Source organism: Melopsittacus undulatus, chromosome 1 (assembly GCF_012275295.1).
Source record: "Melopsittacus undulatus isolate bMelUnd1 chromosome 1, bMelUnd1.mat.Z, whole genome shotgun sequence".
Lineage (NCBI taxonomy): Eukaryota > Metazoa > Chordata > Aves > Psittaciformes > Psittaculidae > Melopsittacus > Melopsittacus undulatus.
In genome coordinates, this window is record NC_047527.1 from 101,203,239 (window position 1) to 101,347,417 (window position 144,179).

The 144,179-nt window shown below is 38.1% G+C and overlaps 1 protein-coding gene across 2 annotated transcripts; it reads right to left on the minus strand.

Moving 5' to 3' along the window:
* Positions 1–45,677: 45,677 nt before the first annotated feature.
* MINDY4 (MINDY lysine 48 deubiquitinase 4) lies at positions 45,678–119,736 on the minus strand. 2 transcript variants are annotated; one of them, XM_031049848.2, is made up of 18 exons: positions 119,552–119,736; positions 117,262–117,381; positions 115,657–115,865; positions 111,369–111,585; positions 109,909–110,327; positions 99,340–99,398; positions 99,020–99,129; positions 97,772–97,888; positions 94,676–94,764; positions 91,536–91,637; positions 90,508–90,571; positions 89,113–89,178; positions 88,806–88,873; positions 71,542–71,605; positions 69,849–70,010; positions 58,749–58,929; positions 53,929–54,001; positions 45,678–49,327 (listed from the first exon to the last, which is right to left on the minus strand). In XM_031049848.2, exons 1-18 carry the CDS (start codon positions 119,612–119,614, stop codon positions 49,279–49,281), a joined length of 2,232 nt encoding a protein of 743 aa, XP_030905708.2. In that variant the 5' UTR covers positions 119,615–119,736; the 3' UTR covers positions 45,678–49,278. The 2 variants fall into 2 exon arrangements, with proteins under 2 accessions (XP_030905708.2, XP_005150072.2); XM_005150015.3 differs by having other exon boundaries at positions 111,369–111,627.
* Positions 119,737–144,179: the final 24,443 nt, after the last annotated feature.

Below are 144,179 nucleotides of genomic sequence, written 5' to 3' on the forward strand. Positions count from 1 at the left end.
CATTGCAGCAGCAAAGTAACTCAGCATCTTAATACGGGCTGCAGAAATAAAGCAATAAAACAAAGTAACTATGGGAAGAGCACTTGTATGCCTTACAGAATGCTCTGCCAGAACTTCGTAGTAAGTGGATAATCTTGGGAGGTTACTTAGTCTTTTCTGCATCTCCAACTATACATACAATCCTCCTGACAGCAGTTTATCTAGGCTGTCTTAAAGACCTTCCTCAAAGATGGTGATTCTTGTACCCTCTAGATGACCAATTCTAATGCTTTCCGTTAGAAAGGTTTCCTAACATCCAAACTTCCCAAATCTCCCTTGCTCTAATTAAATCCCAACAAGATGCACCTTGGAAAAACAATGTATGACCTTCTTCTCAAAAATTTGTGAGATTTTTTGAATATTATTTTTAGTCTTATTTTTTTCTAGACTCATCAACTCATTTTCTTGCAAACTTTCCTCTTTTGGTAACCCTTAAAACAAAATAAAACATTAGGAATAGGGGCATTCATCTCATCTGACATCAGAAAGTTGCTGTTTTGTTAATTGTACTTGTTTCCCTTAAAGTCAGTGGAAAGAAACAGGCACTCTTGGGACTTGACTCAGAATCTGCTTATACATCTACTTCGGATGCATGAAAGCAGAGACATCTTTGACCATATTGACCATTCTTTACTTCAAAGTAAACTTTTAAATGTAAAACTACTATGCTTGTTTCTAACTCAAATTACTAGCAAGACCCACCATATTTCTCCAGGAACAAGCATAAAACAGGTTGGCACCTGGGGAAGCAGTGAGATCTGTCAACATTGTCTGCTCTATCTGTAACTAAAAGGTAAGTTACAACTGGGCATGGATTAGTCTTCTGAACATGAACTATTACAGACTGAATCAGTTTCCTGGTGGATGTATTTCAGCAGGAAACACTATATTTAGCCACATGATTAACCAGCACACACACCAGTAAGTTTATTTAACCTCAGAAACCTCACTCTGCAGTCAGTTTACAGATCACAGACCTACGTGGCCCAGGTATACGGGCACATGTAGGCAAAATATCTGCAAGACCTTTAGTTAAGATTCATCCTTTTTCACAGTCTCATACTGATTGCATTCAGTAGTTGAAGAGGTCATGGCCATTTGTCACATACCTCTCATCTTGCAAATCCCCTTGTGATCTGCATGTGAAAGGCCTGAAGACTCTAAATACTATTTTTCACCAGGGGAGGGGGGAGGAGATGATGAATTTAAAGGGGATGCAATGACCCCCACTCTGATGAAGATCTACCTTTCCTCTGCCACACATCAAGATGATGTGAATCACTTTCAGAAAATGTCTGTCTTCCTCCAATATCTGTAGAGGGACTTCAGATGATCAGTTTAAACTCAGTGCTTAAATTCCAATGACTTAAGCTAGGTGAAATTAATCTTGCTCTCAGCTGAAGATCTCAGACAGAGAAACTTCATCAAAGTCTCGAGTTTTCCATATTCTTAAGCTCAAGTATTTCTTTATACTCAATTGAGTAGAGGTGGGATTGTTTCTAGCATAGCCAAAACACAGCACTGCACACTCCTCCATGTTCACTGACATAATCTCCTAAAGCGTCTTCGGTAATAAAACTCTCTTATCAAGTACTATCTTCTCTCTTTGCTGAAGGTACTACATGTCTTCCCATTTCTGACTAGCCATGGACATTTTTGCACCTTTGAAGGCACAGTTCCATCCCTGTGCCTCCGTGGGTACTGTAACTTGCTGTAAACATAGTTCAGCGTTTTTCTGAGCACTTAACTTTGTCCTTCTTGGAATCACCAACATCTTGCAACGTGAGTACGCATGCAGCCTTTTCACTGGTTGAGGACATCTCTGTCTCTCTTTCATCTTTTGTATTCTTTTTCTTTCTTCCTCATTTTTATCAAACAGATCCTCTCTATTTACAGATTCAAAAACCTTGCTCTAGAAGCCTGCATCACACATGAGAATTGCCCTTCCCTGTGGCTTGTTTTATCCCTAAATGAGAACATGAGGACACCAGTGAAGGCATCAGCATTGGAGCCAATTAATTAAAAGTGAAATAAATATTGTAAGTAACCTTCAACTGCCTCCTTACATGGCAATGATCACTGCAAACATCTTACCATCATTACAGCTTGGGATCCCATCTGAATGTAAAAATAGAATGAAATAAAAACAGGTTGGGAGATATTAATTATCCTTTGTAATGTAATACCAAGTTCACACTCACAATATACATATTTATAAGGACCTCCATTTTCCTTCTTTGCAGAAAAACATTAGTGTGCAGAACCATGGAGTCTATCTAGATAGCTTGTCAAAAAACAGATGAGCTAAGTTGCTGCAGTAGTCTGAGATGCACAACAGCTTTCCTCCAAGCTTTCCTCCAGAGAAGCAAGGTTGAGATCAAGGAATCACTGGAAGTTTTGGCATTTCCGAAAGTCATCTCTCAGTTTTGTCATTGTGTGATGCCATTCTCATCTTGCCAATAACAAATGATTCCTGTCTTATTCCTCCTATTTTTCCATCTCTTCCTGATATTATAAGGAAATAAACCGCAAGTGTTAAGTGCATGCAGACTTACACTCTGCAAGGGCACGCTAGCAGCTCTCTGAATCTGAGTATGTTCTCAGTGATTCGCTGCTGCTTCATCAGGACATAAACTAGTGATCTTGGCATAAAATAAGCCTTCCTAGAGCTTGTTGTAGTAGTTTAAAACATGCCGTTCCTGCACTGGGCAGTCCCCATTCCACAGGTAAATTGGAGCCAGGATCTGTGTTCAGAAGAAACTCAAACATGCTCACAAAGCAGTAACTTGAAATAAACCATTTGGCTTGAACAGATATAGAGTACAAATGTGCGCATCATGTGGTGATGTGTCTCAGCTAGATGGGTAGAAACTTTCCTTTGACATATGGTAAAAGACAGCAGGAGAAAACCCCACTATGTCTAATGTGGCATAAAGAGAGCTGGGCCACACCCTTAATTTCTGCATTCATTCCCTTCATTCGGTGAAGGCTGGGATAGTTATACCCCCCACCAAGGTTTGCAGAGCTCTCAGTAATTCTAGACTAAGTATTTATATTCTGCTGTGAAAGCGTCTGTGTGTTTTTATATCACACAGTTTTCCAAGCTTTTTCTTCCAGTGCTATTATCAGAATAACTGTGTGTGGTTCAAATAGTATCTTTGTTTGTGCTCATTACTGTTTAACCAATTACAGCATATAGCCACGTAAGCATTGCATTGACCTGTTAAATTCACAGAAAGTGAATTAGAAAGAAAAACAAAAACATTGCCATAAGCCACAAGATTACTTTAAAGGAGAGATTCAAAACAACAAGGTTTGTAAGGCAAAACCTAAATAAAATCAAGTCAGCCGTAGGCATATACATTTAAAATGTGAACACCTTACATGAGCTGCTTTCGAGTGAATGGTGGGAGTTGGTAGGCTTTCATCCCTGCTCTGCATTCTCACTTAGTCATGTGGATTACATGGCAGGGAGACTTGTGTGTCTTCAGGGAAGGTGGAGGAAGATTGACACTCAGTGCCTAAGACTTTCTGAACAAGTAAGAACAGGAAAAAACAGAGAGATGTCTGGTTCTTTTCAAACATCAGTCCTTCCTCTTAGCCAAGTCTCACTCTAACAAGATTTCTGTCATAATGTTGATTCTTCTGTTGACCTGAAAGGGGAGAATGCCCTTAGTCTGGTGGCATCAAGCAGAACTACTCAGAGTTTGACTGTTCCAAGGGATTTTGGATGCAAACATTAGCACTTGCTCCCTAATCTGCTTCAAAGTGTGGAATAAGGAGCCATATGTGATGGAATTATGTATAATAACCAGGGATTTCAGAATTTTTGCTGAGAAAGACTTGTGTCCTGAAATTATGTGCCTCTCTTCTCAGCTGGTCATTTGCAACACAGGCAAGCATCAGACACCATAAATTAAGTCTGCCTGGGTAATTAATCCACTTTGTCATAATGACTGGGTCAGTGGTGGGAGGAAAAGAACAGTGAGATGATTTTCTGTGATCTGAAAGTTGACACAAATAATAGAATTTAGCATGCTTGAGTAAGCATGTAGCTCAGACTAGCAGGTCAACAGCATGAATGTCAATAGTAGCTATGGGATTTCTTACATTAATTGTTCTAGCATCTGAAGCTTCCCAAGCTTCTTAAGGCAGAGCTGAACTCCTTAAAAGTCAGGGACAGTTGCAGAACAGGGTCATTTTTATTAGCAAAGGAACTGCAGAAACGGGTTAGGGTGTGATCCTGTTTTCCTTGGTTATCCACCATTGTAGATCTAAACAAGTGAAAAGCTAAGAAAGGAATGGTAATAATCAAGCAAATGACCATTGCAAAGTTTGGCTCAACTGTATATGCTTCATATTAGAATTATGCTAGGTTTGAATATTTTGGAGGGAAAAATGTCAGTTTATCTGAGGGAGGGAATCTCAAGGGAGGTACAGCTGGACTTTGTTGCTTGCATATGCAGGCGGTTTTGGCTGGTCATCTTGTTGCACAAATTGTCTGAGAAGCAAACATTAGAGAAAGCACAGCAGGTGTTGCTAGATAGCTGTTCTTTAAATCAAGAGAACACTGGCCATCTGGGAATACAAAACACGCCTTCCAGGCTGCAGTCCCTTCAGTGCCACATAGATATAAGACCAACCATGACTTAGGACACTATCATTCTGTAATCGTGCAGAGGTCATCAAATTCTTATAATCACTTTGGCTTTTATGGACAGTGAATTGCAAGAGCTGAAAAGAGCAGCTCCCCCCTGCCCAGCTGACACACCATGACAGGGGCTGGGACTGATGCAGACTGACATTCAAATTATTTACAATAATAGTTATAATAACTATAGCCCTCACTCTTTCTTCTCTCTATGCAGTGTGAGGAGCCTGAAATGGGACCGAGGTGGGCAGTAAATATGCAAATTGAACAATTTCACCACTTAAATGCATGTTCTTCAATAATGTTTCAGATGCTAGGTTTTACAAAGGATTGGCAGCTTACATTATTTTGTTTGCATTTGATGTCTTCTAAAAAGCAAGGGATATTAGGTATATACTGTGGACACAGAAATAACTAGTTATTATAACTGGTTATCTCTAGAATGTCTCCTGCCATCTAGACAGCCTGAACATAGAATAAGATATAAGATTTGGAAAGATTTTTCTGGTACCTCATCCTATCCCAAAACATAACTGAACGCAAAAATTTCAAGGTATTAGCATGTTAGTGTTTATTTTCATTTTGTGTTTTCGCCTACTAGAAAGCCATATATGAAGCCTGCTACCAGACTTCTCCAGTCTTCTCAAATAGATGGGGATGATAGTACCAGGTAAAGCCACTGGGACAGTTTAACATTATAAACAAGGAGTTGCTTTAATCAAATGGCACTGTGCTTTGGCCTTTCTTGAAATAAGATGAAAATATAAGCTCCTTAGGCTTCACAGTCAAAGAGTTGTTTCCCTGCTCTGGATTGCATTTGCAGTTCTCCTTTGAACTGTCCCTATTGTTCAGATGTCTTTTCTGAAATGTGTACTCCAGAGCTGGATCATTTAACAAATGTTTTAAATGGTGTAGTTTATAAAAGCAAGGTCATCTCCTGTCTTCTACTGAATGTTCTAAATGTACAACTGAAAGCTGCACTGGTCTTTTTTTTTGTCTTGGTTTTAATAGTTATCAATGTTACATTTGTGATTTACCAGATAAGTTTTTTCCCTGCCAAATGTAGAACCTGTATTTTTGTCTCCCAGGTACTTCAACCTTAGATAGACTTTATTTAAAAAAAAATAAAATTGATTGGACAGTGAATATTTAATCATTCCTGTCCTACTGATAATTTATTAATCTACCTCTGTTGTGATACCAGAAGACTAAACTCACAAAGATATTATATACTCATTGCATGGTTCCTAAGCATTAGATAACATCAGACTAAGATTATCTTTAGCTTTTTCTCTCTTAGGTCCTTTCCTGAAGCCCTGAGAACTTGAAAGATCTTTGGAAAACTAGGTGGTATAAAGTCGTTGGTTGACATAACAAATCACTTCCAAAAAATGTCTCTTCTGCTGACCATATGATCTTGTTTATTCTTGATGCAGGGTCCTTTATTTTCTTATCAGAGGAAAAGATAACTACTGCTGTTGGTTCATTGAAGAATATTCTGACTTGTCTTTCCATTTTTAGTGTATAACCTTTATTAATTTAGTATTTTAGCATTTTAGCACAAGGATAATCTGCCTTTAATACCCAGTTCTGGATGCCTTTTTAGTTCTGTCTCATGTCAATTGAATATAAGCTAAACAATTTCTCAGTTCTCTCCTTTTTATCATTTTTATTTTATGCCTTTAACTTTTCCTGTGGCAGGTTTTTGCAAACTGTTCACTCAAATGTTTTATTTGTTGGTTGAGTTTTTGAAGATAAGCTGTGGTTTTCCCAACTCTCAGGTTCATAATGTTTGTTTGTTCTTTAGTCTTCCTTTATCTCTTGACTCTTTTGCACTCACGTGCAATCTGTAGCAGTATTGGGAAAACCCAAAAACATCCACATCATCCCTTCATACACTTGACAAGATGGCCAGGAGTTCCTGGACACCTGGACTCTTTGCTGCCCTCAGGATTACCAACATGAAGAGAAACACTGACTTGCACAGAAGCTTCCAAAATTTTCTTAACAAGTCTTTATACCAAAAGCTATATCTACACATCAGACTTGCAGAACATGCAACTGGATAAATTACTTCTCTGGCTCACTGCACTGTGCCCACATGGTCTGGAGAGTGGGTGAGGAATGGCTGGGATTCAAGGCTCACACTCCTGTTCTTCCATGTGTTCAGCAATACTTCAAAACTCTTCAGCAACTCCAGTGTTATGGGTTTCATTCATGGTAAGGACAGAAATCAGGGCACTTGAGAGGTACCACAATGTAGTTGAAGTCCAGATGAAACTTTGAATCTTCTAAATGTTCATTTGAATTGACTTTTCCAGAATAAATGCTCAGAGTGGCTCATTGTCACAATAAAATCTGTGATAGAAGCTGAGAATAACACATAATGCATGTGCCTTAAATGATAAAAGATCTTTTATACTTACAGGAACTTTTGCTTGCACAACGATAAGTACTAAATTGCCCAGACAGCACATACACTGCCAATTACCTAAAGTCTTGATATCTTTGGCAGGATCACATAAATAATGTTTCTCCTAAAATACCATGTTCTTGAACTGTTTCTCAAATGTATTTTCTGCACACATGTTTCCTATTAGTAGCAGACAGGAAAGTCTTACCCAAGAGCCCTTATATATCCAGTTTACAGAGGCAAAAAAGTAGAAAACCAAAAGCTTTCTAACATTATTTTAATTCTGGTTTTAAACCTTTCTGATATACCTCATGCATCTTGACAGTTGTGTATGTGTTAAAGGACATGAAACCTGTGCAAGACTTTTGATGCTTGTGGACCACTGCCCACAATGATGATCTCTGAGAATTGAATAATTCTGTAGGTTAAGAGTAAAGCAAAATATTAAACACAATTATCATAGTAATATTATTATAAAATAAAACAAAGAAGCCCTCTGCATCAGTCATTGTGAGGTAATCACATTTTAAGTGGACATGGGGATAGAAAAATACTGGTGGATTAGCAGGTTTATATCAGGAGCTCACAGCACTGAAACTTTATATTGTCCAGTGAATTTAGACAGCATAATCAGTGGACTCTGGGAGTCAGTCAGCTGACCAGTATATGGTGTAATTACTTCTGCCTAAACATAAATATTTGGCACCACTTTATGCATTGCAGCCTCTTGTCTGGACCCTGGCAGCTATGCTGTCACCTATCCTTGTGCTGTCTCTATCATATTTGCCAGCCTTATGCAGGTGGCTAATGGTACAGAGTTTCTTATCTTTAATTAATGATATGTGGGAATTTAAAATCAATGTGTACACTCAGGTGTACAAAAGTTCTGTGGGCCCCCTTTATTGACAACAGGTATAGATCAACTTGGTCAGATGGTAATGCACCCTGTCCTACTACAGTGCCCAAAAGAGGTGACGCAAACCATTCCCTGGAAGTACTCTAGAGAGAAGCCTGTTCCTTCATTTTCAGATGCCTAAAGATGACATGGATCCCAAGCTTTACATTGCACTCAGTGAACATTTGTCCAATAATGTTTCTCTTACCAGGAGAGGATTAAATGTAACTCACTCATAAAGAATCACACCAGTCTCTCCTGATTCCCTTTGGAAGCCTCTCTGACACACATGCAGGTTTGTGCTAGCACTTTTCCACGTTGAGAAATACACAGGACTGACACAGTCTCATGCCAGGGTTGGAAACATAATTAATGGTGTGTCAAAATGACTCACATCACCACTTACCTCATTTTTCCCCTTCTACATCTTAACTCTGCATAGTCTCATTTTCCAACTGCCACCCCTGTGAAGGTGGCATACAGACCTGTCCAGTCTGAATTGTCATTGTGATCAGTATGTTTTTTTTCTCTTCACCTCTCTTTTAGGAACTAGAGATAAGATGCAAAATTTCAGAGTTTTCGAAATTTTCATTTTATTGAGAAAAGCTGCAGTTACTTTTTCTGTCAATCCACAGAAGGGTAGATCTCATTTGGGCTCTTATCACCCTGTATCTTTGCCTCAGATCTTATCTTTCTAAATTTTTCTCCACCTTTCCTTAACTGTAAATTATTGATGTCATCTTTCCCTCCTGATCCCTTGTCTCACTCTTTTTCTATCATATGAAACAAACTGCTTGCTTTAAATCTCAAAGCCTTTCACAGAGGATATTTATCTTCTTTTCATTCAGTTTTAACAATCTAATACAAAACTCTAAGAAGGCAGTGAAGATAAACATCTTTATCTATTAGTTTCACTTTTAGGTGATCTCAGACCTTTTTGTCAGTTATGTTTTACACACTAAAATATTATTTCTGTGAGTTCAGAACACTTTTGTTGTTCTTTACTCAGCTTTTCACATAATCTTAGAATGGTTGAGGTTTGTATGGAACCCTGCAGGTCATCTGGTCCAACCCCCTGCTCAAATGGGGCCACCAAGATTTGGTAGCTCAGGACCATCTCCAGATGCCTTGAATATCTCCAAAGACAGAGACTTTACAACCTCTCTTCTCTCTCCTGATGGCATTCAGCTCAAAAAAATCAGAAATCTCAGTGTTCATGTCTATATGTAAACTAGATACCTGTTATCCTCTTATATTTAGTTGAGATATGGGATTTAATTCAGCTACCTTAATATAAGCATCAAAGTGTCATATTTTTGTGTCAAGGGCATTTGAGATTCCTTCTTCCATCTGACAACCTGTAGCTAGTCTATAAATTTGCAGGTCCTCTGTAACGGCTACCATTTCTGTGTAGATGTATCCCTAATTCCTATCTTTAGGCAACTGAATTAATCGGTAAAACCAATGGACTGCAGGGACTTTCGAAGCCTACATTGTAGAAAGTACATCTGACTCTGCAACTAGTTGAATTATTCTCTAGACTACAGTGATTCTACTTACTGGATGTCCACCAATTGCAATGGGAGATGATACAGCTTCATGTAGATATCTAAACATAAACATCTAAATATAAGTGTCTTAATCACAGAGGTGAAACACAGCACATATTCCTAGACAACCTGCTTTCACAGTTTGCTGTCTGCATCCCACTATATTTCTTGAAAAGGCACAGTTTTAAGTAATAGCTAGAAAAATGTATGTAGAAGGAAAATACCAAATATTTGTCTTGTATTCACTTCTTTTTTCCTGAAGTTTTTTTTTTTTTTTTAAACAGCAGATTTGGAGACCTTCCAATGAAACTGTAAGCAGTATATACTAGGTTTTATTCAACAGCCAAATGTTATGAACAATTCCAATTATATATGAAACTGAAAGAGTCTTATTTAAAAGATTATTTCTTATTCCAAGAAAATCCTCAAAAATAATAAGTGCAAATATTGAGAAACATTCACTTCAGGCCATTATGAGTCTCTTTTAATTGTAATGTTTATTTACCAATTTTATGCTTGCTTCCTACAGTATTTTTAAGCTTCTCTATCCAACCTGAATTTAGATCTCTTAATTGTGAAGAGTTATTTACTACACTTGGGAAACCATTCCAGGACTTGATAGATCTCACATTACAAAGTGGTTTATTGCATTACATTTAAATTACCTTTTTGTTCCATTTTGGTCCATGTCCTGGTTATATTTCACTTCATTAAAAGTCCATTTTTCTCTGTTGTTTTTATTCTTCTTAATACTTTAAGATTGCTTTTAGACTCCTCAGCCATTGTTGGATTAGGTTATTCATAAAATTTTATTTTATTTTATTATTTTTGTAAATCTTAGCTCTTTCATATTTCTTTAAATTTATTCCACTTTGTCTCCATATATAAGTTTTACAATCAGAATAATATACTTCCCAACAGCTTTTCCAGCCACAGTAAGTCACATGCAAGTATTAAGTATAAAAATAAAATTTAAAAAAATAATATTTCTGTGGACTATCATCTGTATTTTAGGATTATGATGTTGCTATTTCCTGCACATTTAGCATCTTTCATTATTGGACAACTATGGTAAGTCTAAGTGCCTAAGTTTTGTGTTGCATCAGTTTTAAATCAAGTGCTCTCTTCCTTAAGGAGCTGTATCTATTCTGAAGAGAAATGAGAGGTTCTGCATAACGTTTTCCATCATGGATTTACAGTGCCATTTGGCAAAGTAATATGCCAGTTATTCATAAGAACAAAAACAAAGTGAACTCAAAATATCCAGTCTATTTTTTTTTTTCTTACCACAGGTTAAAATTAGAATAAAATAATCGGCTAGATATAGACTTGGTGAACTTGCAGTCCAGCTGCATTTTTCCTTTACCATCTTAAAATGTGAATCTAACTGCCCTGACTCCAATTTTGAACCTTTTTACCCAAATGTAAATAAGCAATAGCTCTGTTGAAACGGAGGATAGTAATTTAGGACCCCTATGTGATGTTATTTGCCAAAACAGATTTTCCCTGTACAATAAATGGAAATGATCCAAGAGAAGAAACAATTAAGCTATCTATGGTGGTGTACTGTGAAAGAATAACAGAGAAAAACCATTGTTGTTGTAGAAAGCAGCTGGAGTTGTAAGGCTACCCTTCTTGCAATGTATTTGTGATGCTATAACCATTTCTCTAAAAACAAGAACTTTAATGAATGGGCTATTATACAACAACTTGCTCCAAGGCCTGGTTCTTTTCCAAGTGATTGTCAGCTTCACCCTGCCTGCAGTGTGAATATGTTGGCCCTAAGCCTTTGGCTCAAGCCTAATATTATTCTTCAAAGATGCTCCTTCCCAATTCAATTCTCCCATACAGTGCAAACTGCAGATTCACGGTTAGTTGTTCTGCCACTGACTGCAGCAGGTCATGCTCTACAACATAGCCTGTATTCAGAGAGACTAAACATATAACTTTCTTCAGGGCAATACAACACCATGCAGATAAAGTACTACAAAGTTCCTTGCTATGTGGCAAGCTCACTCTCTCCTTTATGCCCTAGCATAGCAGAACTCCTGTTGTCTGGGGTCACAGGAAAATGGGCTTAGGAAGACAACCTTTGATTTTCAGGCCACATAATTTTTTAAGATAATTACTATAACAACTGTGACACAGGTTGAAAAAAAATCTTTGATTTTACTGTAATTTTTGCAAAGTAGCCATAAAAGGTTAAGTTACAGCAAAATAATCTCAGCAGCAATTTCTGTAATGACAATGCATCGAAACAGTGTATGAAATAAGCAATGAAAAAGCTCTAGAAAATGAGAAAAATAAATTCATCAGTGATACATGGCCATGTTGAATACACAGCGTGAAAGCAGATTTCTTGCTTTTATGGTTTTTTTTTTTGAGGTTTCAAAGAAAGAAAAAATAGAATATTTCAGGCTGGGGTTTAACTGGAATTTGGAAGACTTCCAGTGGTCACTGACTGATTGAGCTTTGTGCTTTAAAATAAAATACAAATGGCTTGACAAACCACTGGGAATTTGTGTGGCCAAGGAAAAGAAGGGCAGCGGGCAGAGGCACATTCCTCACACTCATCTGGAAGGGATGTTAGAGTGCACCAGTACTTGTTTTGTGCCAAGGATTCCTTGCAAAAGCAAGTCTGGGTATGTACAGGACATAAGGGCCACAGACCTCTTAGGGCATGTCCTGGGTGATCCAATAGCCATGGCCTCAGTGTTTGCTGTTCTGCATACCCACTTTCTCTGTAAAAAACATTCAGAAATTCTGCTTACATTTTGAGTATGTTAAGTAAAAATATAAGAGACAGATCTGCTTAAATAAGTAAGAATTCAAACACTGTGTTCTAGGATTCATAAAGACATTTATTTTGCATAGAAAATTAACTCCTGAACATTGTTCCTAAAAAGAAAACCACTTAAAGTAACCTTTTTGAAAAACCTGATGCAGAGATTGATCTTGGTTATCAGTGCCAAGGGACAGATGGTATGAAATGGCACATGCTAACACTCATACAGATCAGTTTTTAATATACTAATTGTCAGCACATAAAGACAAGCAGATAATCTATTATTATATTATTCTCATTCTGTGCTGCTGGTAAACATATTAGTGGGGCTGTGCTACATGACAGCAGCCATGAGAGTTCAACTGAGCATGACCCTATGTGATGACAGAAAGTACATTTTTAGATTTCTGCTCCATACTTTTCTTTATTCTCTTCCATATTCGAAAGTGACTTTGAGGCTATAGGGCCACACTGAAATCAAGTGTCTATATAAGCATCCACAGCACTTAAAGACTGTGTGGTGTTCAACTTCTCTTTACATTCACTGGGGAAAACAAGACCAAAATATCAATAGAAATTTAGGTAGATGCCTTCCACAAACACAGGTGAGAAACCAGTGAATTACAACACAACTATGGAGGGTCTGCAATGGTTTCAGCATTTCAGCCAAGAAGTTTGGTGGGTTGAAATCCTTCCCTGGTGTTTCTCAACAGTTGTTAGCCTACCTCTCCCATCAGAAACTCTGGAGAGCCAGATACAGCATGTTAGAGATTATGATAGTAACTTCATGGTATAAATGGTTGTTTGCTGGAGATATACCCCAGACCCTGCACCCATTCAGTTTGCTAGTACAAACATAGGCAACTTTGGTCACTTGGATCCACAAGGTATTGATATAGGACATGAAGCAGTGTGATCAGTAGCTTCAGCTTCTCTATGGACTTTCAACAGGAACACTTTCAGTTCACCTGGGCAGGCATTGGGGTGGCAGGCAATATTCCCCATTGTGCCACAGCAAGAAGATCAAGATGCAGCAAAAGAAATTATGGATGAACATCTTCAGGGCAGACATTTGATTTGGAGGATTCTTGGTACTTCTGCAGCTGAGGGTAGATTTTATGGTTCCTGCCCCAAAAGCTTGCTCCTAACTACTCCAGGGAAGAAGCTATGCTATACTGCACTGTAATAATCTCTTATCTTTCCCAGTAGGCTACTGTGTTTTTCCATTTCCATTAGTTGGCTTGGCCACAGGGATTCTGCATATTTTCATTTACTTTTATGTAACAAGAATATCAGGTAGTAAGACCAAGTGGCTTCATGTCTGGCTGATTCACCCCTTAGGTTTATTAACTAAGATAGTCAGTAGGGAGCATTACAGGGACATGGGTAAAGAGGAAGTAGGATGGGCATAAGATATGATTTCCAGATTCTTTATAGAATCATAGAATAGTTAGGGTTGGAAAGGACCTTAAGATCATCTAGTTCCAAAGCCCCTGCCATGGGCAGGGACACCTCACACTAAAGCATGCCACACAAGGCTTCATCTAACCTGGCCTTGAACACTGCCAGGGATGGAGCATTCACAACCTCCCTGGGCAACCCATTCCAGTACCTCACCACCCTCACAGTAAAGAATTTCTTCCTTATATCAAATCTAAACCCCTGCTGTTTAAATTTTAACCTGTTGCCCCTTGTCCTGGCACTACAGTCCCTAATGAATTTTCCTATTGTGTTCAGTGTTCAAAAGCAACAAACATCAGAGTCTCTCCACACTGTAAATTTCTCTACTTTTGACTTTTTTTTAATATAGCAGTCATAGTATACTACCAGTATACTAGTAGTAGCCTACTAGGAAAAGACAGAAATATAATCAGCAAGAACTAGAAAAAATCCCATGATGACTGAAAAGAGTTTGTACAGCACACAAACAGTGATAAATGAACTTCGGGTCTATTCTGGCTTTGAAAGCCAATGAAGTTTAAGGCAGCTCGAAATCCCTCAAGCACATCAAAGAAAGGCCCTAAGAGGGACAGCTTATTAAATTGGGTGTAAAAGCCCCATCCTTGGCACTGGCCAGTAGACTATGTGTAATGCGATTTTCTAATGGGATAAATTATAACCTGCTTCCAGTTTTGATTCCTCTATTTCAAATTCAGGAGCTGATTGAAAATAAGAACTCTGATATTGCTGAATGTAATAAATTGGGCCATGAAGGAACAAACTTAGGTATGCATCCCCATAAATTAGACTGCTGTAGCTACAGAATCTTATTGAACATAAACCAGCCTCTTCATTTGCTGAGAACTGCAGCCCTGTGCTGAAATCCTCCATATCCTGTCCTTAATCTCCTAAACCATCTCAACCCTGGAGCATAAATATTAAAGAAAAACAGGGAAATAGATTTTCATTCCATGTGATTCCTCTGCTTGGATGAGAACAGCGTTCACAATATCTTAGCTAGCCCTTGTGCAAAGAGGACAGGTGGTTTTGTCAGCATCTGTTTCTTGGGAGGGAAGTGAGCTGTGTGACTTGCTTCATCATCAAATTCAACTCAATTCAAATAAAAAAGAATCCATAGTGTATGCTTGCCTCATTAGATACATAAAACTCCATCCTACAAGCAGTTAGCTCTTTCTCTCCTTCCAATGTTTCTCCTGTTACAATGCTGTTCCCAAACTTCAGTGGAAGCATAGCTAGGAAAGGTTACTTTTGAAATATGCACATATTACATTTCAGATAATCTCCTCAGTTCCTGTTCCATGCTTTACCCTAAACAATTCTTTTCTTTCTCTCCTTCATCTTCCCTCAAAATAATTACAGAGAACAGCCAAACCCTTTCTCAGTCATTGCTTTCAGCCAGCTTCTTATACTCTGCTCTGAAGCCAAAATGACCAATTTAAAACAGACATAGAAACACTCCAGAGAGGAGTCTTCTAAATCTGCAAGATTTTGAAAGTTTGTGATGGTGAGTTTTGACTCAGATTAAACTGTATTTCTATGAAAGTTCATCCTGTCTTCTCACATATCCATTCAAACTGTCTATAAATTCTAGGATCCTATGGCTACCAAGTATTTCAGTACAGAAATTAAGCAGGCAGCCTGGTTTCTCAGGCTTGTCTGGACTGCTTCCACATAGAGCATCCTTTGGTATTGTGAGAGAAGCCTGACAATATACTTATGCAGTTTGGATTACACTTTATATGAAATAAAATTATACTCCAGGGAAAATCAAAATCTTTCCTTGGCTAATACGCTTATCAAGAAATACTGTCTTCCTTTTTTCTATACTTCTGGTTACGTTAGGAGGCAAGTGTTTCAGTCAATCCCCTTTTTGCTGGCTGACTAATGATGTATTTCTCTCTCTTGTTTTTTAGGCAATTAAAATTTATTATCAAAAATGCCTTTTCTGGCCCCAGACTGAGAAAACTAGATAGTCTGTATCAGGTCTAACCGTGTGCTGCTTATTGAGATGATGAATTCTATTTGTCTAACATGCACGAGACAGGGGAATGCAGGATCAGATTTCCCCTGGCTGATTTGAGCCAGATGTGAGATTTGGTGCCTGCACTGACTTGGCATACAGGCCAGGATAAAGTGAAAGGTGACTACCCACTAATGCTCCCCTGGCTAAAATATCCCATTTCAATGTGATTTAGATAGCTCTAAAGTGCAAAACTTCTGCAGCTACAACTTTCAGACCTTTTTTCTTCTTGGCTTTCAGATGTAGAATGCAAATTTTAGATAAACTCTGGGCAGCATGCTTGGATGCTAACCAGGACTGTCAAGCACTTTGCTGCTCTCAGAGACTTTTAACTGGAGTGTTTTCCACTGAGCAGAGAAGCAGAACATTGCAGTCAAGATTAAGTTTCCCCCATCTCCAATCACTGAATCAAATAAAACCTTCTTCCACCCACACATTGCTATCTCAGCTTAACAACAAAAACAACCTGCCAATCTCTCCCCACACAGAAACCTTCAGAGTTTTCATCAAAGGTAATGGAAAGGTACTGCAAAATTTCTCAAGCACAGCAGGCAGAAATTGCCATAATTCCTTCCAAATTATTTGCTGTTATTTTCTTTGAAGCCACTGTATGAATCAGATCAGGAGCAAACAAATGGGGTATTTCCTGTACCAAAAAACATGCTACAAATAAAGAAAGTTTTGCTCCCCTCCAGGGGAGCACTTGTTGGCCAGAAATATCAATGTTTGCTGAGCAAAAACTTCCGTCCAGAAAGCCAAAGAGGCAAAAGCAGATGGGACTCTAAACGCAATTGTAGGTATGGGAGAGATTAATTGTAAAAAAAGTAAAATCAAGAAGGAGCTACTCCAAACAGGGATAAGAAAAGATACAGGGAAATAACACAGATTCAGTCTTGAAAATACGAGACAGCTCACGAAAAGAAAACATCCACAACATTTGCACTGACAAGGAATGAAAAGAACTAAAGATGAATAGTCAGAATCTGATCGAATGACTATGGCAGAGCAAGGCACTGAATTTAGGTCTTTCCAGACCTTTTTATTACTGCAGCCATGGGGCTGCAGTGACTTACTTGAAGCAAGATGGAGAAGTTAATGAATATTAATGAGGGACTCATAAGTGTCAATTGTTTATCCAAGCTGGGTTTGGGGTATCATATTGCTTAATGATGTGTTAAAAAACACTCAAGAACTTATTTGACTCAGATAGATACATAAAGAGATAGATTAGATAGAGAGATAAATAGATAGATGATGATAGATAGATAGATAGATAGATAGATAGATGATAGATAGATAGATAGATAACCTTTGGAAGAGAAAAGCCAGGAAAAATTATGAAGGTGGAGGGGAAACCTTCCGAGCAACTGACAAGCATATAATTTCTTGAAATACTGAACGTCAACTTTTTCAAAACCAAGTGTGCACTGGAGATAAAACCTCTACTAGCAAGGAATTGGATCATTTAATAGTCTTTTCCTATCTCTACAACTTGTGATTCTGTGAAGTTCTCTAAGGTCTAGATGAGCCACAGAGATTTCAACAACGCTTTCTAGTAGTTTGTTATCAGTCACAAGTGAGAAAACAGCCAGGGAGTTACTAGAGCAATTGATTCTATTTCCCAAACCAGGTCAGACTAAGCAACCTGTCACCTTGGTACATGATAGATTTATTATAGACAGATATTACTATGCAACATCTGACTATGCTAACCACACTGGTCTGCTGTAAAGACCTATTCCCTATCATTAACCAAGACAGTGTTCATTAATTCCTTATTAGTTTCATGAGGAAAATTCAGTTAAAAAAAAAAAAGAATGAGTACAATCAAAACTAATGAGGCAGGTTGTTTTTTTTCCAAGCTTTCTTTCCAGTGAACCCCTGTTGACCCACTTATTTCCAGGCCCTGATCTGCAACCAGATAGCCAAGGGCAGTGGCTTTGCTCAACACATAAACTTGTGCACCTACTGCATGTGGGTTTGCCTATGAATCACTTTCTGATGTTGTTCCAGTTCTTTTCTGTATTTATTAAAAACCATTCCAAGAGTGGGACAGACATCAGACGAAAGATGGCTCAGTAGAAGGAAATGCAATTTCATATGGAATTGCTTCAGGATTTATCAGTATGAGGAAACTGCACAGATGTTGCATTTCCAAGCATTAACTTATCACTGAATAGGCAGTTTCAACATAAATTATATTTCAGTCTTGGGATTTCCCTGACAACCTCCTCCAAATCATTTCTAGCTGTTAATGTCCTATCAGATTTAATGGTTCTTTCTTCTCTGACAGTTTTATCTTTAATGCGAAATAAATGCTTTCCTGATGCTTAACTCCATGTTGCTAACAGTGTGGTAGCTTAGCATTCTTATTCATGTTTGTCTTCTAGTCTTCAGAGGCTAATCAAAGCTAGCTGCTGAAGGCCAAGAAATGGATCCTTCTGGCTTCACTTCAAGTTAGGCAAGAGTCCTGGCCAGGTGGGACTGCAATGGTCACTGAGGCAGAATTGGAGAGGGATAAATCTCAAAGGAAGCCACTCCTACCGGATAACTGAAGACAAGCAAGTTACTTGAGACACAAAATATTTTTGACAGAGGAAGGAAAAAGAAGGGAAAATATTGAGGCTCTTAGGACATCATCACAGGCACAGGATCAGGTACATTAAGCATAGGCTGGAGGAAGGAAAGCTTTTGCTCACTAAAATTTCTTTGATTCTCTACAACCAAATATCCAAGTTTCACAGTGCACACAGGATAGTCACAGCAGCACAATCTGAATAATCAGTCCTCATTTATCAATCACAAGGATTTACTCCTTGTACAGAGAGGCCTGGCATTTCTTTACTCAGCCCTTGTAAGAGGTAACATCCTTGACAGAAATCCTCCATAAGACTGTACCGATTCCCTCTACTCCTGTAAAATAGGAGAAAACAAGAAGATGTTTGTTCAAAAGCATCTTTGAACTACAGTTCCCTGATTTAATAAATGCTTGATCCAGTGAGACTGGGTCCAGTCTAATGCCAGCAGGATAAAAGGTCCTTCCCAGGAAGATACCTTCTTTGCAAAGGCTAAATCTGTTCCTCATGATTTGCCTTTGCTCAGCTGCAAAGCTCTATACCATAAACCCTAGGGACTCATTATTACTAGAAGATAATATTTATGTGATTTGTCTCCTAGAAGGTTCTAAAGAGAGGCTCCTTCCGAGGCTGTCAACAAACACTCATCCATCTTCTCTGAACAGGAAGTTGTACATGGAGCCTAAACTGCTGACTTTTGTGACAAACTTTGATGCTTAAAAATAGATGATGTATCTCCCTCCTCGCAGTGTCTTTGCTACAATCAACTTTCATAAGGATCCAGGAAATCTGATGTCATTGGCCACAGAAATGGAAGAGTGTGTTTCCATCAGGAAAACGCTGATCCAGACAACACAGCTGATTGGAATACTTGAAACACTGGCAACACATTCTAATACTGGTAAAAGATAAAAATTTCAAACCCAGACTTCAAGGAATACAAATTCAAATTCTCTTCACCTGTATCATACAGAATACTGAGAGGTGCATGTTGTTCTACAAACATGATGACAGAAAAGCAAGACACTCAAAGAAACATTTTCCCCATGGCAAGACATGATTCTGCCTTATTTGGGTGACTTTTCCATCTGCTTAATGTGACCAAGATGTCTTCAGAGCAAGACAATGACAATGCAAGAAAACAAGCTGGCCCAGAATCACAAAATTAGAGATGGAGAAAGGACTCTTGTCTCTAACAGTAAATATTTCACAGAACCTCATTTTTCAATACTTTCTGTTTCCTTCTCTAATTTTTAATATTTTTTTTTTTTTCCACAGTACAAGCCAGATCAAAAGAAAAAAAAAGAAAACCCTCCCAAAACCCAAACCTTCTCAAAAGGTCAGAATGAAGAATAATATTTCATACTGCAGGTTGTGGAGCCATCAGTGCATTCCTTTTCAACAACACTAGAACCACATGAGAAAGTTTGCAAATACCATTTAAGATAGCAGGGAATGAGTTGCCTTACATGGGAACTCACTGTCCTATTTAGGTAATACTCAGCATAGCTGAAACTGTAATTACTGGTACCAGCTATCACTATTAGTAAAAATTACTCTAAGTTATCCCTTAATCTGCCAACATTTAATTAATCTGCCAAAATGGCTGATGCTGTCTCAGTAGGGTAAAGAGATGTTGTGCCATTTATGTAGAGCTAAAACTGAGCCCAATTGCCATTTTTAGGCATTTGAACACTGATTTTTCAAATGGTTGAAACATCATTTGTTTCAACAGCACAGCTGCTAGATGGTTTCTAAACAGATTTAGAAGCCTAATTTCTGAGCTATGTTTTTTCTAATATCTATAATGTTTAAATGCATGCTACTCCCATGATCTTTGGACACCATTATTTTCCTTCATCCTGTAAATGAATATTCATTAAATTCAGCACAACAGAGGGATAAACTACTTTTGTTTCACATGCAGTTTGTGTATGTGAGAAACTCCAGGTTTACACGTTTCCCTTCCACTTCTTTTCCATTTCAAACGACCTACTGGAAGGGACATTTGTTCCAGAAATCAGTCTGGTATGAAACCTATTCAACCCATAAGCTGTGAATGGAAAATGCTGTTATCTATCTGTATGAAGCGCTCATATGGTGTGTCCTTATGCATTGGCCGATTTCATCTTCAAACGTAAAAGACACCACTGAATGTGTAGTGACTGTTTTGCTACAGAAATAATTCTTTTTGTTTGTTTGTGGTATCAGCAGCACTTTCAGCAATCACTTTTACAGAGTTAGTTATGTCCACATACACATGATTTCTCCAGTTAATTTCTGAATGTTAATAATTTCTTTCAACAACAACAAAAGTTATTATATTCTTGGGATTCTCCAACAATAAGTAATGCAATGACACAGGAAATAATAACAAAATTGCTTTTAAAAAAGCACATAAACTTACGAACTCTCCCCGTTGATCAATGACCACACGCAGCACAACCTGGAGTTCATCCTATGTTCATTTGTTTAAACAACCCAAGAACAATGAAACATTTCTGGACATTCCTGCAATTGCCTTCTATCCATCAGCTCTGTCAGCCACTTGGCAACTTTTACTTGGCCTCCAAAGTAAACCCACCCTCTAAAGAAAACACTATGAACCTCTACAGTCAGCCTGTTTGCCTGCAAAGTGATTAATTTGGAGCATCTTGAAACTAAGTGTGCTAACATGAAGCAAGTGTGCTAACATGAAGCAAGCAGAGGGAGCAGTGTGCTTAACAGCTTGGAACAAACAGTTCCTGCTTGCAAGCCAGGCTGATATTCTCACTACACACTAGGTTTTTCAAGAGAAGGAGTACCTCGGTCAAGTTTGAAAGGCTTGGGTGGAGATCTTCCTCATTATCCATACCCTCTTCTCTGTGATTGTGGAAAAACCCTTTGATAAACATACCTTAAAGATCTTCATGTTGCTCAAGTCTGAGATCAATCTCTTGGCTGAAATTCAGGGCTTCTTTCTTTGAGACATCACTGAAATTTCCTTTCACTATTCTATTGATAAAAGAGAAATATTTCATATAATAGCATATACTGATAAGACAAGAAGGCTGAGATGAAAAGGGCTCTTATGAAAACCAGTGAAGAAACACTTTGGTTATCTCAGGAATTACTGGCTTAAGAAATGCTGACCTCTGTTGAGAATCAATCAAGGCACATGATTAAAACAGTCTCTTCTAGCTTTAAAATCCACATATCCTTGAAGCTATTGAACTTGCTATCTCCTCTGGCATTCACGGGACAACATCAGTTTATACAGTCTTCTCAGAAAATCGTTTGCAAAGAAAAGCTTAAAAGAACCAAGAGAATAAACGTTTCCCTTTTCCTTTCAAGTCAGTGTTATGAACTGACGGGATCTGCCGCAAGATTTATGAGTTACAAGAAAATGTAGGCTACTTGCCTACCATCTACACTTTTATCTCACACTTATCCCACAGTTTCTGGACATGCCCAGTTGTAGCCAAGGAAAACTTAATTAATCTCGACCCAAGTCAAGATAAACAATTTAAAGCATTTTAAAATGCTCTCTGGGGCTGAAAAAAAAATGGCAAAGAAGATTCCCTAATGGAATACATTATTTCATTCCACAAGCTATTGCTGAGGTTTTTTCAGCAATAGCTCTTCTCTTGGTTGAGTATCTATAATGATTTTCCAAAAAGAACACAATAACTATTGTTTGCAGCTAGAGGCCTTGATTTAATCTGATTTTTCATGACAGTCCTTGGGATGCTCCTAGGAATGCCTTGGCCTTTTTTTCTTTTTTTTTTCCCCACCCTTTCGTTCATGTATAGCAAAGCATCCTGAGAAATCATGACAGACTAGGAATGGAGGTAGTGCCTGATTGTTCACTTTAACAGAGAGTGCACTCACAGCATGTTATAGGTGCCATCAGAAGCACACATGAGGATGGTATATTTAGGGTCCCTCTAAAGCACTGTGTTCCTCTCACCTAAGAATTTTTGGAAGGAAACCAAGATGATGTATTATTGCAACCACCTTCGAACGTGCACCTGTGTTTTCTTAACTTTAAGTTTGTGCCGGACATTTCTGGATAAGGTGTTACCCTCTAAAAGCTGGTTAAACTCTTTATTGTCCTTAGAAAAACACTGAAACTAAGCTGTCAAAGCCAAGTCCTGAATACATTTCAGAGTATACTGAAAGTTGTCTAAGTGGGTGGCTTGCAGTTTATTGAATATCAAGTGTTCAGTGCTCCCATAGCCTGAAATGATTTTCAAGAGATACAAACCAGGGAGGTAGGACCAGGTAAGAAGATCTCAGAAAGCTCAAGAGGACTGCTCACATTGCTGCCAAGCCCCAGACATGACCAAAGACAAGAAAGTGACCTAAGAAAGGCGTTCATATTAAGATTAATGAGCTAGGGCCAGAGACCAGCTATGAAAAGCAACTTTAAAAGCCTCCAAGGACTTTTGGCAACGTTTAGCGATGCCACTGGGAATCCAGTCATGGCTCACAACTTTATCTTTCCTACATAGATAACAACAGCAATGTGTCTTTGTTTTGCCTTGAATCTCAGAAGCACAAGATTTACCACATTAAATTACCAAAATACTGCCATGACATGCCATAAGAGACAAGAATACAGCTTCTAAGGGCCTTTTAGGAAAAAGTATTGCCTGCTGGTCTGTCTCGGGCCTTGGCATCCTGAAAGGAAAAGGTAATGGAAACTGTACCCTCAGCAAAATTTGAAATAAAAGTTGATTTTCATTTGTTTATTTGCTTGTTTGTTTCCAAATATGAAATTAAAGGAATTCCCTGTTATACAGAGCTATACAGTTCTGAGCAACAAAAGTTAGTGACACTAAATTTCATTGCTCAGGAAACCATACCTTTAGAAAGCTGAGAAAAATTCTCTTTGAAATTCCTAAATACTCTGAGTATTTACCATGCACAAGATCATCAGAGTAATAGCTGCAAACTGCTCTGCCATGTAAAATCTTTTGAGAGAAAAAAAAACTCCACTGAAATCTGATTTGTTCTTTTCCCACCAGATATGGGAAATAGAAGAAGAAATATTTCAGTGTAGAGTTAAATTTTCCTTTGGATAAAAGTCTGTGTTCTCTTAGCCATTGTAGCAGAAATATGATGTAAATCAGCCATAGTCAGTCGAGTTGTACATTTCCTTAATCTACCTGAATCTGCCTTGCTATTCACACAAATATAAAAATTTATAAAGGTCACTCAAAACCAAGCACGAGTGATATATTAGTATATCCACATCACTGCAGGGTCTCTGCCTATGAAGCTTTTTGATTTTCTTCTGTATGTTCATTCACCTGTTTGGTTACTTTATAGCGATGAACCTCTATTTCTTCATTATTCTTTCATTTCAGACATGGTTTCCTATAAATTTTTCTTCATATTTGATTGATTGATGTTCTGAAATGTTGAAGTTGCAATTTTTTATTTTTTATTTTTTTGAAGTGAAGCAATTAAAAGTAAATCAGAAAATACTGTCCTGGTGGTGAACGCATGCTCCGTACCTGAACACTGTTATTCATTCATTTTGATAATTTTTTTTATTTTAAAAGATTGCTTACCATTTCAATTCTGACAGATGACCTCTACCCTTTTTTTTTTTTCATCTGGGGTTTTCTTTTTTTTAATTAACTTATTGATGCTTTAAAAACATAAGTATATAATATGTCTATGAAAACGTAAGATGAAAATGTAATATGAAATGTCCTGGTTCTGTGCCTTTGCCTTATTCTGGGCAAAGTATCAGACCTACCACTGATTTTGGGTTTGTTTTGCTTCATGGTAACTGTGTAAAGGCCATAAAAAGAAACAGTTTTAAAATATCAAGAAAATATCCAACCTTAGCTTAAGAAAATTTTCTGTTTGATGGGGTGAGAAGCAGAGCAGAGTAAGACACCAGATGTGTCTCTTTAAAGTGCCCACCAAGACTGAAGAGTTAAATATCCATTTACTCATTGCAAACAGATGCTTACAAATGTAAGGCTTCCTGTAATGTAAGCTGTTTGGAACAAAATTTAAGCAATCAACATTTCACAGAAAGTACTGAAGATATACTTGAATGCATCATTACAAAGGTGAGGTTTGGGGTTCCTAACATCTGAAGCTTGATCTACATCTAAGTGGAAAGTAGGAAAATAAAGAGAATGGGACAAAAGTTTATCTTCCAAGCTGCCCTCATGTCACCACTGATATAAATACATTTGTCTGTCCTATTCACAGGTGCAGTATTTTTCCTCTGCCCTCAAAGAGATATCAGAAGCTCCTATAAACCTTCAACTTAGCAAAGCCCTTGAAACAGGCTGCTGTCATTTGTCGTCCTCCTCCTCCTGCAAAATCCCTTCATCCATGTGTTCCACTGTACATAGAATCATAGAATAGTTAGGGTTGGAAAGGACCTTAAGATCATCTAGTTCCAACGCCCTGCCATGGGCAGGGACACCTCACACTAAACCATGTCACCCAAGGCTTCATCCAACCTGGTCTTGAACACAGATGACAAAGACGCCAAGAAATTTTGTTTTCTGAGTTTTTTTTCTTAGAATCATAGAATCAACAGTTAGGGTTGGAAAGGACCTTAAGATCATCTAATTCCAAACCCTCTGCCATGGGCAGGGACACTAAAGCATGCCATGCAAGGCTTCATCCAACCTGGTCTTAAACACTGCCAGGGATGGAGCATTCACTACCTCCCTTGGGCAACCCATTCCAGTACCTCACCACCCTAACAGGAAAGAATTCCTTCCTTATATCCAATCTAAACCTCCACTGTTTAAGTTTCAACCCATTACCCCTTGTCTTGTCACTACAGTCCCTAATGAAGAGTCCCTCACCAGCATCCCTGTAGGCCCCCTTCAGATACTGGAAGGCTGCTATGAGGTCTCCATGCAGCCTTCTCTTCTCCAGGCTAAACAGCCCCAACTTTCTCAGCCTGTCTTCATACATGGAGGTGCTTCAGTCCCCTGATCATCTGCATGGCCCTCCTCTGGACTTGTTCTAACAGTTCCATGTCCTTTTTATGTTGAGGACACCAGAACTGCACACAATACTCCAAGTGAGGTCTCACGAGAGCAGAGTAGAGGGGCTGGATCACCTCCTTCACCCTGCTGGTCACACTCCTTTTGATGCAGCCCAGAATACGGTTGGCTTTCTGGGCTTTGAGTGCACACTGAAGCTGGCTCATGTTCTTTTTCTCATCAACCAACACCCCCAAGTCCTTCTCCGCAGGGCTGCTCTGAATCTCTTCTCTGCCCAACCTGTAGCTGTGCCTGGGATGGCTCCAACCCAGGTGGAGGAGCTTGCACTTGGCATGGTTAAGCTTCATGAGGTTGGCACCAGCCCACCTCACAAGCGTGTCAAGGTCCCTCTGGATGGCATTCCTTCCCTCCAGCGTGTCAACAGAACCACACAGCTTGGTGTCATCGGCAAACTTGCTGAGGGCACACTCAATCCCATTGTCCATATCCTCAACAAAGATGTTAAACAAGACCGGTCCCAGAACTGATCCCTGAGGGACACCACTCGTTCCTGGTCTCCAGCTGGACATTGAGCCGTTGACCACAACTCTTTGAGTGCAACCATCCAGCCAGTTCTTTATCCCCTGAGTGGTCCATCTATCAAACTGACGTCTCATCAATTTAGAGACAAGGATGTTGTGTGGGACAGTGTCGAATGCTTTGCACAAGTCTAGGTAGATGACGTCAACTGCTCCACCCCTGTCCATCACTTCTGTAGCCCCGTCATAGAAGGCCACCAAATTGGTCAGGCAGGATTTCCCCTTAGTGAAGCCATGCTGGACTGTCACCAAGCACCTTGCTCTTTTTCATGTGCCTTAGCATGCCTTCCAGGAGAATCTGCTCCAAGATTTTGCCAGGCACAGAGGTGAGACTGACTGGTCTGTAATTCCCCGGGTCATCCATTTTCCCCTTCTTGAAAATGGGGGTTATATTTCCCTTTTTCCAGTCATAGGGAACTTCATCTGACTGCCACAATTTCTCAAATACGATGGCCAGTGACTTTGCAACTTCATTCGCCAGCTCCTTCAGGACCCGTGGATGGATTTCATCAGGGCCCATGGACTTGTATACATTCAGGTTTTTAAGATGGTCTCAAACCAGATCCTCTTGTACAGTGGACCAAAGGTCTTAATTTTCACAGTCACTGTATCTGCCTTTCAAGACTTGGGTGGTGTGGTCAGAACCTTTGCCAGTGAAGGCCAAGGCAAAGAAGTAATTCAGAACCTCAGCCTTCTCCAAATGCAGGGTAGCCAGTTCTCCTGATAGCTTTCAGAGGAGGCCTACATTGTCCCTAGTCTGTTTTTTACCCACTACAAACATATAAAATCCTTTCCTGTTATCCTTAACATCCCTAGCCAAGTTTAATTCTAACTGGGCCTTAGCTTTCCTGACTTGGTCCCTAGCTTCCCAGACAACATCCTTGTATTCAACCCAAGCCACCTGTCCTTGCTTCCACCTTTTATAAGCCTCTTTTTCCCTTTGAATTTTTCTCAGCAGCTCCTTATCCATCCAAGGGGGTCTCCTGGCCCTCCTGCTGCACTTCCTTCTGGTCGGGATGCAACACTCCTGAGCTTGTAGCAGGTGATCCTTGAATATCAACCAAGAGTCTTGGGCCCCCCTGCCCTCTAGGGCTATATCCCATGGAACCTTGCTAAGCAGGTTCCTGAAGACGCCAAAGTCTGCTCTCTTGTAGTCCAGGGCAGTGAGCTTGCTGCACGTTATTCTCACTGTCCTGAGGATCATGTATTCAATCATTTCGTGATCGCTGCATCCAAGACTTCCCTGGAGAGTCACATTTCCAACAAGCCCTTGCCTGTTGGTGAGCATGAGGCCAAGCAGGGCGCCTCTCCTTGTCGGCTCCTTTATTACTCGCAGAAGGAAGTTGTCTTCCAGACAATCAAGTAACCTCCTGGATCACTTGTGCTGGGCAATTCTGTCACTCCAACAGATATCAGGATGGTTGAAGTCCCCCATGGGAACAAGGGGCTGTTACCATGAGGTTTTTCCGATCTGTCCTATCTTCTTGTTTCACACAGCTTCTGTGAAAAAAGCATAGCAGGTGGTTTGAATAACACCCTACATGCTTTCTTATTTTCATCAAAAAGCTGACAAAGAGTGGCATGTCTGCCACATCCCTTTTGCAATGTATTTACTGGGACAGGCTGAGACAGAGGCATTTTTGGAAGCAACATTGCTCCCAAGCATTCCTGGGTGACTGGGGTTAACAGTATGTGTGTGCAGATAGATATATCAGACTGTTCTGATGCAAGCTGGTATCTTCTCTACAAGTGAACCAGGGCTACCAGGGATATGTTACTGTTGAGCTTTGGCCAGTTGGTGTCACTAAAAATTAGCTGTGAGAGAAATTTAAAAAAAAAAAATGGGCATTAGGGCAAGAGAACCTGAATATTTAAAAAGTATTTCAGAACTTATTTTTGGCCCCAAGCCTTGTTTTCAATCCTTCCTTTGATCAAACAATGGCAATGAGATCAGAGACAGGCATCTAGTGCCCACTAATTGCTATCTCTATCTGGACTGATGCTTGCAGTGAATGGCTGGTAGTTGGCCCAGATAGGATGGGAAATGCTAAAGTATCCCATATGGATTCCCTGGTGGTGGTGGCATGTTTCTTTATGGGCTTCCTATGCTGCTCTCCCTCATGCAGTAGAGAAACTTCAGCCAGGTGACTCACTGAGATTCTGCCCCGTGTTTACTGCAACAGATCTCTCCACAGGGACTTACTCACTGTGTGGAGCCCTATTTTCCCAAGAACATCTCAAACAGCTAATTTTAAATTAACAAAAGATTTGGAAGGCAGGGAGAAGGGAAGGGGGAGGGGGATTTCTTGCAGGAGGAAAGAGATGGCAGAAATAGACTTCTTCCTTTTTCCTTTCTCTTGTCCAAGATAAGGAAACTTCACACACTAACAGCAATTTAAAAACAACTTAAAAGGCAGATAAATTTAGTCACAAGTGTTTCACTGGGTGGAAAATTGAGATATAGAACAAGTCTTTAGCCAGAATGTTTTTATTAAAAACTACAAGTGGTCAAGGCCAAGTGGCAAAAATGAAGGAAATACTGATGTATCAAAACTACCATAGGATCAGGTCAGAAACCCCTTTATAGGACAGGTGGTCCTGTAGTTACCACAATGAGCTTTAACCTGTGCATTCCACCCAGCTCTCCTGGTCCAGACTAGGCTTCCTCTGTAACTTCGACAAAGTCACTACAGCTTTTCTGTGTCTCATTTCTCCACTCATAATAAAATAACATAATGATGGCTAGAACCAACATGTAAACAGCTATGAGCTCTGCTGAAATTATTATATTAAAGAAAAGTTGCACCCAGCTCTAAAAACGCCTATTGTACCCTGTGAAAAACAAGGTTGGAGGATTTCACTGTGGAGCTCAGATACTCTTGTTAAGTTCCAGTTCAAGGTCCAAGTTTCTAACTAATTGATAGAGACTAAAACATGTGAGCCCTGTAGATTATGTGATTTGCTCCCTGAGCATAGGAAGCCGATGACATACTTTCACTGTATATGTCCTGGAAAGCTAGAAGCCAATTTATCCATGCACAGAAAGGGAAGCTGAATTGGGATGCCTCAATATACTTTGGTTTGATGCGTCCTTCTATAGAAGGGACAGACCGGCACATGACAAACATAAATGTGAAATCTTCAGAAATCGTAAGAGGAGATGCTTTCTATAGTACTAGAATTCATGTTTCAGTTCTATGAAGGCTCAAACTCTTTCAAATCTTTGTAAGGGTGAAGAAACTCACAGTTCAGTGAGCTAAAATCTGAAGGCGACAAATTGATCTTGCTGGCACTGCAACAGCTTGATGATCCTTTTGTCAAAAATCGAAGGGACTTTTAGCAGGGAGATGACATCAGAAAATTATATTGGCAACTACTCAGTAGAAGTCAAGGTTTTGCATGGAACCAGACTTAATATTTAGCCATTTAACTTGACACAGATTTAATAAAAGGAATATAGTAGGGCCCCCTCCTTTTGTGTCTCCTGTCAACTGCTTATTTGCAACTCTTACTGACTTTTCTCAGTGATTTTTGGATTATATGAATTTTGAGCCAACTTCTAAAGTTTGACTGACCAACAAAGATATACTATCCACTATTGTGGTGAACATGTATCAGCCAGAGGTCAGCACTAGTTTGAGGATGTCTGTATAATGCTCTGTTGCGCTAAGTAAACATGCCTTTAATCTCTCGGTACCATCTGGAAAATAATATTTCTTTGATTTTTCCCTTTTGATTTTATTTTCTGTTGAGATTACAAGTATTAAAAGGCAAACCCTTTCTCTTATTACAAAAAGATACATCAACACAAGTATGACAAACAGACCAGGACCTTTTCCTTGGCCCTGAAGGCAAGTGTTATGATTCATCTTATGGCCATATGGCTAAACTTTCTTCCATGTGAAAAAAAGTGTGGCCTCACCCATACTGCCTACTGGGAACAGTCTCAGACCTGTGATATTACTTGAACTATCTCTAAACATTGTCTGGGAAAGTGAAAAATGACATGGAGCAAAACTGTTTCTGGGAGGGTGCTAATAGTTGATCGCTATGGACAACTGCAAGTCCAGCCATGGTCATCTTTAATTTAGTAGACTCAGTTAAAGTGTACAGTGCCCAAGACGAACGGTTGCAAGGTTAACTGGGACCTGTATGTATTGCCATAAAACAAACAAACTTCCCCCCCCCCCCCCATATTTTTCCAGTTCACTTTTTGATTTGGCTTCTATTAATTCGAATTGCTAGTCATGAGCACATCCCTGAAGAAAAATGCTGACTCAAAGGCAGCATGCAGACCCTACACAACCACTTCTCCAGCAGATGGTCTTGTGCACTCCCAGCCATTCTTTCCTGATATTCCAGCCCTGGAAAAACAGCACAATATGTTACACCAGTGCAGAGAGGAAAATGCCGTTAAGGAACATGACTGTCTTAACAGAGCAATGGAAGTGTATATTGCTTGCCTTGGCTATGGTGCACTTCACCGACATCTTTGAAACATGCAACAGTGAAAGCAACATTGCTCAGATAATCCTTCCCAAGTGTAGTGAGAAGGAACACTTTTGTACTGATGCCACAGAGCACAAAAGATTTCCAAATCTTGATTCTAATTTCCTGATTTTTAAAAATAAATTGTTCATCTGCAGCTAATCATGTTTGTGCCTTTCATTGTCTCCAAGAAAAACATTTTCCAAGGTGCTTTTGATGAACTGAACAGCTTCTTAAAAGTTCATGAGAGACAGTGTCAGAAACAAATTACTTTATTTGGTTATGCTTCACAAGATCTTGGTGCATTTTTAATGGAAAAGCACACAATAAAGATTGAGCCTCCTCCCATTTAAATCAGTTGGACTTTTTCTCTAAGGTAGAACCATATCCAGAACATATTAATTAGAAATGTGTTTTGATGAAATGTTGTTATGCACCATGAGGCGTGTAACAGGAAAAGCAGTTTAAGTTACAGGAGACACATATCTGGAGTTGACTTCGAAAAGCAAAAAGGCCAGGGTAGGTCAAGGTGGTAGGTTTGAAAATTAAGGCCTCACCAAGGTACAAGAAAGGGCATCCACACAACCTCAGCCCTACGTCTTGTGGGGGCTTGTACCCTTCTTGTAGGACATAGTGTTGTAACCCCACCTACATTCTCAATAGCTTTGCCAATAGATAAAGACATTTATTTATAATGAACTATTCCATGTGCCTTGGCAGAAAAGCACATAGTTGCTGAACAGTTGGGAAAGTGTTTTGTTAGAGGCAGTCTGGCTGAAGGTTTGCTTATAACACTGTTTGCTAGAGTTCTGTTGGGCTACATTTCTCATTTACAGTCTGCTCTGGTTTTGCTATTTTATTTCTTTAATTATTATCTCTGATCTATCTAAAAGAGCTCTCATCCCCAGTCTCGTGAAATTTTCAAAAATTCTTAATTTAGTCGTTCAGCAACAAATTCTGACAATTACCCACAAGTAAATAACAGAAAATTTTATTAACTCCTTTGACAGAAATCACAAGATGAAACCTTCTGCATCATAGGTGCAGTCTATGGTTTGTCTATCAACATATCTCCCACTTTCACTCTCTCTTTCTAGAAGCCAAATATTACATAGAATTTGAGTATAGAATATGAATCACTTTGACACAAACTGAAACACTGTCAAAAGCTTTTTCACGAAGTATAGATTCATTCCCAGAGAAAACAAGACTTTCCTTTCTGCTCTGTTCTTTTGATGATAAAATGCTTTTGAACAAATTAAAACCCATTTAAGTATTCATCTGTACCTTTCCCGACAAGTGAAAAATTGGTGTACTCCATAAAATAATGTTTTTTCTTACATGTTTTCTTTCTTTCGTACAACTGAGATCTGGCTAGGACATAACATCAATCTGCCAGAATTATGCGGAAGGCGTAGGATTCGTGGTATTTCAGACCCAGTCAACACAATTAAGCAAGCTTTGTTCTATTTTAATTCACAGAACATGTCAATCACCTTAGAAGTAATTTCCAGAAAGTTCTGTTTTGTTTGTTTTTATTCTTAAACCATGCAAGTTCCAGGCTGATTTCCAGAACACTGGAGTTTCAAACCTTAGTAAGAACTTGTGAGAAATAATCTGAGGTGAACCTCAAGGTCCTTGACAAGATTTACCAGTTGAGAATAGACAGATGTTCTTCACACATAGAGTTCTGTTTAGCTTCAGGTGTCCCTGTAAGTTCTTCTGTTACAGCAAAACAAGTATTTTCAGCAGTATCTAGCCTTTCCATGAATAAAAAACAGAGCTAAAAGCTTCAAATGTGACCAAGCTTGTTAGGCAAATGAAAAAATAAAATAATCTAAAAAGCCTTTCGATGTTTCAACAGTGCTGATCTAAGCTGATGCAAAAAATATCTAGGATGTCTACATTAAAAAATGTGAGCCATTACTCTATCTTCGTTTTTGTGTTTGATTTTAAACTCATTCGAACAATATCAGGTTAAATCTAACTTAGCCTTTTCAGAGCTATAATAAACCCAAAGCAACTTACATCCTCAGCTTGCTGACAGGAGTCTTAAGGGTCAGAACTCTTAATTCCATCCGTTTGGTGTAGTGCCAGGGATTTTGGAAAGAAAAAACCCAAAAACAGTGAAAAACAAGTAAATTTCATATGCAACTTAAGAGATTTAAATAATTTCAATAAAACTAAACTGTTGCCTGGGCCTATGTGCACCCTAGAGTCTCATCCATTTTATTCTGATATATAAAATGAAATCTAATAAGAAGTTATAATAGAGTCATGAGAATAGAAAGGAGAATATTATTTTTATTTCATTTCAAACTGTTGTGGAGCCAATAAGGGATAAGAGTGATTTGTGCCAGATACCATGATACACAGTTTAGACTATGATTTCTGAGTATAGGTTATTATACACTATCAGTAGAAAGACATGGAAAAGGAATAATTGCAAGATATCTTCTTGGCCTGTTGCACTCTGAGTTTCCAGAATTTTTTCTGTATCCATTATGAATTTAACCATTATTTGTCTACTAACCCTTAATGCTTCAAAATTACAAAGCAGAGCTCCATATTTTCATTGTCATACATCTCAAGTGAGATTCATATATATATGGGTAAATGTGCAAGAGGAAAAACACTTCTGAAAATCAGATCCCTCTTTTTGAAATGCTTGAGCTTTCAATAAAGCATCAAACTCAAAAAGTCCAGTTTTGGTGGTGTTTTTTCCTTGCTGGTGTTTTAACACTGCCATGATCTCTTCCATGGTATTTGTCATTCTGCAGAAACATGTTTTCCTGCAACTGAATGCTTATAATTTTTCTTGCAAGATTTCCTCAGATATTAGTGCTCTTTAAGAAAGCTGTTTAGGCAGCACCTGCACCATTTGCTGCAACAACTGAATCTGTGAATCATTTTGCTCACCTAGGTTGTTAGTAGGGGAAAACCTGGAATATCAGGTTTCAACTAGCTGGCAACAAGCTATCGTTGCATACATGACCCAATCGTTAGAGGAGAGTGTGAAATCGGAGTAATTTCTTAGAAATAATATCTCTCTGGATATTACTGAAAGCACAAGGCAATTATACAATAGGTTGGATATCTTAATCAGATGTTTAAATGGAAATGAAATCAACCTGGTGTCCTGCTTTTAAGCACAAAGGTGGAAAGCAGGGGAGTCCTGTCAGTGTAAAAACAGTCCCTATAGCTCTCGCTGTCTTGACAGCTCAGAATTCATTAAATCCATTTTAAATATTAATTTTCAAGAAATATCTTTAAAATAGGAGGAGCTGTCTTGGAGATTCTAGTATTAAAGTGAAGTGTGTGTGACAGATTTTTGTTCTCTTCTTAGTTCTCATTCTTACAGAATAAGCCTAAGGAGAGGTTGATTAAATACAGCAGAGACACAGTAATGATTCTTTTTGCTCCTTGGCAGGAGAAGGCTCCAGGATTAGCCACTCCACACAGCTTCCCTAAAAGGAGAGGAGGAGAGCATGCAGTGTTCTCTATAAATTGCTTCTCAGGGAATGCTAAGTGAGTGCTTAGGCAGTAATGATTCTCTTGTGCCTCCTTGGGCAGGGAAAGGTCCCGTTTGTTCTGGCCCAGACTCATTTTTCAGCACGTTTGCCGTGGTAGCAGCACTGCTTTTCTCACATCACTATTTTCTGTTCAATCAACGATTTGGTTGTTTTGCTTCCAAGTTTTCTTAATGTTTTCTTTTTTCCTACAAAAGATGGTAAACAGTCCTTCATCTGTCAGGTCCTGATTACTTTCACCTGCCTGATAACTCTGCATTTTTTTTTTGTTTAGTAAAGACTGCATGGATGTAACAATTTATTCCCTATTGCAAATGTTTTCACTCTAACCAACTGATAAAAATAATATCTTGGTCTAGCTTATTCTTTAGTCAAATGGACAAAGTTTTTCTTACAGCAAATGAACATTTAAATCCAGGCTATATTTTGTCTAAGAATACGTAACTATTCATTCAACTAATCCTTCTGAAAGTGGCCATATGATCATTTTTTGTGGGGAACCATATGTCATGGACCATGATCCTCTACACATCACTGGCAGTACACTATGGCTATAAAATTGAATGGATCTGAAATAGGCTAGCCCAACAGACTAACATACAGATCTTTCTTTGCTTCTGCTGGTTTATATACTATGTTATTTATTTTACACTTTGGTAGCTACACAATTAAGAACCTATTGTCAGCTATAGAGTTTTATTTGATTCCATATTCCTCAAAGCAGATTTTTTGTGTGTGTGAAATCCTATTCATTTTGAAATCAAGTCATATTGATTTCAACAGAAACAGAATTTCACCTTTAAAGCCTTTTAATTGAATACTGAACTTTTAAATGGAGTTAGTTTCCTTCATTCCTTGTCACAACTGTTTTTTTTTCTCAAAGAAGCAGACAGGTAGAGATGCAGTCAGCCTTATTAGTTGGTCATCAGAAATGTATAGGACTGTAAGCCTCTACTATGAATTTCTTTACATATGCCCATATTAACAGGAGATATTTATGACACCATGATACTGATGAATAGTGAGAAGCATTTAAAGGCAAGTCAGAAGTTCTGTGATTAATTCTAATAGAAATGTTCTTATTTTTAATTTTACGATACCCACTCAAATCCACATGGGAAATGTTTTTTGTTAGAGTACAAAGGTGTCAGTTTTTTTCATAAACTCCATATTGTTGAGAAATAGGAAAGGAAAAATAAAACTCAGTCAACAAAGATTTTCCCAAATATCCTTAAATATATCAGGACAGAAATACACATAAGACAATTGTATGGTGGTACTCTATATGTCCTTGATATGAAGTTATATTCTTTCTTCTCTTAATTTCCCTCTACCTTTCTGCAATCAAGTTGTCATTATATTTTTTCTTTCATTTTCAAATTACAGAACTGCAAACAAGAAGTTTTGATTATTCACTTCAAATTAAGCTTGGTTGGAGCTGCTCTGCTTTGTAACTTGCTGTGCTCAGGGATGATTGATTAAGAGAGTTTGTCCTTCCCGAGCTTCTGAGGTCCAGAAGGCCAGATGGGTAAAATGATTATTTTTGTGAGCTGTGACTATCCTAGAACAACTGCTTGCTGCTTTCTACTTATATCTTAATATTGGGTCTCTATTAATTTCAGATATGTTTTATTTCTTGCTTCCCCAAGCTTAAAAGGCTGCGCCTTTTCAACAGATGTCAACAATTACTAATAAATTGTATGTCCTTTACCACATGGGTGCATTCACAAAAACATGCACAATCTTAAGTGGGATGCTGCATGTTGTTAATTTTAGATAAAACAGAAGTTTTCTGCTTTAGCTTTGGAGAATGTTAGGGGCATTCATAGCTCACACTCCTAATTTACACAAAGGGCAACTGCAGCATGGTTTACTTTATTTGCTATAGTAGCAATCATTTTGGCACACACTGGCACTGGCACTGAGAGCAGAATAATGTCACCAGAGGCCGTTTCCTACACACTGCACTGGAGTTGCTCAAAAATCTCATCTGGAAAACAGCCTGCTGAGGCTTGAGATCATAAAGGGCTTCTCGTGCGTAAACGACACCGATCCTGATGCTAGAACAAGTAGTTAAACCCTCTGCAAGCTCAGAAAGGGCATGGAGAAAAAGCCAACAAAAATTCGAATTTATTTTGTAATTTATTTATTTTTCCAGCAGCCTATGGTCTCTACACAGATGCCACTGGCTGTGATTCATGTATAGACAGTGAGTGATTGAAAAAAACCCTCTGTACTGTTACAACTGCCAGCAAAGGGTCCCTTGAAGCATTCTCTGAAGCTGTAATTCATCTGTTATGCTGTGCTCTGTTTTCAGAAGTGTATCTGTGTTTTCCTAAAGTAGCTGTAGAAGGTAGGCTAGGAGAAGGTACCTGTTCACCTGACCCTAGAAGATGTGTTAGTGATGAGTTCAGACAAAACATATCAAGAATAAAGTTTAAATTGACAGCTCCCATTTCAAGAAGAAAATAGCATTTAACAAAACTATGTTACTGAGGTATCAGTTTAAGTTGGAGGTGCTTCAGACTTGACCACCACTTCACACACACACTCACAGCCCAGGATAACCTCCATGTCTTTCATAAGGAGATGAAAAAGTGAGGCTCTTTCCCTCATTTTGCTCCATTTTTGTTATAAAATGAACACAGACTAGAGCTTAAGTAAACAAAATGCAATTTTACTTTAATCTGAAGAGACACTTGTTTTTAAACATAGCAGTGATTACAAAGAAACCTGATAGCCATGTTTTTGACACAGAAACTGATAAAATCTTCTGGATAGCTATCACTTTCCCTATTTGTATGGTTTGTTTCTCCAGCTGTTCTGTTTTCACACTTAAAATTTTGTGTGATTTGTAGACATATATAGCATAACTGGCCATGAGTATAAGAGCCTTCCTAGGAAACCATGATCGAGACGTGATTATCAGCTTATTCATTCAAATAAAAAATCTTATTTTCAAAATCCTTAGCAATAAACAGAAAATCACAGACCACAGGTGAATCTAAACGTCATGTAATGGTAAACAGGAGGTAAGCACATCTAAGCCTTAAATATTTCTGAACAGGAAGCAGAGGGAGTAGATGTGCATTTTCTGTAAGACCATGGGTGATGGCTTCACTTTGGATTTTGATCACAGACTCAAGTTATCAATTATATAAATTCTTTGCTTGAATTTGTGTAAACTTGGAAAGTTTTATGATAGGGGGAATCTTTTTATATTACATGCCAGTAAAAGCTCAGCAAAGGGAACTGGGTATTAGTCAGAGTTTCACTGGGGTGCCATGGAGTTAAGGATCAATAATAAAATTCTGGTTCAGGTACCTGACATTTAATTTGGATTTGTGATTAATATTGGATGTGAGGCACAACATACTGGTGTGGTATTTCATAACCATTCATCTTTATTACAGAGAAGATGCTAGGAAATATTAAATCATAAACCCATTGGTCTACTGCACACAAGTGAGATCTGTAGAGAGATGGAGAAAAAAAATCATCTGAATCATTTATCAAGCAAGAAGTCAGAGAGATGACATTATGGAGGGGGAAATTTGAAACCTTCTCAGACCAAGAGTGGTGGTGATGTGACTTTCATGTATGGCTTCAGTGGAATGAAGAACAGAACGGGATGTCCCCCAGTTGCTTAACTCAACACACTATGTCCTATAACTCCTTTCAGGAGCTGTTGTTGATGGAGGAACAATTTCCCATCACACGGATTCAGAGAACAGAAAGGCCCCAGGGGGTTTCAGTTGTCCAGTACTACTGGACAAGTGCAAGCCCCCAGAAGTATTAACATTAAAATTATTACTTTTTTAAATAGCTTAAAATACTTATCCAAAAACTTGCTCTCTCCCTTAATGGCTTACATTGCATTATGTGATTAAAATCTAGTCACTGTAAACAAGGCTCAGTGAAGATCAGATGAACGATGACTGGGGAGACTCAGGACAGCGGATATTAGGGACAGCTTGATCCAAGAGCTCAGTGGATATGAAGCTGCCACAATTTCACATCCCTAGACTCTGCCAGTATTCCCAGCAGCTGTGCACAAACACAATCTCTCCAAAAGATGATACAGACCTACAGACCCTCTAACTTGCTGACTCTGGTCTCTCTGCTGTTTGGCCCCAGGGGCATGATCTCTCTCCTACCTGGCTCCCAGACCTCTTGCCCTTCTTGCCAGCTAGTCTGGTTTGAAGTTCACTAACAAATCTTGTAATACCCATGTGCACACACAGAGAGGACTGCAGTTCCTTAGGAAAACACTCACATACCCTGGTCGCTCTGGTTTCTGTCAGTGCAGACACATTATCTTTGTAAGCCATGGCCCCTTCTCCAGCTGCTAGCACTCAGACCCCATACACACATGCATGCAGCATAGGGAGCCCCTTGATCAGGTCAATATTTGGAAATGGATTTTAATATAGATACAGGACAGACTGAGCTGAGCAACCACAGCGCATGGCCAGCCCTTGTTTGTACATGTTCAACTGCTTTTACCCCCTTATCTCTCAGTTTTCCCACACTAGCTCCTCCCCAAGCCACACTGATTCATTCTTCCCCCAAATATGCTAAAATAAGTTTCACACACTCTCATAGTTTCAGTAAAAACAACCCACAATAAGTTTTACACAATCCTCCAATGTTTCTCTCTTGCATCCCACTATGAGTCCTCTTTCTGAAGTTTCAAGGCCACCTGGGAATTGTTTCTTCAGCCAAGCCAAGCCAGGCCAAGCCAAGCCATCTCAGTGAGTCTCAGTCCTGACCATGATCTGATCACCCTTCCTGGGTAGCCTCAGGAATGACAGAATCAGAGTACTCAGCACTAATTAGGTTATGGAGGTGCCCTCTTGACCAACATTTGTGTTTATGGTGATTAGCTCTTCATCACATATTGCAATGGATTAGGGAAGCCTCCTGCCTTCTGCCTGGTTTATTACTCTTCTGGACAGCCCTTATATGACACTTAGCATGATTAACAGATACAAAAATATCATGCTCCACTGCTTTCCATTGCCCAGGCTGCATTAAGCTCCCAAGATCTGGAGAACTGTCTGGCCAACATCTCATTGTACTTTCTTGCTTTCACCCACCCTGTGTCAATCACCAGTTTCTCCTCATGCACATCTGTGAAGGTTTTGGGATCTTATAAAACTCTTCCTGATAATACAACTTCTGTCTCACTTGTTATCAAGTGTCTTTCCCTTTGGCTTCTTCCCTCCACTTAAGACACCAGCTTTTCCTCCAGGTTTCCTTCTCATTCAGTCTCCTGCAACCCTGCCCCATTCATGTCCCTACTAAAAACTCATTTTTCCTGGAAGATTCACCAAATCACCCCACTGTGAGATGCAAGGGCAAGAATGACGTGATCAGTGAAAAACAGCAGTAATTTTGCTTTATCAAGCAAACATTCTAGATTTTTCAGACTGGTTATAAAGGAAAGAAATCAACTTTGAAACAATTTTCCTTCTTCAAACCCAATAACAAACATGAGGGTTCATAATCTTTTTCTTCAAGACTCATTCCAGCAGCCACAGAAGCTGCACTACCCCTTCTGCTGCCCCCAAAACTGACTAACATTGAGGAAAAGCAAAGAAAAAACTCTGCTTCCCAGAGCTTTGTATCATGAAATTTAGCAGCACCCCAACATATATTCTCCAAAGCTAATACTTTGAAGACACCAATAAGAACAGATTATTCAGTTTCTAGCCATTTTAGGGCATACTTTTTTCTATAATCTTTGATGTTTTACTAACACTGGGACTATGCTCTGAAGGTGTGGCCATGGTACAACTCAACTGAAGTCAGAGGATTTACGTAGTCTGAAGACCTGGCACTACGTTTCACCTTGGCCTTTCCAGCATGCTGATTTAATTTAACCCAAGGCCAGGCATTAAAATAAAAAACAACAATTCATGCCTGCTTACATTTGTGCTTGTGACCTACGCCTGTCCGAACAGGAGTTGGACAGGACAAAGCACAATGCACTTCCTTGCTTTTATTGCTTTCATTCACTTCATGTCATGCCAAAGAAGGTTGATTTAGGAAGTTCTAGTAATTAACTGCTGATGTTTTTGACTGCTGTTCCCAAGAGACTTACAATGACTTGTAATTGTTGTTCTGTAGGAAACTCTTTCTGAAGTGATTGTAGATAACATATATTCTCTGTATGGCTTTACTTTTACTTGATTATTTTTTTAAGCAAGAAACATAATTGTTCCTTTAAGCAAATGTCACCAGCGCCTGGCATCCTGGAAACCTCATAAATCACCCTTCTCTCAGACCACACTGACATTTTGCTGTCAGAAAAAGAAACCGGCTTCTTGATTCAGGTATGTTAGATATAGGTTATGCAAAGTGGACAAAACAAGCAAGGAGAGAAGAAAATTTAATGCTGTCTTTATACTGTAAGTTACAGAGTGCCTTTCATTGCTCTTAGCAGCTGAGAAAACACAAAAGGAAAAAGCACAGGAGCAATGTGCATTTGGGGAGCACAAGCTGTTAGAATTTAAATCCAGGCTGGTGCACTTAGAGGAAACTCTATCAGCTCCTGACATGGTCTCACAGCTGCTTAGTCTTCAGGATGCTTCCTTGTATCTGTAAGTCACTGTTCTGTTAAAAATTAGCGGATTCCTTATTGCTGTTGCATAAAACCTAAAAAATTCCACCCAAAATTAAAAGAATGTAATAATTATAATTATAATTCTTCTTTCTGTGCCCTCTGCTACTCATGCACATATGCATTTCTCAAAGCATGCGGCATGCAGCCATTAGGCACTTTTCTCTCTTAGATGACTAAGCAGTTAGGCATCTATAACTATACTTCATAATGTAAAAAAAAAAAAAACCAACAATTTTCAGATTTTTCATCTACAGTGTTTATCTACTACTGATGTTGAAAACTCCTAAAATATACTACCAATAAAAGCAGAGCAGATTATAATGCAGGTGTCGTACTTGTCAGGTTTGCAAACTGGAATCACAACTTTAATAAAACTGGTTTGTTTCTTACAGAACTTGACCATGAGGGACTCAGGAAGGATATTGTGCGTGATAAGAATTCAGGCCTGAGAAGGATGTCAGTCATAATAAAATTGTTCTGTATTGAAGTGCTCGTAAAAGACCGGCTTTCTTCACACGCCACTGCAAAGCATTACTCATTTGTCACATTATCTAGGACTGACATTTACAATCTGCAATTTGCTATTGTGATCTTTTTCCCTTTTACTTATTTTCCAAACACAAAGAACATATGACAGCAGAATGTGAAATCATATCAACAACATATTGTAGCCACTTAAAAACGGGATTACGGAGATGTATTATAAAGACACAAACCATGAATCTTTTCCTCAATCAAAATGCAGTAGTGTACCAGACAGCTATCTTCCACTAGAGATAAATAAAAATATGGGAAAATACTGTAAATACTATTTTTCAATGAAACAGTGATAAAAAAGATTTGCACTTGGTATGAGTTTGGCCTTTAGTATGTTTTTCTCCTAAATTTAATGGTCAATCATATAAATGAAGTATGGGCCTAAAACTGTACCACAAAGAAGAAAAAAATCTAAGTAAACTCTGGGGTAAAATAATTTATAGCCTTTTCCATGTTCAGCATTTAAGATGGACCTTTTCTTTTTACTTGGATTATTAAAACTTACTGTTGCACCTTCTGCCCCCTCTTATGATGACACCATTTTTATGTTTAAGATTTATTCCTTACCAAAACTTCAGTACTGTGTCCCCTGTCATATACACCAGATGACTGAGTGGCTCCTCAGTAACTGATCTTCAGCTGAGGTTCTTTCTTCTCTTTGGAAATAACCTTGCAGAAACCTGGACGTCCTCAGGGGAATTGTGCTGCTCAAATCTGCACAGGTGGAGGTCAGTGGACCACTCCCTTTCCTTAGCCACAAAGCTATATTTTTCCATGCTCCCTGCAACAGTGATCCAGAACTCAAGTTCTGGAGACTTTGGCTCATATCCACAACACTTAACAAACGAACTGCATCTCAGCAAAAGGTATGTTTGTGGAACGTAACTTTTAACCTCATGTTCTTAGTGTGTCATACAGACAGGAGGTGAACAGTTTTATTCTTTTTTTGGCTACACATTCTTTGCTAGTGTTTTGTCAATTAATAAATGTTTGCTGAATTCCAGTGCGCAGAATATTTTTTAAAAATGCCCAGAATATTTCTTAGATTAATTTGGAAGTCCTTGCCAAATGATAAGATTATGATAAGAAAATAAGCAGAACACCCACACAAGGTACCGATAGCTTGGGTGTTTTATCAGGATTTAGGATTGTGACACAGCCCTAGTGCTGTTATACAAGTAATCGACACTTACTTGCAAAATCTCACGTCCAGGACGCCTTACAGGTCTTAACTCTGATCTGCCTTCTGTTGTGCCCACATGAGCGACCAAATTTTATCAGCAGCTCCTTCTCCAAACACTGGCAAATTCCTGCTGCTCAATACTATGAGCTCTTTCACAAAGGGGGAAATAGAGAAATAGAGAAACATAGATATTTCTCTGTTACAGCTGACAGCTATGAGTGGAAGACAGAGGTAAGAATGATATAAGAGCCAGGAAGAATCTCTAATCCATTATCTCATTCACATCTTTTGTCAAGTATATGGTCTATAAATACATTCTTCTTTTCCAGCTTCATTATTCACACACAGGAGGATTCATTTGAACTATTCATCCTAGCCTCCTGATAGTATAATCACGGGATATCCACACAGCAGTAGGTAGAGAAGTGAAAAATGTAATTAGCTTAGCAGGCATCTAAAACAGGTTAGAAGACTCATGCCCACGTGACTTAAAGATAGACCTGGATCACTGATTTACGTGGAGATATCTATCCTGTAGACACCTCTGACTAGATTAGATGGATCCTGTCTGAGAGTCACAGATGAGACTGAACTTCCTACAGTGGGAAGACAAATGAGCAGAATAACTATTGCCAAAACTACTTGACAATGTGAGAAGCTTTTGATTTGGGATGACCACTTTCAAACACATGAAAAACCTTTATTTTGAGATTGTGGATGTTCACTACTTTCAAGTGCCTTTATAGGCATTGATACCTCAAGCAAACAGATTGTGTTGCAAACATCTCCTAGTAAGCAACGCATGAAGCCGCTGCAAAACCAAAACGTGTTGCATCTGAACCCATTAGCATTGCTGCATCTCAATTAAACTCCATAAAAGAACGAGGGTTTATAAGATCAGCTTCAGAGCTGTATGAATGTCACAGTGCTGCTTCAATTTACCATCTCTGAGTATCTGAATCTAGTGTTTGCAGATGACCACCTCATCTCAAGCTGCCTACAGCCATCTCATTATTCTCTGTTTTTCCACAAATGATCTCAGGTTTCTCAAATAGGCTTTGAATGGCATGTAATGTGTACAGTGTCATGGAAATCACATAGCAGCTGAAACTCACCTTGATGCCAGGAACCAGAAATCAAAGAAGCAGTGCTCTAATTCCAGGGGTCTAGCAAAAGCCTCAATAAAATGACTCTTATGGATTGTGCCTTTAAGCAGAACTTCCATGAAGTGTCAGCTGTTGCAGTTCCTTTAAGAAAAAGAAAAATTTAAAAAACCCATAAAAGAATGAAGCTTGAAATCTTAGACTACTAGTACTTATCCTAGAAAAAGTAATTTTGCATACTTGAGAGTTTTACTTTATAAAATCACTGCTTATTTCCATGTTGATATAGTCAACAAGCTTTGTTAATGAGGGACATCCCAAAAGGTGATTACTTTCCACTGTAGTGACAATCTCTCCCCACCCTGGTTGAAATGTCATATAAAATATCTGATTGAAAAAGCCCTTTTTCCTTTATAAACAAAGCTGCCAAAGAGAAAATGATTCCTTATTTCAGGGCTAATGATAGCTTTATTATCTTCTAGCCAACGAAAACAAATGAAGAACACTAGAGTATACAAAATGTTCTTAATGGAATGAGTTTTCCGTAGGTTGTAGACTGTAGACTGAGTTCTGGATCATACAGACATGCAGAAGCAATCGTTTTCTTTCCGTGAAGAAACCTTTCTGTTTCCTGTGGGGTCTTACTAACAAACAGAAAAATAAAATAATGTACAACATAGAATCATAGAAGAGTTAGGGTTGGAAAGGACCTTAAGATCATCTAGTGCCATGGGCAGGGACACCTCACACTGAAGCATGACACCCAAGGCTCTGTCCAACCTGGCCTTGAACACTGCCAGGGGTGGAACATCCACAAGTTCCCTGGGCAACCCATTCCAGTACCTCACCCCCCTAACAGCAAAAAATTTCTTTCTTATATCCAATCTAAACTTCCCCTGTTTTAAGTTTTAACCTGTGATATCAGCCATGAAGACTTTGGTGCTTGATTCTTAAGTTTTATTTCTGCAAAGACAAACTGAAAAGACAAATTATTACAAGATAAATTATAATGTGGGTTAACTTTTTATCACCAACTCAACAATGACTGTTCATATGCAAGGTATGGCCAATATGAAATAATTCATGTTATTTCATACATTTCAGTCTTGAATTATTATTTAATAATTATTCCATAGTAAACTTACCCTGGGACTGGAAAATGAGACAGGGTTACAAAATAATGTAAACCTATAATTTGTATTACATTATGTTTTTGTAATCATAACCAAAATCATGTAGCACACTGAGGAACTATTTTACTCCTTCAAAAATAGTGTACCATAATTTTCAGAAGCAACCAGTGATTTGAGGTGCTTGTGGTTTAATGGAGCCACCACCAGAACATAGTGCCTTCTTCAAGTTTCAGCAATTGGATCTCTAGTGCTCCTAAGCAACTTATCACTTCTAAAGAACCTGGTTTATGGTCATTTTCCCAAGCTCTTCCGCTTTCCTCTAATTTCTAAAGTGACCATTTCCTGTCACTTTAGATTAGTGCACTAGATACATCAGGAACAAAAACTAAAAAGAAATCTGCCTCAGAAAAGTGAAGACTTGGAAACAACAGACTCAAGTTGTCATTTCTGCTCTACCTGGCAACAAAACACATGGTGACACAAGAGATTCACTCATGACAACAGTCATCCTGCCTCAAAGTTTTCTCAGATTTGACAAGTATAAGGGCAGATATGCAGAAAAACAAACACCAGCAGGTTCATCAAATTAAGTCTGAGTTTTACCCACAACGTTTTTTTACAAGTGTTTGCTGGAATAATGTTATTTTTTTTTTTTTTCTGCTGCAAAGACCTGCAGATGGGTAAGAAACCTACTCAGTGTATGCATGTAACCATCCTGCCCAGACTCCCAATAAAATTCTGCAACATGGCTTCCTCTGTTCTGATTTTTATCAGAATGATGTAACTCATAGAGCAAAGAAGAAGTGAGATCTTTAAAGTTTTCACTACCGTTTGGGTAGGCTTCAGTCAGAACACATTAGACTTGTGTATGTGAAGTCAGATAGTACCTCACAGTTTAAACTAGTTTCAGACTAGCTGGTTTAAGCATCTGCAGTCACCTAGGTGTAACACTACTTTATCCAACTCCGACTGCACTATGGTTCCTTTCACAGAAAAGGAGACCTAACTTATTATTCCATTGACCTGACAAGGACCATGAAACATTTATACCTAATCCACCTGATTATTTTCTAGTAGCAAACAAATTATTAAAAAAATGCAAAAAAAAAAAAGAGGAGGAAATCTGGGCTTTTACTATTACCATTGCTTTAACTGTTTTATTTGTATGGGACATTCTGTACAAGACAATATTAAATATACATTTTGTTCATGACACCTTACCAAAATAGTACCTCTGTTCACATATTTATCTACATACACAATATGTCATGTCTGTTGTTACCTAAGGGGTCAATTTTCAGCAAAGGGTGTATTTCTTTATGCAACAGAAGAGAATGAAATCACATTGTGCAGATCAAGTGTCAATGTCATCAGTGTCTTTTAATGCTCAGTTGTCAAACAGTTGCTGTTTTGTTCATTTCAGGAAGTCACGTTCATTGGGCAATGAAAAAGAAAATGAGAAACAATGCATAGGAAAACATAATTAAAGAAAATAGATGTATACTGCTGGAACAGGATATGATTCTACACGGATTTGTGCAAAGGTTTCTGCATTGCCACATAACATATTGCATTGACTTGTATGATTGACCCAAAAAAGCCCTGTAAATGTCTTAAGGGAAATAACTTCTGGTGCTTTATACTGAATACAAATATGCAAGTCTTATTCTTGAGGCAGACAGTGACTGAGGTAATGCTCTATTATATTTCTGAGAAGAACTTGGTCTAAATTAATGTTCTGGCTGCACATTTCTTCATTATAGAAGGATGCTCTGGTAAATCTGAAAAGCCATCTCTCTTGCCTAGTACAGACACTGGCACTGAACCCTGGTGAAGGAAGATACCGGTTTTAGGCTCCAGAAGCAAGGATGGTGGAAGAAGCTTAGCAGTGACGAGGTTCTCAGTGCTCTAGCTTGGTGGACTTTTCCTACACAGGTGGTAGTTTGGTGAAGTAGTCCAAGTGCTTTATTTCTTCCTTTGTGAGTGAGGACACAGGTGAATAAGGAGTTAGCTCATCTTAAATAGATGACAGGTGGACTTTGTAGAACAAATATACATGGACACACTGACAGACAACAGGCAAGAAAAGATCTGTCTCACTGAGGTTCTGTTGTCACAGAAATTAAGTTTCACAAAAAATCTCTCCATAACCAGTAATGAAGGAGCCTCTGAATTCTTTGCACACTTAGAAAGAGGGATAGAGTTCAGGGCTTCCCCTCATCTTTATTTATCCTCTAGGATTATCCATAAACCACAATTTATTTCCAAGCTCTATTCACTAATCACTCTTTCTGTACTCTGAAAAATCCTTACATCTTCATGGGTGAAATCCATTTGGAGCAGTCCTCTTGGGCTCTCTTTATACTCATCATCATACAGTCCGAACTATAGCTCTTATCCTAAAGAAAAGATACATCACCCCCTGATATCTCCCCTCCTATGAACACAGAATAGCTACTCTGAACACAACTGCTCTGTAGACATATTTCAGTGAGATGAAATCTGGCCTGTCACAAGGCAGCTCCCTCGTTCCCCAGATGAATACTTATCTTCTATCAGGGAGTGGAACATTATCTCCAAACTGACATAGTTTAAAGCAATGTTTTAAATTAAATGGAGTAGGTTTACTAGACTGGAAAATTCAGAAAGGAATTTTTTGTTAAAGCTGGTTCCATAAATTTTCTTCCATTATTCATCTCTACACTATTTCTTGTCCAAATGCACTCTTTAAAAGATCTTATTTTACATTATAGATGCCCTGTGAGGTAGGTGAGAAAATCACACTAAAGTGTGGACTACAGTTCATAGAAATTTCAAGAGCAACAAAGGCTTTGGATTTGGGATCTTTGACTGTTTGGAATTTTCACTCCCAGAAACATTGAAGCTTGCACTGAGGCAAGCTCTCCCTGATAAAAGACAGCTTGAAGTATGGATGATGAGTGTATCTTAAAGGCAGTATTGAGTCCACCTATAGCTGACAGTACAAATATATCCCTATATATACAAAGATGAAAGGGTTTACTAAATGCAAAGTAACACCCGTGTAGTACAGTCAAGAATGAGCTCAGATCCAACCCTGCATATGCTGCAAAGGCTGAATGGCAGATCTTAATTCCACAAAATTTAAAGTTTGCCTACCCCTGGCAGTGTTCAATGCCAGGTTGGATGAAGCCTGGGGCGATATGGTTTAGTGTGAGGTGTCCCTGCCCGTGGCAGGGGGGTTGGAACTAGATGACCTTAAGGTTCTTTCCAACCCTAACTATTCTATGATTCTATGATTACATTACACTGAATTAAATACAACTAAAATAACTGAAAGTCTGAGGTGCTTTACTGCATATAAGCAGTTTGATATGAATGGTAAGCCAAGGGGAAGACCAGTATTCTTTCAAAGGCTACCTAAACCTTTCCGGTATTCCGTTATGGCTTACATTCAGGTTGGTTTCCAAATGTAGCTCAAATGCTAATTCTCCAAGATCTGTATTTGCAAAGTCAGTTTGGTATTTCCACACTGCACACAGCAGGACATTGCATTTTTATTGGAAACTGATTTTAGGAAGAGCAACTAGTTAATCAGGTCTCAGAGGAGTCTGCATTTTTACTAAAAAGAAGGTGCTATCATATAAATCTGAAAGCAAAAGTTCTTTATGAAGCTCTCGTGAAATATTGACTCTCAAGAGAGAGGAATAATTCTAGAAACATCATCTATCTCCCTATTTTTCCAAGGCATATTTTCCAGTTTTCAGTTCAGTAACTTGTTCCAATTTTGGCAAAGTGTTGCCAAAATATGTTGCTTAAAGAATTCAACTCAGAATACAAACCACTGATTCAGTACCTTGTGATACATCTCCACAGTACATCATTTCAGTACATGCACTTTATTTAATAATGAAAAATGGTATTTATCACAGGTAGGCACCATTTAAGTTTCAAACCCAACAGCTCTTCTGGGTTTTTTTGTACTTAGGAAGAAACAAACCACAGATCTTTTCTATTTGGTGTAAATAAAACCTGGTGTATAAAGTAGTTACAATGGTATAAATATAAAGATACTGATACAGCTATCTCTCATCAAGAAAGAAAAATAAGCTATATCAGTGTGAGGCACTGTTACACACCAATTGTACACAGTGTAAGGAATGTAATAGTGTTACTATTCTGGAAACACAAAACCATAATCCTTACTGCAAATTTTACGACACAACAAGAACTTTGTATAGGTCAGGCTTTATCTGAAAAGCCCATATGGTTATCAATGTGTTCAGTGCAAAAGGAGACTTATACTATCAGGTAAAGAAGTGAGTACATGTTTCTTGGATACTTTGTACTTGCACTGGAGTTTTGTAGGTGAGAAGGCATATACATTGACAGAAATCTGGGTTCAGCATCTTCCATCAGATGTTTTGAAACAATTGCAGGATACAGAGTAGATCCAGAAAGAGACCTCAAGGGGACATTGACTTCACTGCTTCATCTGTAACCTTGACTTTGTGGTGGAAACAGCCTGCTCTCAGAAGCTGTATGTTAAAGACAGTGACAAGGAATTTACGTAAGTGTTGTTTATATTATAAGAAAATATCTGAAGCATGAGGTGACTGAGGTGAAACTCTTCCAGCCTTCAGACCATGTCATTCTTCCTCATCTTAAACTGCACAAGTCTTGTCCTATTTCCTGTAGGTATGTGCTAATTCAGTCATTTCCTTTCTGTCTTTTCAAATGAAGTGCAGGTCAGGTCAGTCACAAGATTGGTTCTGTGCCATTCCAGTCAATAACAGCTCCTTGCCACCTAGAAATGAAAGCAATAATTTTACATGTCAGTTAATGAGATCATTGGAAAGGTAACCCAACACCTTTCTACCACCTAATGAACCTTAGAGAGATTAGGATAGACTCATTTGGAATAACTGATCACATCTTCTCAATGGGAAATGAAGAGAGGTGAAGTGCTTGTGCCCATGTTTGGAGGTCAGTCTCCTAACCCTTCCTCCTCCATTTTTTTCTGTGCAAGAGTCCCCAACAGCAACAGAGTCAGAACTAGTACCTTTGTGTTGAAAAGACTGTAGAGAATCCCCAAGATGGGTACAAGAGTTAACCCTATATAACCAGAATGCTCAGTCTCAGTTGTTACTAGGTAATTTGCACACTCCCATACAGGCAGGCCTCTCTTTAGGAACTCTGTGACTCAGACCCTGAGACCAGATAATTTCATTTAGCAGCTTTTTTTTTTTTAATCTTTTATCTGTATCAGCTGCTGCTGTTCAGCTGCCCACTCCAGGACTATGACCAACACTAAATACAAAGCAGGTATCAATCCTGCATTTGTCACCAAATGTGTCTTCATATCATGGCAGAAGACAAAGATCTGAACCTATGTGAAGGCAGGATGATGCTCTCCAATGACCTCACTGGGCTAAAGTGAGTCAACCTACTGTACACTCGGAGTCACTCGTTGCACAAATTGCACCCTTGTCTGTGTCATTTCTCATGTTTGCAAGTTTCCAGTTCACATCTGAGAACTAAACTGTTGCGTGCAGTGTCAAGTATTTACATTTGGTTTTAGTATCTGCCTCAGAGTGCATGTGCACAGTAGTAAGACATTGGTGAGGGGGTGGAGAGAGCACTGAGTTGCCAGAGTGCCACATTCTTTTTGTAACTGCAGAAAGAATGTGTCAGCAAGGGTATGGCAGCTCAGTCCTTTCATTGACCAAATCAATTAAATGTAAAACAAAACCAAAAGCTGAATAAATGCAGTATTCAGTGCAAAGTCTCAAAGGAAGTGTCCAACTGAGTACTGTTGTGAAATTCTTCCATTTTTTTATTTTGCTGAGAAAATAAAAATTGAAAAATTGCAGAAAGAATGTCCTCATCCCAGGATTTAGTGGGAACACACGATGGTGATGCCTCATATCCTAAGCTAGCAAAGTATGTTCTAGCTAGGGATATTCGACCTAGTCTGGCATTCACCAGTGGTAAGACCTGTCCCTGTCAGAATATTATCCATCAGAACAACCAAATGCAAGTGGGAAGTACAATCACCACCTCCTCTCCTCACTGAATTTTTCAGGTAATGCCATGAAAACATCCCTTATCTTTGTGTACAATCTTTCCAAAGCTCTGCCTTGTATCCAGGGTGATTAAAGCTTTGAGAGGGTTTCACACAGATCCTACAAAGGCCATTCCCACACTGAATGAAATCTGCTCTGAGACTATACTGTACTCTGAAAATACTAATGTACTGATACCATTTTTGCTGTTATGGCTTGAAATGTTGCTAATTGCTATGCAGTAAGGAACTGACATTCTTAAACTCAATAAAGATTTTAACCAGAAAATTATATTTGAAGCAGGACTTAAGGTAAGTTTCATAACAAGCCTTATCTCTTGTGTTTATTTTCAAACCAGTTTTGATGAGCCATCTGTAGACTGAAAAGCAGTCTTGCTTTGCTCCTGTGGAGTCAGGTTCAAAACCTTTTTCACCTATTGAATCTGCATAAGAAAAGGTGTCAAATAGTGACACTGATGGTACTGAACAACTCTTTCCTTTACAGACAGAAACAAAACTGTCTAGGCAATGCAGTGTGTTAATTTCTCCAAACTATCCTGCAACAATGTAATTCAAATGGAGGACAGCTTCCACTGCTAATTTATCAGATTAACAATATGAAAGCTACATTTGACACATCTCGTTCAACTACCACCTCACCCAAGGGTCATGGAGTTAATGGGAACACAAAAGAAACTGGTTCAGGCCTGGAACAATGCTCAGTCTGGAATAACATTCAGATAATACCTCCTGTATTAATAATTTGGTATTGGTTTAGAGCACACCAATAATTCAGGATGAAATGCCTATGCTCTCCTCTTGTCCAGTAAATTGGATATCTCACTTCAAAGCCAAACAGGTGAACTAATGTATCATACAACCTATCACAGAGGAAAGCCGATGCTAGAGGGTTAAGAAAATATACCACTGAATTCAGATTATAATATCAGATCAAAGTTTTACTCCCCTCAGGCAGAGCTAACAGATGTTATTTCCGTCAGTGCAGAGAGATGCCGAGGATCGTGACTGTAATATAAGAGTATACTTCAGGGAAGAATGGGATAAGACGTCTGCACGGCATCTCCCAAAAAACCCAAGGATGCACATTCCAGACATCTCTTGGTCAAAATCTAACTGTTTCTACAGATGTCTAGGGCTGAAAGCCACAATAAAAGCACATGTACTGGCTCTGGTTGGGAACCTACAGGTTAAAGTGATGGCTGCCAGAGACTAGTGATTCTAGCCATCTGATGTGTTACCTCCTTTCAACTCAAATCTTGATTTTTTGACATTTTGTAGAATAGCGACTAAAACCATGAGTCTCCACTTCCTGCAGAAGCAAACCAACCTTTTTCCTCTAATAATAATAACAATAACTTTAGTCTATTAAATATGCAGTTTTCCCTTTGGGATATGATAAGAGAACAAACAGCAGGCAGGTGTTAGGCATATAACTCAATGCATTACAGAATGATGGTGGTGATTACAGCAGGGTGGTGATGTTCAGGTATTGAGGCAAACAATGGGAAGGCTTTTCATGGATTAAAACACAAATGAGTCCTGTGAATGAAAGGAAACCCCCCAGCAAATATCTGGAAAAAACAATTAATCTTCTCAGTTGATTGTTCAGACTGTGAAATTCTCCACACTGCCTGAGAAATTATCCTGCTTTTTTTTTATGAGAAAGGTTTGATAAAAAGCTACATCAAAAATGCTTGGTCAAAATAAGTAACAGCTCTTTGCTTCCTTGCTTGTCTGACTAAAAATTAGTTAAGGAGTGTTTTCCATGGTTACATAATATAAAACATTACTTATTTATCTTCCAATTTGTTAAAATATTGGTTAGTTGGGTTTGTTTTTGCTTTTCCTTGTATATTGTTTCATAATTGGAATAAAAAGTTCTTAAAACAAAGAGGGAAAATATAACATGAAAAACCATTAGCAGCAAGTCCATGCTTAAATAAATACTCTCAAAGCAAATGGAGAATACTTAAAACAAGGAGACAGACTGATCAGGGTAAGTCAGACAGTGCTGAGAATGGTACAAACAAAATAAATTTACACTGGAATTTGCTGGTAATTTACTCCTCCAGTGGATTAAAGCAGGGAACTTAAAATAAATAAATATCACCATTACAAAAACTGCATAACTTTGATGGAATGCCAAGAATGAAAAATGTTCTAACAGCAGCTTCACGCGGTTGAATGTATTATTCAACCATGTGGGTTTCTGAGGCTATATATTATTTATTTTAGTTTTTAGTCACATTTATGTGTCACTGGAACAGAGTAATCAATACAATACAGTGCAGGGAGCCTGGACTAATATCAGTGCTGTCATGTTACAGGATGCCTCTTCTACTTCTCTGTAACTTTATAATGGCAGCCCTGCATGAACACACTCTTTGGCAGCCACTGTCCTTCTTTTTTTGGTGTTTTTTGACAGGACAAATGGTGGCAAGGAGAGGAGGGAAATTACAAGAGAAATCTGAAGCTGCCTGACTTGCTGATTTAGCAAACGTTACGGTCTTTTACAATGATGCTTTTATTTCTTGCTCCAAAGATATTCAGATAGCAGTTTTCAAAGTCGTGCCGCTGGTGTTGATACAAAGGTGATTCTTCTACCCAGCTAAATTTCTCCATTTTGTGTTTTTCATGTCTCATTAAACTGAAAATATTCTCATTAACTTGAATGTGTCTTGGATAAATTACTTCAAAATCCGTAATTTAATATCATATAGACCTCAATATGGCCATGAAAATCCTAACATGACAGGAAATAGCTTTGTATTCAAGGAAAAAATATGACCTAAAAACTGTCAAGAATGACTTCACAAAACACAGTGCCCTGTGATCTTGAGAAACTCTGTGCTGCCCAGAGACATATGGAAACTTTAACAAAACTAAGATCACTGAGCACAGGGCTTTGTGCATCAGGAATCATGCCCAGGTCCTCCAGTGCAATTATATGTTTCAGAAAAGACTGATGAAGATTGAAGAAATTTTCTCTTTTTCTCATTATACTTGTACAACACGAATCAATCACTTTGAGGAATCTAAATTTAGATCTATTGAAATCAAATTGTGCTCCCAAACTGAATTTGGCTCAGTCAGTTCTTGGTGATGTAGGAATTGAACATCTTAGCCAGCTTGATATTAACTACAACAATACTCAAATGTGTAGTGCATATTAACACAGCCTGGCCTATCAGATCTTCTCTGATTTTTAAGCAGTGATTTTGTAAGGTTACTTCCTGCAATGTTTTTAATCACACTCCAGCCTTACATCTATTATTTATCTTAATAACTGAATATATCTGTATTAAAACCTTAGTTTCACTTACTTTGTCCTAATGCAGTGCTCAAGTGGAGGAGTAAGATCATTTTCTTTATCTTCAACACACATCTGAGTTGTGTCTGCAGAGACATATCAGACATTATTAGTGCCTGGAGCATATTTCTATTCATACAGAATACCACAGCAGCTTTTAGGACTCCACCCATGGAAGTGACAGACTACCACTCACACCGTATATTTCCTAGTGCACAACAGGCATGTATCCACTTTGGATTGAAATACCCTGGAAAGTGAGCAGTGCTAGCACTTGAATATCATCTCATGTTCATATCACTTGAACAGAGAGGACAAAGACAGGGCCAGGAATGCTCCAGAGTGTGAACTGATTCTGGAACTTTGCAAATAGCAGGAGGCTATAAAGTGACCTTATAGTGAACATTCTGGCAGTCACTGCCTTGCTTCTGGAATCCTTTCAGCTAATGGTCTACTGCCTGTTCATGTGGTGGAAGTCTAAAGGCTGAAAGGGGGAGACTGAATGCAAACGCTGTTAGGAATGGTCCCAGACTGTGCCCAGTATTACTTGTTTTGGGCTACAAACATGGCAGAACTGCATTGACAACTTAACAGTAAGGATGATCATGGGACAGTGTTCAGACTCATGCCCTGACCCAAGTTAGTTTACTAATATAGAGACAGTTCCAAGGAAAATCTCAGATTAGAAAGTGAAAAAAACATGGTGGAGGCCTGTAATGAGGTTTTTATTTTGCAGCTGATGTTATAATTACAAAGAAAGCAATTTTTATTACTCTAATACTAAAGACAGCGGAAGTCCTACACTTGAATAGGAAATCCTACGTCCAGTCAAAACTGGATTAAGATTCTTTCACCCTGGAAAAAAAAGACTGTCCCTTGACTGTTGAGAAAGCAATGTACAGATGCGAGAGGATGATTTTGGGTTGGACGTAAGAGAGCTACCACAGGCTGTGAGCATTCTTTCGGGACAGAGAGGCAATTGCACTGTTTCGGGGAAAACAGAGAGGTCAGTGTCTCAGACACTGGATCTGTCAACAGTGAAAGTAGTTGCTGAACTTCCCAGGGAGAAAACATCCTGCGACCAGCTTGGATGTCAGTCTGCTCAGCTGTTTCCTGTTTTGGAGTAAAACATTTTAAACTGCAGCAGACAACATATTTTTCTTTTTCTTCTTTTCTGTCTGTCACCCAGCCAATGGGTGGTTTGTGAGCAACAAACACTGCCAAGACAGGGTGTAGGATATGGGTCTGCTTCTGTGAGACTGATCTAGACAGGATGGGAGGCAATTGCTCTTATATTCACAGCTGCCAATCTCAGATATATCTGGCTTCCTCATGTCAAAGAGAGAACCTGGCTCTCCCTTGCTTGTTGATTTTGTTGATATAAATACATACAGAAAAATCAGATTGACTGTAAGGGCTGGAGTAGTAGGAAATGGACAACTTAAAGTACATAAAGTTCTGGCAGTTTTCTCCTAGCTCCTCAGGAACTTAGAGATACACAGGAATCTTTAAAGTTTCAAAGGGCTGTTTCTATCTTAATATTGAAGAGTTTAAAAAGGTTCATTAAAGGTCTCCAAAAGTATTTGGACACGTCTAGGAATTCCTGATACTGATATTCTGGATCTTCTCATAGTAAGAGGAAGAGCCACTGTCCTAACTACAGTATTGGTAGCAGGATAGGCAAATGGCATGGCTGCCTTTTCCTGTCATTGCCAACTTGCTGAATTTTGTCATTTTTATACTTGAGTTTTTCCAACCAAGAGATTTGAATGGAGGTTTTTCATGCAAAGGAATAAGGAAAAAATATCACTAAAGGTGTATCATACAGGAGTAGGCAAAGAACATTTAGCTAAGTTAATTAACTAACAAATTGTGATACAGTGTTTCAGACAACTCATTTAGAGCAAGCAATACTGAAGTTACACTCTTCCATCTTGGAGTCAACAAGAAGGATACAAATATGATCTCTTATATCTCACTTATATCCTAAGCTAAGGGTAGTGAGAAATTAAGTGCAAGCACAGTTACAGACAAACTTGCTATTCAGGACATATAATGAGCACAGGTTCAGAGGAGTGGAAACTGAACAGAAAATCACCCAGAGAAGAAACACTGCTCATAATTTTAACGGCAACCTTAGGAAGTTATGGTTTATTAATTACCTTTCCAGAAGGCTTTTTTGCACATTGGAACAACTTTATCTTAACTTGCAAAAAAAAGGATTCTGAAGGAAAGTGTCATATTTAATACACCAGTCTTCCCTAGAGGCTTCCTCCAGTATCTGAACATGGGCTAATTTCCCTGGCTTGTGCTACCTTCTGTGAGATATGCAAAGGGGCTGAGGATGGTGACTATGACTCTGGAAGAATCTTCTGAGAAACTCAGCTATATATATTTTAGCAATTGTTCAGCTGCTTTTTGAAAATACCTTGAAAAGGATACTGAGTTGAAAATATGCACCAGTGAGATATAAGAATGATTTATTAAAACCAATTGTATAAAAATTCCCTATATCTTTAGTTGGAGACACCATATTGTAAATGTTAACATAGGTAGGGGCTATCTGTATATATTAGAAAGGAAGATCAGTATCTCTCTGAACAGTACAACACACTTTTATACAAGTGATCTCTGTGACATAGAAAAAAATCCCAGAATCTCTACCCAGTCCCTAAAGAGCCAACAAAAGAAGATGAACAAAATGCAGAGGGTTATTGATATATTGGCATGTTGTCCTTCCCTGACTGTCAGAAATTTCTATCCCAATGGAAATAATAAAGAACCTTCACCTATTTACGGTATTATGTTGAATTCACTAGCAAGTATTGCCTGCTTTTAGAAATAAACTTTGTATTTCTCATCTTCATAGGTTATGAGAAGCAGGGCAAATTCTCAGTATAAGTGGCAATTGCCATTACCCCTAAAATGTAATCTTACTCTTTCTTGCTTTTCTTGCCCAGTGTAATTTCTTCAAGGTTTCCTGAAATGTGACCTTGATTGTAATCTTCCTAATTATAAAAAAAATATTCGTATTTCTAGGAATTTACCTTCTTGCTAGTGAAAAGCAAATGATTTTGCTAACCTGCACCAGTGAGATGTGGCGATGCAGCACCCTCCAGTTAGGTAACACTGCCTAACCATCACAGCTTGCTGATATTTCCACAATGGAAATACCAGTAATACTTAGCATTTTGAGATTTCCATCTGGTACTGTATGCATGGTTTAAATGTATAATCAATGCTACCTTTGGATGTAAAGTAGTTTCAGTATATCTTCAGACCTAACAAAGGATTACTCTACAGCCAGGAAAGCATTTCCCTGGAATGATGAAACTATTTGCATTTTACAGCCTCTTGCAGAATTTCAAAGATAACAAAAGATTTACTAAGATACATTCCTGGAAGAGCTTACAGCAACAACAGAAAGATATCTACCTCTCAGTACAAGTTTTTGAGGAGAAATATACAAATATGTTGTGAGAGGTTGAACAATAAACAAAAATTTTCACATACTCTGAGCACTTGCTTATCCAGAGATCTCAGAGTGCTTGGTAGATCTGGATTTTGGAAACATTCCTTACTTACTAATGACGTAAAGACAGATAAGGACATTCTTTTTGGACCATATGTTACATTGTACAATACAATAGAAAAAATGTTAAACTCTGCATTCTTATTCTGTACCGTATCATCTGTGCCACAAAAAACCTTTTATCTTGGACAGACCATGTGGGAACCAGCTGGCAACTCTAGAAGTGTAAAAGTTAAGTATTTTTTTAGATCATATATAACATGAACACTGCAATAGAATGACAGGGATTTTAATTAAAATAAGAGCATAAATAACAGGCAGAAAGAAAATTAAGTTTACTACCAAACCTTGTGAGATGCTAAAGCCGCCAGCACTCCCACCATACAAACATCTTTGCCACATGGACTCAATTAGAACACACAACACCCATGTATAAGTCATCCTGTCCAAGAACCAGAATGTAGGTGCAAACAAGCAATACAGCTTATTTTTAGAGTGGACTACAATAGAATGGCTCCTTAAGATTGAGAAGGAATTTGATTAGATTGTGCAAATACACTGAAGGAAAGAAAACAAAAGATAAGTAGGATATTATTAGCAAATAGAAATGTAGTGGTCAAGAATGTCTTAATATGGCAATAAGTAGGAGCTTTCTAAGCATCAGAATACTTCTTTTCCAAATGCCTTCCAGGTGGAGTAACACATAATTACTGTAAAAGCAGCTGCATAATTTGGCATGGTTTCCTGAAAGAATGAGAGTAACAACTCAGAATATCTTTTTCATGTTTCCAGGTATGCTTACAAGCAGGTAAGAGGCTAGGCTTTATTAGCAGATTACTATCATATTCTGAAGTAGCTCTTGTTGGAGGCAAGGATTTCATGCTTCCTCACCATTTCTGCTCTTTTTACTACAGGCATATAGGGCTGAGGAACAGAAGACTTGCACTTTCTGCCTATAGAAATTATGTGAGAAGATGTGAGGAAGAAAGAGAGTAGTTGAATATGGCTTATAGCCCTGGGAGCATGAATAGACCAGACCACAATCTTCTCCTTGGAAATCAGTGTCACTGAAAGATTTACCAGTGCCTGTAAGGTAGCACATACACTTAACCATTTCAGGAGCTTATCCTCAATATTTCCTTGTGAAATCTAATTTCCAATTAAACATCAAAACTACTTATTAAAATTATGAAGCAGGCACACAACTAATCTTTAATGCCTGAAACATCATTGATTGTATTAATGGATTCTTCTGTTGCCACCATCAGAGATTAAATGCATATTTACCGAGTTGTACATACCAACTGTTAACCGTATTTCTTCTTCCTGGTTGGCCAAGCCATCATAATAATATAAATCAAATTTCCGCTCTGTTTTCCAGTCACCTAATAAATCCTTTTCCAAACAAAAAAGCACACTGAAGTGGCTTTCACTGCATACCAACCAAATTGGGTATTTAGGGTTCTTCAAGTAACAACCAACCTAAAGGGAAGATACGAAACATTAGAAAATCATGGGGAGAAACAATTCATTTATTACCGTACACAAACTTTAATGAATACTCATTATACATTGCTGATGAAGCAGATCAGGATAGGTCTGGTAAATCATGTAACATAGCTAGCAAGCATCTAGCCCTGAGTTGTAGGCAGTTAATGAAATCCAGCAGTAGTAACCTTACAGTAAAAAGATCATACCCCTGATGATCAGAACCAAAAGGAATCATGTCCTCTGCAATAGCTATAAAACCACAGTGACTTTAGGTCAGGAATATTATATGAGATCAATGGGAGACCATGTTCTTATGCAACAGTACCTGAAAGCCAGGCAGGAGACTTCATAGGATCTCAGATGACTTGAGACACCCCTCTGTGAGCAACTAAACTGAACTCAAAATCTTTTATTGGACTAAAAATATAATACATTCCCTTCACTTTAGCATCTTCTTCTAGCTTCATAGCCCAGACATGTAAAATGTTCTCAGGTACTAGAAGAAAGCAATAACAGAAGCACTTGTTTTGATTCACTATTCTTAAAAGTGGCTGTCTTAGCCATATGATCATGAAATGATTTAGAATTTTCAGTGTAATGAGAAAAAAGGACAGCAAAGTTGCTACACTGGTTTTCAGGAGAGTGAACTTTAAGCTATTCAGGGAGCTATTTAGCAGAGTACTAGATGATCATTGTAGGTCCCTTCCAACTGAAATAAGATTTGAAGTATATTTCTTAAATCTACCAGATACTTAAAATGTCGGCTACTATAGCAAGTCTTTGGATTCGTAATTACTTTTCTCTGTATGTGTATTCATTTATCAGTTTAGCCATTTTTAAATGCTGCTTCACCCCATAGTCTTTAAGATTCAAGTCTAACATAGAATTGAGGCTTGTAGTTATTATTTGTAATGGAATTTATGGTTTAAGGTAGGTATATATGTGCTTTAATACCTGAGAGAGCGTATGTATGGTTTTGAAACTTTATATATATATATACTGATATAAAACGAGTCATGGAAACTCTCTGCATCCCCTGAGGTCATTGAATATATTATAGCATTTTCTTCACCTCACACTAATGGGTTCTGAGACAGATACCATTATCCTACTGCATCCTGCTGCTTTAAAACTGCAGTATCAACTAATGATACTATCACCTTCAGTAGTAAATAACACAGTAAAAATAGTGACTAGATTGCTCAATGTAGTAACTAATTAATGTAACAAACCAACCTAATTTCTCTCAGCTATGATTTTAATATTCAGCTACAATAGATATTTATTATTAGCTATATTCCTGTCACTGAAGCTGTATGACAAGTTCAAAATAATACTGTTTTTTTTTTTCTCCCATTGAATTGTCAGGGTTTGTATCTTTAATAAAACACTCAGGGAAAATAAAAAACAAAATCAAACTGTTTGATTTCAGTAGAATGTTTCTGATAACAGCTCTGCTTATTATTCATATAACAGACAGAATCACTACTGTGCAGGATGTTGTGTATAACCATCTTTATCACCAGTTCTGTATATCCTTTGCTAAACAGATATTGCAATGCTGGTATGCTACTAATCTGCAAAACAAGGAATGGCAGCCAAGTGTGTAAATATACGCACAGAGAAATATGAGATCAGTTTTTGTCTCCATAATACAGACACATGGATCAAAGAAACTTTGCTAGTTTAGAGGCTCTGAAGAGGTTTGCACAGTAATATGATGATATAATCTACAGAAATCATCTACTCTATTGCAACTTCTACCTTTACCACTATGGGATTTAAATAATGTCTCAGCATATGCCATGGGTACTAGTGGAAACTGGAAGATTTTTAACAGAAAAATTATTGTACATGCTTTCTAGATATAGATTCACAGATACAGCTTCTGCAGTCCACTCCTCAGTTCTTCATTTTGGGCACACAAGTGCATCAAATATATTGCTAAAAGGCAAGAAGCCAACATATATGCTATTTTAATTAAAATTCTAAACAACATCTAAACAGCATCTAAACTAAGCTATAAGTAGTGTGTAGGGTTTTTATTCTTGAGATTTAGAATTTATATCTGAAGTGTTACATGAGTACAAATTCAATTCTATTCCCCGATGAGAATTTCTGCTTATATAACAAGTCTCTAGCTAATTAAGTAACTGTTCCCTGACTCATTACTTCACTAATATCTATTTATACCAGCCTTTTATAAAACAGTTTTTGATTTTTATGTAAATTCTTGTCTTAAAAGTAAAGCATTGTTTCAGAAGCTCACAAAAATACTCATAACAGGAGTTATCTCAAAGGGAAACATGCAGGTGCAACAAAAGATGGCAAATTAGAGGGATACGGATGAAAAGATTCAGTCTCACAAACATGCATATTTTAATATGCAGATATATCAAAGCCAAAAAGGAACATCCAGTCTTCTAAAAATGTGTTCTTCCTACGTATGTCTGCTAAAGTAACTTCCAAGCTTCATCAAACAGTGTTTGACAAAATAAGATTAGAGAGATACAACAGTGTTTCAAAGCACACATACACTCCAATTCTTACACACATGAACAGTCTTATTGAAGTGAGGACAAATTATTCAGATGAGTAAGGTCTGCAGGAACGTTCTCTAAACATATACAGTTTTCAATTACAATGCTTGCAGAAGAAGGCAAGGACATGAACTTTAAGACAATAATGAGAATCTAAAAACATTTTAGTTCAAATCCTCATCTCCCATAAAAAGCGGGAAGTCTTTGTTTCAGTTACGTAAACTATTCTAGTTGAGGATCGGCTGCTACCTTTGACATCAAGTTGTGTTCCAGCTGTTGGCTGGTCACTGCAGGTCTGTTTCTCAAAACAACTGGACAGTCTGTCCCATTACCATCACCTTCCAGAGGCTTGTGGCTCCCCAGAAACCTCAGGTTATTCCTGCACTCTGGGTGGGCATAACATGGAATGGGAAAAGGTCAAGCAGCATGGGTTTTATCCATAAGGTTAGAATTCCTTTATATCTCCATATTTCTTTGTCTAGACTTCCTATAAGGAAATTCTCTCTCCCATTGCATTTCCCAAATCATGTCTAAATTTTTTCTACAAAATTTAATATGGAATCATGCTACTGGCAAAGAATGATCCTCATTGTGAGGATTCTTTTGCTGCCTTCTTGAAGCATCGATTGTTGAGCAGACTGAAAGCATGCTCTCATTTAACTGGTCCAGCTGGTGAGTGGTGAGCACTTCTTCCATTGGTGGGCCAGGTTGGCTGGTGGTAGTGATCCTGGAATATAACACAACCTTGAAGCAGAACAGGGAAGAACAAGCATAAACACCAGTTCTGACTTCTCATGAAACCCTTCAAACTCAGAGTGTGTGTTATCCAACAAGTGCTTGCCAGAGAATGGGGCCCTTCCTTCCAGCTGTTGTATGCTGCCCTGTGAGTGTAATGCTGGTTCTGACTTCCAAAAGCAAATCACGGATATGTAACTTGAATTTGTTCTATTAAATATTATTATTTTTGTAAAGGGTTCAACAGCTGTATTTCTTCTTTGCAAAACAAAAATAGAATCCCTTTCGGTTTTTGAGGGTTTCTTTTCTGCTTGCAGTATCACAATGCATTAAAAAGTAATAATGCATTACTATTCAAATATTTGTTTTCAAACATGATCATTAACCTTCAGAAAAAAAAAAGAAAAGCAAGGAGGGGGAGAATGAATTAGGTGTCTTTTCGTGCTGCATGTTTTTAATTCCTATGGAGACATCACTAACCCTGATTCTCTCCCTTCTCTTAAGAATGCTCACAAATTTCAGGGACATAATTCTCAACATCGGAAAATGTCAACCTTTCAAAAGCAAGCACCTTTAAATGGCTCATTTTCAACACTCCGGGTGGCCTTTTTGTACATCTGACTTCAGTGTGTATTTGCACAATAGTGAAATTAAATCTACAGACAAATATTACTGGAGAATTACTCTAATGTATCTGCCAGAACGAGTTTATGGTATTTCAAAATTTGGCTTTTATTTTGTCATTGAACAGGCTATTTTTTGCCATGTGTATACCAAAAGAAACAACCAAGAAACATAACGTAGATACTGTTTTTCTTCATTTCCTTGGGTGATATGGTTTAGTGTGAGGTGTCCCTGCCCATGGCAGGGGAGTTGCGACTAGATGATCTTAAGGTTCTTTCCAACCCTAACTATTCTATGATTCTATGATCTCTATTACCTTGAACAGAAGCAAACATTAGATTATCACTTCTGTGCAGTGGCTATGATTTGAAGAAGAAAAGATTATATCAAAACCAGAGGGGGTCATTTTATATGGATAGTGTGATGCCATTTTTCTCCAGGACTTTTATTTACTTAGTGTAATTTCACTTCCTTGATTGTTGGACTTTACTTTTCTCTTTTAATTAAAATTAGATTCAGTTATTTCTTGCTTTTATGTTTGCTTGCATGAATACAACTGATGCTTATTTTCCGTAGTAATCATACAATACAGTACTGAGACCCATGTGATTACACAAAGGTCCGGGTTCTGCCAAACTGTGCACTTTCTAATTGTACTGAATCCAGTAGGTTTGATAGACAAAAGGATAATTACAAAGCTTTCACAGTTAAAGGCCACAACCTATTGTTTATACTGTCAATGTTTCTTCCCCATAACTGCAATGACCTTTACTGAATTAATATTAAACAATGTTCCAACAGTGAACATTGACACTGAAGTGTGAATGGTGTAAAAACAGATATACGTGGTCTGAACACCACTGACTCAGTTCACCTATTTGACCTGCAGTATTAAAATACCAGGTCAGCCACAATACTATTATATTTGCATCTAGTTAATGGACACTGTGAGGATAAAGTTAATGACACTGACATGTACTTGATTTCAGATTAAGAAAAATAAAATTAATGTTCACAAACTTTATTATTCAGACTATGCATAACTTAATGACTTAATGCTGTGCATGAAATTGTCTAATTAGTGAAATTATCTAATTAATAAATTACCTAATGAATGATTTTATCTAATGTATGAAATGATCTAATGTCTTAGATAATTCCTCTGCAGCTTTGAATCCTTCTTGTTGTAGAAAAGGAAATCTTTCTGATAATGAATGTGGGGGCGGGGGAGATCGGGAGAGAGAAGGGCAACATTAATGAAGAAGAATAAAAAGAAGTGTGCATTCAATCCTAACTAAAGACTCTGGGAAAGCACTGGCTATTGACTAACGTTCTTTTATGCTGCTGTGGCAAGGCAGAAATATGTCAGGGTACTAGGTAGCCTCAGAATCTTTTATTGATCCATGTCCCCTTCTGCTGCTTTGCTGGTACATCCCATCAAGTTGGAGAAACGCTGAGAGAGATTCAGACCCTCACTCAGACTTCAGCACTTTGCCATTCCCTTAACAAACATGAAGGACTTTATAATTCACTTCAGTAAATTGCTTCAATGCAATGACAAAGATAGATAGGTCAAGATTCAGTCCACTTAACTCTTAAGCACCTGTTTCTAGGCTCTCTGACTTAGGTTGGCCCTAGGCTTTGGCTGTCTATAAAATCAAACAAGGAAAAGATAGGTCTTGACAGAACTTAGATGCCCCCCTGTTCACAAGCTATAAGGGGAGTTGGCTGGACTGAGCTAAGCATTTTCAACCTACAAAAGACCTAAAATTAGATGGAATAAATCTGGATGCACATGTAGGTATTTGTAACCTAGAGAGACGTGGAAAATATTCGACTTTTCATTTTTTATTTTGTCTGTTTGCAAAGCATGCAGAACTCTTTTAAACATGTGGGGTTTGTTATTCTTATTGTCTTGAATAAAATCTTTGTGATTCTATTTTATTTGTAAGGATGTTGACAAGAAATCAATGCCAATATTCCAGCAACAGTGATTGGCCTCTGGGAAAATAACTGTCCATGGATGACTAGGAGGACAATAGGACTTCATTAAACAAAATTTTGGTTTCAGGCTAGAAAGGGAGATGTAAAAACAAGGGATGAAGAACAGGCTTTTTAAATGGGCAATGCTTTGTCAGCCTTGTTTCAGTCAAATTTCTACGTATCACATATTTTTGCCCACAGTGGTGATCAAAAATGTCTCCATAAAGAGCAGGGTCCCTTGCCAAATGCGTGTACACAGCACAATATCTACCACACACACATTATTGAAAAATAAGTGGAAAATTAAAACCAACCATCAGTTTCCATTTTGCACATGCATATTTCTGTTGTTGGTTCCTTAAGCAAGTTGGTTAAAACCCTCTTTCTAAATCTCTCCCTTCTGCAACCCCACCAACGATGTGGATTGAATGCAGTCCATCTGACTGAGAAAGATGCCTGTTTAGCAGACATATTTCCCAGCAAAAAAGGTTATAGGAAGGACATTCCACAGGGCAAAAAACAGGTGAGGTGCCAGAAGACAAGAGCATGTGTGCTGGATTTAATAATTCAAGTAAGGCTTGTTACAGCACAGAGTGTGCTGGTTGCATCAAAACGACCAAAGATAATATTTCCCATCTGTGGAATTTTAATGCATAAATTCTGTTTGTTTATGTTTGTCCTTCTTTTTGAAAAGAAATTGGAAAAATGAGGATGAAGTCTTTGTCAGTGCCACATTCTCTCTCTATCTTCAGAACTGCAAAAACTATAAAGCATCAGTCTCATGAAATGCTGACAGCCCAGGCAGAAACTTGGACATTGTCAGGAATCAGAGTAGGCTGAGTTTGGGAGGTCAGATAATAGTAGGTTTAACTACCATAGCAGGTCAGGTTGAAAGCAGGAGAGAATCAATGAAGACAAAGAAGAATTGGTGATAAGGTTCAAAAGTAACCTTGAATACTTCCACTACTTCATGTACAACAGCACATACCTAAAGTGATTTTAAAACGCATTTCAGAAGGATGGCCAAATTCATCAGCCAGTACACTGCTTACTTCAGAATAACAGATTCAGAAGACCTGTATTCTCTTCCCAGTTTAGCCACTAGCTTATTGGATGACTTGCTGGGATGACACTTTGACTTTTGCTTGTCAGTTACCCCCCTGGAAAATGGTAATGATACTTGCCTCTTTTGTGAAGCACAGATCTATTCACAGAAAATGACACACAAATGTTAGATATCATTATCATTATTATCATCATTAATAAGAAAAAAAGTAGTATATTCTAATTTTTTCAGATGCGAATGCAGATTACTTTTCTCTTTTGTCACTGTTAGTGTCTTAAATGATCTGGTATAAATGCAACTAGCATGTGTTTCCATCTGTTTCTATTTTTAACATGACAGTAAGTTTTGAAAACTTTCACCATTCCAGGTTTTTTCACCTGCAATTTTAATGTGACATATAAGCCAAAGACTCTGACTCAAATGCAGGGACTTTCTCACTTGCAACTGCTATAATTGGCCCTGCCCACTTCTGCGCCTCACCCCTCTCTCTGAGGTCTTGTTTCTGCTGCAGAAACAACTCCACTTCCATGAAACTACTGCTGAACTGCTGCATATTGCATGCCAGCAAACAGAGGAAAACCTCTGGAAAACCAATTTTATGTGGACTGACCAGATTTTGGAAATGTTGCTATTTCTTTTGGAGCTCTAAAGAAATACCAGGAAACATAAAATCTGAATTTAAGTATCTTAGTTATATATGTAAAATCAGATGGAATAATATAGCTTAAATATGGGCTTAGCACAAACAAAAGAAATCCAAAGATGTGTAACTTGCCTACCAAAAAGTAGCAAAATTGGACTTTTAGTTTTTTTGCATTCAAATACAGAACTAAATGTTTGCATATGGAATAGATTGAATAAATCCGTTTGTCACTGTGACAAAATTCGCAACAAGTAACTACATTACCAAAAATATACTGAGTATGGTGATATGTTAGGAGTGATGATTAGACATAACAGTTCCAGACAAATTACATGAAACACACATTTTTCTAATCAACAAAGATAACACATTCAGCATGATCCAGTGAAAGGGATTAATAGATCAGCAACAGAGGAGTTCTTCAGGCAATCACTAGAGAAAAAGGGGCTGATCATATTGTTTTGACTTGTGCTACTGCCAAAGTTTGACATAAGGATTAATTCAGTTCTCATGACCTCATGATATTTTCAACTCAGAAGACATACCAAGGAAATTGTGGATTACATACAAATACTCCACATAATTAGACAAGAGAGATAAAATGGTATAGAAATCTTTCTCTGTGTGGATTTACTGAATCTAGCCTGTAATCTTCCATATCTCTTCCTAAATGCACTTGTAAGTTGGAAGAAATCTAGAGCAGAGCAATAAAAATAAGTGGTGGACAGGATGTGCTGATGAAAAAGGGAGGAACTGTTACATCAGCTTGCAAATGTCTAGCGGATAGGGATGAATTGTTTAGGGGGCAAGCTGGATTAGAAGTAAGAAAAATCAGAGGAAACTAAGCAAATGAACAGTCAGATTTAATATTAGTATATTTAAAGCACAAACTGTGTAGTAGATATTAAAATCTCCATATTTGCAGATACCTGTAAATCTGTATTTGCACTTTCTTATATTTTAGAGATGTTTAAGAAAAAAGGTAAGATCACAATTATATGTACAACAATCACCTAATAAATGGACAGCTAAACAGAGAGGCAGGAACTTCATGGATACATATTTTTTAAAGAAGGCTTTCTATATAACAGGACATAAAAATATCCTGAATTGTCCCGAGAGGTTGGCTGGATATGACCTAAAGGGAGTTTTCCAACTCTAATGTCTATGATTCACCATATATCGTTCTCAGGATTTTCTTACTCCTGGAAACAAAAACCCAAACCAAAACAAAAAAAAACCCCAACAAACAAAAATGACAATCCTTTTCCATTACTGGTTTCTGTTACCATCCTCAGAGCCACAATGTAACTGGATGCTGAAACAACTTACCAAAACACAGAGGAAGAGTCAGTTTGTAAGACACAGCCAAATGCTATTCTCAGTTTCATTACCACAAACTATCAGTGACATTTATTTTTTTCTAAATTGTTCTAAACTTATATCTTTGTAACGGGAAAGCAGAATCTGTCCTCTCATCCTAAAAAGCCACTGTGGATACTCCAATGACTTGAGACCAAAGGCCACCAGAATCTGACTTCTGTCCTAGCCCTAAGGCAGCACTGCAGCATGAGCTGAGACATACAAACTGAAATGCAGAGAACTTGCAGATGCTCTTAATAAAAAGCAAGACAATTTGCAACAGATGCCTAACTAATGTAGACTGAAGGAAAAAAAAAGGGAAACTACGTCTACTGGAGTTTCTGTAGCAGATTAAGAGTCACTGGCTTGGAAAACAGATCACTGCTTGTGAGTCCAGCTCATGCAAGAGCACAGTAGTAGAAGAAACAGACACCCCTCTCTGTCTAATTTGCAGAATAAGTGGAAGATGGTGTCTGATTCTCTGAGTAACTTTTATTTTATTTTTAGAGAGAAAATGGGAAAGAAATAGCTCCTGCCTGCACCAACCTAACTTACCATTTTGCTACTTAGATGTCATTTTCCTCGCAAGAAAATGAAAAAAATGCTACCGTGGTACATAACTGTTTTTTTTTTTTTTTAGGTTTTAAATGTTACATTGCTCATAGAAAAGAACAAGGAACTTGAACTAGACACAGAAGCTAATTTATTTTTATTACAATTTCTTCCAAATTAATCTGATTTGGAAACATTGATACGCTGCCTTGACTGAATTTAAGCCTTGTTATAATCTTGTGAACACAGAATGGCATTAGTCAAGAATAACAAAAATTACGATTTGTCAGTAGCAGAAAAACATAACTGACTTCAGCCATATGGAAAACAGTTAACAATCAAGCTTTGCTTTCAGTCACACATTTATATTAGATCAGTACGAACAAATTTTTTGCTAATCACTTTCAAATGTTTATAGAGGCACTGACTGCAAATCCAAATGGGACTGTTACAATTATCTAATCTAGCATCTAACACAAGCAAGAGAAGTTCAAATAATACCCTTGCATCAAACACGAGATTGCTTGCTTAAGAACATGTTTTTTGGAAAGATGTCAATCTTCATGACAATGTCTGTTGAGGGAGAACCATTGAAATCCTTATACAAGTTTTTCCAGAGATAAATTAATGGTTGTCAATATTTAAAATGTTTAATCTGCCTTTTAATTTTCATGATTATTGTAATTAAAGTACTAATTTCAAAGACATGTTAAAAGGACAATTCCCATTATATTGACACGTATTTTAATTGCCTCCCCTCCCCTTTTTTTTTAACTGTTACTAGAATATGACCACCATTACACATAGAGTAGAGGATTCAATCAATTTGGTCCCCCATGACATAGGAAATTGTGGAAAAATAAATACTTAGGGTGAGTTTCTGCTCCAGATTCAGCTGCTTACATATACACGACTAAGCCATGGGTGCTCAAATGTGAGCTGAGTGTCTCAACTCCACTAGATCTCTCTCAGTGGAGAGCTAGTGAATACAGTCAAGGGAGAGTGTTCAGCTTAGAGCACATAATTATGTTTAGTTTGCTGAGCAGCTTTCAGCCCCACAGACTGCACTGAGCAGTTTCTAGTTCACCTATACAGATCTCTATGGCAGCCACTTAAATAGCAGTGCTAGTTTATGCTGACTCCTTCTTCAGGAGATCAGTTAAAAAATTATACAGACATGTACAATTTGAGAAGCTATAGACCACTCAAGTCATTTACCGAGGGGTGGCAGTAGTAACACAGAACCTTCATCCAGAAGGGTGACCATGCTCTAAAACAGTGCTGGATGCCTCTGAGTGAGCAACCAAATAAAGCCCGTAATTTCTTAGCTGATATATTCACTCCAAGCTAATTTAAAATGTAATCGTGTCACTTTTAATTAAAGTCAAAATAATAGAAAGCATACCTGACAAACATCATAGTGCTCAAAGAGTGACAGCAAACCAATATCACTGCGGCTTGTGATACCTTTCAAAATTGTGATATTGCCATTTCCAGAGTCCAGCTCTATCACATTGTTGAAAACATTGGACACAGCTTTGCCAGTCAAAAGCAAGTTCACCAGTTCCTGTTTGTGACATGTTGAAAAGCAAACAAATAAGCAAATCCCAGTAAACATCTTGTCTAATTCAGGACTAAGAGTCACACATGCACCTGACCCTTAATTTATGTGGTGGCTTTAAAATTAGGGTAAGGATTAGGATTGCTTACAGATTTTTTTTTTTCCAAAATTTTAGGTAAAGTCTACTCCCAAAGCAAAATGAGAAAATATTAGTGGAGTTTTTAGTGTTCATCTTTCCAGAGGCAGATTGCTCTCAACCTTCTGAGTATTGTTTTTTTAAAAAATTCAAACATTTTAGTGTCCCTTTTGCTCTACAATTAAAGAAAAAAATTACATGAATGATGTAAATTAACAGCCTATACAGTACTATCTGATATTTCTGCATGTGCTTAGTGGTGAATTTTCTGTTGGACAAGATGCGTCAAAAGATTATTCCTTTATCACTGATTATTTCTGGATGAACTTAAGTCTCATTCAGTAAGACATTCACCCATATGGTTTCACATCTGATTCGTATCATTAACATATTCGTACTTACTATAGTGGATTGCTGATCACTTCTTCTCCAATTGAACTAGAAGTACAGGTGTGTCAATGTCTAAATACATGTGAGAGGGTGAAGGGGTGTGCATGTGCCCTTGCGAGTGTGTGTAAAGTTTAAGGAAATACTAGACAAGTTGCTTGGTTCCCACAAGGGCCAGCTAGGATGTAACAGCATGCGACATGTAGCAGCAGAATGTGCTACAGCAATGAACAAGCTAACTACTAATAAATAACATATGTCAAGAAACATGATGGAAAATAACAAGACTGTTTCCAGAAAAAATAGTTCAAATTACCATGGCCAAAGACATGAATAACAATGGTCTTGCCAGTTTGGACTTGATGTATGACTTGAAAAATACTGCACACATTTTCTCCTGAAGGACACCCCAAAGTTTATAGGTTCTTACTGGTGTTTTTTAGGACACGTAATCTGCCAGTGATGTTCCACCACCTTCTTGACAAATGACTGTGTAATCACAGTCTAAAAGTCTTCTAGCAACAGTAGAAGAACACACACCATATATCTTTTAGACTCATCTACAATAAGTCAGTGTCTCCAGTTTGAAGTAGCAGTTAGCTGGGAAATGACCATTTACAGAGGAGCTGTACTATCAGGCATGTAACCTCAGTCACCTTTCTGAAACGGTAGGGAGGAAGCACCGTTTGCAGTATCAGTGGCATCTCAGCACTGAAATCAACTAAGGAGTACAAAAGAGGTGGATGAGAGGTGTATGCACACATGCACATATAGGTACGGACACACATGGACCAGAAAATCATGCTAAGAAGCAGAGGCTCTGAAAGCAAAGGCAACGATATGCCAAAACACAAAACAGAAAAAACAATAAAGGATGAAGGTGCTTGACATTATGGGGAAAAATGAAAAACATTAGAAATTTAAAATAAGAAATGCCATCTCTTTCCAGAGGCCAGTTCACAGTTCTGCAAGCAGAGGTGTATGACATCCCCAAAGACCACATGCTTAACTTACCTGAGTACAATAGCCATGGCTTCCAATCAACCGGTTTGTAAGAACATCAAAATCATTGCGCACCCTGAAAATGAGTGGAGAATACAATTAAATTAAGAGTGGAGAACACAAATTTAAATACGATTCCTTTTTTTTATGTTCGACTTAAGATTTCTAAGTCTTGGGGAAAAATCCCAAACTGGATTCGCTACCATAAATATAGTTTTTGATTTTGGAATAATTTCAAGGTGATTTTTTGCATGGACAGTGTATATATCAGCTAAACCTGTGGCAAGCAAAAGTTGGTTAGAGCTAGACTGAAGAAAATAGCTGTAAAGCCATCGTCACTACTAGTTAGAATTTTAGACATTAGAACTACTGAACTACTTGTTTTACAGAGTTACAGAGTCACAGAATGGTTGAGGTTTGAAGGGACAGCTGGAGGTCACCATGTCCAACCCTCCTGCTCAGAGCCACCTAGAGTCAGTTGCTCAGGACCATGTCTGGATGCATTCTGAATATCTCTAAAGAGGCAAACTCTGCAACCTACCTGGGCAACCTACTCCAGTACTCAGGTAAGATGTTCTCACAAATATGTGTATGTATTCCTATCATTAGTACTTGGAATACATCCACCACAAACTGAAGATGATATAATATATATACTGTATGGTCCATGAAAAGAAGAGAATTAAAAACCAAAACAACTCGAGGTCTACCTATTCATAATACTGCTGTGTGGTCCCTTTTTCTATCTTATGATATCAAAAGTCCATAAAACTACATTATTGATAAATATGGAGTAGCATATCCCCAAACTAAGTTCCTTCTTGCATAACTACTGGAATTATTGGATTAGTTGATGGTTGGTGACCTAAAAAATAAAGGCTGCAACTGTGATAATTTTTATCCTGCAGATATAATGTAATTGCAAACATTATTTTACACATCAATAAATGTCTAATCCGGTGTTGAGAAAAAACAGCGTCCTGTATTCTGGGACAGCTATGGCAATAGACTCCATTGGTTAATTCTGTGGTTCTTAAAAAAGCTATTTCCCTTCAGAATAAAAATATATTAATCACAGTTGTTTTGGCTACATTCGTATTTTGGTATTGTTACAAAGGTAGAGAGAATGCCTGAAAGATCATCAATCAAAAACTTAGCAATTCTATATACATCTGGCCTTCTCATTCTCATTTGACTTACTTGTAAAATTTTTTATGCACCCAAATATTTATATTTCTAGGCAATTAGAGCAATTATTTTTTTTAAGAAAATATTTTCTTTGTGATAAACTAAGAGTTGAATTGATATGGATAGAGTAAAGCTAGCTAGGGATTTCCCTTCAACTTTGCTATACATGGCCTGCTAAAAAATTGATTTCTTACATAAAAAGCATGAGACATTCCCTGTCTTCATCACAAACTTTACATAATTATTTTCACATATAATTTCTTTCAACACCAAGATCAGAATATATGATTTTCAACTCTAATGATACTTAAAACATTCAAAACATCATAGCCATTGAATAACAACACCCTTTAAAAAAAATAATTGTTTTAAAGGTAATCATAACAAAGTGCCACAATAACATATTTTCTAGTGTGAAATCAAAGAAAAGACCACGGAAAGTGTGCCTGTGATATGGAAAATTCTCTCATGTAACATTGCAAGGAATGGATGAGGCGATAATAATCTTTGGATTTTGGCCATTTTTTAGTTTTAGAAACAGTTTCATCTTGAAAACGCCATAACCTTGTTTGAAACAAGTAGACTATACAATATGCGTCAGTTAGGGACGATGGGACATACTACAAAGACAATAGGAGGAAGTTCTAATTTCTTCTGTAGGTACAAACAATATGGGAGTTTAGAGGTGTATCACAGATTTTCAAGGAGAAGAACATCTGCCTTTCAAATCATCTCTGCTAATGAGGAAACAAACATCGGGCATATAGCTATGAGCTTTACACCTATTCTAAATGGCTTTAAGATTATTATTCATACCTGCCAAAGACTTACTAGCTTCTGTGCAGGTGTATTTATTATGTATTAATAAAAGGCAAGTACACTTTATGCATTGTAAAAATATCACATAATGATAAGGTGCTTTGTTTTCTGCCAGGCTGTGAAGATGTTCATTAATGACAAGCAAATCTGAAACATTTGTTCATTCTGGTGTTCTGGCTATCAAACAGAACAACAAAACTAATTCATGACTACTATATCCCTACATGGAATTTTCCACTTAAAATTTTTAAATCACTTTAAAGCAGACAACCTCCTTAATTTTAAGCCAGGAGACTTGTCAGTGTCCTGGTCATCATCATACAATGAGTTAAAGGCTTGACTCTACTGAATCCTTCCTCAATTTACAGTCCAATGCTCTGCATGCTCCTTTGACAGAATCATAGGTCAGTAAAAAGACACGACTAAAGAGAACAGTGTTAATGACAAATATTTCTTCCTGGTGCTACATTATCAATATTTTCCAGTGTCATGGTAGTACACAATTGTAACTGGAATGAGCTAAAAGTATGGTGAGTGCTGGCACAGAATGGTGGAGTTTGCCTAGCCTGGTAATACTATAAATTTTGTGGGGAAAAAAAATACACACAAAAAAAAAACAACAACAAAAAAACCAAACAAACAAACAAAAAAAACCAAAACAACCTTTTCAGTCAGAGGGCAAGATACCAATTTTTAAAATCTCCTGGACAAATACTTAAAATTCAGCATGTGTTCAAATACACTTGTGCAAAATCTTCAGCAGGAATCATTTCCTGAGTTGATGCATAATCAAAAAACTGTCACTATGATCTGCTAAATTCCACATCACATTGTAAGATATCCCAGCTTGATTTTTATTTTCAGTTGTAATGTGGGTAATGTGGCTTATGTCTGTACTGAAACCAGGGAGGAAAGAGTTGGAATTCTCTATGCAGTGAGTGAAGCTGTGGCTTCTGCTATGGCTGAAGTAGCCTGTTGAGATGAGAGAAAGACAGCAACAAACACACTCAGATTAACACACTTGCCAATGTGCATAAAGTCATAGTTTCACCTTTTGTCTGCTTCAGTTTTTGCCCTGGGACCCTTGAATTGATGAATTCCCCATTCAGCAGTGCTGGGATTGCTTAGTCCAGTTTTTCTGTTTTCTTGACAAAATGCAGATGTATTTTTATACACTCACAGAAACTAAATAACTTGACAAAACTTATCTCCACACAGTTCACTAATTTTGTACTGTTCTTTTAAAAAAATATTTATATTTAAATTTTCTTTTATTCCTCCTCAGAGGGTGATCAGGGTGAGGTACCTCTCTCCTAAGGCTTAACTGTCTTTTGCCAGCATGCAACAAACATTTTTTTTTACATTATTACCACATAAAATGAACGTCATTATGGGGCAAAAAAAAAAAAAAAAAGATGTGTAATGTGGCTTCTGAACAAATATCTAAAGCAATGGAGAAATCTCATCATGACAGAAATCAGCAAAATACATCTGGTATGAATTATACACATTTTTTTTCATGTTTTTAATGCTGCCAGTTTTAGGGCAAGAATGCCTGAAATAGCCTTTAAAAAATATTATTACATATTATAAATCTCATGCTCCTCTCCATGCTCCTGTTGGTGATTCGGTGTTAACTTTCAGCTTTGTTGAAACTGTTAGTTTCAAGTTATAAATAATGCATTTGTTAAGGATGTAAGGTACTGAAGATTACAATGTGCTGAGCCCAAACTTTGACTGCTCTGAATTGTCACAGACATAACTGCTGTAACTTGGTAACATCAAGGTAGCCATTATGGTTCTTATTATGAATCTGCCTCATGTTTTACAATCATTCATCCATGCTGGGACATAAAAATTATTAAAAAATAGCCTAAGAGTTTAAGACAGATGGTCAAAAATACCAGAATTAGAAGAAAGTGTAATGGCAGCATAAACCTTAGTCAATGATGGTAAATGGATAAAATTAATTACAGTAATCTGTATAAACTGTATAGATTGTAAGGTTCTGAAATAATATAAACATTTTGAGCACTGGATGCAACAATATAACACAAACTGTAATCATATGAATGTTTTCTTAGTAAATAATACTGAGATAGAAAATAAGACATTTAAAAGATGTTTCATACACATTCATTCTCAATTTGCTTCCAGGAAAATTCCTGCTAAGTTTTAAATGGAGAACTTCTGAGCATTGAATATTAAATACAAAAGTCACATACAAACTGTAACACTAGGAATAACTCCAGATTATCAAAATACAAGTTAGTTCGTATCAGTTATTTACCCTAAATATTGTTTGGATTGATAGGAGACCAAAATAAAACAATATAAAGCAAACAAAAAAAATGGTGCATTCAAGTAAGTGCTAGCTGTTTTACAGTCCTTAACTCTGTGGCTAAGCTGTAATAGAAAATTGGTTACCTCACTTTGTTCATGGCAACAGACAGCTATATTAACAAACACACAATTACAAGTCTACTCCAAAAATAGAATTTGGGCTGGGAGGGAGAAAAACTCGTCTTCAAGCATAAGGATTTTAAATAATGACAATGGGGATGTGGAAAATGACAGGATGGGTGACTGGCTTATTGTGTAAATGTTCCATAATATTTTTTTCTTTATACTGGCACACTGCAAAGGTTTCAAATGAATGTTCAAAAAAGAAGGGAGGAGCCCTCTGAAAAAAGGGATTCAAACCAGCAAAAGAAAGAAAGTGGTTTCATTCTCTATTTACCATTTTTTCATATAGCTGCTAATTTCACAGAGTTGTTAGAATGTACAGATTCTGAGGCAATCATGCACATTTAATTCACATTTAATTCATCAGCTCTTCTGCTACAGGGTGCTAGCATACTATAGGAAGTATTTATATTTTAGAGAAATAGATTTGATGTGAAAAGTGATTAATCTATTGGCATATCAAACCCCCTATTTAATTTTTAAAACTAGATTATCTTTCTCACTGAATGCAGCAAGTCTTCCTGAGCGCAGCACATTAAGGTACTAAACAAGGATCTGCTTAAGCATGCTGACATTGTGTTTAGTAAATAGCTGAATAGTACATAGTATGACAGTACATTGACTGAAACTTGACAGGTTTTTTGTTACTGCTCTTTTGTAGTAGAATCATACTTACTCTTTCACATTTTTTTGAGTCTTTTTAATACATATACTTCATGTCCCTAAAAAAAAAAAAGAGTTCATTTCTGGAATGCTTTGATTTCTTGAAGAAAGTGGAAAAAAGAAGATTGTGCAGATGACAAAGCTAATCGATCACCTAGGGATTGGCTTCTTGTCATTGATTTTTTTTATATCTAAACATAAGCAAATAAACATCAGCTAATCACTCTGGGCTTCTTTACATTTTTGTACATGGTGAGAAACTGAATCCTGAGGGTAATTTATGTGACTTTGCTTAAATAATTTCAGAGTAGAGGAAGAAACTGTACTGTAAAATGCCTTTTTTTCTATCTGATGAACATAAAGGGAGCCTGCCAGAACTTGGGCATGACCGTCTAATTGCTATTTACCAGGGACAACTGGACACATAAATCATACTCACAAATATGCTGGCACTGTAGACAGGCTGAGTTTATTTTTTTAGATTGCAAGCTGAGAAATAAGGTTGCTATAGAAATGACAACACCCTGTAGCCAGTGTTGAAAAAAGATTCCTCAGTTGGACAAGCCAATTAAAAGGAATGCATGAACATTTGTTTTCAAATAGCCAGTTTGCTATAATTTTTAGCTCAAAGGTAAGAGAACTTGAGCATTTAAATGTAGTAGAATCAGAGGAAGTTCATATGGTCAGAAGAAACCACTGTCAAGTTACGGAGCAGTTTTCCCATCAGAAGAGACTTACACAGACGAGGATCATTTCCCTACAAAAGGAGCAATCGATGGGCTGCAGCGGAAGTTCAAAAACTCCTCAATGGTAAGGAGATGATTAAAGAACATTTACTCACTACTTTTCATAACATGATTTAGGCAACGCTCTGTAGACTTATTGGGCAAGCAGTTCAAGCAAACAAAAGGAAAAATTCTCCCACAAAATGCATAACTACGTTGGGGAGCTCACTGACACAGGATGTTGTGAAGGCCAAAAGAATTAAAAGGTTCAAAAAGGTTTTAGAAAAATTAATGGAGGATAGGTTCATCAAGGGCTAATAAACTCAATGGTCCGGATACAACAACCAGTTTAGGAAGTCTCTGAATTACAGACTATCGGAAACATGGAGAATATACCAGCAGAATAATTGCTCTATATTCACCCCATTTCTTAAGCAGTTTCCTACAGCAACTTCTACTATCAAAGACAGACTAGTAGGCTAGACGGACCTTTCTTTTGATCCTATATGGACAGTCTTACGGAACTCAGATACTTCTGAGAACAATGTTCTGTGTTTATATTAACCATGGTGTAGACTATCTCATACTGGGACAAAGCAGAGTTGTGGAGAGGGGGAAGAAAGGAAGATGATATTCTCTTCATCTGGCAAGTAAAATCCAGCCATCCCAGTTACTCTCTTCCATAGAAAATCACATTTCTTAGCTTCTTTATTGGCTTTACATACTTTTGTTGGTAACAGGGTAGAAACCTAAAATCTAGTTACACTTACAGTAATCTGTTGATTCACAGTCTAAGTTTACTGATACTCTTTAATTTTGTGCTAATATTGTTCTTTAAATGAAATAACTTTTCCTAGTCCTTGTTTACTTGCAACTGCTACCTTCCCACTTTTACAAAACAGTTATGTACCCTATTAAAATTAGTTTTTTAGACTAGAAGATATCAAAAATTCTGTTTTTTTGTAAGACAGATTTCTCATTCCCCTGGTCTTCCCCTTCTTCATTTCTTCAGTTTTCATGGCTGAACCCAATTTGACATGGTATTTCAATGACACATCAGTGCTTTGCACAATCTATTAATATTTCTTCACCTCTTAAAACTTTTTATGCTGACAAACCCTAATAGTAGATCCAATTCTATTTTATAATGAGGGCTTGAAGTCACTATGTGCTCCACTACTATTCTCAACTCCTCACCCTGCCATTTACTACCTGTGAAACCCCACAGTACAGTAGTGAGTACTCTCTGTTTTCATGACCTTTTGGTTTTTGTAGTCAAAATAAATTCTTTTTTTATTGCCCTCATCGTGAGTCTGAGCCAACACTTTTTGTACAACACAATTCGTTCTCTCTATTGACAGTGCCTTTCAACTTTTGAGTCACCACTACATTTCATTAGCACACCACTCCCTTTTACCAGCTTTACTGTAGGGAACAAAAATTGAGTTTAATCCCATACTGAGCACTGAGGAATTCCATCCGTAACCCTCCCCACACTGATAACTCTTTTCTGATTCCCTTTCTTTCACAATTATTAAAAGATCTCTTGTTTTCAAATTAGCAAATAACTTCTCATTTGATATTAATTAAAATACATATTGGTACTACAACTGCATGCTTTACTGAAGTTCAGATAGAATACAACTATTTCACTTTAAAAAAGCAGCTCTTTCATTAAAGCAGAATACTAATTCAGTCTTCTATAGCTTCTCTTCTGTAAAATCAGATTGCATTCCCTGCCATTTTCTATTTATCTCTGTAGTTACTTACTCTCTTTTCAGAATTTTGCCTAAAGCTTTCCAACCTGAAGAGATAAAAAGTAAGTTGCTTGGTCTGCTTTTGCACCTTTCTTAAATGTAAGCATGTTTTGCTATTACACAGTTATATGGTGACTGACCTCTATTGCAAAAAAGTATTAAGCATCATTGTCATTTTATCTATGACCTGAGATGCCAGTTATTTCAGTATTTGAAGATGAAAAACACCCACTCCTCCAGACTTACTGCACCAGAGATGCAAGGTTACAGTATGTTTTAATAGGACAAGTAGTATCATATGATCAAGAATGTAAGCTTTCAGGATCAAATCCTTCCCTAAAGTCTTACAAAGAGAGAGAGAGCTCAGAAAGTCTCACAAAATCTATGAATGAGATATAGGCAAACAGAAGCATAGTTAATTTCTTCCCCTCAGGTTGTGTAACCATCACTTTTAAGGTTCATTTCTACCTTGCACAAAATTAATTCAATTTATATGTATGGATTCCAGTTATTTATCCTGACTTTACACCATGCTGTTTTCCTTACTGAAATGTAAATCAGAATAATAATTTAGATATGGAGCATTCCTTAAATTATTTCTAATATCAGCCACATCCACTCTACACAGAAACTTCACATCTTTTCCTGCTATCTTTTTATTGATACGATAAGGAAATTACTTGTTTATTTTCCATGACTCAAGGTCTGAATCTGACCTCATTTGAACCACATTATTTCTGTATTTTCCAACACCAAGACTCAGACCACTAGTGCTAGACCTATCTGTTGCTCACCACACTTCTTTCATTCCTTTGCACTCTTTCTTTAGATATCAGAAAATTTTCCAGAAAATTAACTAATAAGCTTCCTTCTCTTCAGGCATGTTCTTCAGCTTTATGATTTATTCTGATCTGTTCTAGAAAGAATTGGATGTGTTGGGGGAACAACATGGATAATTTTCCCCTGTTGTCATAAGAAATCTTTCTGTTGCATATCCACATCAAATTTGCTATCACTCAGTATATAGTCCACTTTCTGTTCTGTGCACCCACTCTTGGTGACAGGCTTTCTTAACAAGGAAAGAAGTCACATGTCTCTATCCATTCTCTGTGCAAATCCCAGCTTCCACACATATACCATTTTCTTTTTGTTGTTGTTTTGTATTATTTCCAGATATACCAGTCTTACCCAGCAAGATGCCAAACAGAATTACAACCTCTTTGTCATCTTGATTCTTCCTCTTTTTGCTTAATTCAGTTCCATTTTTTCTTGTTTCCATTACCACTAATCTTTTTTCTTCAGTACCGCAAACTTCTTCAAACCTAATTCAACTGCTCCTTTTCTTTGTGTTCATGTTTCCACCTGGGTTACATTCCTCATCTAGCAGGCTACATAGCTTCCTTATCTTCCAATCTTATTTGACAGATGTTTACATAATTGTGTTGTGTCAGACCCTAATCTCCTTTCCTGTATCTTGTCTTCAAAATTCCATTCTATCATCATCTCCATCTTTATTCGTCTTTCCCTGAGCCCCCTCTTTCTCAATTGTTATAAGGTAGCATTTTATACACCAACATATTCCACAGCATATTCACTTTTGAAATAATATAAACCTTGTAGCTTCAAACATTGGTCTCACATCCTCCTTCAAATAATCCTAAGGATGTCTCACCTATCATTCCTGTCTTATCATCTTTCTTTGAAGGAAAAGCATTAACTTCTTTCAAGCAAACTCCCTTCTTTATTGCCTCTTAGCAGCTGAAGCTGCAATCTAAGGTTCATTACAGTTCTACATCTATCAATATATTTATTAATGAAGCAAGCCATTCCTGCCCAGTGAACACTCCAAATAGAAGGGCCTCTGCCTAATTCCCGCAACAGAGCCTCAAAAATAAGGAAGATCCTGAAGATTATGACTCACATTCAACCTATCAAGCAGGAGGTACAGAAGATCACTTACCCAAACAAAAAAGGACTCAATTCTTCCCTACCAAGGACTGGATCCCACACAAACTCTCCTATTTGCTCTCCTCCCACTGTTCTTGGTACATCTAATCTCATGCTTCCTCCATGTTGTAAAATCACAAATGTTTCTTGGACAGATCTGAGACTCTCATATATGGATTTTTCAGTTAGGTCAAGCTGCTTGTTTTTCAGCATAGTAACGTAATTGACAGCTGTTTCCCCTTAAAAATAGCTGCTTCCCTATCTTTTTAAAACACCAAAAGACTAAGCTGTAAAATACGCGATGACATCTATTTATATTACATAACTGTAAACACTGAGTGAAAACTGCTCACACACGTAATTTCCCCTGGCTGTTGGTGTCCCATGCATTCTCAGCTGAGGGTGGGGGCAGTACCTCCAAAAAGGTTTTCCCAGAAAATAGGCTCATAGAAAAACATATTTCTATCAATAACAGAGTATGCCCCACATGACTGGATCTTTTTTGTGAAGTAGTAATTGCTTTTACTCTTGGACAAGCCAAATGATCATTTCACAGAAAGCCTTTCTTCACCAGCCAAAGAGTGTGAGGAGAGTAGGTGCATTTTAGGGGAACTCTAAATTAGAGATTGTCTCTGAGACAGGAAAAGGTGTCACTTAAGGAAAGTGGATTGAGGGTGGAGAACCCATTTTTCCACCTGCAATTCATGTACCAGCAGAGCATTGCTTGCTCTTTCAATGTCCTACGTGACTAAAAGAGATTAAAAGTCAAGTAACATGTCAGAATCAGGGTTATGTCACAGTAAATGATACACAAAAGGGTACAGAAAGGGTATAGAAAAGGATGCAGAACAAAAAAGGCTTGAAACAGGTTACTACAATAATAATTTAGCATAATAATAATATAGAATCATAGAATAGTTAGGGTTGGAAAGGTCCTTAAGATCATCTAGTTCCAATCCCCCTGCCATGGGCAGGGATAGAATCATAATAATAAAATATAATAATAATGATGATCAGAGGGCTGAAGCACCTCTCCTATAAAAACAGCCTGAGAGTGATGAGGTTGTTCAGCCTGGAGAAGAGAAGGCTGTGGGGAGAACTTGAAGCAGCTTCCAGTACTTAACAGGGCTGATAGGAAATCTGGAGAGGAATTTTCTACAAGGGCAGGTAGGATAGCATCTAGGGGAATGGCTTTAAACTGACAGAGGGGACATTTATATTAGGTATTAGGAAGTACATAAAAAATCTGATCTTAAGGACAGGTGGAGCGTGACCCATAGTAATTGCATATATATATACTCTTACCATGCAGAAAATCTGAGGTAACATCTGGTGTGAAACAAGGATGAACATACCTGTCTACCCTGCAAGTTAGTGCATATATGGTCACAGCCATTGGGGTGTACTAGGTGGAATGCCAAGGTGACTCTGGATGGAGCTTTACTCCTGACTCTTTGCCAGGAACAACTTCTAATCTTTATTACAGCCCATAGGTATTACGGTATTATAAATACAAAATGTATATATATATAACACTATTTCTCACAGTGAAATGCTGTCCTGTAGAGATTAATAAAGACAGAACTATTATATTTTTTAAAAAAATTATAAAAATAGTTTGCCTATTGACCAAAGCAGGAAGATTATTGGAATATGGCTTGCAACAGAGAAATAATTACAGAATCAAATCCAAGCTTACAATAGGATATATCTGAGCATAGTACAGGGCATAATAGTGATAACAACGTTCATTCAACATCTTCAGAGCACTTAAAAATCAAATTCCTCAGATGAGCAAGTTATTAATTAAATATGGTATATTAGTTATGTAAATATTGAAGCTAGATACTCTGCATAGCCAGAGAATGATCGTAGCCACTGGTCTTTTAGCCTGTCTGATCAGGCTTTCCTGTCACATGAAGTTCAAACAAGTCAAGAATTCTCTCCCCTATAACATGCCAAGTGCAGCTCAGCTTCACTTATAAAGGGAAGGCTATTTTTTGAGATGGAATACGTATACCGGACAGCTATTAATACGATTTGATGCTTGCATGTATTTATTTAAAGGATGGATCAGAATGACAGATGAAGGAAATTTAACTTTCCTGGTTCAGTAAAATGATACCCAGGAATGAAAAGTAAGTGCTCAAGGGAACAGAACAACATAGTTTTAATTATATGATTTTCTTAGTAAAAATTGCTAACTGATAGAAGATTTCAGAGAAATAGATAAACTGCTTATAATTAAGGACAGACCTAATTGCTGTGAGAAGTCCTACAATGATAAGGAATGAAAATGTCATTTATTCCATTTAATAAGAAGGCATTGGCTTTTGAAACCAGAACAAAACAAGACAAAACAAAGAACAAAATGTCCCAGAACTCTGAAACCAGCACAAATTATGAAACAGGGACATACACATTTCTGGAGCTGTGGCATCACAATAAAGAAAAAGGTGTTCATGTGTATTTTATAGGTTTATGTGGCCAACCTTAATGAAGTGCACAGCCTCCTCTTGATTTATAAAATCACTTTCCTTTTTTTTCCCACACAGACAAAGCCATTGTTTTCTTTATTCTCACACAAACAATTCAGAGAAAAATGAAAGGATACCCAAATGACCAATTCTGACTGCAGAATTACATTTGTGATCTGCTATCAGTAAGTGACAAAGAATTCCTGAGTCAACAAAAGAGATTGCAAATGCTGTGGGTTTGATTCAATTCATCAGCAAACTTGTGAGAAACACAGTAAGTCTGTGTTTCAAATGTGCCTCTATTTATTGTCTCCAGGTAGCATGAAAACTGCAGAACACTGATTTTCCCCAAAAGAATTTGACCTAAAACATTTTCTCACCCAGTATGTTCTTTGTTTTAATAAGTTCTAGTAATGATGGTTTTATGCAGTAATGTTAGTGCACTAAGAAAAATATGGCAATGCAAACAGACATTGTGACTGTTTGGCCAACTGAAATTTAAAGAAGGCTTTTCAATGAATGGATCAGAATCAGCCACAACCCAGTACAGCTATGGTTTTGCACAAGTAAGCATAGTAAGGAAGGTGCCAAGTGTTAGAGGTCATCATGTTGCAACTTCAGTAAGACTGGGGGGTTTACTGAAGCTGCCATTAGCAGGTCAGTGTAAATCACCCTGAGTATTCTTAACTTTCCTACATGCAATGTACCAATCTCAGTGAGGCTGCTATGGGGGCTTGAAGTCCACCTTTAAGCTCAGTCTCTCCCAGGTACGCAGAAAATATCTTACAGCTCTTGACATGAACATTTCAGTACACGTTTTGCACATTCAGGAAGGTTAGTCCCCTGTGCTAGTACAATGTGCCCACTATTTTTTAATTTTTCACTGGTTGTAAGGAAAAAAAAAAGAGGTTCCAATTGTTAGTGACTAGCACTCCTTCCTGTACCAGAAACAACAACACGTTCTCAGCAACTTCCTCAGGAATTCTCACTCCTCTTTGGCCATTTGTTATCAGTTCTACCAGTAATGATCATTTAGTGCATGGAGCATGATAAACTCATTACCCAAATCTACAAAGCAGTGCAAACCCCTGCATTTCCTGGCATGCGTTCTCATTAAATAAAAGTACGTAGGTTGTCAGTGATTTAGAACAACTGCCTGGTAGACCTGGATGAAATGTGGAATTTCCATTTGCAAGAATAATCAGTAACAATGTAAAAATTATGGAGCCAGACCAAAAGTCACCCTATCCCAGCATCCAGTCAGCAGCAGCAGCAGCTAACGTCAAGGCAGAACACAAAAACAGGGCACATGGAGATGACATCTAGACAGGAGCATTTAAAAGTACTTAAGCATGTACGTTCCAGTAATTTGCTTAAATTCATTTGAACCTCTTCATACTTTTGGCCTCCTCATCTCCCAGCAGTGAAAGTTAGTTATACTGTGATAAAAAAAAAAAGTGGTTTGTTTTAAAATCAAAACCTGAGCATTTCCATGACAATACCCAAGTTTTTTGACCTTGAGAAATAATGTATAATCATTCCTTATTCAATGTTTTCATGGATGCCTATATTCTTATCACATCCAAGTTAGCCCTCTTTAATACCAAAAGGGAAAGATTCCAACTGTCCTCACATAGAAGCTAGTCCACATTAAAGGGAAATTTTGTCTTCCAGTGTCTTCTAGTTCTAATGTGTTTTTTACTGACCTGGGGACATAAGGCTAGATGGTAGATAAAGACATAAGAAGATCATATGTTAATACAAACACATTACCATGTTTTTATTTTGTCCTAATTTCTTATCACCATAACCCCCAATGCATTTTTCTTTTTTGCATATCATAGAAAATTGAACTGATATCTTCAAATATAATTAAAGCAGCAGGAATAGCGTCAGCATTTCTCTCTTTTTATATAATAGTCTATTTAAAGCCCATCACTAGGTAAGTACAGCTGAGACTGTATTTTCATCATGTATAATAATCTGCATTATTAACAATTAATTTCATCTACTATTTTATCAGCTAGTCACTCTAAGGCAGAATTAATTTCACCCCTTGATGTTTACAGTGCAAAGCCTCCATAAAAGTAACTTATTTAGATTTCTTTTTTATATAGGGGAGATAAGTAAACATTTCAGGATATGATTTATCTCATTCTAAGCTAAACAGTCAAAACAAGTCAAATAAATCATAATCTTTTCCTCTTTTTTAAGCATAAAGTAATCCTAGATGCAAATATTTCCACAGAAAGTAAATAAAAATAAAATAGATCATTACCCTGAAAATAGCAAACATTTAAGAAGTCTTAGCTAGTAGTTCTCCTTGCAAAATAATAATTAAAAAAAATAAAATAGGCACTGTCCATAGCAATTCTCCTCACCTTTCTTGACATTTATTTTCATGTGGAATGACTCTCTCTTAAAGAAGCTTCTCTGCTTTCACTGAACACAGAGAGACCAGAAAGGACTGATACTTCCCATAATTTATAGAAGGCTAAATTTAGATGAGATTACTCCATTATTAGCACAATGAGATCCTTCTGAACTGCTAGAATTTAGTCACAGATTTAAGAAGGTGTTAAGAGATCTGAATCATTCTGAACTACACCAACTACCACAGCTATCACTCCCGACTTACGTGGCATGGTCACAATTGCATGCCATCTTCTATCTGCTATAAACATGGGAAGGATCTGTACACAGATGTGACTTCTCAAAGGAAGTCTGTAAGCTTTGTGGTCTCATTATCCTGCATTCCTAGTTCACTTCTGGATGAGATGAACTGCACAGGGCTTTGTACAGTGATACTTACCCTTCCATTAATTCACCTCACCATTTAGTCCACATTCACTGCTCTGCTTTTGAGCTTGTATTAATGCTTCCCCACCATATAAAATAAGGAATTATTATTTTCCTCTTATTATATCCTGAAGTGAAAGCTTCAGTAAACACTGGAATTATTAATGGAACAGAATTAGTGAGAAATTTTTGATTGAAAGAAAGATTTCAATATTTGTTAATCAAAATGCCAGTCTTTGTTGAACCAAATGTAATTGCTTTGGTTTGGCTTCAGTGGACTAACCTCTGCATCTTACACAATGTTGTTTTAATTATAACCACGGTTCAAGACACTCCCATCCTTAGTGTTCAACTTGCTTACAAGAAATGTCAATTATTTACATAAGAGTTATTTACAAAGGGACCCCAGTGAGGTAGCACTGTGGGCATATAGTGAAGCACTGAACAAAACAGAAGCATTTCAACATTATTTGAGAAATTAAGATACGTCAACTTCTCAACTAAAATTAATTAATCTAGCATATTCATAGAATATGCACACAAAAATCAGGACAATTGAAACTACCATTAAATTGTTCTCTTTTTTTTTAATTAAAAAAAAACACTGATTTTATTTAAAAAAAACATGACCAAAAAGAAAATATTCCAGGGAGATCTATTACTGGATAAAAATTCCATTACCTAAACCAACTTTTATTTGTCTCTAACTATTCATCCAGTACTATGCCAGTTATGTAAATAATTACTTACAATGCTTCTAACACTCCCTAAATGGTACATATTTCTTGATGATATGGGCAATGAGTCATTTGTCTTGATATTTGTAATATCTTAAGAGAAACACTATGACACAGCCATTCAAATCTATTGCTGAAAATTACATAAACAAAATTTAGTTTGCAATTCTAAAAAAAATCATGCAAAGGTGTGGAAACACATTTCACTGTATCTAGTGATGGTTTTTCTTATAAACAAAAGATAGGTATCAATGCCATACATTACACAGTACCAAGTTAAAATGAAGTTGTGTGATAAAGCCATGAATCTTCTTCAAAACAGAGCTACATTTTATAAACAATTTTAACATTGCAGACCAGAACTGTAAAAATATTTAGATACCTAAAAATGCAAAGAAGCACCACAAGGAATTTTCATGTTCCCTTTAGTCACTTAAGTCCCCCAAATACAAACACAGATGACTGATTAGCTTGTCATAATCCCTCTGTCCAGAATTGAAAGGTGATGAAAAATATAACCTCCTTGCTTGTATTATTAAAGTATGTTCACTGTTTTACAGCAAGTAAAGCAATGCAATCAAGAGTAATTAGGAACATTGCTGCTTTTTGTGATCCTACCAAATACCAAATATACCATTCTTGTTCAAATATCTGTACTTATCTGGACCTTTCTGCTGTTAACTAGATCAGAAAAACAAGAATAAATGACATGCTATAAAATTATCATATAATTTGTGTTACAGTGCAAAAATGGAGTCATGTGCATGGCCTGGAGTGTTACTGTAAGGAAAAGAAAGGAAGAAATTACAACAAAACAGCAAAAAAGTCAAACCTGTAGATGCTTGTAAGAACCTCAGTAGGTGAGCAACATAATGCATTTCACAAATTTGGAATAAGTTGTTACTTATTTTCAAGACAATGCAGAGATGTAAGGAATAAAAGATTACATAAATAAACCCCATGCTGCTTTCAAGTGCACCTGCTCTCTCCACGTCAGTTGTTATTGCAAGCTGTCAGGAAACAGTTCTTTTCACTTGTAGATAACTCTAGGAGATTTTTACAAAACTGAAATTTGACAAAATGAAGAAAGCATTTTTATTCTGACCCACTCTGCTATTCACAGTACCACTGAAATACATTTAATCTGTGCAAAAGCAATGAACTGCAACTGTGTTTTGGCAAACCTCAATGAGTTTTTAAAAGAGCCTATACTGACTTACTCCTTAGAGGTCTGCATATTTATTGCACTTATAAACTGAGACCATATTTGTCATACATTACTTCACCTAAAAATTGGCTGTCCAATCCTTTGTGTATGTGTCTTTCTTTGTCATTATCATTGATGGAGAGATTGGGCATTACAAGAAAGTTATACATCTCTACCTAAGATACCTAAAGTATGTGAAATAAACAACCCTCTAAAACAGTCTTGTTTTCAGCTGTCAATACTGGGAGCATAAGCAACTATCTCAGACATGACACATAATGTTTAGATTAAGTCCTTTGTATCAGGTATGGTAGAATGAAACATGTATTGTGTATAAAAAATAAATAAAACTGCATTACTACCCTATATTTATCAGAGTAAACATCATGACAGATCAAAAAGGCCAGACAGTTAAGTACATTACGGCTGATTTCTCACTGCACAGCTTGTTTACCTTGCAATTAATGAAACAGGGATACAAAGACACTCACAGATTGATAGATCTTGATAAGATGACAGACACAGTCAGAAGGATGCACCCACAGGGACCAGTTTCAAACTGGAAAAGAAAAAGACTAGTTTTATTTTGCTTATTGTGTACATCTTTTGCTCTATTCTACAGAAATGCAAATCAAACTGAAAGCAGAAAGAATTGTTCTCATTTATCTAAAACTGAATTTGCTTCTCTGTTTGTTAAAATGCATGTTCATGCAGTGTTTGAAAAAATGTCCAGGAGATATGAGACTGACAAATACAGAAAGACTGGCAGCTGAACTATAACTTCTCTATACACAGTACCTGGTGAATATTCTGCTGAAGAAAAACAACCAGATCCTCATATCTTGTGGCACTATGCAGAATTAGCTGGGAAGGAAAAAAAAAGTAATTGAAACAATTACAACTCACTTTTATAACCTGAAAGCTGAACTAACATAGACAAAACTTTAGATCTGAATGGAAAGATCTGAGCTAACAAAATGAAGCAAAGATCTAACAAAATCTACCTTTTCTGGTGTTACCTTGTATAATATTGTATCTCAGCACTTTGTATGTTCTGAATTTTTATACTGCTTCTTGTTTTTAAATTTTTTGAAAAGACAGTTTGATTCAACTTTAAGCATTGTTTACGCAATAAAAAACAATTCCTAGAACAAAGGAATACTGCAGCTTTAGAAGACAGAATGGGCAAGTAGCTTAGGAGTTGGTAACTAAGTGGTGAGCCATTTATAGCAGGCATGTATCAGAACACATCATACTCAGAGAATATTCCCATGAATACTATTTAACATGAAGTTCAGGACAGTTCATAGATCTAGGCCCTTACTTCAACATTCTTTGTCTATTTTTCCATCTTCAGATTTGGACAGAAATGATGGTCTTGCAGATACTGTGTGCGGAAAGATTGAGCAGTCTGGATTATATTGCTTTCCATCACATTTTCACTGTGGCTATGTCCATGTGACCTTTGATAAGCAGGACTTAAAGACAGCATAATGGTGTCTGTTGCTCTCTGAAATAGCCAGCAGCATAGAATTATGTTAACATATTAATTAAATAATTTATCTTGCCTCTTGGAAGAGCATTTTATAGCCAGGGATTTCTGCTGCATTCACCTTACTTGCAAAAGTACTTCCAACTTTCCAACACTGTCCGGTTACGACAAGATGTTGACACATTCATTCCTCCATTTAGGAAGCCAGTAATACTTCCTTAAACCACTAAAGCCTGGCTTTTGGCATCACCATCTGCAAAGCCATTTGAGAGCTTCAGATGGAAACAAGGCATAACTGCAGAGTGTTTGCCATTTGGAGCTTCTGGAATTAAAAAAAAAAAAAAAAAGGCAAAGGAGAATATACTGCCTTTTGATGCTCATAGCCATGGTGGTAAACTTCAAAGGATCCACATTCACTTTTACTACATATCAATAAAAGTAGGCAAGCTTATAAGCTTGAAAGATACAGGGCACAAAAAGGACTTCAGGGAGTCCAAGCTGCCCACAGACACTGGGACAATTCAGAGCCAAACAGACTACAGGATTTTGCTATCTTCTATGGGCTTTTGGATCTGAACTAATTTGACATAAAAGACTTTAAAACACTAAGAGAGCAATGGAAATCAGATTCATTGCACTAAAATAAGAAAAAGTAGAAAGAGGATATGGAGAATGTTACTCTGAGTAACACAGAGCCTTACAGTTTCTAAGATTCCATCTGCCTTGTATTTTCCTATGGGAATGAACTGCTGTCTTCCTGATGGCCTGAAGAGGATATTCAGACAAAACCAAAGTTCATATTAAAAGGAACAAAATGGTATTAAAGAGAAATCAACATATTATTATATGAACTGAAAAATGAGCCCAAAATTTTGTATTATCATTTTAACCACTTTTTTAAAAAGAACCTCTTACATAAGTTCATATTATATGTTAAACTTTTATCAATTAAGCATATTCTTTAGCAGTGCTGAGCTCTCCCAGTCTATTTAACATGTTTATACAAAAAGACTAGAAATATGTTTAAGATGTTAATGAGTTTTTATTGGAAACAAATATTACAGCAATGACATTAAAACAAGCAGAAGAACATATGTACAATATCATCACAGAGGAGACATAAATGCAAAATATACAAAATATCATTTGAAATGTCTCTGAATTTGCTGCTTCTGTTTCAGGTTTGAAGAAGAAATTCTGTGCTTAAAAGCTTCTCTGTTATTTTACGGCTATCTTAGTTGTTTTAATAGAAGAAATCACCCAGTTTCACAAACCTGTCTCACTTTAAAATACTGTGCAGGATCCAGTGCAGCCAAAGCTAGTGATCTAAAAGTTAGATGTCTTGTGTACAAGGAACCAAATTGCATAGCATAAACTAAGTTACTAGTAGGCATCTACAGCATAAAGAAATTAATTCCACCCATAATAGAATATCCTGCAATAGAAAACTGCTGGGAGCAAAATGCTGCATCTGAAAAAATCAAGTAAAGATCTGGAGGAATCCTAAGCCTCAATGAAATTCACAGGATCTTTCACAGCAATTACAAATAATTTTACTATTCTGTTCCAGTTACTGGGACAGCAGAAATGACATTTTGCATTTCTCCCTAATCATTTTAAACTACATAAATACATCTTACAAAACTTTCATTTTATAAACTGTGTACATATATAACAGACACAAATATAGAAGCATTATTCAATAATTAAAACCGCTTTCCTTACTTACAGTGCTACAATCGCTTTTTCATTGCTTCCTGCACGCCACAATATGTCTGCAATTGCCATGGTGAGGCATTTAGTCCTGTGAGCTTCTGAAGGTTGAAGACAGCTATAGTCCGGAAAATACAAGAAACAGTCAAGTATCAAAATGTGTGCTGGAAAGCTTACTCATTAGAGGGCAAACTACCCCAATTACAGTATACACAGATTCATAGTATACTTGTAGTTAAATGAAGAAAAGCATTATTTTAGAGACTATTTAGGTGTTGTAATGTCTAATCACCAGGTTCCAGCAAGTTCCCACAGAAAATTATAGTTTAGGTATCTCAGTTCCTTCTATAGTCAAGAAAGAGACAACTGAGATGGCCCACTCAAAAAAAAAAACCACTTTGTGTTGAACAGTCACATAAACAACAAGTCACATAATGGAAAATTGGAAGATTTAAGAATAAAACCCAACATCCATAAACCTGAAAAAATGAACAACAGATCCATGCTGCCAGGAGACACAGAATTGGAATGTTCTCTTGTGGCTTCAAGAATGGCAGTCTTTGAAATTCAGATAATATCAGTCTTAGAGTGTTACCAGCATGGGAGATTATGTCAAAACCTGTTCCCAGCATTTGAGTAAAAGATCTAATAATCTAAAAGACTAAACAAGAAACACCAAACATCAAAAAATTAAACAGACTTCCAAGTTCAATGTCTGCCTTGAATATAATGTTGATTTAGAGAATGTTTCCTTCTGAAAGGTGTGAGATATGGGAAACAATTGGTGAGAGTTTTCAAATACAAAAAATAAAATCACAACGTTCTCTAATCTCTGCCCATGTTCTAATGCAGACAATCAGAAACTTATGGGAAGCATAGCAACTGATTTATGTGTCTGAGAGACACAGCAGAGTAAGGAGACATGATAATTATTTCTTGACTGTTGAAGAAGCCTGAAGTCAAACACTGTAAAGTTGTTCATAATTCGAAAATTCAGGTAAGAATTAGAAATTAATATTAATCCTCTCATTTCAAGCTCTGAGACTTCTCTTTCTGCCTGCCTAAGTTTCTGCCTATGCAAACACATCACAAGAAAAATGTTTATCGCACGAATAAAGCAAAGTCTTTTAAAACTGTGTATATAATAGCAGGGGGAAAATAGGAGAGGCAAATGTTGCCATGTAAACAGGATCAGTTGTAGCTGACTGGAGTTGGGACACTTATAGTTTAAACAATCTGGCCTCAATCAACTTATCTGGGTGCCACATAATTTTATGACATTTATGATCACTGAATAATGTTGAAAGACGAAAAGGTTAACATCTCTATTTTACTAAGGATGACCTGAGACTCAAAGGGACCAAGGAGTAGATGATCAAAGGCTGTTCTCCATGCTGAAACAAATTCTTGGGTTTCAGATCAGAAACAATTCTTTGGTGAATTCTGTGGAGATTCCTTAGCATTAAAATCTAAATGTGTGCTGATTTTCTTGCATGGAAGTTTCTGAGCTTTTCTTTTATGCAGACAAGAGCCTCATTCTGTCCTGAAGTCCACTCCCATTATAATCTGTATTAGGCTAATAAAATTTTGCTAGATAATTTTTGCACTTTAAAAAAGTGCACTCTCAACAGCAGGCTCTTGATAAGAATTATGGACAGATGTGACGTACTGAAATAATTGAACAGAAGAATAAAACTAAACTGCATAACTTTGTAGAATTAACTTCACATTACTCTGCACATGTATTATATCACTAACCCTATCTCTTTGTCAGCCTATGGTAATTGCCTCTAGGTGACTTCAAGGAACAGGCAATTTTCAAGTGATGAATTCATAGCATCTTATTTAGCCTGTGTCTTGGGGTCCACAAGCCAGCAGTGAAACTAATAACTAGCAACAGTAGTAGTAGTAGTAACATTAAAACTCTCAATATTTATTTAATAGACTCTAAGCCTGGTTTTAAACATTCTTAATGGCTAATTAGCTGTCTTGTACCAGAACTGCCTACCCACCAGAACTCCTGGACCTGGACACATGTGTTGATCTTACAGGGCCTGATAATCCTTTGGTTAATTGTCACTTCCCATCCTGGGTGTTGAAGGCAAATAAGCTCTACAGGTTCCTGTTTCTTTCCATTATTGATGAAAAAGCCCAAACAATTAATTTACATTAAGTGTAAGTCAGACAAAACTAAGGAAAATCAAAAAAGACCCTGTCACTGTCCTAAACAGTTCCAAGCAAGAAAGTGCATATTTAAGGCCCAGTTTTTAAACATGATGAACATTTATACATTGCAAGGTAATGAAGTTCAAGAACATCTCAGTCTGAAAGCTCTTCTTCTGACTAAATTGATGTCAGTGTATTATCCACAAATAATACAAGGTGGTGGCAGCATAAACCAGTAAAATACTGTTATGCCTGTTCAACAAACTGTGCCTATAAGCACAGGAAAGCTTAGAGATTTTTTTTTGTTTCATAATGGACTTAATTTCTTACTGAGAACAAAAGGTGAATAAGAGAAGTCAGGTAATAAAAGTAATCTTTTTAGACATTATTTTCTAGCATTTGATTGAATGAGCCCTGCTCCGTTAGCAAAGTGACATGTACATTAATGTTATAGTAGTCCAAGCAATTTTCCTTGATACCAGCAATATTTAACGATGTTTCTTTAAAGTAGAAAATATACACATAGAATTTAAATTCAAATTCTACTATGGAGTTCAACTTGAAAGACTGAACACAGTGGAAAGAAAAAAAAATAAAGCTTTAAGTTTAATTTTTCACCCTCCTTGAGATTCTGAGTGTCAAAACTTGCATAAATTTCATGGTCTTTCAAACCATCAACAGATTTTCTTTGGAATTATACCTCTGTGAGATCTCAAGGTTAAATAATTTTCATTGGCCTCAATTCAAGCTGTTGGATTTTTTAAGAAGTTCTTGGGTTATTCACAAGCAAGTAATTATACAAATAAAACATCAACCTCTAAATTACTGCAGTTGAAAGGGAAGTAAATACAAGAAAATCATATGCTACTTTCTCTCTCAAAGAGAAGTTCAACAAGTTCAAATGCAAAAGGCTCCTGAGTGGCTGCAGCAGAGAAAAATAAATTTCTACTTATGTATGGAAAATATTTCTGTTGTCAGTTGCTGACTCACCGAATGTCTTTATTCCTATTACTGTCTGCAAAAATAAGCCGTTGTAGGACACAAGCTTGAACTGCAGCCAGTACTCCACATGGGCCACCCTGCGGGGAATAATGGACACTCCATGAGCAAAACAATTTGCGCTGTTTGATGCTGGTGAAAACTTCTGTAATCCATGTCCTTCCATTCAGGCTTAAGTTATTCTTTCATCTGTCTTTTCATCCACGACTTTTCATGCCCTCTGTTACTCTATTACATTTTTTTGCAAGCCAATGAAAATCAGCATTACTAACTGGTACTGGTTTTCCCACCTATTTTTTTTCCTGAAAATGCCTAGACATCTATAACGTCAAAGACTTTTTAAAATCTGTTCTGTGATTATGGAAAGAAATGAAAGATCTCCTGATCCGTATTGAGCCACAGCTTACATTAACATCCCTAAGAGAAATCAAACCTGTTTTCCAAAGGTTGAAAATATGCCTTGCTCTTTTACCTCTGAGCATTATGCCTCCTCTCAAGTAGCCACTTAAATCACTAACCAAAGATTTTGGTGTTTTGTATAGCTCTTTGCACTAGCCAGCTACCCCACTGGGGAAAAACAATGATTATAAGAAAGTATGGATGAGCCAGCAAGTTTTCTGGAGAGTCTGTGGTTTGATTTTATTTCTCAGGTTGTCCTAGGTAGAGCATCAGACCTGCAATGGGACCTGCAGGTACAGGCAGTATGCACAGTATGCAACCTAGAAAATTAATGTCCTATAATCATAAAATAGCTGTTGATACCTGCCATTTTTTCATTTGTATTGTACACACTCTAACTCTATAATTATTTCATAGAGTCATAGGAATAGTTAGGATTGGAAAGGACCTCAAGATCATCTAGCTCCAACCCTCCTGCCATGGGCAGGGACACCTCACACTAAACCATATCACCCAAGGCTTCATCCAGCCTGGTCTTGAACACTGCCAGGGATGGAGCATTCACAACCTCCCTGGGCAACCCATTCCAGTACCTCACCACCCTAACAGTAAAGAATTTCTTCCTTATATCCAGTCTAAACCTCTGCTGTTTATCGGGAGAACTGGCTACACAGGACTTGGAGAAGGCTGAGGTTCTGAATGGCTTCTTTGCCTCGGTCTTCACTGGCAAAGGCTCTGACCGCAGCACCCGAGTCTTGGAAGGCGGACGCAGGGACAAGTGATCAGTTAACAGAAAGTTTGTGGGTCAGGGTTAAGGGGAAATCGGTGATGGGACACATTACTGTGGGGATCTGTTACTGACTGCCTGATCAAGAGGAACCTGGGGATGAAGAACTCTACAGACAGATAGGAAAAGCCTCATGCTCATAGGCCCTTGTTCCCATGGGGGACTTCAACCACCCTGACATCTGTTGGGGCAACGGTACAGCCCGGCACAAGCAATCCAGGAGGTTTCTCGATTGTGTGGAAGACACCTTCCTTCTGCAAGCAATAAAGGAGCCGACGAGGAGAGGTGCCCTGCTTGACCTCGTGCTCACCAAAAGGGAAGGGCTCATTGGAAATGTGACTCTCCAGGGAAGTCTTGGATGCAGTGATCGCGAGATGGTCGAATTTGAGGTCCTCAAGACAGTGAGAAGAGCGTGCAGTAAGCTCACTGCCCTGGACTTCAAGAGTGCAGACTTTGGCGTCTTCAGGAACCTGCTTAGCAAGATTCCATGGGATATAGCCCTAGAGGGCAAGGGGGCCCAAGACTCCTGGTTAATATTCAAGGATCACCTGCTACAAGCTCAGGAGTGTTGCATCCCGACCAGAAGGAAGTGCAGCAGGAGGGCCAGGAGACCTCCTTGGATGGATATGGAGCTGCTGAGAAAAATTCACAAGAAAAAAGAGGCTTATAAAAGGTGGAAGCAAGGACAGGTGGCCTGGGATGAATACAGGGATGTTGTCAGGGTAGTTAGGGACCAAGTTAGGAAAGCTAAGGCCCAATTGGAGCTAAACTTGGCAACGGGTGTTAAAGATAATAGGAAGGGATTTTATAGGTATGTAGTGGCTAAAAAACAGACTAAGAATTTACATAACTAAAGAGTGAATAATCTGAAATACATTAAGGAAAAAAGCAAGGTTTATTTCAGTCCACTAGGTAAAGCCTCTCAGTCAAAAAAGAGGAACCATTCTAAGCATCTTATAGCACCACAGTAACTTAATGCAGAAGAGAATCAAACAATTGTTGAACTAAAATTAATTTTATAGTGAAGAGGAATATATTAGCTATATGAAATAAACACATCTGAGCAAAACATGCCTATTTACTATTTTTATTGTGGAATTTATAGTAGGGAACTTAATGGCCAATGAGTAACATTTACTATGGACCAGTGAACATTACTGCCATGGTTCCTTTTGGAGTTTAAATTAACACTTACTGCTTTTTACCACTAGGTAGATAATGCCTAGAATTGATGAAAACCTTATTTTATGGAGGAGCTGGCATCTTGAGGCTGCAGTCCAGAATTACAGAAACATGGCTGCAAAAGAGGTGGTCCTACCAGCAGTTTCAGTGTACTGGTCCAGTGACACTGCAGGGCCATTTGCTCCCTTTCACTTTACGAACGATGCAGCCCCCATAATGTGACCCTCATAATTTGACTCCTACATCTTTAAGAAGCAAAAATATCATTGTGATTTCCCAGGAACTGCAGGCAATTCTCGCTATGTCCCCCCATTCTGAGACAGATCAAGCTCCATCTTAAGCTTGTTAAACATTACCCCCACATACAATTTTTCTCTTAAACTCAACCCTTGATTTATGCCCTTTTATTTTTTTACCACGACTAGCTTTCAGCTGAAGTGGCTTGCCTTTCTCCCTACAAATAACTTCTCATCACACACATACACATGCACACTTTCTGCAGTTAATTTAAGATTCCCTCAGAAATACTCCATTGTTCTCAAGTCTCCCAACAGGACTTGACAAGGTGACATCATCCAGTGATAACCAGAGAAGTCAAAGAAAGAGGAGAGTCTTTAGAAGACCTTTTTGTATTTTTATTTTTTAACTGCTGAAACACACAGCCTTTGCAAACTCAGTGAGGAAAGCAAAGATCACTTTAAGGAAGTAAATTACAGTACCTTTTTTTGCACAATGCCGTATTTTAACTGTGGTATGTTATTAAATGTAAAATTCTGTATTTTCCATTCTTCACTGAAGCAACAAAGACTAGAGCCAAACAGAAGATTTTTTAACTCCTACAAAAAAAAGAAAGAAAAAAGTTATTTCAAAAACAAATCCAAATCATAGGTATGTTTTCTTACAGAGATTTGTAGAAAGGAAAGGAGGGGCGTGGAAGGTTAATGACTAACTCACTATAACCAGCCTTTTCTGTTTTATACATACTGTAAACAGTAACATTCAAACGAAAAGGAGCAATTTTTTCCTTTTCCTGCAATATTCCTTCAACTCTAGTGCTGTGTGCTGCTCAGCACAGGAAACTCTATGCCGATTGTCTGGGGTACAGTTTCGCATGGAAGCATTACAGAATATTCCCTTAAATTTAACACCTAGTAAAACTACTCCTACTAATGGTTACCTTAGGGAGAAAAGCACCCTACTGGACACAGCATGGAGAAAAGGCATCCTGTTTTGCCTGTTAAAGTTGTTGGTATGAGATGAATGTTACTCAAATGTCTGACTGCTGTAGTCGGATGGCACGTCAGCATATGCCAAATCAAGATCTTGGCCTGAAAACCTGCCAACCACTACTCCTGAGGAACAGCTAAAACACATAAATTGCATTCATGCTAAAGCAAAGCTGAGTACATAAGCACAAGCTATTCAGTGTTTATACAGTTATTCGGACTTCTTTGATCTAGCAAAGAAATTGGAAGGCACCCTCCTTAATTTTAGTCTGAGGTTTTTTTCTCTCCTCTGTCTGAATTGGAAGGAAAATATTAAAAGTAATAATGGTTCCATCTCTGTTCAAAATAAGGAAGATAAACAAGGGAGAAACAGTGATAGGGGAATAACAAACTTCTTCTGAACCACTGTCAGATAAAAACTGGATGATAAGCACATGAATATCTGGCTACAGGTATTAATAAGACAATGCAAGCTTCTTTAATTAAAGCTGTTATCTATACTTCAAGTGGGCTAATGCATTCTGGCGTGCTCTTCTGGTATTTTTTCTGAACTTTAAATGTCACCCCTCCATTATTTTTAGTCCTGAGTACCAAATAAGGAATACACTCAGGAATGAATACAACACATATTAAATCACATACAAACATGCACCACAGAGTAATCCATTGCAGCTTTGACCAACTCAGCTGAAAAAACATTCTCACACATCAATTTGTATTTACAATCATTATTAGTCTTACTTTTGCGAGAGAAATATCAATTGCCTTTGATACTACTTGGAGCATATACAGTGTTGAAAGATCCGAGTTTTTAATAACTTCTCCAGTTGTTTCTTCAGCCTCAACATCAACTGAAAGAAAAAAAAATCATATGTTGAATGAGAAAAATTGCTTCCCCCAGCAGGCTCAGTGCCAGGGGGTCATGAATATGAGAATTAACACTTTCTTGTGTTTCTCTTAATCAACTAAAAGTTACAAAAGAAGCGACTCATATGTATTTGGCTACAGCTGTTATGAGGAATAAGATGGTAAAAGCCAAACAGAAGCTTGGCATAACTTACCTAATTCTAGGACATCTTTCATCTGGTCTTCTTTATAGCAAGTAGATCCTGGAGACCTCCTACATGAAAATTAATCAAAAATGACTGACCAAATGTTCACTTAATGAGGAAAAGCTGTTTGAATAAACAAGAAGAAACATGGAGTATGCCTGCGTAAAGATACAATTTTATTCATTTGTGTGATTTTGGTATATGCCATGTCCTGAAAGCTCATACACGGGGCAGATTTTATACTGCCCTGCATTTTAAGTAAGGATATTCACATATATTTGACTGCCTCTCGGTTTGAAGAATCAGGAAATAAAATAAAATTTACATCCCTGAGGGGGAATCAGGATGAGACTCAAACTAGTCACTAAACTTACCGAAATATCCAAATAATACAAGTGAGAAAGTTGTTAGTCTGAAGTCCTTTACCAAGGCCCTTTTTAAATTCACTTATATGCAGCAGTTATTCACAACTGCCCTTGTGATTAAATTATATATATTACATAAATAACATGTTAAAAAATCATATAAACAATTACTAAAAGGACTAAGCATTTCTTGGCTGTGAAGTCAGAATTTAAATAGAATACTAGGTTTTTGGAGGTGAGGTGGGTTTATTCTTACTGTTAAATTTGTACTAAAATGAATTCATAACCAAGTTAAAGTTTCAAATAACTACTGCAAAAAAAAAAAGGTCACCTTTTTTTTTTCTTTTTTTTTTTGAAAGAGCAACACTGCATCATTAGTGTTTGCTTTGGGAAAAAAGGTATTATGCTGATAGCCCTTTTAAAAATAGTATGTAATAATTTCCTCAGCAACATTCTTTGTATGCATGATATTATATTATTATAGCAACAACTACTGTCATATCACATACTTTCCATTAACCTAATTTCCTTTTTCAGTGTGTGAAAGATGAATAAAACCAGAATACAGACATATCACACTCAGGACTTCCCCAGTCTAGAAGCATTTTGGCACCTTTCTCAGTGATGATAGTCTTTGATACTATGAGAAAAGAAACACTTTTTCTCTATAAAAAAAGTTAAAGGATTTATGCAATGAAATGTGGATGGCCACAATTCAGAAAAGATAGAATGGAAATGAATCATCCATGTTACCAGGGTGGTAAAAATAAGTAGGATGCCCAGCAGGTCACTATAAATAAGAGGACTGAGAGCAAATTTGTATAGTGGCACAAGTAGTATTGAGTTCTCACTGAATATAACAGTACTTTTAATGTGATACAGAGTTGAATATAGCTGACTGTGTTATAGTTTAAAATACAATCTATTTTTCCCTTGCTTTTTGCTAATATTGAATTTTAGCTGAGATTTCTTTCTGCTAGTTACTTGCTAGTATGTTCATCTCTCCTAGTCATTTGCCAATAAAATGTTTTCCAGGCCAATACTCATGTCATTTAACTGCTCTTAGACATAACCATGATCCACATTTTTGTTTTGTCTAAGATCACACACTATTGTTTCTTGTTTCCTAGAGAGTAACATGTTTCTTCCTAGGTCAACCCATTTTAATCTAGTTTTGGAAAAGCATAACTCCTAACACTTAATAAAGCAGCATTACAGGTTACAGGATCCTATGTGGACTCAGTTGCAGCTTTGGAATGGCTTGGGTCTCCTATAGGTACTGTATCATATCTTCTACCTTCATTACATATCTTGGTTACCTTACAGTCTCAAATAGTACTATATGCCTATGTTTAGGCATGTAGATCACTCCCTATATCATGTTAGCACCCTTGATTCATTGTTGTCCTAAACACTTCTCCTCAGTATAGATTATCTGAAAATATCTATAAATGAAAAAAAAAAAACCTACAGTACAATTCATATATAGCTCACCTGGCACCAGTTTTTGTAATATTGCTTTCTGGAAAGTCTGAATGATTTTGATTTTACACCCTTTCCAGGAAGGACCAAGCCCAGGATGCAAAGTACTCTGAATTCTCAAGGCTGAGAATTCCCATCAAGCTGAGGAAAGAGCTGACATTGAAGATTGATGTAGGGTGCTTTCTGGTTAAGTGGGTATTTTTGCAGGTGTACGTTTCCTCCTTAAGGGGAACTCATGCTTCTCAAAACACTGTCGGAACATTTATTGCAATTTCCATTTCAGCATATGGTTACTGTTCCAGGAAAATTTACTGTACACATAAAACCATACAGTTAGAATACTTAGGAAGGGGGAAGCCATCCATCATGGCAAAAAAATGGGACAGGAAGAAAATATGTTTCATTATAAACATACTATACAGTACTTTCTCCAAATATTTGAACATTCCTATCTGATCTTCAAGCATTGCAGAATATTGAATTTATGCAGAATAGCTGAACTCACAGAGAAAACTCTTTTTGGAACAATAATGCATGTATACTCCTCAATTTCCTATTTATACTGCCATACACAGGCGGTCAAATAAGCAAAGTGGCTTAAAAAATAAACACTGATCATCAGTGGCTTTAAGATGACTGTTGGTAAAACTTATTTTTACTGCCTGATTACAACAGCTTTTCTACTGGACATACATCTTTTCTGCATAATAATTTTAGGGTCAGAAGGATGCCTAGAAGTTACAATGCAATCATCTAGTCTCATGCTGTTATGCCATACACAGATATATATGACATTCTTGGTGCCTGAGTAAGATCTGCAGAGTAGGTAAGAAAAAGATTAAATTCTGTTACTACTTGCAAAAGGGTAAACAAGGTTATTATACTCACTGAGGGTTGACACTGCTCTAGGACAAGATCATAAAAACAAAATTATTAAAAGCAATTGTAAAGAAGCAATGGAAATAATCAATACCAGGCAACATATTTATGTGGGAAAAAGACCTTATTAAGAAGATTTAATATAAATTCTGCCACATTTGTAGGTCTGGCTGACAAAGATAACAGAGCTCACACACTTAATTACTCCAAACTGCCTTATTAGTTAAGACCTGCATATGACTCAACTGGCACATTATCAGTATGAAAAATTAATTCATTAAAAGATGGCTCATTGACAAATACAAAAAAGATAAATTAAAAACCTGCCATTGAAAGAGGCATTTCTAATAAGCTCACTTATGAATCTGCATTCATCCTGCTGAATTTTATTAGTTGTCACTGTCGTGACAACTCATGAAAACTACAACTTTGCTAAGAAAGTTTGTATATGAACAAAATACGATGATAATCACAGGTTGAGCTAAAAGATGGCTTGAACTGCATGATGAATTCTGCTCACCTTAACAGAATGCTCTCTCCTAGGCAATGAATGAATATTTATCTCCAGCTACAAAACCAGACCTACTATAATAAAAGTGTAGCTCCTTCATTCATACTCTTCTCTACCAGATTTCTCAATGTAATATCTCCACACTGGAATTTTCAAGAAACACAGTACCCACTCATGTGAACTGACCATTCATCAATTCAAAACAGTTGACAGCAACATAAACAACTATCAGTACAATAAACAGGGAGCTAAAACTCCATTAAAGATGATTACAAGATACCAGCTAAGAGACACTACATAAGGTATTGAGAAGGGTTCCCAAACGTCAACATTTTATCAGTTCATATTAGGTGAGGTGAATTCAAGCTTTTGTTCTGTTTGTCCCATATGAAGTACCCACTCTGTCTGATTTGGGGCTTCAATTTTCAGGCCATTTATTTTTAAGGACGTGATTTTTTTGTGGCCTTACATTTCCTGTCAGAAACCTCAGATTTTTAATATTTCAAACCACTGTAACCTGACATATTTTATCAAAATAAATTATGTGTCTGAAAGCTAATATCAAGTGTTAAATTGGAAGAAGACAAAAGTTTACACTGAGGAGTGGGATAGTTCTCTTATTTTATTGTACAAAAAAGATGAGTACGGGTAACAGTCTATTGGTGAGCACACGTATTGTAGAGAGAGGTTTTACCTCCTCGTAAAGTAATCTTAGGGAGAGTAACACACTGGGGGACAGTATTTCCTTGTGCTACCTGCAAACAACTGATTTTTAAGTGGAAGGTAATTTCTTATGCTGCTTCCTACCATACTCCCCCAATGCTAGTACATAGACATAGGGAAAGGAAATGGTGTGAAGCTCTGCCAGCGAAACAGGATGTGCACTGTCTGTTCTTGCTTTACATTTGAGAAGATCTAGAGCCGCTCAGTGTTTGCATGAACAAGGCAAATTCTCAGTTGACTGAATGCATTTTAGGCAATGGGCTGGACCTCTCCAGTTTTACATCCTTTCCAAAAATAAAGGATGCCATTTGTCATTTCCAGTAATTGCAAAGTGCCTCTTCCTATGGGGTGCTGGAAAAATACTAAAAGGGCAAATGGCAGCACACACAGATGTTATGTTGAAGGCTATGATGCCATAAATCCATTGGCACAAAACAAAAGTCACAATAGTTTTATTACTTTTATTTTAGATTCTTTTTTCCGGTCCAAGCATTATGTTATAAAAGGTGTTATGCAACTCCAGATACTTAAAGGTTTTCACTACTGTATGATTTGGCAACTTCAAACTCTCTCTCTATGCACATGGGTTAGTTAAATCCCTATTCCCCAAAGATAATCCCATTTTGCTTGACAGCCATTCTTCTGACTGCCAACTGCAAGAGTCAAATAAAGACTCACTCCCCAGCTGGCAGCTGAGCACAACCCGGGAAGGTTTGGGTAGTCTCTCAGGGAAGGTGCCCACTGCACTATTCTTACTGTGCTTCCTGCCTGTAAAGCCACACCACAGCATTGACAAAAGCTTGAGATGACGCCATGTGCTTCTTCATATGGCCAAGGACAATGCCTGGTGCTACGCACAGATCACAAACAGACAAAGATGGAAGGAAACACGCAAAGGTAATTTACTACTAGGCTGCTCCAACTCTGCATTCTTTTCCATTCTTTTATCTGAAATGCTGCATTCTGACTAAACTCCTATTTCCTAGAAATGCCACCATTGCCCAATACATCCTCTTCCTCTCATAGTGAGAAAAATGCAATGAATTCCTCAGACATTGCTCATACATAGTGCATGTCACTGAGCGTGCCTGCATACACTGAAATTAGTTGGGGTTTTCTGACTGCTTTTAAACAGGCTCCACTTTATAACAATGTGGCTATCTGAGCTCAGACTTCATTTCACAGAATAAGCTATTAAGGTGATGAGTACTTTGGGGAACTGCTCAACATCTCACAGGATAAAACTTTATTACTTACCAAAATGCCAGATATCATTTTAGACAGAGCAATCTCATCTGACACATTGATTTTGTGTATAATAGTGAAATATTACAGCCCACTGGGCAAAGAGTACAGAATTCGCTATTCCTAGAAAACCTATTTTTATACCAAAATGCACAGTAGAAAAGACTGGAGCCAATCATAACTGTTGAGTAAATAGTGTACATTACATAACTTTGCTGGAACTCTTTTTCGTTTGAGTTAAAAATTCAATTTTATTAAAAAAAAAATCACAAAACTGGAATTTTGCTTAGTATTCTTTATGAAATCCAACATTCACATATTGACCTTCATTAGGCACTGTATTTTCCTGTTTCAATGATAGCCCATATTTAAAAGAGGGAAGCTGCTTTGGCTTTCTTATTTCTGTCATGAGTTCAGAATCACAGAATAACTGAGGTTGGAAGGAACCTCTGGAGTGTACCTAGTCCACCCTTCTGTTCAGAGCAGGTTACACTGCAGTAAGCTGCTCAAGGCCATGTCATATTTTGAGTGTCTCCAGGATGGAGACACCACAGACTCCTTAAGCAACCTGCTCCAGCATTTCCACCCTCACAGGAAAACATTCCTTGATCACATGTGCCAGGAAGTTATCATCAATGAAGTCCAGAAACCTCCTGGATTGCTTGTGCTCTGCTTTGTGGGTTATACTGGTAGAGGGAAGTTCAAATCATGCCCTGAATTTGCTCAGAAACTCATGTCTAAAATTCTCTGCTAATGTTCTAACATAAATGAGCACAGCTTTTGTCAATCATGTACAATTGACAGGCATAGGTTTGATCCTCACATACAAAATAAGCTTTTTTATTCCTGTTAATAACAGAAAGCATGAATATTAATACTTTAAGGACCACAGCATTTTCAAAATATTATTTTGAAAGTCTCAGGTATCTAAAAGAATACAAAAACCCTGCAAATATTTTTAAAGGCTTTAAAGGATTTCTTTTAAGAAGATTAGTATTTTGTTTTCCTCTAAGGATGCCCCAGCTCTATAAAAGTGAATTTTTTAGAGACTTTTTGGTGGAACATATGAAAGGGAAAAGGCAGGAATTTTCAGTAATATAATGGGCTCACCTGTACTGGTTTCCATTCAAGGTAAAGAAAGCCATAGGTAGTTCAGAAAGCAAAGTAAAGCCATTCACTTCTTGTCAGCCTTATATAGAAATGCAGGGAGTTGAAGAGAGACACTTTTTCTATAGGAACACATATTGCCTCACCATAGAAGATTAAACTGGCTTCAGAATGATACTACAAAGACCATTTTGGAGGAAGAGACACTATAACACTGAGGAGACATTTCACATTCAATGTGCTTGAGACTGAAGGTAAGAAGTCATATGCTTGTGATAAACTGCGGTGACAAATGTGCTAATATGATTTTATAAAGCTGGGAATCATGTCATGAGCAGAAAATGATTGTTCTTACCCTGTATTAGTGAGAATCACTGTGTGACAAAGTTAGACGAGTCCTTAAATACATGGAAGAAACACAAACAAATCAATACAACCTAACAGAAAAGAAACAGCAAAATTTCAGAGCAGGAAAAATAAAAATTCAAGCAGATGATACAAGATTTAGACAAAAAATGCCTAAAGGAACATGAAAAATAATTAGAATGATTAGAATTAGAATAATAATTAGAATTAGAATAATAAGAGGAATTAAATAATAAGAACATAGGCAAATGTGCAGCAAAGAACAGAAAGATCAGTCAAAAATTAATGTCATCTATGGATAATATGGCAGAAAGCAAATGTAACGTGAACATAAGGGAGAAATTCTTCAGGCTAAGGACTGCTAGATGCTGGAATATATTCTCAGGGGAGAGGTGTCACTTGAGTCATTTAAGACTGGACTAGACAAACCCCTGGAAAAAGCATTACAGCAAATATATATAGAGAGGAATGAGTAATCTGCCATAGAAACAAATGACCTTAAATGGTCTTTTCCATCTGTAACTTCTAAGATTCTATGAAATATGAGTAATGTTTCACTAAGGAACTTGGTATCTATGGCAATTCACTAACCCTACCCTATTTGTGTCAGAATGCAGAGCACTGCCACAAAAAAAGGCTTATTACCAAATAATTAGTGATATTTTGGGAACCACTAAAGAGTGCTCAGCGAAGGTGAACTCAGTTGAGAGACTACTGCAGGACGAGAAATTCTCTGAACTCACTGGCAGTTCTTTCCTGGTCGTGGAGATGAAGTGCATCAGAGATACTTTAGGTTTTGGTTGGAAAAGGCATCTGAAGCCAAGTTACACAGTCATAAAACTGTCCCTCCTGTCTGAAATACCCATCTGTACTGGCAGGCTTCTGAAAGGAAACCACTAGCTCACATTCAGTTTTGTAGCCAAGACTGATGGCAAGGCAAAGGAGGATATGGCAGATGCAATTAGAAGAACTGGATAAGGAGGGTGATTGTTCACAATGAAAGCATGAGTGAAGAATCAATTACCTTCCTTGCTCCTGAAACTGTATTATAGATCTCTGCCTTTGAACAATGGAATTCACTGCTGTATGCTTTTGCTCACTAATGGCAGAAGAAAATTTTTGTTCTCATGTAACAATATTCACATTTCTTTTTGCCTTTATGATAGCCATTCCCTTTTAATTTCTGTGAAATTGGCAAGACATTCTTAACTTCAGGTCCTGATTGTTAAGGCCTTGATTGCTAAGGATTGGATTTTTGATTCTAATTTTGTACCTTTTTATTCTTTCGGTGCTCTGAGTCTAATCTCTATGCTATTTTTCTTGGAATTGGGGAGGGAAACTAAAAGTTCAAACATGGCAATATGTTCATCTTCTTCTTAACTACCAGAAGTGAAACTGAGGTCTCCAGGTAATATCTATCTAACTCAGCATAATGTGGTTCCACTACACTGCAGAACTGCCTAGTCAAAATGCAGCTGGCCAGCCCAGATTTACTCACTTACAAACCATCCAGCTGAGAACTGGAAGGTTTCCACATCACTAGTACACATTGACAGAATTAAGGGACATTGAAAATTCAGAGAGCTCTTCAACTTCAAAGGCTGCATAAGCAACAACTGCCTCTGTAGCTGAGACAAAAGAACCCTTTCTCAACTGCTGTGAAGTGGTTTTGCTTGCTTTTCCCCAATTTTGTTTGTTCAAGCTATGGAACATGGAGAAATCTTGACCTTCTAACACCATTTAGCCTTCACAAATAACTCACTATTCACCACGGTTTTTCTGGAAAAGCAATAGAAAGATCTTAATCCAAGGTCTGGCATCAACTTTAACAACTGTTTATTTTTTTACAGTTCCTAAAGATCATTAATTTCATTTCAATATAGACCCTCATTCTTTATTCTGTGTATTCAGCTAATGCTAAATACTTCCTCCTTATAGGGAATTCAGCATTAAGGAGAATCACAGAAGGGTCGAGGTTGGAAGGCACTTCTGAAGGTCATCTGGGCTAACCACCCTGCTCAAGGGAGGGTTGACCCTACCTCAAGATATTTAAGTAACAGGGAACCTTTCCCCACTTCCATTCAAGGCTCTGCCCAGGTTAAAAGACCCTCTTTGTAGGTAAGCACTTAATTTGGGTCATCACAGAAATCCAAGTCAAGAAATCTTGTCAGGAAATCAAAATTATATCTATTTGCAGAAAGTCAGAACCTCCAATTTGTAATGAGGACAAACTTCTATGTGAAATAAGGTATTCAGAGGCCTAGCTTCATGTTGATACTATAAGACTGAAACATCAAGTCACAAATCTAGCCTCCTAGCCACACACACTTCATGTAGTAGCTAAGAATTTGATAGCTGATGAAAGAAAGCATGATCATTTCTTTCATTAAAACATGTGAGTCAAAATACCGTGGATCTGTATTTCCCCAGGACATACTTAGAGACAGGTATTTCTGCCCACTCAGCTACTTAACATTTATTCAATAATATAGTCTTTTGAAGTGTGGCAGTGGTTTTGCTTCATTTTTTTTTGTCTCATATGGAGACAATGGATGGCTGCTGCCTGTGTGCAATTTTTTCCTTCTTTTTTTTTTGCATATGAGAAAAGAGAATGAAAAGTACAGCAAATGGAAGGAAATATAACATTTGTATATTTTCACTTTTCTACGGGAAACAAAAACAGAATTGCAGGTGCCTTGGAATGAACTAGCTGTGGTAAGCCTATATAGATTTTCAGCTACTCATCTAAATACCTAGATTAGCATTAATGTCAGAGTGGTCAGGTGTCAGGTAGTAACAGAGAACGAAAAAGGATCTAGACAAATATCCAAATAAATTTAAAAATTTCATTTAAAATTTAATTTAAAAATATATTGCAATTTTTCATGCCTCGAAATGCTCAAGCACTCTGGCCAAATCCTGAAAGGCTCTCAAACACTGCGGGATTTGGTCAAAGGGATATAAAAACCTTGCAAGAGCCAGGCCTTATATTGTAATGGTCAGTGTTTATTTGGAGGCTCACTTCCACTCTCTGTTACTTCCACTTAATTTCAGGAGTATCAGCAGCCCTGCTGGTTTCAGTGAGAGTTTTCAGGAGCTCGGAGCTCAGCGTGAATTCAAATGGTCTACTGGCTTTAACTCAAATCGCCTGGCAGGAATGTCCTCATTATAAGCTGAAAACAGATTAGTTGGACTCTGCTTAGGAAATAGCTCCCTCTTCTGTTCTTCCTGAAAACAAACCAGTCCTCGGAAGGAAGGAGGAAAGTATTTCAAATAGAATTGTAGAATCACAGAATCAACTAGGTTGATTTAAGATCATCAAGTCCAACCATTCCCTTAGGACTGCCAAATCCACCACTAAACCATGTCACTGGGGTCCCTTGTCTACATGGTTTTTGAACACTCCCAGGGACAAGCCATTTACTATAGCAATGGAGCACAGTACCACAGTACATTGCACAAAATAGTACAGTGGGGCAGTCCCCTTTCAGTCCAGTTTCTCCCTTTCTGCATACTCCACAATTACTGCTCCATAAGTTAGGAAGTGTCAGCATGTCCAACTACAGCTGAGTGAAGCTAGTACAAAAGCTTTCTGGGTCAGACACAGCCTTCCAAAGAATTTTAGCCAGTCTGGTTGAAATCTGAACTAGTAACTAGCTCCTTTTGAAGCAGGAAACAGAAAACAGCACTCCTAGGGTGCCTCCACTAACAAAGAAAGGGGTCATGAGTGGTATGGGATGTCAAAAATTAGTAAGTTAAACCAACTTTTCTGCCTTTCAGTATCTCCATCTCTTCCAGCCACTCCCCCTCAATGAAATCAGAAGGCATAGTTCAGTCAATCCTAGTCCTGCATCAGACTCCCTCAACCTTTTAGTGTAATAGTCTTACAGATATTCTTACCTATGGCCTGACAACCAACTCTCATTTTTCTTGCAGGATCTTTCTCTCTTCTCTCTTCCAGCCCCTGAATGTCTGTGAGGTGCACTCACTTTAAGGCTTTTCTCATTGCTATCTGTACCAAGGCTTGGAAGTGATTTCCTTTCTTCTGTCTTGGTCCTCTCTCTTTCAGTCAGCAGTTTGGCAAAAGAGTCATCTGTATCTTTGGGGATGGTTCTTAGTTTTTCAAAGGCTGAACTTGTGTGTAAACCTGACATAGTCTTTGATGTGAACCCCGTATTTACTTGTGCTGAAGATCCTTTGCTTTCTTGAAAATCAGTATGTGGGACATTCAGGTCACTTCCTTCATGTTCTTCAGCCTTGAACTGTACTGTGCTGCTTATGCTAGTGGATCGTTTTGAAAGCCTCCTTTTTTGCAGATCCTAGAAATAAGTATCATTAAACTTTTAGCATCTTTACATAAACATGAAAAAAAAAGGAAAGCTCTATCACTGATTTCTGGGTTAAGAAATTTGTTTATTTTTAGAAATCAGATTATATAGCAAATCAGATTTTTTTAAACTATAAAAAGATAGATGTACAGCTTTACTTAAACTTTAATACTATTAAAGGTACTACACACTGTTAAAAACTGCTTTCTTTTACCAAAGAACATCAACAAACTAACTCCCAAAACCTTAATTTAGGGGTTGTACCCAACTCAGAAAAAAAGGACATTTTACTAGAAAAACTGCCCACTACAGGTATCTAGTCTTTATTTCCAAATCAGAGATATTTATAAAAATCCAACTAACTTAACTTCCATATTCTCTTTAGTACTATTTAAATTATTTGTTCAAAATTGTGAAAAAAGAACAAAAATGTTCATATTGTTACAATCCTAATTTTACACAGGGAAAGTTTCTATCCAGATAAAAGCAGCATGCAGAAAAAGAGGCCAGACTTTTAGAACTGTGTTTTGAAAGCACTTACTGATGGAATATGGTCTGATTGGACCAATTTAGAAATGTTTCTAACTAAGTAATTTTCAGTTCCAAACTGCTACTGATTAAATGTGGGATCTTGGGAAGGAAAAAAAAAAAAAAAGAAATAGTAAAAGTGATACCCACGGCTAAGGAAACTTTGAAAGCCGTAGATATCATAAAGATAAAAAAGCATTTTTTCTAGGAAAATGGAAAATCTCATCCATCAAGAGATAACAAGAATCAAAAATATCTATAAAGAAATTCTCTAACCTAACATCACAGACAGAGGGTATTGCCTGCAGTAGCTATATCTGAAACAACTGGAATTTCTGTATTAACTAGAAACATTTCTCTAACTTACCACATATTTTCAGACTGCCAATTTAATGGGTTAGCATGTAAAAGTAATTTTATTGTCATTTGCAAATTACTTTATCACAAAAGGTTATACATAAAATCTATGGCCAAACCAAGTATCTTGTAAGTGTTGAAAATCACCTCAGGTGAACTTGCTACTGGTCCAGCCATCATTCCTCTGACAATGAGACTAGACCTGGGCCTTGGCTTCTCCTTCACTGTGGATTTCAGCTCCTCGGAAACCGTTGCTGCTTTTAAATCTTCTCGACTATCTTGTAACTTCTTATCCCCATCAGAGAGTAACTGAGTGTTGTGTACTGCCCCTGTGTGGCATTTTTCACTTTTGTGTTGATGTTTTCTGGATGGAAAGATTTTATCTAGTGAATTCTCAACATTATATCTACAAGGCAGAAAAAGGCAAAACAGCAGAATCATGCACAATAAAATCAATGAAAACATCTTTCAGTTAATTAAATCACTGCTGTCAAATTAAGTTACATGTTATCTAGCAACAGTACTCAAATATAATCACTTTTCACATCTATATGTAGGCCTTCAGGACACTATTTCAATATCATTATTATGTGTCAGAAATGGTTATAGTATCTGTAACGCTTTAATCTTACATTTCTGATATTTACCATGCCATCACAGAAAGCAAACTATATAGATCATATCAAACAGGTTCTAAGCTACCACCAGCCATTCCCATTCCTCCTCTGTCTTCTGTGTTTCAGTAGTTTGAAAACTTGGTAACATTTTTGCTAACATCTCTTTTCATCGTTAACTTAAGACTGACACTATTGGCCCCTTTCACTCTTTGTTCTAATGTACAACACTTTAGTAAGAAATATACTTTTCTATTTCAGTTCAAACTAAAAATGGGAAGTTTAGGTTAGATATAAGGAAAAGGTTCTTTACTGTGAGGGTGGTGAGTCAGTGGAAGAGGCTGTCCAAGAAGTTGCTCCATCCCTGGTAGCATTTAAGACCAGGCTGGACAGTCTTGGGTTACATTGTTTAGTGTGAGGTGTTCCTGCCCATGGCAGGAGGCTGGAACTAGATGATCCTGATGGCCCTTTCCAACTCTAAGTATTCTATGATTCTATGACTTGTGCTTTTCCTTGGCAACATGTTACTATGCTGCTGTCATCTGACCTCTTCCATAGTCTTTAGCCTGTTCCTTCAGGCAGCAACAGAAGGCGTAGTTCACATATTTGCATGTTTTCCTACACATATAGAATGCTATAAATAAGGTTTTCTGAAATGGAGGTGAGTTTCCCATGGATCTGAGACCATTTTTACAACACTATACACATTTCTTTCTTAGAAATATATTTTAACAAATCATGTTCTTATTAACAAAAAAAAGGTCATCATTTGACCCCATAAGAAATCATTATGAGTCCGATTTTCTTCATCAGGATGTTTCACTGTCTGCATAGTATTAGATTACTCTTAAATGGAAGCTCTTTTACTGAGTATCTCCCACTTCACTGAGACCTCTTTGGGTCAGTTTGCAAATTTATATTCTGTGTAACTTGAAAATGTTAGCCTTCTTTATGATAACTGTCACTGAACTGTTTTTTCACTTTAGGATCTTTTCCTTCATCCTATTTCATTCGTAAAGGAATTTCATGAGTTGAAGTATCTTGTACAACAAAAACATTCCTTTCATTTAAACAGTTAAAAACTGGTTTCTGATGTAGTATGTCTCGTGTTGTTAAGATACGGTGCATATGTAACTGTAGGCAGCATGATAAGTCTCTGTGAGGAGCATTTGAGGACTGTTATTCCTGACCTAAGACCCTGTAACCCCTCACTGCCAAAGGATGGTGTTTCAGCTCAGAGATTGTTTAAATTGTTACAGACATTCAAAAAGACTTGAGGAGGTAACTTAAGAGGAAAGAAGACTCTTTAATAAGTAACAAGTGAAGAGTACCTGTCTGATCATACTCTTCACTCCTAAAAGCATTGTTAAAAATTATCCAGACAGTTGAAATTAAAATTAACTTCAGGCACTGGCAGTTTGACCTGCTAATGTCTGACTTTTCCTTTGCCAAAGGGGATGGAAATGTCTAGGAGGATCACAGAGCTGCATGTTCCCATGGTTTTTCTTCTAGTGGTCCATTTTGTGGGCTAAAATCAGACATGACCAACCTAACCCATCACCTACCCACGACAGGTCTTGTTACGGCAGCTTTGCAGCCCTCTCCTACAGCTCTGCCACCAGAATGGCTGGAATGAGACGTGATCTAAGGAAGAAATGGAGCCACCTGCCCAGGAGCCTGAGGGTCAGATTCTCAGCTGGTTTAGAAAGAAAAATCAGCTACAAATACTGATTTTTATCAGGACAGACCCTGAAACCCATGGTCCCTCATCACACCCACTCAGCCCATTTTTCCTTCCTTGCACCTCCAGCCAACTTTGTCATCTCCCACTTTGGGAAGACATAACCAGTTAGGTTTGTGCTGACGAAATCAAGAAAGCACATACAAAATCACACATGATTTATCTGAAGGGGACCTATGGGGATGCTGGGGAGGGATTCTTCATTAGGGACTGTAGTGACAGGACAAGGGGTAACGGGTTGAAACTTAAACAGTGGAGGTTTAGATTGTATATAAGGGTGAAGTTCTTTACTGTGAGGGTGGTGAGGTGCTGGAATGGGTTGCCCAGGGAGGTTGTGAATGCTCCATCTCTGGCAGTGTTCAAGGCCATGTTGGATGAAGCCTTGGGAAGCATGGTTTAGTGTGAGGTGTCCCTGCCCATGGCAGGGGGGTTGGAACTAAATGATCTTAAGGTCCTTTCCAACCCTAACTATTCTATGATTCTATATGGAAACCTGCAAATCAATACAGGATTTTGCCTCCTCTGGAGCTGGCAGATCTCAGCATGGCTTGGTAAGCTCATACACATGAAAAGTTGGGTATTTCTGCTTTTCACTTTCTGATTTCCAATTTTCATTAAATCAGATTTTTTTTTATTATTTTCTTTTTGAGTGGGGAGGGAATGCTTCACCTGCACTGTATTTCTCACAACACCATGATATATCCCACTTCCATCACATACACCTCCTGCTTCTGCATGTGGGGCTTTAATTCTTTTCATGTGTGTGCATTTATGATGACGGGGACAGAACTAAACAACCACACTACACATGCCTTCCCCGTCAGCGGAGGCTTAAAACCATAGAGCAGCCTCCAGCCTAAAGCAGAGTAGACCCATAATGCCACTTCCGGCACAATGACCGCCATTCTAGGACAGCTGCCAAACAGTCGCTTTGCCGCGGCTGGCAAGGGAGGAAAGGGCTCAGCTGCCAATATGCATGCACTAGACGAGCTATAAGTACATGTGTAGGATGGTGGGGAAGCGGTTGCCATTTTGCTGGTGGTAGGGAGGGGCTGGGAATTGATCATTTAACTGTGCTGGGTGCTGCTGTTTGTTACACAGAGTGTTAGTGTATTCCTCTGCCATAAAAAGCTTTTTGCTGTAGCAAGAAAAGTCTGCGGATGCTGGAGAGGCTCGCAGGAGGAACGGAACAGTTTGCAGCATCTGCGGAAGAGGAGAAAATGAGGCATGTGCAAGCTCGGAAGCAGTGTGATATGGGATATAATCAGTTAAGGAGAGAAAAATCACTTGTCAACATGCTAAAAGCTCCTGTATCTGAAACAGAAAAGCAGCTACTTCTTTTGTACTGCCTCCTTTTCAAGTGTCGCTTCTCAGTAGCATCAAGTTTAAAAAACTTGGTTTTCTTTATAACAAAAGACTTGCTGGGGTTTTGCAAGCACCGATGCTCAGACTTAGCTACTTGGACCATGCTGCGTTTCATATGAGGAATAAAATCAGGTTAATTCCCTGAGAGGGGTGGGAAGATGAATTATTCCTTTTTGCCCATTTTAAAAGCTTTATACTGCAGCACAGTTAGGGCTGTTAATCCACCGTGAGGCACTAAGAAGTACAGTCAGAATATTTAGTTATTCATGTTTCCAGGTGTTTTGCGAGATGAAAATAGCCTGTACTGTTGGTAACAACTGAATTCAAGATAGTATGCTTTGCTTTTGACTATATAAGGCATGAATATACCTGTAGTTTGAGTGCAGATGGTTAACTTCTCATCAGAGTATGCATGAATTTGAACATTTCCAACTTGTAAGACATTAAAGCTTAAATTCCTATGTCCTTCAGTGACTGAAAGATGTAATTGAGATTATCAGTCCTTGCAATTGGTAGGGAATATAAAAGCATTTCTAAAGGGTGGCTTGTGTAGGGGATTTTAAGAATCTGGAAACTTAAGCTTTGTGTTACTAGGATAACTATTAAGAGGTACTGTAACTGAAGGTATAAATGATAAAATTTGTAATACTACTTACCTTACTTAATTTACAAAACAAATAGTGTCTGGACAAGATTAAGAGAGAGAAGACTCTACCTGTGGGGTTGAGTTCTGCTTTCATCGAGTGTAGAGGCACTCCCACACACGTGATCCTCATCTGGTAAGTTCGGCTGGTAAGATGTTACGCTCTTACTTTGAGGGGCTGACAAAGCAGAACTTGAACTGATGCTTCGGGAAGTCCCACGGTGCTCAAGGAAGTAGTTAGTAATAATTTCAAGAAGTGTTTTCAGTGGGTTTTCCTTTGCCTGTCCAAAAGGAAAAATAAACCTCTTGGTGACTATTGAAACTGTTTGTTAGTCTAAGATAGGATATTCTTTTTATACCTGTGCAGTAGCTGAACACACTAACTACTTTTAGGGTTAGCTGCCTGTGGGTGCATCCTGTAGGTGACTGTCCAAACAATCCAAGGAAGTAGATGTGAGCTGGGGAATATAGAGAGCTTGAAGGTGTTGCTGTGTTAAATGAAGTAAGCGTGATACAGAAAAAACAACCTGTTACAATCATTCCTTACTTAAGTGAATCATCGCAAAGTATGGTAACTGTGCTAGGATACACCTTTTCTAATGTTACCTGGTCAACTTTAGAAGAATGCACTAGAAGAATTTTTAGTGACTAACTTAAGTATTTGTCATTTATTTCATCAGAACTTGCTAAGAAGCATGGATTATAGAAGTTTTAACATGTGCATAAGAGCTCTTTAATTATATAGGCCAACACCCCCTTGTTACACTGTTGTTCAGCAGTACTCTGGAAAATGTGTCATACGTACATGAGAACTTAATTTAGAAAAAAACTAACACAAAAATTAAAATACACTACAATGACTTCTATGGAGATGCAACTGAAAGAGGAGAGAGATGTAGATGAGATACTAGGAAGAAGTTCATCCCTGTGAGGGTGGTGAGGCATTGGCACAGGCTCCCCCAAGAAGCTGTGGCGGTCCCATCTCTGGCAATGTTCAAGACCAGGTTGGATGGGGCTTTAAGCAACCTGGTCTAGTGGAAGGTGTCCTTGACCATTGCGGAGAGGGGGGTTGGAACTTGATGGTCTTGGTGTTTGATGTCCCTTCCAACCAAAACTGTGGTTTTATGAACTACACTGATAGATATTTTTGAAATGATCTATTACAGAATAATATGCTGCTTGCCAAAAGCATTGTGGTGCCTTAAGTCATGAGTAAACTGGAAATGGAAATGATCTGTTGATGTCCCTCTTATCAAATATTGCTGACTATATTGCATTTCAAAGAATAGTAAATGTTAGAAGTATAATTTAATCTGCCAGGTCTTAAATAAAGTTGCAAATAAAAATGGGCATGTAAAGGTACTTCCACAGTTGAATAATCTAGCCAAGATGATGAAAAAAGTACTGACATAAGTAACTGCTCCTGGTTTACTGGAGGTTGCAGTTTGTAGAAGGGTTTATGAACTGCCAGGTTCTCAGCTTCATCCTGTGAACTGCAGTCTCACCTAGATGTTGAGCTCTCCATTCCTTAGAGAACTGTTGGTGCACCCACAGCAGTGCAGTACCAGATGAAAGCTGGAGTTCTCTTCCATTGGGACATACTACAGTCTTGATATGTTTGGCATAGTTTCATGGTATCTGACCCCAGATTTTCGGGATCAGCATCTGTTTCCTTACCTTGTTGTGTTTGTACAAGGAGTGCAGATGCAGGACATTCCGAAGTTCATTCCTGTTATTGATGCTATGTTCAGAACGTGGAAGCTCTTGGTCCATGGTGGTTATGGTTTTCTTCAAACCCTGAAAAGGAAAAGTGTCAGACTTCAGAGTACTTGAGACAATACAATTTCACAAATCTTTTAGTCTTGACTTGCACCCCTGCCCATGGCAGGGGGAGTGGCACTATATATCTTAAGGTCTTTTCCTAACTATTCGATGATCCTATGACTTTTTTGGATGTAATATTAAACTTCTGGATGGCAGTAATTAATAACAAGCTAACCCTTAGAATCTGTACTTTAGTGGTACAGTCTTGCCTTATTACAGCCCACAGAGAGAAAATAATTAAGGTGGCTGTGTTGGCTATGAGATGGGAATTACTGGGCATGACAAAACAAGAAAGGCCTCCATAAAAGTGCCTTCAACTGTTAAACAGCCTCACACAACTTCCTGATGAGTATGAAGGCCCCAGCAAACATCAGCTTCAGGTAAAACACTTCCAGAAACAGTGTGTTTGTTTTTGACATCAAGATGTGACACAGCTATTTATAAATGTGATTCTGACATGGGTAATTCCAAAGTCTGAACATAAATGTGCTCCAGCTGTCAGTGGTTTTAGAACCCTTATCATGAATTGAAGTTACTCTGATGAGTCTTGGGTTGGAAATCAGTGAGGTGTCTCTAACATCAGCTGGTTTGGAGACTTCAGATGTTCTCACTTACTTTGAATCTCTAGTCAGCGTAAATGGGCACTTCAGTGACAAAATGTACAAGCATCTCCCTTTCTGGAGGGAGAGCCTGATTTATTGTGCATTAAACCATTTTGAAACAGTCTGAATTTCTTCCATGAAAGTTTATTGTTATAATAAAGGATATATTTTTCTGCACATGGATTTGATGGCTTAGATTTAGGGAATGATGGATAAGTTGTGGTAAATAAAGGATCATAATCACAGTTGGCTCCAATATGTATTGAAGATACAGGGGAAGCAGGGGAATGCTTGTGCAGAAGCATGAAGGATTATTGTTTTGACTCCAAAGTCTATTGTAGAAAATAGATGTGGCAGTTCAAATGTGTATTAGTATTGTAAACTCTATGGCCTGTGTATGTGCAGGGCATTCCCCTTCATTTTATGCTTTTATTCAGTTTTACCTTGACATTTGTCTAACTCAGAAATGTATGTCTTTCATCTGAAAAAATCTTTGCAATCTGTGAACTGACAGATTTGAGCCTCTCACTCTTCTGGCAGTAAATGGCAAATAATGAATTCTGCATCTGAAATCCTGTTGGCAAATGCATCAGCTTTGCTCGCAAACATTGAAAATGTGCATTTGGAGACTGGATGAAAAACAGGTGAAGAAAATTAAAGCTTGTGCAGCACTTAGTAAGGCAATTGGCTGTTTAATTTCTGGTACAAGCTAATTCATTCCTGACATGGGAGAACTGACAGGGCTGGACATCAGCAGCATTTCCTTAGGATTCAACATAAGTACAGGGTGATTGGTACTTCCACTGTGAAATGTGAAGATGCCTTTTCTTATGCTCAGTCCCACACTCCTTTTACAGCATTAAGTTTGGGTAAGTATAATGGTCTCTGTTTTCCTTTTCTCCCTGTCCCCTTCCCCTCCTCCCTCCCGAAGTTGCTGTCTGACAAGCTACTGCTGAGAACCGGGGAGGGGGGGAAGGGAGGAGAGAAAAACACAACCAAACCACCACCAACAGAAAAGTTTAAAATCAAGAGAAAAAAAAAAAAAAAAAGAAGAAAAGAAAAAAAAGAGCTCAAAAAATAAATTAAAAAAAAAAGTTACCAGTTTCTCTAGAACCATTTGCCTTTTGCATATTTTTTTTTTTAATATTTCTCCTGGGAATTTTTCTGTGCCTCTTGAAAACACAGCGGCAACAGCAAGCTAGATAATTGGTGACGAAAATAAATAAAACAACCCTGAAACTGCGTTTCTTGATTTAATCTCAGGTTTTGCAGGCGTATTGTGTGGGAGGCTCGGGCTTTCCCAAGCAAGGCGGATGCTGGCCTCCGTGTTCAGCAATAGAAAGGCTTTGTGGGAAATGTAGTGCCGATGCTTCCCGGCCCGTTGCCCTTCATGTGTGGCTGCTTTAAGGCTGAAGAAGTTCCGTGTCGTTCTCTCTCCTCTCTCTCCCTCCCCCCAGCATTCCTCAGTCTGTTATTAGTACCTTAGATTTTTCATGTGCCATTCTCATTTGTACTTGCTGTAGAAAATCGAGACAAGTTACCTTTCTACTGAGAAATTCTCTGATGAGTGATGCAGCCACTTCTTCCACAAAGGAGTTCTCCATTTTTAACTCAAAGTGTGCTTAGGGTGCGTTTTCTTCGCTCCATCTACCAAACCGTTCTCGCCTCCCGGCATTACAGCTCCCGGTGCGGGAGGAACGGCCGCGGTCCCACGGCGCAGCGGGCCGCTGTCTGGGGTGGGGGGGGGTTGCTGTGGAGATCGTGTCATCGGCAACAGGGAGGACTCCTCCCCCTGGAAGGATGCCGAGGAGCAGCTTCGAACTGGAAAAGCTCGTCATGTAACGCTGCGGCAAGCATCCCAGTAATTGCTTTAAATAATGGGAATGCTTTAAATTTTGGGAAAGGAATGTTAAATCAGAGTCAAGCACTGTTTTCTTGTTTTCTTTTTTCTTTTTTTTTTTTTTATGAAGCAGACCCATAGTTAATTTGCAATCTACTACTCCTGTGCTAATGCAGTTTTTAACCATATCATAGAGCCACAGAATAGTTTGTTGTGGAAGGGACCTAGTGATCATCCGGTTCCAACTGCCCTGCCACGAGCAGGGACACCTTCCAATAGACCACCAGGTGGCTCAAAGCCCCATCCAATCCAGTCTGGCCTTGAACACTGCCAGGGATGGGGCAGCTGCAGATTCTCTGGGCATCTTGTGCCAGGACCTCACCACCCTCACAGGAAAAATTTCTTCCTCAGATCTTATCTAAATCTCCCCTCTGTCAGTTTAAAGTCATTTGCCCTTGTCCTATTGCCTCATGGCCTTTTAAAAAGTCCCTCTGTATTTCTTGATGGCCCCTTTAGGCACTGGAAGCTGTGCTGAAGTCTCCCTGGAGCCTTCTTTCTTCAGGACCATCAGTATATATTCTTTAGTAAAATTGAACTCTTGTATAAAACAAAAGTGCAGGTGCTAGATTAAGCTTGATCTCTCATAGTGGCAAAGTCTAAGGGGGGAGCATTCAGCATTTGAGTGTTTCCATTCAGATGGCACCTGCATTAGCCAGCAATACAATATATGGTAACTGGAAGTATTGTGGTGAATAACTCTTCAGGCTTGAGGGTCTGATTTAGTTTGGAGTGGTCTTGTAGCTGGGTATCCTGCTCAAAGCAGGATATTGTCCCAGAATGGAGATTCCACAGCCTAGGCAACCTTGTCAAATATTTGACTGCTTTTCGTATATTTTCCCTAATCTGGTTAAAAATTCCCGTGCTTCAGCTTCTGACCGTTTCATCTTGCCCTTTAACTGTGCCTTCTGAAACAAGTCTAGTTCTGCCTTTTCTTTAACCCACATTCATTAGTTGTCTGTATCATCTAGACTCTTGCCTGGTCTTTTTAGGCCGTGCAGGTACTGCCATCCCAAGTACTTCTTGCATCTTTTGTGCTTCAGCCCCTTAAAATTGCTGCACTGGTGCCTTGCTGTACTTGGTCCACTTTATTCACTCTTTCTTAAACTGAGTAGTGGTGAAAGGAAAACATGGTATTCCATATATGACTTCAGGAGTGCTTCACAGAGGGGCGTTTGCGCTTTTACTCGTGCATTATAGTATGTGGCTGGGTTCCAGTGCACCCTACCAACTCATTTGCATCTTGTTTACCTGCTTTCCAGGATCCTGTTCTGCAGAGTTGCTTTCTTGCATAATCAACACTCTGGCTGTATTTTTGAGTAGGTTTATCTTATTCTAATTGTAGGACTTTGCATGTGACTTTGACATTGCTCACTGTTTTTTTCCGTATGCATATGTAGGAGATCAATCAGAGCACCCGTCTTCATCAGCTTGTCTATCCAGCACAGCATCAAAACATTATTGTTAACACACTCCAAAAGTCTTTTGGGCTGGTTGTGCCAAATGACATTTCTCTTCTGTGAAACGTTGAGGTGCTTAAAAAATCCCCCGTGAGAGGCAGGACGTGGTGATGATGATACTTCTTACAGTTCTCTAAAGAAGTTGACATTTCTTCTCAATGGAACAGACTGTGATAGATCCCCACAACAATAGCCCTTTTGTTGATCTTCCTTCTGGTCCTGACCCATAAGGCCCATCATTTATTGTGTACTGGATCTCTGAACTCAGGCTGCTGCTTCACATACAGCAGTTCTTCCCCTTCTTCCCTGCTTCTCTTCTTCAGCCAGGTCAGCTGTTTCTAACTGCTTCCAGACCTGGTGGTTTTATATGAGTTGGTTTTGTGTTGTAGAGGTATCAGATAGTGTATCTGCAAGACAAGTAACTGGTTTTTATATAATTTTACTTGGTAGGTTGTCAGCTGAAATCTCAGCCTGAACTCACATGTATGTCAGCTCTGTGGCTGACAAAGGATGGAATGTGGCTTAGTGAATAAACCCCTACAATGGTAGAATGGTCAGTGGAGATTGGCAAGGTTATGTGCTCATGAAGCTCAGAGAGTAATGCAAATAAGCCCATTTCATCTCAACAGGAAGAGGACTGGATAAACCTTTGTTTTAGATAAATGCCTGTTAGCAGTTGAGTGGTGCAAGTATTTCTCCTTGAGTTCTTTAGAAGAGTGTGAATGTCTCCCTGAGTCAGCCAAACAGCATAGGGCCAGTGTATACATGGCTCAGTCCAACAGAGAGTATAAAAACTAAACAACTCATGAAGTCATTTTGAAGAGAGCAGCAGGCTTGACTTGGCTTTAACCCATGTATTCCTTCCCAGTTACCAGTGGTGCCCAGTTCACAACAGTGGACATATTATAGAGACCGGTAATGGGGATCATACTGGTGATGTGATTGAACTGCGTATTGCACCTGATATATTTTGCTAAATGTAACTTTTGTTTGTATTCTGGTATTAAAATATTTTACATTGCTCTGCTAAATCAGAAATTCTGTGTAGCATCAAATACCTATGAATAAGTAAATTTGATATGGAACATTATACCCTCCACATGTGGAGTATTTCAAAGAACCTGGTCAGAAGGTGCTGGACTCTTGGCAGGTTCTTGGAGAGCATATGGAGATGATATTTTGCAAAAGTTTTAGTTAGTTTCTCCATATGTCTTTTGGGGACATCTGGGGAAAAGATTGCCTTGCGATGGAACTAAACTATTGTGTGCCTTCAGGATATCAGGGGAGGTAATTTACCATCCATTCCATTAACTGGATATGCAAACAGCGTGTTGGCTGTCCCAGCTGTCTGCCATGCATGTGTTAACTTACTGGCATTTTGTGTTGTTATAGTACATGATGTAGCGTGCATTTGCAAAAAGGACAGCACTGTTTATCTGTACCCAGATTTTGATACCTTTTTTCTTACAAGAGAGGTAACAGTAGCTGGAGCTGCCTTAAAGGCTTATGGGTTTAATTAGTCATCAAACTCAGAAATACTACTATCCCAGCTTTCAGATCCCAGTTGGTGAGAATCAGCAGTGGTAGACACTTTGAGCTCACTGCCTGTTCACGTAGCAGCATGGAACGTAGTTTAATTTGACTAGTTCAGCACCACTAGCTACTGTCTAGAAACATTCTTCTGCTAAGGGACTAAGAGAAATGCTGTCAGTAATGTGAATGACAGTTCCAGAAATACAGCAAATATGAGGTCTGGAAAGAATTCTTAAAATATTCTTTGAACATTTTGGCATCTGTAAATACCATTATTCCCAGAGTGAGTAATGCACAATGAGTGGAGTAGATCTAGCTTTCCAGAGACACCTGGAGGTGGCTGACACCTTTTTGATACAGAATTCGGAATACAATGGAGTGATATCAATGCAAAGTAATTAGAACAAGTTATGTATTGCTTGTATAATTGCACACAATTATGTATGCGCTGGAGTTTGTTGTCTCCCCTTGTTCTTTTCTTTGTGCTGTGGAGAACATAATTGCACTTAAGATTGATTTTATATGCTGCTTAAGATTACCTTTAGTTGACTAGTTAATGTTCCTGTGTTTTGTTTTTTTTTAAATGCAGAACATTTCATTGTATGTTAAAGAAGAAAGTGAAATGTATAAAGATTTTTTTTAACATGAAATACATAAACTTTTTGTGAACAAAAGGCATTTTTGTAAATAAGGGTTTTGGAGAGTGACTGATTTGTACAGGAAATGACTGGTAGGTGAGGGGTTAAAGAAACTTCTTTGAGCTCTTTGTTGCCAGAGCATTGTTTAGGTCTGCTGCTGTTTCTTTCTGTTGCCTATCTTTTCAGCCCTTAGCTCAGGCAGAGGTGTAGAGAAATAGAGTTGAACGCATGAGAAAGAAACGTGATTCAGTCCTCTCTTTGATGGCTCTCCTGTGACAACCCTAAGAGGAGCTGCAGCAGGGGCTCTTTTTCTCTGGGTACGTTAGTAGAGTTCTCTTGGCTGTTGTTCGTCTGTGCTGCTTCAAGCTGATGACTGTGGTGATAACCCGGAATAGTCAGGGCATGGTATCATTCAAGTTCTCCAATTTAGCACTATCTCTCTGTGCTTCTTTGTGTCTATGAAGATGAACCTTACTCAGTCAGTCTAACAGGTCTCTTCCTCCTTGCAGCTTTCTCTTGTCCAGGCCTAACAAGCCATATTCCTTCAGCCACATGTTACAGGACATGTACTCCAGCCCGTGACTGTTTTCATGCCTCTCTAATGAACTCAATCCAGTTGATCAGTGCCAGTACCAGGGGTGCCAAAAATGTATGTGACATTTCATGTCGACAAATGATGTTCATATAATGAGTACAGATCCAGGGGGGTTAATAATTTCCTTCAGTCACTTTTCCTCAGTTAACAGGCCGTCCTCCTTTTAATAAAGCCAAGGATGCTGTCAGCTGCCTTTGCTGCCAGGGCACACTGCCTGCTGGTGTTCATGTGACTGACTACCAAGACCACCATGTCCATTGCCATGGACTGTTCCAAATAACCACCGCCTCCTTCATGTACTCAGAAGTGAGTTCCAGAAGGATGTGTTTCATCATTTCCCCACAAACTGAGGGAGGGCTGAAGGGTAGAACTTTTGGCCTTTTTTTTTTATAGACAGGTGCAACATTTGTCTTTCATCAGTGATTGAGGACCATCCTGGATCACCACAACTTTTCAAAGATGATAGTGAGCAGCCTTGCTGTGGCATCAGTCAGTTCTCAGCACCTATGGATGAAGCCCATGTGGTCCCATGGAACTGGATAAATCATGCTTTCACACTTCAACCATATTCGCTGCCAGTAGTTCATCTTCTTGGAGAGGATCTCAGAGACCTGGGAGACCTTGTCAGTGACAAGTAAGGCAAAGAAGAAATGGCTAATTTAACCTTATGTGTCTTTGCCTTTAAAAAGTCACCTGCTCCACTGAGTAACAGGCCACTTTTTCTTTGGTCAGCATTTCACCACTAATGTTCAAGAAGAAGCACTTTCTTTCAGCCCTTAAAAGTCTCCTGCAAGCATGAACTGTGGATGAGCTCTGGCTTTTCTAGAACCATTCTGATGTACCTTGGCAGTGTTCCTGAATTCCTTCACTGTAACCTGTAATCTGCCAGTCACAGAGCTCTAGTCACTCAGGCCTTTTGTTTTGATGTGCTCATGGTCTCACTTGACTCATTGCTTTCCATGTGAATGAGCAGCAAGTGTCCAAGGGCTGGATGAGCCTGGACAGTCACACCTCAGCATCCCTGTTCCAAACCCAAGGGATTCGGCAAATCTGCCTTGATATGGAGGTGGTTCTTTGTGTTGTCGTCTGGGTCTGGGGTTCTCTACATTAAGCTGACAGACACTGGGGTAGGGGCTCTGAAATGAAGTCCTGCTCACAAACAATGTGGGCAGCTATACCAACAAACAAACAAACAAAAAAAACCCCAAACCAAAACAAAAAAAAAAACCCACAAAAAACACAAAACAAAACTCCAAGCGTACTGTATGTTCGGTATGTAGCTTTACCCTACAATTTAAATCTCCTTTCATTGTGTCGCCTAATACAATGGATTGACCTTGCATGTTTGCATTATATAGATATAATTTTTTTTCTTTTATGATTCATGTTCTCTCATTCACATGAATAATTGCCTTTCCTTGTTCTCTACATTCTTTACAAGATAAATTATTTTGGGCAATGGTACTTGAAGTGCTACATTTTAAGCATTAAATTAACCTTGAGTGTGAGACATAGATCAGCAACACTGTAGTAGGAAAGGTTTTCTATTAAATAATTGACAGATTCTTTTAAAGCAGTGCTTAAGCTCTCTCAAAGGCTATGATACCCACTCTGATTTATAGAATCTGTGCTTGAGCAAAATGATGCATTTAGCTTTAACTAGACTTACAGGTGCAGATACCCACTAGAAATCATGTCAGTTCTACAACTGTGCATTTTATTTAAAAATGTTAAGTAGTTTGTGTTGACTTGCTCTGTTCTAGAGCTGCTGTGAAGAGGAATACAGAAAATTACTGGTGATAAGCTGCCAAAGTATTAAAATACTAGTGGGAAGAAGTGTTGCACAAGGAAACTCGAACAGCTTTTGAAATGTCCCCAGGGTAGTTGCTCTTGTAAGCATGGTACTGTGCTTTGGTCATCACCTGTGATGGTAATGTTAGGTGACATTAGCATGTTTCTGAGTGTGAATGCTCTTTAGTCATGTCCTGGATGTGGTAATTTCTTTTCAACCCTGGGGCAAAATAGTTTATTAGTGAGAAATTATTTCAAAATACAAATATGTCATGCTCATGGGATTCTCCAAGTACTGACTGATAACACTCACACAAGTCCAGCAGCCTTGCAAGACTGGATTTCCCTTTAGAAATCTGTACTGATTCTTTCCATATAGAGTGTATTTGTGCATGTGTTCAAAATTTATTCTTTATTATGGACTCTGTCACTGCCAGGGAGGTCACTGGTGAGACTGTAATCCTAAAATACCTTCTGGAGCCCTTGTAGATGGGAATTGTGTTAGCATCGCTTCAGGGCTCTGACAGAGGATCTGTTTGTAAGGGTTTGTAGTGTGGCTTTGCCAGCAGTTTTGCAGATTTGTATTTGAGAGAATGCTACCCAGTTTTAGTGTTTTATTAGCATTATTTGTTTGGTTCACTATTCTTGTGTATGGAAGTTGATTCACTATAAAGGATGTTGGAGATGTGGGAATCTCCCCAGCGTCTTCATCAGAAGAGACCAGCGCAAGAGTACTTTTGCCTACCTCTGAATGCTCCTATTATACTTTGTTCATCAAGTAGTTGTGGTGATTTCTTAGCTGGCCTTCTACCTTGAATGTTATTAGAGAATTTTTTACTTTTTACTATGAAGTTGAGTATCCATTGTAAGGTGCTGTTTGAATTAGTTTTCATCCTCTTGACTTCTTGTTTACATTTGATCTGCCATCTCATATGACTTTTCTGTGCTCTGCATGTGGATGAGCTTTCCATTTCTTTGAATTCTGACTGTTTCCTTCTGACAGCCTTCTTAACTCCTGATTTAGCCAAGTAAGACTTACTAATTTTTTGTTTGTTGGTTTGTTGGGTTTTTTTTCCTTTCTTCCCTTTTGGTGCCAGTTTTATGTAGGCCTCTAATTCAGTATTCTGTATAGGTTTTAGATTTTGTAGATGGGATTGTTCCTGCTTTTGGGACTGTTCTTTTCATCTTTTTTTCTTGACAATAGCCTTGCTTTTACATTGTTCCATTTTTTCCATTTTTTATCTAGTGCTTTCTTCACTCACCTGCCCTTTTCTATAGTAACCAAATTGTGTTCTGACCACTTGTCGTGGCTTAAGCCCAGCAATAAATCAGAACAACACAGCTGCTCTCACTTCCTCTCTTCCTTCCCCCCACTCCCGGAGGGATGGTGAGGAGAATTGAAAGAACGTAACTCCCACCGGTTGAGATAAGAACAGTCAAGTAACTAAGGTATTACACAAATCACTACTGCTACCATCAGTAATAATAATGATAAGAGAAATAACAAGTGAAGAGAATACAACCACTCGCCACCCACCGACCAATACCCAGGCCAACCCGAGCAGTGATCTAGCCCTTCTGGGTAACTGCCCCAGGTTTATATAGTGGGCATGATGTGCTGTGTTGTGGAATACTTATTTGGTTAGTTTGGGCCAGGTGTCCTGTCTCTGCTTCCTCCCAGCTTCTCTTCCTCCCTGGAAGAGCATGAGAGTCAGAAAATCCTTGCTCAGCCTAAACATTACTAGGCAGCAACTAAAAACATCTGTATTATCAGTGCTGTTTCCAGGCTGAAAGTCAAAACCACAGAACTGCACCAGCTACTAAGAAGGAGAAAAATGACTACTACTGCTGAACCCAGGACACCACTGCTAGAGAACAGCTCTTCAAGTGATTCCACTTCAGCTTATTCCCAAGCAGCAACTGAATCTAAATGCAAAAGAGCATCTCTCATGTGGATTCCTATACAGGCTCTTTTATGAGTTTTATTTCTGTATCTCATCCAGATGAACTGCCAGCTCACTCTGTATGTAGGCAGTTTAACACTCCTATTGCTACCAGTCCAAACCTGACAGTTTCTGTGCTCAGCATTTCATGATCACTGTCATTTCCCTGATGGGAGTAAGTAGCTTGCAGTTCTGGTGCTAAACTGCAATTAGATTATGGGATTCCTAATCTCAAGGTTTCTTCCATGCTTCTCTTTTACTATCTTTACACTGTTCCACTGCAAAAGTACATAATTCTTTAAATATATTGGAACACACCCACCATACATGTGGCTCTGTTACCCTTGCAAAATTGATAACTTGGCATTAGTCATCCCATTGTTGAAAGACCCTGTTTTCAGTCCATCTTTAGGATATCTGTTGCTATTGGAGTGGTCATTAGATGTCAAGCATTTCATGTGACTCCCTCTCCAGGTCTCCAGATTCAGTAATTTGACCAGAGCACACTTGCCTTATTGAGGCTGCTGCAGTCTCAGCTCTGGGTTCAGGAAGAGGGACCCAGCATTCCATACAGCTACATCTTTCCTCATGGGCTCTCATCTAGGTCAAGACCTTTTCCATTCATGTAGAACATCACCACTGAACTGACTTACCTTCCTAGGATGCACCTCTGGGCTGCCTGCTGTGCTAAGCAGCTAATTCCTGCTTGCACACCCTGGCCATTTTGTGTTTGTGGGTGTAGGTTAAGTTCTGATGGAGGCCTGCTGTATCATCCCCCTCCAGACAACTGAGTATCTGTCATTTAAAGAGAAAACTCAAAGCAAGTGTCATCTTGTTGCCTGTGTTTATCAGAACTTTAACAGAACTTTAAAGTGCTTCTGTTTATCAGAACATTTAACTGTTAGAAATCAAAGGCAGAAAGACTGAAGATTTAATAAGAGCAAGAAATTTTAAAAAGCTTTTCAAGGATGAGGTGCCAAATTCTGATGGTTAGAAACTGTTGCACTGCTTTTCTGCTCAGGACTACTGCTGAAAATCCATGATGCAAAAATTAGCTTGTCAAAATGAACGCAAGATAAAACACACTAGAATGCCATCTTGGAACACTTCAGAACCAAGGTACCTTTCTGCTGTTTGTCTGGAACCAGCAGAATCTGCCTGGCCCTAAAGTGGATTCTGTTTACCTTACTATGTATTGTTTTACAAGTATACTAAATCTAAATATTTGTTTTAATAGCTGTCTTGTTGAAGATAATTTGTATTCCTCCAGTAGGGTTTAGCTAATATTTTCTTAAGAACTTTTTTGATGTGTGATTGAAAAGCTGTTGCATTTTGTAAAAAGAAAAGGCATGGCACCATGCTTCTTTTTCAGCTTTCTTCACTTCCCATTTATTTAAGGACGACTAGGAGCAAAGGAGAGGGCTTCAAAAAAGCTTTGATTTCTGTACTGTGTGGTAGCCTTGGCTGTTTCTCTAAAGGTTTGTGCAGTTCTGTGTACTTCAGTGTTACAAACAGAGCAAGTAATCACAGAGATGCCAGATGCAGTTTGAAATACAGTAATGTAATCCTTTGTATAACTCATAAAGTGTGACTTATGGTATTGTTTCAATCTGGAACTCCATCCGTCTCTTTATCTTGCTGCTGTGAAAAAGGAATACTGGTTTAATGGGGACCTCAGCTTTCTGTTATAAAAAGGGTATGAAGCACAGGTAAGAATTTAATTTCATAGCAGTACACAAATGAAAACAAACAGTATGTACTTCTCTACCACTGAGTTTTATAATTGCATCTGAGGCCTTGAGAGTAAGCAGTTGTGTAATTTTTGATACTGTAATATTTCATACAGGAGTCTGATGAATGCCTTGTTCTTTATCAGCCCTGTTGTTCTGAGACTGCAGTATCTGAGACTGCAGGATATCTTGAAAATACTTCACTGTTAGCTATATGTGTGTGTGTGTAATGACATTTGTATCTTTTGAGTACAATGCTGTGATTAGTTTCTAATATCAGGTTGCCATACTTCTGTGAATATTGCATTTTAAATAGTTAAAAACTAATTCAGTAAAAATTGGACTATTTGCTAATGCAAGGTTAAGCATTAGTAGCAAGATTAAGCAGCAGTAGTCAGAGGCAGTAGTCTTACCTTAATGCTTGGAAAATAAATGTAAATAAATGTTTGTAATTATCCTGCTGGAAATTTGGAAGCAATAGAACTTAGCAGCAGGGCTGTACTTGGAGCATTCATGCAATTCAGTAGCCTTTGTTGCTCATTCTTTGTGCATGGTAGCTGATAGCCTCTTTTTCTTGTATTTTCCTCTTTATATTTCATCCTGTCTTACTGGATAGCTGTCCTCATGTCTGCTGAGATTCTTACAGAACTTTGTTTCCCTACAGTTTCTGAAGCAGGAGAAGAGAGAGAACACAGAGGCTGTGGGTGGATGTGTTTCATTTCAGCCAGCCTCTCCTCACCTCAGTTTTAGATGGCCATACTTCAACCAAACTTCTTTTTCCTTTTTCTGATACACATTCTTTGTTTGATCATAGAAATCATCCTGAGATGATACTGCCATGGAAATAAGCTCCATTGGCTTGATACTGTGGTGATTGAGATGGCTTGCTTAGGATCCTGAAAGTATGAAGCTCTTGTGCAGTGTTTGCAAGTGCCCATTACAACATACATCAGATTAAAACTCATTTTTATCGTTTTTCTCGGCTCATTTTTCTTGGCTATGTAAACAACACATATGAAGATTCCTCTGGTCCAAATGAGGGAATATTCATCTAGGTGGTTGGTACACTCCCAGTAAATGCATCTTTCCTACCCCTTTGCAAGCCTCTCTGTGCTCTCTCTAGCCTTCATAGGAGCTTGCTACTTTGCTGCATAAAAATGCTTTGGTAATGACCATTATTTCTTTGCTGAGTCCACTTGCCACCATCCCAAAAGTCAAATAATCAAAATAGGACTACTCTTCATGTCTGAAAGGAACAGGCATCTCATCTACTTCTATTAGCTGTTCATGCAGTGCAGTAAGTGAAGCTGTCGATACCTCTTTCTGGACAGGAGTTAAGGGGCTGCTGTGACTGATGTGCCTGCCTGAACTCTCAAATTGCTCCAGTATACTGAGGGCACCAGATCTGCTGAACAAGTTATACATTTTCCAGGGATTAAACAACAAGAAGTAGTGAGGGTGCTTGCTCTTCCTGCCAAGACATACTCAGGTATTCATTAGGGTTTTCCTTTTCTGGGATTCTATCAAGAGAAGAATGGCAGTTGAAAAGGGCAGCTGGTAGAAATTAATGAGCACAGAGTATCTTAGGGTGAGCTCCTAACAGCACCCACAGGAGCAACGACAGTGCTCATATAAATGTGTACATAGATATTCTAGTGCTTTTACCTGCTTCATCAGATCTGGATTGAAGTTTTCACTAGTAAAAAGACACTTACATGCCTTGCCTTTCTAGATTCACAAGCACACCATGTTGGCAGATCTCTAAAATACTATCTCTTTCATCTAGTCTCCATGCCTGGGCTTTGCTCAAGGGTCTTAACAATTTGTCAGCTGAAAACTTGGGCTTTACCAGATGTGGGTCTTCTACTCACCAGCTAGTCCATCTTGAAGTTGTTAGCAAATCTCAACATACACACAGAATTGACGTCCCTGGTGAAGCACCCACAGCCCTGGTGCCTTCAGCTGCTATCCACAAAGACCTACAGACCCCTGCGGCTGACAGTCTGCTCTTCAGTTGCTGACACTTAGATCACCCTCAGACATAGAGAGCAGAGTGAGATCTCACACAGAATAGTTAAGATTAAGATTTAATGAGGAGATAGTGTAAACAGTGGTGGTCAGCCACAGGGCCAGTCAGACAAGGGTACTGACCTGCTTAGACACAGCTAAAGCCATTTTTTCCCTATTCTATTTTCTCATACTTTTCCTCATGCGCTTTGATCTCTTCCTTTCCCCACTCGTATGTCCTCCTAAATCAATAACCCATCCTTAATTACCTTCTCCCAATTGGTCATGGTTTTATTATATCTGCATCCAGATTTTGCTATTTCTTATACTGTCATCTAGGTCATCTGGGTGATATGACATTATCTGGGTCCCGTTGGCTTTGTAAGATCCTGGTCCCCAAATGGTCCCTTTGATTACTTCTGGAATTCAACCATTTCTCACAGAACTCCTCCTTCATCATATGTGAAATCCTGCCATCCTGCAGAGCACTATGTATAATTTTATTCAGCTTCTCACTCTGTTCAGCAGTTTCTAGTGTTGTGTCCACTACCTTTTCATGGTTTGTGGGTTTATTTGGTTAACTAAACCTCAAGCCAGGGCCCAGTCCTGTGCTTGCAGACCTCAACAGAAGCACTGTAAGTTTGGTAGTTCACATAATTTTTCTTTTCTGAAGTGTTCTGGCTCTCAAATATCCAGAGAAACTGATAAACTTTGTGGAAAGATGTCACTGCTTCTGAGTTGTCTCTAGTAAAAGCAATATGAGTGTAGAAAATCGAGAGTATATTTCATTATTTAAATAAGAGTTGGCACTGTTGTCAGAAAAATAATTAACTCAAGTCCAGTAGTAAACAATAATATGCTTAGGCACATAGACTGAAACATAAAATATAACATAAAATTACAGGAACAAAATATGTGCTCTCTCAGGTCAGTTTTTAAACAGCCTTTTTCTCTTTTAAGATTTTTTTCCCCTTCAGGTAAAAGATATATTTGATGCAAGAATACGAACAGATTACAGGAGATACTACCTTTTCTGTGCGTATAATTGTCAGCAAAATAATTTGTTGCCCTGAGTCTCACACTTTTGCTTGCTTTGATGGATTCTGTAGAGCTTCCTCTCCAGCGTAGCCTTGCTCTTGTATCTTCTGTCTAAACACTTTATTCTCAAGCAGTTACTTCATGCAGAATCCAGCTGTTCTGCTTGAGATAGAAATAAAAGATTTTTATTTGAGATTGAGATCCCCCCCCCCCCTTTTTTTTTCACTTGGGAGGAAATTTTAGGAAGGGGTTAAGAAGAAGATGGAGCAACCAGAAGGCCCTGCCTTTGCATCCTTCCAGACACCTTTAAAGCTGTTAAGAATAAACAGAAATTCTCTGCTTCTAGTTTTGCCATCAAATTTCTCAGTTTATCACAAGCTTTTTTTGCTGTGTGTTTGCAGTGGTTTTGGATATTAGATATGGATTGATCACCATCATCTCATATCAGATCACTACTATTTTTTTTTTCTCTTACACAGTTAACACTGATGCATTGGCAGAGTCAAGTAGTTTTCTTCTAGTTTCATTGTATTGTCCCTTTTTCTAAGGAAAAATATCATCAAGATCTGCATGTCTCTGGAGCACAGTTGTGTCTCGGGTAAATGACACTGTGCCTCCCTCCACCACATCTCTGCAGTATGGCTGTTTGAAAGCAATACTCTGCGTGCTGAAAAACACTCCTTTCTTCTCCTAAAATGTGCAACATGCATCTAACTATTAAGGAATTTGCCTGCTGTGGGCAATGTACTTGCTGCGTTTTTTTCTCAGCACTGGGCAAACTGCAGAAGGTTTTGCATATGTCCTTGAAAAGCCTTTCCTACTGTACTTTTTGAAAGCTCGACATCTCCTTCCTTTCCTTTTCTCCCACAGTTTGCAGTCCACTGCACACATCTATTGAAATTGAAGTGTAGGCCATCGCAAACCTCGTGATACCCTCTATCCTCCTCCTCAGAGGCAGACTGAAGAGGACCAGTTTGCCAGTTGTGATAGGTATTGCTTTGCAAAAACACGGTGTCTCTTTTTTTCTCCTCTGAGGTGGAGTGCATCATCGTTAATGGCATCAAACTGTATGCTTGAAATGTACTGTTTTATTGGGAATTAAAAATAAAAAAGGCAGGAAGAGGAGAAAATTAGGAAGACAGCATGTAGCTGCATGCAGACAGTATTTATGTAAATGGAGACGTTTCTGAAAACCAGGTCATGAATGAACTGGGAATTATACATCCCACATGAAATGGTTCAGATTTTTATCTATTGCTTCTTTTTCCCCTCTCCTTTCCTCTGTCTTACACTGAAGCTATAGAGTAAAATCTTAATTGGCAATTTGGTCGGGCTTCTCCATGATAAACACTGGAATGCTTATGGTCTGCAAATTAAACAGTAGTTTACTGCTTTGATCTTAACTGATTAACGGACTTCAAAATGCACATCAAAACATTTGAGTATGTTCAGTTTGTGGTAAATAGGAGACCCAAATGAGTAAGCATTGTTAAATACTAACAAATTGGAGTTTAGGCAAGTAATTTTTGGCTTTAATATGGAAAAGGTAGACAAGTAAAATGATTTATAAAAATACAAAGTAGAACATGACGGATTTTCTAATTCCTCGCTGCAGTCTTACTTTACAACACTAGGGCGAGCTCATGACTCGTGATTCGTTTTTTTTTTTTCCAGCTGCTTTTTGGAGAGCTATCCCTCCTCTTGTTCTCCTAACCATAAATAAAAAAGGAACTTTAAACAAAATATTGCCTTTTACTTCATATTGTAGCAATTTGGGGTAGGGAGGTGGTGTTAATTGAAGTGTAATTTATTACAAGACCTAAATGATCTTCTCAGTCATGAATTAGTAAAATTCTTATCCACTACTTATCCAAACACTTTTTCGTTTTGGTCGGTAACAATTTCAGGTGTTTTGGAACCCATTTAACGTGGTTTTATTCTTTTTCTTTTTTTTCTTCCTCCTCTGAAAGAAGCACAGGATTTTTAGTGTAATGTTAGAATTTTTATCATGCATTTTTTGAATATTTTCACTGTCATAGTGGTCTCAACTATTCTAAATTTCCATTGCCATATTCGGGAGCACTTGAGTAAATGAACCACAAACAGTAGCAGCGTTTCCGTTCCTTGATTGGATGCGCAGTTCTGGCATGAATAACATATTTGTGTGTGTACCGTATAGTTGACTCTTTGGAGCCTCAGCTGTGCACTCATGAGATCTTGAAATTGATTTCTTACCAGTATTTCTGCTAAAAAAGGAATGCTTGGCTATTTGCTCAGAGCCAATGTCTGTCCTAGCTCCTGCGGGAATTCAGGCCTAGTTGCATTTGTTACACTGTAATTTGAATCACTTCCAGTCCAGCACTTGCAAAGTTGTTTGGGTGTTGTACCCAGACTGTCCGAAATCTGCAGAAACTATATAATTGAAAATGGTTAATGTTTGGATTGAAAAATGAAGCTGAAGTTAGCCATAGGCTTGCAGGCATTTAAAGTCATGTATGCGCATATGTTAGGAACAATCATATTGTTTCTGTGGCTTCTGTCCTAGCCAGTTTTTCAGTCTTTGGCACTGCTGCCGTCAAATACAAGACAACTGTACTGCATATTTGCACCACAATCCTGAATTATGGCAGGATCCTAAATAATCTTAAGTATGTTTGACTCAGAATTGGATTAACTCATCTAGACCCTGCTTGCAGGATTTGGAATCTAACTTTTGGAGGAAATTCCATAATTTGGATAACCATCAGGATAAAATCATGTGTTATTTCATAGAATCACAGAATGGAGATCATCCAGTTCCAACCTCCTCTCACAGGCAGGGACACCTTCCACTATCCTGTGTTGCTCAAAGCCCCATTCAACCTGACCTTGAACACTGACAGGGATGGGGCAGCCACAGCTTTGCTGGGCACTGTGTGCCAGGACCTCACCACCCTCACAGGGAAGAACTTCTGCATAATGTCTAATCTAAATTTCCCCTCTTTCAGTTTAAGGCCATTGCCCCTTGTCCTGTCAGTACAAGCCATTGTCAAGAGTCCCTCTCCAGATTTCTTGTAAGCTCCTTTATGTGCTGGAAGCTGCTCTAAGGTCTCCACAGAGCCTTCTCTTCTCCAAGGCTGAACAAGCCCAGCTCTCTCAGCTGTCTCCATAGGAGAGGTGCTCCAACCTTTGGGTCATCTTCATGGACCTTCTCTGGATTTGCTCCATCACCTCTACATCTTTCTTATGTTGGGAGTCCCAGAGTTAGATGCAGGACTGGGCGGGGGGAGGGAGTCCTCAGAAGAACAGAGTAGAGGGGGAGAATCCCCTCCCTCTGCCTCCTGGTCACACTGCTGGAGATGCAGCTCAGGACACTGTTGGCTTTCTAGGCTGCAAGTGACACTGCCAGGTAATTTTTTTAGGCTAGATCTATCCAGGCAATACTGGATATTTCACAAGAAGGTGCAAGAAAATCTACAGAAATTCATGTCTGGCAAAACCTGAATGGCACACAGCAGACTTCACTTTGATTGGATTCTCTCTTATATTAACAGCAGTTTTGATGGTGGGGAAAACCATCCATGCCTATAAGGGTTTAAAAACAAAGATTCACAGAAATTGAGTGAGGAATAAGTCTAATAAAGTCTACAGATGACAGGAGTTTTGTATTAGAGAAGAAAGTTACACCTCATCTACAGTTCACACGCATCAGCCTGGGTCACTGTGCAAGTGAGCCTCAAGAAGAGATTTGTTTGGATGTTAACCATTTTACCAGTTACTTTCCCCATGTTTTAAATCACACTGAAGGAAAAAGTGTTAGTGGATCTTCAACTTTCAATAGTGATAGAGGCTTCACAGAGCCAGTCTGTAAGTGCAGGAGGTCAGAGCATAATGCTGCATACTTGCTTCCAAAAGAGGCATCTGTAGTCTTTGTATTTTATCCTATTGTTTGTGGATGTTCTCAAAGTTTAATCCTTTATTTATTGAGGCTTAAGCCCTTGTGTTTATGCATGAGCAATTATCTATTTACTTTAGCATGGATAAGGGGCTATAAAGTTATAGTTGTTTCTGACATATCTTTGAATGGCAGTTCTTTGGTTGCTCTGTTTTTCAGGGCATTTGTTTCCCTTTAACAATGATGTTCTTTTTTTAAACAACTCTTCTCATTAGTGTTGTGTTGCTTAAGAAGGTCTAATTGTTAGAGCCCCTGCTTCCCCAGCATTCATCCAGGTGTGTGGGGAGGTTTTGTTTGTGTTTCAGGGTTGTTTAGTGAAAACCTTCATAGAAGTGGTGTTGGATTGGAAAGAGTGGTAGGGTAACCCAGGTAGGTTAAATAATTCATTACACCAAGAACATTTGATTGAAATTAGGCACAGTGGAGTTCAGGAGAATGTGGGGGAAGTAAAAAGTATTTTTAATGGAAATTCTGTAGAAAAAGTAAGGCCAAATCTTTCTACTTCAGACAGTCTGTAATTTACAGTTAACCTACAATTAAAACTTTCAGATGTTAAAAGCGTTCATCTTCTATAATATCAAACTGGTATTTTGACTCCAGTGTCAGTTTTGCTCTTCCCTCCTGTAACAGACAGTCCCTGAACCTTGAATCTCTTTCAAAATTCAGAGGTATTTAAAATTTGGTTTAAAATGTTTTGTGCTTAAGGGCTGTTCCTACTTCACATGTTCATCTAATTTGAATAAAGATCTTGAGGCCTGTCCATCCATCAAAGGTATTGGAATTTGCTGTTCTGAAGAAACATTAAAATTTTTCACTGGGGGAAGGGAAGGGTAAAATTCCAACAGGAATGGTATCCTGCCTCTACAGCCACCCTAGCAAGCATTTATCATTCTGTTTCCGTTCTTAGTGAAGACATGCCTTTGATACTAAAAGCTTGTTATAAATTACAAAGGTCCATAAGGTAGCTTTGAAACTTTTGTGGCTCTGAAATATTCTCGTGCTCTCTTTAGGATCATCACTCAAACTTAATCAAAAACATCTACAGTCTTATGTTCATGTTTTTTTGATAGAAGCTAATTATAGATACTAAAAGTAGCTGAAGTGGAGGAACTTTTTTTAATTTTATTTTTTTTTTTATTTTATTTTTGTGGAGGCATAAAGCCAAGATCATCATTACAAGGTTGCACAGTTTGTTGCCTGCGTAGGCCTGGGGAGCAGATGGAGGGAGGTGTAGGGACTCTCTCAAGTAGAACTGGCTGGGAAACAGGACATCTGCTTTGTGAAAAATAGAGACGCTTTGAAATATGTGTGGATGCTAGTGTGGAGCTAGGCATGGTGCTTCCATGATAGATTTGGAGAGAAAGCAGTCTTCCTGCAATGGCAGGCTTCGCTGTTGAAGACAAGCTCTCAGTGATGTCAGATGCTGTATTCGTAATGAGATTTGAGCCCTGGTGTTGTATCTAAAAGATATGACACAGGGAGGGGAGGGAATAAAGGGAAGTATGTTTGTGTGTGTAGCTTGTTGTAAAGCTTTCTTAGTCATTTTTCCTCATTTTCTATCAATTGAGGACAACAGACAATGACTTTAAGCCTAAAATGTCACTGGAGAACTGCTCTACCCAGGTAATTTATGAATTACCCAGGTAAATTTAATGAATTTTGATTCACATTAGCTTCCCCTCATTTACACTCACTTGATGTTGAAGGAGCCTCCATGACCCCAGCATTAAAGCACCTGTTCGTGGGGTTTCAACTTGACAGGGTGAAGTGATCTTGCTTGAGTGAACCTTGACTCTAATTACCAAGCTTGTTAGAAATACAGATTTGCAGAATTGTGTCTCTGCTTATTAGAATTAGAGATCCATTTAGGTTGGAAGGGATCTCTGGAGGTCTCCAGTCCGACCTCTGCCTTGTGCAGGATTAACTTCAAAGTTAGATCATATGGCTTGAGGTTTTCATCAGCTAAGTGCTGAAAATCCCCGAAGACAGAGATTCCACAAACGCTTCAGGCACCTGTTCCAGTGTTATACCAGTCTTACGCTGGAAAAAGCTGTTTCTCCGTGTCCTCCTAAAATTTCCCTTGCGGCCATTTGTGTCTGTTGCCTCGTACTTTCAGTGTGCACCTGTGGGGGTAGTCTGGCTTTGTGTTGTCTGTAACCTTCCACTAGATAGCTGAAGGTAGAAATTTTATTTCCATGCAATAATCATTTTTATTTGGTGCAATTGGAGCAGAAAAGGAGGATGAATGCAGCCAAAGGAAAACTCATTTTAAGATGACCACATATTCATGGACATTTTTGTTTGCTGACCCTACTCATCCAACCAAATAAACTTCATCAGCATGGCCACATCCCCCAGGCTAATTCCTCTAAGCAACACATATGAGGGAGTGGAATTTTCATGCCTTTTATTTTAAGTGCTCTAAATTAGATAATTACTTACAGCCCTGACAGATTTACAAGTGTAATTGCCTAATTTTATGATGCAGCACTACTGAAAACAAAGAATACTTGATCTAAATCATGCCTTGAAAAGGAAGGTCTTGAGGAATGTGTTTGAATAACAGCTGAGAAATACACTATTGAAAGTCCAGCTCATTACTGGGGGAAAGCTAATTTAGTGTCTGGCCAAGGCAGCTCCTGGGAAGCAGCACATAATAAATAGAGATGCATGAAGCATGAGACCCCTTGATACACAGAAAAGGAAATGGGAGAAGCAAAAGACTGCTGGGGGTGCACAATTAAGGGAATCCAGAGGAATGATTTAAAGGCCTTGATGAATCCTTCATGCCAGTCGTCAATCTGAGTTCAATTTAAATCAGTCTTTTTTTCTTTTCTTTTTTCTCCACTACCAGTCATTCAAAACAGCTCTGCTTGTTCCAGCAGTGTCAACCCTGATATGAATTTGATCTACTGTAGCAAGTAAAAGGCACTTCTCTCTCATGTTGACTGGCAGCACGTTTCAACTATTAAAGTGCTAGAGTACTGTAGAAATGCCTGGAATGGGGAAAAAGAATACAAAATTGTAGGAAACTTGTCAAACATTTTTCTGACTCTCCTCCCAGCTGTACAATATTATAATGGAAGTTGTAAATCAAGCAGCAGGCCTATATGTCCCTTCCTGGGAAACTGGATATGCAAGTGTGAAGTCCCAGTTACTCCTTATATGTGGCATTTTGTCCCCTTGCAATGATACCAAGCCAGAATAGAACTCAGCTACATTTCTTAAGTACTACTTTCAACACATTGAAATGGATTATGGACCCAGATTGTTTTAGCTATGAGTCACTGTTATTATAGTTTTATTGTATTTAATGACTTCAGAAGCACTTTTTCATGTTCTTTGGAGAACTGAGATGCCGGGAGAACTGCTGGGCTCTTCTGCACATCCACTAAATCTGCACCAAATGTAGCCTGCTGTCAAAATAAGTAGGCTTTCATACTAAGAGCTTCCACCCTGAGCGAAAGGTCATGTAGTAACTGTGCAAATGCTGGAGTTTCTCTGCAGAGTGAATCCAATGGATTTAGTGCAATACAATGCATGAGATAAGGAACTGGGTGGATTTCTGCTGGTAAGAGGCATCATCTGACTTTGAGCTAGGTGCTGAACTTCTGAGTGGCTGCAGTAGATTGCTGGAGTAGTGCATGAGGAAGTGAGCTATTTGTGCCATCTGTTTCAGAGTCATATCTCACATAGGTGAAATGTCATCTCCTGGAGGTGCCTGTCTCTTCATGAACTGATAATGGCAGTCTAGAATAATAGCTGGGACCCACTAGCCAGATTCACTGTACCAACTGTGCAGCTGCAGCTTACTGTCTACCTTAAGAGAAGTGAAATTTAATGAAATTACTCCTTTTTGGGTGCGATTTTAGTTTACTTAGCAAACTCTGTTTGGACCAAACAAACAAGTAAACAAACAGGATATTCCACTGTGGATTAAAGGAAGAATGTAAGCTTGATGTAGAAGTAAGAGTAAAGAGTCTTCTGCCTTACTCAAAAGAGATTGTTTTTATGTTGTAGTGATTGATAGCACTTAGTGACAAAACTCAGAAAGACAGAGGTCTCTCAGAGGTCTGCAGTATCTGTATTGTATTTTTAGTGTTTACCAGTGAATTCAAAGTGACAGCCTCCTGTAAAGAGAATTGTATGTTGGTTAGGGTTTTTTGTACTACTGTGGCTCTCTAATACTGGTCTCTGTCTGTTGCTGCCAAATGACAAGTCTAACAACTCCTGCAATTTTCAAAAGACTGTGAAAGCAAGAGAGCCTGAGCTCTGTTCAGTCCTGGCTCTGGAAGATGAGGACAGCTGAGGAACATTGGCAAAATCCTCTCTTTGTGAGGAAAAGCGAGGAGACAAGCAGAAATTAACAGCTTTGATTTAACAATTCGGATTTACTAACTCATATGTCTTCATGATATTGCTCTGATACAGGGTGCTGTTATGTCTAGACATGAGGATACTGACATTGCTGCTTTTTTTAATACTGCTTACTGTTGTGGTTCTTCTTTTGAACCAGTGTTTTTTCAGTACCAACCATCCCACTGCAATTTCTATGGCAATAGAAATCAAGCATAGAAACAATCCTTCCCAAACATGTAAAGGTTTATTTACACACATTATTTCAACTGCATACTTTCCCGTGAATATTTTAGGGGTATCAGTCTCATAACAGAATGAACTGAAAAAATTGCATTAAATATGAAATACATGGATGATAAGATGGCAGATCCTAGATGCCCAGCTATACCCTGAGAAAACTGATTTGCAGAAACTAGGTATTCTGCATCTTTCAAAAACCAAGGATCCTTCCCATGGCAACAGGCCAGCTCAGTGGCCTGAGCTAACTTACTAGTTTGGAAAACAGATCACTCCAGAGTCTGATGTACTAATACAGGACATGTCTACACTGTCAACTAACTTGGCTCACTGCTTTCTGGGGCCTGTGATTTACCATGTTAGTTAATTCCCAGGCCATTTATGGAAGTCAGAATTCAGTTTCTTCTGGAATGAAACTTGAGTTTGGATCATTCCAGGATTTCCATGATCAGTAGGAACAGCCCAAGCTACTCCTATTCTCCAGTGCTGCCCCAGCAAGCTTTGCATCCTCCAATTTACATCTTAAAAACATCTGATCTGCTGCTGCATAGTTTGTTACTAGTAATACCTGGAGTGGTGAAAAGTTGTTCACTACAACAGGAGTTGTCTAACAGCCCTAGTAGTGCCACATAGTTGAGTCAAATGCTCCTGAAGTGAACCCACCCATTTGGCAGGAATTTTTCTGAGAGCTTGTGATTGCTTCCTAGTGTATGTGCATTTAGCAGTATAGAAGTAGCAATGTGGGGGGAGAGAAAGACGAAAACCCACCAAAAATACCTTTTGGTATATTCTAACTGCAAATGTTTAAACAGAAGACTTGCTTTGTATAAATTCTGTGCTCTTACTAAAATGATAATCCTTCAAAATATGCTGCTATATTTTCGATGTGCTTTCTCAGCACTACTTTAAGGCCTTTAAGTCACCCCATATTGTCTCAATGCCACTACTGAGTCACAGACTGAGGCTTCTCTTTCCTTAAATCATTTTTAACAGAGATATATTTAAAATGCTTTAAGTGTACACATTCTGTGTGAAAATAAATAGAACTGAACTAAGCGTGGTAGAGCACTTTCTCACCAGTTAAATCCATCATGTAATTTATCACTGTTCTATTAACAAACTCATATCTCAACAAATTATTTTTAATTTCTTTTAATTAGAGCTGGTTTGTTCCCCCGTGGAAACTCTTTAAGATGATCAACAATTATTGTAAGTCCATAATCAATCACGTGTAGCATTTGAGCAGGCCAGTAACTGCAGATTGTTTTTCCCTGAATTGATCAGGCAGTTGGACTAAATGATCAGTGTAGGTCTCTTCCAATGGAAATTAGTCTAGTCTAGTCTATAATTTCTACGATATTTTGATTTTTCCTGTTTTCAGTTTCCTGTTAATAACCAAATATCCTTAACAGGATTACATGATTTGGAACATGATACAGAAAAGAGATATGAAATCCTACAAGTTCTGTGAAAATCAGCAGTGAGGACCTAGCCCACATCAGTTACTATCCCCAGTGCTTGTGTGGGAGATCAGCTTAATCACTAGCTTCCAGAAAGCCTGTGTGAGAGAGGAATGCTAAGATTGCTCTGACAGTGGAACAGCTTTTGACAGAGCTGAGTCTTGCTTGCAGCAAGATGGACAACCTGAACAGAAGATACAAAAATTGCATTGAATGAGGCATCCTCAAAATACAAATAATGCAGAGAGCAGCATCTACCCAGGGACTAAAATACTTGCAGTTTCTCAGCTGTTGTAGAAATGTGCCAAAAAGATGCAGTGTAGCCTAAGTGAAGGGCAATTAATTTCAAATGACTAAATAGGCCTCTCCATATAGTTGGCTGTGTGAGTTTAGAGGGTTGTAGTTGGACAGAAACCAGCATCTGTGTTGCAGCTTTCTTTGGCCGCTCTTATAATCTAATGAATGAAATAATGTAGTCAAAGACTGTGTGAGCTGTTGAGTGATGGTTTGCCAGGCATACTGTAATAGTAGTTAAGGCACAAAAGGTAGTAAAAATGTGGATAATTGCATCATGTGCAATGTGTTCTCTGCAAGAGCCAGAGGAAATTTCTTCCCCTGTAAAGTGTCATTTTCTTGGATTACAGGTCTAGTCAGATATTCTGTTTTTCTTCAAATTACCATATTCTGGCCCCTTCAAGAAAGCGATGAATCTCCCTGGTAAATCATATTTTTGACATGCATTTCTGTGTGCTGATGAGCAAAGAGGGTGTGATGCACTATGAAAAAGATCATTGGCCTCTGTTCTGGAGCCTGTGTGGTGAAATGTCCATTTTCAGATATTGTAATAGGGTCAGTCATTGGCAAGTCTTGCTTTGGTTGAGGGCAAAAACACCAGAAAACCATTGTATCTCCTGAACCATGTCCTTCTTGTGTGTGGTGTTTTTGCTGTTACTGGCACTCTGGCTTATGTTGACCTTGGTAGTTCGAAGGCAAACAGTAACTTTTTCTGCTACTACAAATCCCATAGTTGATCTTGTCAGTAAAAGCTGTCTAAGTAGTTGGTTTATTATCCAGATAATACAATAAAAGAATGGCTAATAGAGAGTTCAGGAGTTAAATACTTATTGCCATGGGGCAGTAAGCAGAGAAAGGTTCTTATTTCTTGTAGCTACTTCCTGAGCCCTTGTTTTACAGTGAGTCATAGAAGAATATGAATATCTACTTCTGACAATTGGGTGAGATGTGATCTTACTCAATGCTCTGCAAGGAAGAGAGATGCTTGGCTTTTAAAACCCTTACCAGAATTAAGCCTATGGATCCAAGTTACTATCTCCTTACTATTATTATTCTAACAAGCAGCTTCATATGCATCCCAAATGTCAGAGGAAGATTGATGACTGTACAGAGCATTTTTATCCAGACCAAATGTGCTGGAGCTGGTCGCTAGAACTTGACCTCAGACTAAGTCTATGCTAATAATGATATATTCATATGTCTGCTGGTGCTAAACAAATAGTTAGTGGACAGGAGCCAGAACATCACTTCTT

Excerpts from the sequence above, each read along its gene's own strand:
- MINDY4 (XM_005150015.3), bottom strand. The coding sequence starts at position 119,614 with ATGGAGAACTCCTTTGTGGAAGAAGTGGCTGCATCACTCATCAGAGAA. Across the intron at positions 110,328-111,368 it reads CAGTAGCAAGTTCACCTGAG|GATCTGCAAAAAAGGAGGCT; the intron begins GTGATTTTCAAC and ends ACTTATTTCTAG. Across the intron at positions 70,011-71,541 it reads GCCATGGCTATTGTACTCAG|GAACTGGTGAACTTGCTTTT; the intron begins GTAAGTTAAGCA and ends TGTCACAAACAG.